This window comes from Aptenodytes patagonicus, chromosome 22, assembly GCF_965638725.1.
Source record: "Aptenodytes patagonicus chromosome 22, bAptPat1.pri.cur, whole genome shotgun sequence".
Taxonomy (NCBI): Eukaryota; Metazoa; Chordata; class Aves; order Sphenisciformes; family Spheniscidae; genus Aptenodytes; species Aptenodytes patagonicus.
In genome coordinates, this window is record NC_134970.1 from 3,629,505 (window position 1) to 3,768,075 (window position 138,571).

At 55.9% G+C, this 138,571-nt stretch overlaps 5 protein-coding genes across 15 annotated transcripts in view; all 5 read right to left on the bottom strand.

The window, feature by feature from the left end:
- Positions 1–6,775: 6,775 nt before the first annotated feature.
- On the bottom strand, positions 6,776–9,046 carry SNRPE (small nuclear ribonucleoprotein polypeptide E). Its single transcript, XM_076358091.1, has 5 exons — positions 8,951–9,046; positions 8,733–8,759; positions 8,120–8,182; positions 7,799–7,877; positions 6,776–7,059 (listed from the first exon to the last, which is right to left on the bottom strand). The coding sequence occupies exons 1-5, from the start codon at positions 9,002–9,004 to the stop codon at positions 7,004–7,006; spliced, it is 279 nt and encodes a 92-aa protein (XP_076214206.1). The 5' UTR covers positions 9,005–9,046; the 3' UTR covers positions 6,776–7,003.
- A 281-nt stretch (positions 9,047–9,327) lies between these two features.
- ZC3H11A (zinc finger CCCH-type containing 11A) lies at positions 9,328–28,637 on the bottom strand. 5 transcript variants are annotated; one of them, XM_076358184.1, is made up of 19 exons: positions 28,562–28,637; positions 22,677–22,732; positions 21,240–21,685; positions 20,659–20,860; positions 20,328–20,447; positions 19,434–19,557; positions 18,788–18,991; positions 18,340–18,456; positions 17,716–17,793; positions 17,147–17,257; positions 16,346–16,408; positions 15,990–16,085; positions 15,711–15,776; positions 14,670–15,170; positions 13,954–14,027; positions 12,916–13,240; positions 12,431–12,600; positions 11,938–12,005; positions 9,328–11,383 (listed from the first exon to the last, which is right to left on the bottom strand). In XM_076358184.1, exons 4-19 carry the CDS (start codon positions 20,710–20,712, stop codon positions 11,119–11,121), a joined length of 2,436 nt encoding a protein of 811 aa, XP_076214299.1. In that variant the 5' UTR covers positions 20,713–20,860; positions 21,240–21,685; positions 22,677–22,732; positions 28,562–28,637; the 3' UTR covers positions 9,328–11,118. The 5 variants fall into 5 exon arrangements, with proteins under 5 accessions (XP_076214299.1, XP_076214300.1, XP_076214297.1 ...); XM_076358185.1 differs by having other exon boundaries at positions 21,240–21,292; positions 28,543–28,637; XM_076358182.1 differs by having other exon boundaries at positions 28,543–28,637.
- A 2,035-nt stretch (positions 28,638–30,672) lies between these two features.
- Positions 30,673–84,878, bottom strand: ATP2B4 (ATPase plasma membrane Ca2+ transporting 4). 6 transcript variants are annotated; one of them, XM_076358031.1, is made up of 22 exons: positions 84,725–84,878; positions 62,013–62,464; positions 57,157–57,354; positions 56,014–56,271; positions 55,069–55,194; positions 54,781–54,906; positions 52,862–52,897; positions 51,061–51,222; positions 50,725–50,939; positions 50,391–50,633; positions 50,035–50,276; positions 49,476–49,710; positions 48,100–48,279; positions 47,734–47,821; positions 47,485–47,591; positions 45,601–45,792; positions 45,278–45,491; positions 44,625–44,836; positions 44,142–44,249; positions 43,580–43,762; positions 41,120–41,209; positions 30,673–35,567 (listed from the first exon to the last, which is right to left on the bottom strand). In XM_076358031.1, exons 2-22 carry the CDS (start codon positions 62,206–62,208, stop codon positions 35,262–35,264), a joined length of 3,717 nt encoding a protein of 1,238 aa, XP_076214146.1. In that variant the 5' UTR covers positions 62,209–62,464; positions 84,725–84,878; the 3' UTR covers positions 30,673–35,261. The 6 variants fall into 6 exon arrangements, with proteins under 6 accessions (XP_076214146.1, XP_076214141.1, XP_076214142.1 ...); XM_076358029.1 differs by having other exon boundaries at positions 35,371–35,567; positions 41,017–41,209; XM_076358026.1 differs by lacking the exon at positions 41,120–41,209.
- A 36,142-nt stretch (positions 84,879–121,020) lies between these two features.
- OPTC (opticin) lies at positions 121,021–123,953 on the bottom strand. The gene is made up of 6 exons (XM_076357983.1): positions 123,708–123,953; positions 123,127–123,262; positions 122,041–122,199; positions 121,736–121,938; positions 121,494–121,589; positions 121,021–121,369 (listed from the first exon to the last, which is right to left on the bottom strand). Exons 1-6 carry the CDS (start codon positions 123,930–123,932, stop codon positions 121,199–121,201), a joined length of 990 nt encoding a protein of 329 aa, XP_076214098.1. The 5' UTR covers positions 123,933–123,953; the 3' UTR covers positions 121,021–121,198.
- A 4,274-nt stretch (positions 123,954–128,227) lies between these two features.
- The window catches only part of PRELP (proline and arginine rich end leucine rich repeat protein), an 11,985-nt gene continuing 1,641 nt past the window's right edge, over positions 128,228–138,571 (bottom strand). The window contains exons 1-3 of one of the 2 annotated variants that reach the window (XM_076358060.1): positions 138,429–138,456; positions 132,461–133,412; positions 128,228–130,594 (exon numbers count right to left, since the gene is read on the bottom strand). In XM_076358060.1, coding sequence (XP_076214175.1) covers positions 130,416–130,594; positions 132,461–133,397 — 1,116 coding nt within the window. In that variant the 5' untranslated portion in view covers positions 133,398–133,412; positions 138,429–138,456 and the 3' untranslated portion in view covers positions 128,228–130,415. Of the gene's footprint in view, positions 130,595–132,460; positions 133,413–138,428; positions 138,457–138,571 lie in introns of those variants that run through there. The other variant, XM_076358059.1, reaches the window with a different exon arrangement.

Below are 138,571 nucleotides of genomic sequence, written 5' to 3' on the forward strand. Positions count from 1 at the left end.
GGTTTGTTTGTTTATGTTTTAATCCTGGGAATTCCCACTGCTTCTAATCAGATGAGGGTAGACCTTGCCTCTCAAATGCCTCTAAGATTAATTTCTGGAAAAAGCACCAGGGGATTTGTTTGGGGATCGATAGCAGCTATTTGGGAAAAACAGGTAAGGTGTGATAAGAGACGCTAGATCTTGGCACTGCTGCACTGCCTGCCTCTGACCAAATCCCTCTGCTTCCTGGGGCCTCGTGTCTCCGCCGTGGAGCGAGGGGATGTCTCCTCCCTCCGGGAACCCGGCTGCAGTTTGCAGAGGTCAAGCACGCTGAGTACCAAGGGTACCCATCCCCTGGGGACTGCACTCCATAGCTCTGGGAGCTCTGACGCTGCTTTGGCTGCTTCTGCCGTGATCCCCCGGGTCTCCTGGGGACTCGCTCTCATTCTCTCAAGCTGCCAGCCCAGGGAGGTGGCAGTGACCGGCTCCCTTGTCGGGGCCGGACCGACCCCAGCCCGGGCGTACACGGATCAGCCTGCGTTTGCAACGTGCCGACCCGACCCCAGGTGTTGGCAGGAGCTGGCAGCAAGCCTGTCCTGCACCAGGGGCTCTTTCATGCTCTTTCATGCTCCTGGCAAGTGTTACACAAATGTGCACGCACACACATGTAGACACACACGCACACGCTCTCTCCCCCTTGAATAGTGCAATTTCCTCTCAGATAAAGAGCTCCTACCACAGCCCCCCCTTCCCTCTCCCCCCAAACTTGTGCATGTCTCACGCACTCATTTCGGAGCCCACCTTGGCCTCTGATATTATCTCACTTCCTCGATATGAATATTAGCTCTGTTGTTGATTTACGATAAAGGGATGGGCTCCAAAACACTGTACTTCAGGGAGGAGGCAGTGGTGCAATACGGTCTGCCGTGCCCCAGCTGAGAACAAAGCCTTTTCAAGAGCGGATGCTTGGTACCTGCTGCACTGCTAACTCGACAGCCCATCTCCCCCAAAGCGTGGCTCCCGTTGGCGCGGCCCTCCTGTCCCCCCCGACACCTGCACGTGGCAAGGCGGGAGGGGGCCCCGAGAGCAGCTTGGGGCTGCCTGCGCTCCGCAGGGTGACAAGCGCTCGAAGGGCAGAGAGCAGCTCTGCAGGTGCCACTGACACAAACCGCGGTCAGGCACGTCGAAAGTCCCCGTGCAGGGGAGGACGCTGGTGTCCGGACGGTGGACACCATCTGACCCTGGCCGCCGCTGGTCAAACTTCCCCTCTATTTTGTAGCATCTTAACGTACAAAATGCAACCGAGGTCCGGCAACCCTTTAAGATCCCTCACCAGCTGGACCTGGCCTACTTCAAGCTCAGTTTACAAGATGAAAAATGACCGCCTGAATAGTCTCCTTAACTCTTAACCCACCCAACAGGGAGCACAGGGAAGGAGGGAAGCGTCCCCGGAAAACTCAGATTTATTTATGAACCAGATTGCCTGGCAGCAGGAGAGCCACAGAGACAGCAGGTCGGTGCGCAGCGCTGTTCCACTCAGCTGAGGACATCACACCACTCCATCAGCCATCGCCCCCCCAGGGGACTATTAGATATTGCTCCTATTTCACAGACAAGAGACTGAAGAATAGCAGATAAGGCAAAATTCTGAAAAGCAGCAGCCAGAATCAGGGCTGGACCCGCAGGAAAGCTCCGTCTGCTTTTGAAGCTCTGGCCCTTGCAGTAAAGGCAAACCCTTCTACAAACCTGATCTCGTACGCCTTTTCTGGTGAGACAGGCAAAACCTGGAATAGGACCCGAACGTCCTGGGTCTTAATAAATACTCGCGCGTGAATAAAATAAACTGCCCAAATCTGAAGCTACCTCCTGGCTTTGTTCTACCGCGTCTATACCCCAAATCCTGCAGTTAGCTGACAGCCTGCCCCACAGAGCAGAGCTGTAAATAACTCTATCTCTGCTGCAGACAAACTGGTATCGTTGCGGGAGAAGCCCAGAAAACATTATCCACCGTGACGCCGTGCTGGGTGGGAACACGGCCCAAAGACAAGTGCAGGAAAACCGGGCTTAAACGTTGCGGCTCGAGGCACAGGAGGGAAGGAGACTTATGGGAACAGGGTCGTCTTTTGGGTGTCGGAGTTTGCTACGACACCTTGGGCTGAACTCCGCCCAGGCTTCTGTGCACGGGGAATCGGGGAACAACACCCTCCCCGAAGCCCAGGTTACCGCTGGCAAGAAAAGCGGTTAACATCGGCCGACTTCAGCGAAGCAAGTCCAGCTCCGTGCACGAAGGGGCCTGCTGGTATGCGAGGCAGCGGCGCGGGGGGGGGGCGGGCGTTGCTGCTGCTAATGTGGCAGAGTTTCCCTGCTGAGGGCAGGCAAAATGCCCATGACTCATTTTTCCAAGAGATGTTACAAACAATAGTAACGATGCCCCTGGTGGGTATGAATGTGAAAAGGCACGACGGGGGGGCAGCCATGCTGGGCACCTTGTGTGTGGGCTGCCAACGGAGGGTACTGCCACGAACAAAACCTGCTGGAGCCAGTTTTTGGCATTGTGTGCGACGAGAGCCCTTCCCGCAAGGACTTCGGGGGAAGAAGGGCAAAATGGCTGCCCGGCAAACTCCTCTCCCCACGGCATCCTATCTGCTTGTGATGGGTACCAACCCTGTCTTCAGCCAAAGAGGGGACCGGTTTTATTGCCCGGGGAGAAAAATGGCAAAAATAATCCCAAACGGTTCCATCCCCATGTGGGACTGGAACAAGAACAGGCAGGGAATTTAGGAAAGCATTACAGCGCTTTAAGGCTGCTCTCCCCCAGCTCCTGCCTCTTGCCCTCCACACAAGTTTTCCATATTCAGATGCTGCCCTAAGGGGACAGCTTCTAAGCCGTTTGAGTCCTTGACCTTCCACTGTTGTCTCTTTGATACTATTATTTTTAGGCACACAATCCTTAAAACATACCAACACTTGAAATAAGTTCCCAGATAATGTGCACTGAAGCACGAGGTGGGGAGGCTTCGGGAGAAGGGAGCTCTGTGGGATCAAGGGTGGTGGCAGAGCACGACGGAGGGAAAGGTGATTTTTCCCCTTGTACAGCCCATGCAGCTACACATCCCATCTCCCCGTTTACTTATTTTACGGACACTCAGAAGGTTACAGGCCTGAAAAGACAGTAAACGCTGAAGGTAGCCCAAGCTCAGCAAGCAGCCACGGGCTACGCAAGGCGTCTGCTCCTGTTTGCGGTGCTCCTGCCAAGACAGACCCACGTCCTGCCCGAGGACGGAGCCCACCGCATCCCACGAAGCCTGAGCAAAAGTGCAATGACGCCTTTCAAGAGCCAGGAAGGGCACCAACCTGCAGGCAGCTGGCTGGCTCAGAGGTTTAGGTTCAAGCACACATAAAACTGTCCTACAAATCATTGCATCCTACCAAAGAACCACAGAGAAACCATTCCCCTCTGGAAAGGCAGGACCACTCTGCCTCCCTCCTCGGGGGGCTCTTTCACAAGCACGGAGAGCCTCATCCCGCAAAAGGACCGGGCTGGGCCAGGGCAAGCAATTCCCAAGTGCGAAAGGGAAGAAATGCAGCCTTTTTCCCAGAACCCCAAGGCCACGGGCAGAGAAAAGGGGCAAATATTTACTCAAAGCGCCTTCCAGTGCTGTTCAAGGTGCTAACGCTTTTAAGAAAGGAAAAAAAAATAATAAAAAAAAATCAAACACTGCAGAGCCCCACCTGGATCTGGACGGGCTCTCACTCGCCTGCCACAAGCAGCACGATGGTCTCAAACTGAAATGCCGCATGGTAGAGAGCTCTCTTATGCAACCTGTGCCATCATTAGTGCAGAAGCAGGGCTCAATCACTCGCTTTTTAAGAAAGAGCGAGCTCTGTTTCTACAAAACAGACATTCGGGTACGGTGAGATGGTATCTAAAAGTACCATCAGCTCAATTTTTGGTTGTGACAGATATCCGAGTGCTGGTAGCGGTAAGAAAACTTTCTCTGGCAAAGCCCGCCACAAGCACTTTGTTTCCTAGAGATGTGTGAACACTTCAGCGTGGTATTTGCGCCGCAACACGACATCCCACTGCAATAATCCGGCACGCTGGGGCGCTCCTAATAATGCCACCTCAAGGCATCTTCTTCAAAAGGAACCTTCACACGCGCCCCCCCCCCGACCCACCCCGCTCCCCCCCGCCCCCGCGCTGGAGGGAAAGGAATTTGCACGTTATGGAAAAGCACAATTTGCAAAAGCAAACACAACAGGCTTCAAGGCAGCAGAAAGCCAAGCGACGGGAGTTTTCTAAACACAGAGCCCAATTGTAAGCGTTCACTCTACCTTGCTCCTCCTCACTGCCTCTGGCTCAGCCAAAACCAGAACCTTCTACTCCTCATCCCCTTCTGGAGCAGGACACGTCAGGGTGCGGACGAACCGGGGAAGGTGCCGGTGCCCAGGAGATTCAGGCACCCTGTCCGGCCACCGCACCGTCTGAGAGCAGTCCCGCACCGGACGGCCCGGTTTGCTTTCTTCCAGGTTGTTTGGGAGCCAATAAAGCTGCTTGAATGCTGGGGAACTCTATGTTCCTGCCGAGGCTTATGACACTTTGCTGGAGGGGCAGGGGGGAGCTGGCCGAGCCCGCAGCACCCCCTTCTGTCTACCGCACTCTTTTGCAGCCAGCTTTGAGTCTCATTCTGGCACTGCAGAGTTCAAGCGGTTCACGAGACGTTACCTTCTTGCTGCCTGCAGCTTGGAAACGCTCAGGAAGCCGGGAGGATTGGGGGTTAAAAAAATCAGCAAGCATTTAGATGAGTCAGTCCTGTGGTTTTTGTGAGGACAGACAAGTGCTTCTTGGGAAGCCAGTTTTGGCACAGCCAGAACTGTTTTTGTGCCCCATCTATGTGCTGGTAATGCCTAGAAGCTCTGTTCTTGGACCACAACGCTCCATTGCCAGGCACTCCCTCAAACAATGGGGCTGTGTTTCCTCCTGGACATCCACACACGCCTGGACTCTCCTGCAGGCTTTCGGCAGTTGTCACGGCTTCCTGCTGGGGAGCTTCTCCTTTTCTTCTGCAACTCCGCCCCACACATAATTACTGCCTATTTTGGTACCTTGCGAGATGCTTCAGAGCTGATTAGCCTGGACTTCCTTCCTCCCATCATCAACCTACTCCAATATTGACGTTCATTCGCGCTAATTTGATAATATCAAAGAGCAGAGGAGCTTTAGGAGGCATTACAGTGTCTTGAAGTGCACAATTTGGACTTGGCGGCAGCACTGCTGATAAGAACGAGCTATTTCTCCTAATGTCCAGTTCTCCTCAAAAAGCAGCCGCTTGCCAGCCATGTGCAAAGTGGAAGAAGGACAGACCCTTGTAGGCTCCGAAGCCAGTTTTATTTCAGTGGCCCTGGATAAACTGGAGCCAAGCAACGTGATGCAACACATCCCATTTAATAACCTTTTTCTCAACACGCACTAAGTGTTCGTAAAAAGCTACAAACACTTGGAAAGAGAAATGATTACGTCAAAGTTACTTCAAAATGACTTCGAAGAGAGCGTGCATTTTTATAGAGTCTCAAGGCCATCATCTGTCTGTAACAACGAAGAGACGCAGGCAGGTAAATTTTACAGCACTGCGTCCTAAATACCCCTTACTGCCACACCTGAACTATTGACTGAGACAATTCATTCCCGCCTTCCCCGAAAGCCTCACTTGGTACGCCGAGGACAAAATGGAAAGCAGGTGACCTCTCAAAATACCATTTTATTCCATATGTGCTAGCTTCTGGTGATGACTTCTATTACTAAATGACACTGGTAGGTCATTTCTGTTTACTCGATGCTGAAAGGACTCTGCAGCCTGTGAGCACAAATACAGAACTCCTGACTCCGTCAGGCTGCGCAGCTGGAGCTGTCTGAGCCACTGTAGTATGTCATGCTGCCTCTCAAAAGTTTCTTACCACGAACGGCTGCTACGATACTCCTGACGTACGACTTCTTGGACCGGTCATCCATCACGCTGGATGACCTCTGCCAGAAGACTCATATATTTCTATCCTGTGAAGCAAGAAATCTTCCATCGTGAATTTATTAATTCTCATGCTTAAGATGACACACAAATTCAAGTTTTGAAATACTGAAAGCTTGTTAAATGATTTCTAGTGCAGCCTGGGTATCAAGATTCATTTCTCTCCATCCAGGTAATCTTAGTCTCCGAGTTACAACTACAGTCAAAACGTTTCTTTTTTTTCTCTTTCTTCACACCAGAAAAGCAGCAGAGGGGACCGACGGTCCCAAGTAAGCCAGGGAACTTCTCTCTTGTTGATGTGATAAGCAGCTCGGCTCTCTTGTGGAAACTTAAATAGAACAGCCAGATCCTCAAACAGGTAATAATAATAAACCAACACGACTAAAACCCCAGCTGATACATCTGATATCCCAAGTTATTTAACAGTGCCATGGTTTAAGCTAGAGACTCTGCCCAAAGAAGCAAGAAATTATATTTAATCCAAACCAACTGCCCTCTCTCCTTCTCCGACCTGAAGATAAAAGTGATTTTACAAGCACGCCTACCAGTAAAGTTTGTAACTGTTGGATTACTATTTCACAGCTCCAAGTCCCTCACTAGAACCACACAAGCTCAAGGACCGCACGTCGCTCCAGTATCCTGAACGAGCCCACCCTGTCCACCTAACGCAGACGTAACATTCCAGAACGCCCAGATCCACGGTGAAAATCACTTTGAATACATTTCTCCCCCTCCTCCACTCACAGAAGGGCATGAGACTGAAAGCAAGCAGATTTACATTTACAGTTAATGTGAAAAACGTTTATTTGTGAAGGACATCATCCACCATTTCAAACTACGAAAAAAAAAAAATTACTTGTACAAAGGGACGCGTGGTTTTCCACTCCGCTTGTGACCCCAGTTACGCATAACTTCCTGCCTACTCGCTTCTCCTGCTCCTAGTAGCACTTTATTCACCCCGAAGCACCGCAGCCATTGTTCTAAGCGAAGAACAACAAATCCTAGTTAGAAACGCTTTGTAGAAGGGTGATATTGTCCCCTTTTAACATGATCCGACCTGCAACACAGAGAAAGGAAACGGGGGATTAGAGAGATCCCAGACTCTGACGACAACCCCGCGTTTTCAAAAAACATTTACCAACGGCAAAGGTGCCTGCGAGAAGACGCCCACACAATAACTGACCAGGTTTTTATCAGTCACAGAGAGTCCCTTCCCGTCTGGCCGCACCACAGGACGGTAAGCATGGTCGTGCAGGGCCCACATTCACAACTCACACTACCAACGTCTCAGACACAATCTCCACTCCAGCGCTCGGTGTTTGAACAGCACTCTGTCCCCACTCAGAGCCCGGACACGGCACCTGTCACAGACTGCTGCTTATCCTCATCAGCAGGCGGCGAACATTAAATACCGCCACTTAGGTGGTCCCCTGCTTTGACTCGGGAGGTGACACAGCAAGTGTCCGAGTTGCTCGGGGCCACCTGCGTTAGACGTAGCTGAGAGGAGTTTGACTGGACCCCTCCAGCCACCCTGGCTGCAGAAAAAGTGCAGCGCGGTCCATACGTTGTTACGCGCGTTTGAAAGGCAAAAAACCGGCCTCGGGCAGAGGCAGATTCTCCTGCGCATTCAACAAAACCTCAAGAAACAGCAGGAACCGAGATCTGGCCAGTATCTGCTCACTGTACTTCACACTCAACACTCTTCAGGTGTTTTGTACTTTAAAGCGTCGCTGTTTGGAAGGCTCACGCAACCGGGTTTCAGACATCGCCCAGGTTACACAGACGTACTGACGTACCCAGCTGCTTCCTTGACTTTGTTTTGGAGTGAATCTCCTCTGCGTCGTCCAGCACCAAGTTCATATATTCATCAAAGCCCTAAAAATCAGCAACAGAAGCAGTCACTGAGCTACGTCCCCCGATCTAAACTTCAGCAACAACGATACAAACTGTCATTAGCTGCGCTGACGTCGGCTGGACAATTAAGATGATTCATTGGAGAGGCATGAAGTATCTCCATCCCCCCCCACTAGTTTTTCTTGACAGGAAGAAATAGTTTTACAAATCTGAATTAAAAAAAAACAATCAAAAGAATAACAAGGGGACCTCCCGATACTCACAATGATGCAGCCTTCTATCCGCATGTTCACCTGCTCATAAAGCCACACCTGGATCCTGGACCTCTGCAAAATGATGGAGGAGGAGAGCAAAACAGGGACGTAAACACTCCAAGCAATTCTGTTCTCTCCTGTGCATCGAGCGACCCTCGCTACCAACAGCCACTCCAGCTCCGCAGCGCTCAGAGGAGTAACTCTCACACCAGGGTTCAGTTACGTCCTCGGGTATTTTTAAGGTATTATACTATTCTGTAAGTACTTTAAGCGTTCGCTTAAAGTATACGTGTGTTACACGAACGTGTAACAGCATAGATTTTAAAACCGTCACAGGAAAAACACCCCTGCACACCGGTCTGCAAGATCAAGCGCCTGTTACAAAGGCAATTCCTTAACGTGGGAAGGAACCGCTGAGCGCAGAACTAGCTGTTCCCCTCACGTATCCGAACGGTGGCAAGTTCAGCGGAAACCGGCTTCAGAAACCGCACCAGTAACTCCGAAATCCCAACCCGGGGTGGCGCCCGGGCCCCGCGCAGGGAGCACCCGGGCGTTCCCCTCACACAGGGGGCGAAGCTGCGGCAGCCCCGACCCTCCCGCCCCGCCGGGCCGCGGTACTCACGTTCTGCAGGTAGCGGAAGATGAGGTTCTGGAGCGGAGCGTTAAGGTCGCAGCACGGCAACGAGTCCTCGGCGACACGGCCCCCCGGGGCCGGCCCCCCCGCGGCCCTTCGGCGCCTCACGGGCCGACGCAGCAGCTCCTTCCCGCCCGCCCTCCCCTCGGCTCCGCGACGAGGCCTCCCCGCCAACCCCCCCCCCCCCGCCGCCACAGGAAGGATACGATGGGCTGCACCATCACCTTCTGCACCTTCTGGCCCTGCCCGCGGTACGCCATGGCTGCTGCTGCCGCCGCCCAGCACGCGCTCCCGCCGCCGCCGCCGCCGGAAGCCGCTAACCACGGAGGGGGGTGGGGGGGGCGCGCAAGGAGCTGTGGGATGCTGGCGGACCCGGCCGCTCTAGGAGGCAGGGAGGACCGCCGTCTCTACTGCTCCGCGCCGGGAGGGATTGCAGGGGGGCTGCCCCCCCCCCCCCCGGGACCCTCTGTGCCCCCCACCCCGGCCCCACAGACAGACCACGCACCGACACCTTCCCTCGGCCAGGTTTATTTAAAAACACTGTTAACTGCTGTCACGCGGAACAGTTCAACTACCAGTGAAGGCGGAGGAGGCCAGACTACGTTTAATACAATACCTTAAATAGAATACAAATATAAAATGGAAGAATAAAATATTTACAGAAACCACGGCGTAACACCAAATCCCGTCCCCGCCGCCCCTGGCCCAGGCTCTGTCCGCGAAGGCTGACGACAGAGCACGGAGGAGGGAAGCGGCGAGGGGGAAGCCTTCCTCACCGGGCTCTCGCGCGCTCTTCCTCTCTCCCAAAGTCGCCCCCGTCCGCGCGCGAGCGACCGACGCTGGCAGCAGTCTCACCGGCAGAAAGTCCTTCAGCAGGATAAAGGGTGGGCAGCCGGAACAGCAGTTTTCTAGTTTTGGTTTCGAACCTTTCCTCTAGGAACTAAGACATCACAGTGGATTATCAAAGCACACAAGTGTTTCCTTCCAAAGAGAAAGTATTTACAATCAACTCAAACGACTCGGGTTGTTTTTTTTTTTTTTCCTCTGCCAGCAGCAAATGCCCGAGGGCCCCTACAGCTTCACAAATCATAGTAGGAAGAGACTGAAGTTCTTCAAAAATTTACCAAAATAATTCAAAATATATCTGCTAGGGAAAACGATCACTGGTGGCAGGGTACACAATACACCCCAGTCTCGGCTATTTTCCGCGGGGTCACAAATTCAGACTGCACGTAGAGACCCGAGGCAGACCAGTGACCTCCAGTCCTGCCTCCAGCGCGTGCTTCTACACGGAGCTCGAGCCCCAGCGGTGGGACGAGACCAGAGGGAGGAATCCCCGGGGCGTGTCCGAAAAGGAGAGCACGGTTGGTCCTGCAGCAGTACCAGGTTCCAAGATCGCCGGCCCGGGCCCACGCTCTCCCTTGGGTCGGTGCCGCCGAGGGTGCCGCACGGCCGGCGGGAGGTCAGACAGAGCCGACAGTGTTTGAACGCGAGTCCGAGCAGCCGCCGCTTCCCGGCAGAAGACGAGCCAGCAGCTCGGGGGAGCGATTCCTGGAACCAAGAGGCACTTAAACCCATTCTTAGTTTACCAATTTACCGCAGACGACGAGAGGAATCCTGACTACCCACCCCCAGAATCCTATTCACATCAGCAAAAAGCACCAACCCCCCCCAAGCTTTGGTACAGCACAACAAAACGGGAGCGGGGTATTCTAGCTGTACTGCAGAGCTGCTGCTTTTCACACTGACACTGTATCATCCCTGATAATTCAAAGTAAGGCTGGATGGACTGACCCCAACCACCACCCTTGGCAGCACGTTTGGTCCAAAACCCTAGAGTAATTGTTCTGCTCCCTCCCACCCCGACATTTTCATTGTTACCCTTAAAGTCAAAACGATAGCATACATAAATAAAACTCAAGAGTTGACATAGTAACTCCAGGCTTTAGATATCAACTGTCCACAAAATCAGAATACCAAAGCTTTGAAACGCGCCGAACGTTGAGTTTTGCCAAGGGGGGGAGGAAGGAAGAAGCTTTAAGTTTAAGCCTTCAGAGCATCGCTGAATCAGTAGATCAGTTCACAACCACCACAGTTTGTAGATGGGCATCTCTCTGTCCCGAAATAAACAAGTGCTTCGTCCTCTTAACGTCGAAGGTAGCCACGGACAGTTACAGAATGGACGCACAGGACCTTGACTCTGACCAGCAGGGAAATTTAGGACAACTGAGTGCAGATGCTGCCAATTTCTACCAGTTCAACTGTGCTTTAAGACTCATTGCAAAGCCTCAGCTAGAAGAAGGATCACCTCCGGGTATCCAATAAAATATAGAGTTTTAATTTTTTTTTTTTTTAAACCTTGAGACTATGCAGTTCAGCTGTCAATCATTTCAGAAAGTTCCAGGAGGAGGTCATCCTCATCCTTCCCTGGGTCCAGGTCAATTTCTGCTTCCAGTTTGCCTCCTGAGATTTCCCAAATAAGCTTCTCAAAGTCATCTTCTACAGATAAGGGTGCTTTCCCAGCCCCTGTGGAGCTCAACCGGCGCGTCTTTACCGCTACTTGTGACGAAGTTGAAGTTGAGCTTGAGACCTCTGACTGTGCCACAGAATCTGCCTGGCTTCCAATATGCAGTTCAGGACTTGGAAGAACAAGAGAGAGAGAGCAAATCAGCGTACGACATCCCTTAACCAGAGAGATGTTTTCTGCAAGCCAGCTCTTAAAACTGTAGTTAATCCCTCCTACAGCTCAACCTTACACAGGGATTGTTACTCAATTAACCTGGGGCTGCTTTTAGAGTCCAATGTATTAGCAGGTACATTTTTCAGTTTGGGGATTTATCCGGGAAGACAGAGCATCTGGGGGTCTGGCAAAGAAGGTTCAATTTTTGCAGCCAGAGACACTTTGCCGCCTTTACTAATTTGACTGTAAAAAGGTTAAGAAGTCAACCTCTGCAGGCATTCAGAAAACCCAAGTCGTCACTGAAAAGCTGTACCAACTTGCAGCATTTTAAGAAAAGAATCTAAATAAGCATTCCTGCTAGCTGCTACAAAATCATTTCAGATGAATTGGTCCTTTGTTGGATTTTGGCATTAATTATCACAAAACTCGAATTTTTCCACATGTGAAAAAAACCCCTTACATTTCACATGAAAGACACACTGATCAAGAAAAGGAACAACTTGTGGCTGTTACCTGGCTTTGCGTTTTTCTCTCCCAGGTGTGGAGACCAGGCTGTCGTCTGGCAAAGCAGGAACAACGGCCTAGGAAGAAGCAAGACAGTTTTTATGACACACAGGTAAAAGACTTCTTAGTGGATTCTTCCTCCACTGCTTCTCCTCCGACATTGCTGAGCCTTAACTAAAATACAGAACCAGGGCACTCCTGAAGAAAAGCTAGTATTCACTTGAAGTTTACTAATGACCTTGTGTCTTTTTTAAGAACACAACATTAATGGACAAAATCCTTCACACCACAGAGGAATCATAGCAGAGCATTACGTAAACGCTGCCATCCATCTAATGAAAAGCAGAAAGGTACTACAACCATCCTGCAGACCGCTTCTGGATTTAGAAGGGAACAGAGACCTGTAGAACATTTCGGTTTTCCATCTTCTCTCCAAGAGGAGGGTAAAACTTGGGTGTAAATTTTACTAGGGACCCACTACTGCCTCAGCCACCGTCCTTACCACAGCCGCTTTTTTAGCTGAAGGCTCCTTCGTATCACCACCAGTGGTACTCAGTGGTTTCACAGCCGCCACAGCAGAGGGATGACTCTCAGCTGCCTTACGTTTCAGTGTCTGCTTTGTCGGGGAGGTGGCTTTCCCATCCAAAGGCTTCAGGCACACCTTAGATTTGGCTAGAGTAAAAGGAAGAGAGAACTGATACAGTCTTGCTTTGCCTCAGGGAAAAAAAAAAAACACCAAAACAACAAACAGGTTCTCTTAACAGTCCCATAATCCTTCTAGTTAAATATATTTGGCCAGCACAATCACACTGCCATTTCCCAGATTCTCAGCAGTGTTTTCCACATAGTAAACTCTGTTTACCAACAAGCCATAAAAAGGAGCAAAGAAGTTACAAAAAGGAGCCAGAGTTACAATGTGAAAATTGTCATCTTCTGCCTTTCCTTCAAAACATGACCTAAAGTAACTCTTTTACAGTCAACACTTACTTTTAGCTTTCCGTTCCAGAAGTTGAGCTGCCTGTTTCCCTGGTGATACAGCAGCATCCTTTCCTGGGCTTTCAACCCCATCTTCCGGAGATTTCACCAACATCCTCTTCGCAAGTTGATAAGCTGATCCCGAAACCACGGTGGGTTCAGGACTCCCTGATGCTGGAGTTTTATCCTTGACTGCTTTTTCAACAGGAGGTGGCACAGTAGCTGCTTCCTTCTGAAGCTTCTCTTCTTGGCGTTGTTTCAGTTGCCGCTTCTCCCTCATTATCTCTTCAAGGCTCTTCACTTGAACTTTAGAATTAGTTCCACTCTGATCGGAGGGCTAGAAAGAAACAAAAGAGGAGGACTAATAGGACAAAAATCTATGGAGGTTTAAATCTACGGAGATTAAGAAAATATGAGTGGCAACCCCTCTGAAATGGCTCCATGTGGAACAGAGCATGTTAATACCATCCAGATCTAACATTTTTTTCCACAAAATGTTGCCTGTAACAAGATCCATGCTTTGCTATGGAAATACTGTTTCAAAAGCCTGCAATTCCCAACACAGCGAGCTTCTTTAATAGAGCAGAAGACTCTAGCTGTAATGTATTACATTCTTTTTAAGCAACAGAAAGTCACACAAGCTCCCCAATACAGCATTCACTGACAGACTGATTTCCTCTAATACAAAGCTCTAGCCTTTTCTATTAAAATACTTACCTCAGGATTTTAAGATATCCTTCAAGTCTGACAGATAAAGTCACTGAGAACAAAAACATTCCCTCCACATTAACCTCACAGATTTTATCTGGTGCTAATAGGGTTTCTCATTCATTGTCAGGTATAATCAGATTAATTCAAAGCTTGAGGATTACAATGTTGTCTGGAAATGCTATTGAAAGTGACAGGGCTTATGACTTCACTGCAGCGCTTACCAAATGCGGGAAGGTAGGAACGCACTCAAACTGGGAGCATGCAGCGAGTTACAAACAAAACATAACAGAATTTATCAAAAATTGTACGAATACATGTATGTCTTCACAAAGGACTCACCTCTGCAGGTGTAGAGACAGCTTTGGGAGAAGGCTTGTTCAATTCCACTACCTTCTTTTCTTCTCTTCCAGGTACTTTAAAACAAGCAAAAAAAAAAAAATCATTTTGTTAACAGCAGAAATAAAGAAACCTGGTTACCTCCGTTTCCTTGGTGTGTTTATTTCCTCATGTCTAATAATGGGACAGAGGGAAAGGCTACAGTAAGCAATCCATGCAGCATTCGAGCTCTCTTTCCCTCAATCACGCTCTCTCTTTTTACATGGCTTATATAATCTTAACGATGAGATCTTTAACACTCTGTCATTTTTGACAAAAACTGGCCCTCACATTAAGAAGCCGATACATGCTTCGCAAACACGTATACATCAATAACTAAGTTAAACAACACATATGCCAAAGCGGAAGGTAAACTTGGATTCAGCGCAGGGAAGATCCCACACCACAAACAGACGGCAGAAAAAACAGAAGAGAAATTAGACTACAGAGCTCCTCAATGAATGAATTTTCCAGTGGGAAATACAGAAAACTATCACGTAATTCACGGAAAATAATATGGTTGCATATGCTGGCACTCTCTTGCCTTTTGACTTTGTAGCCTTAAACTCTTTTATCCTCTAGTATACATAGAAGGAAAAAGCAAAGCGAATCCTGAGCAAACTGAATTTGCTTGATAGGGGAAGCACTTCGCCAGGGCAGGTACCAAATCGTCTTATTACCTGTTAGCTTCGTAATCCGTAACAATCTCCTCCCTGTCGGGGCAGGTTCAGGTTGTGCTGGTGGAGCTGGCACATTTTCTCCACTCTGCTGCATCCGCAGAGCTTTCTCCTGCTTGATTTCTTCCAAGGTTTTAATACGCACTTCTCCTGCTGGCTTGGCTTTACCTGCCGGCTCTGCCACCTGCACTTTGCTGGGCACAGATGGAGCAAGTACGCTCTGCTTCTTCGGCTCATTCTCAACTTTTGTCTTGGTAGGAAACTCTTCTGTTTTTTGCTTCTCTTCTTCCAATCGCTTCTGTTTTTTTTCAGCCAGGGTTCCTGAGAAAGTTTTGATGCGAACTGCAGGGGAAGGTCTTGCCCCCGAGCTGGGATCTTCTGTTTTACAACGTCCTTCAGTTTGGGCTTTTGCTTGAGGCTCTCCTCGTTTCTGATTAGCTCTCTCAAGACGAATTTCCTCCAGTGTTTTCACATGGATCTCTCCTGTTGGCTTAGCAGCCTTCTCTGTCATCATCAAAAAAAGAGAATCACCAGCATTTAAAGAGAGTCCAACAATATTTAAAGTCTCCAAAATTTGTCACAGTACCAAGGAAAACTAGGTTTGAGTGTTCCCAAGAATGCATCTTAGGACAGTATCATTCTACATAGTATTCTCCTCCTCCTTTAAGCCACTGGTATTTTGAAAACCAGTGCTATCCAGAGAGTTGCAACACAAAAAACATTAGCCTACTTTATTTTGTTACTTTCTCAGACTGTGTCTCTCCTTTAGCATCTCAAACTCCTGCTCCTGGCAGTGGTTCTATTCTACTTGTGCGTAAGCATACTGCAGCTTCTGACGGTTCACAGCAGGAGCATGAAACCTTGATGAGGCACAAGTGGAAAACACATACACATCTAGAGCCAGATTTCTGACAGCGGCTATCAGGACAACTTCAGCACTCGAGCAAGAGGAATCAGGCAGTTTTTTTAAATTAACTTTTAGGGCTGTATGGAAGTTCATGGAAAAAAAAAAAAGGAAAGGCATATTTAATATCCAGTTATTACCTGTCTCTGTACTGGTCTGTTCAGAGGGCAATCCTAGCCTCTCCTTCAGAGACTTGGTGACTTGAACTACAAGACAGAACAGAAAAAGTTAGGGAGACTGCATAAATCTCAATTTTGTGTTCACATTTCGAAATGAGACAGGAGATCACTTCACTGGGATTCAAAGTTACCTTGAGCCCTCAACCAACACGCAAAAAGAATCATTAGAAGAAAGGACAAACAGAAAACCTAAATAGAAAATCTGTGCATCAAATCCAGATGTCTGTTTAGCAGCTGTACCTCTCTTTGGTGCTTTGTCAGCATTCTCCAGACTCTCTATTTTCTTCCCCAGCCTTTCAGCAAGGTTGCGCTTTAGTGGAAGGACACTTTTACCAGCTTCACAAAGAGAGAAAACAAGAAATACTTTAAGAACATTTCTCTGGAGGAGGATTTTAGAACAGTCAGCCACAAACTTCAATTCTTTCAGGTATATTTTCTTATATTTGCCTTTCAGTTGCTAACAAAATTTGCTATTTCTGCAGTCACCGCAGACCTCCGCCAAAATGTATTTTCCTCCAGCATACAGCAAAAATACCCTTAAATACAGTCATGCTTAGATGAGGGCACCCAAACAACAGCTCACAAAAAGCTCTTACCTATGGAGGTCTTACGTTTTCCCAGTCTCTCGGCAAGATTCAGTCGAATCACAGGCTCCTCCCCTAAAACAAGGAACAAACTCTTTAGTGCACAGAAACCAGTAGCCAGTAAAAGCACTGTCCTTCGAGCCCATGTCCCAAAACAAGACACTCTTTTGGTAGCCAAACCACATAAACGAACGACTACAAGAAGTAGTTCTACACATTTTTTGCCTTTAGGAGGAATTTGTGCAGATCTAACCACCATTTATAGAGATTCATATCAGACTACTGTCCGCAACTGTCACTGTCAGGCTCTTCGATGCTTTGAAAACCGGCTACTTGTATAATACCATCTTCTATAGGTCTTCCCTCTCATTACTCCCGTTTTTCAGTTATCCCCTTATTTGCATACCGACACTTGTTTTGACATTAGCCTCTCTCTCTGCTGCACCTAACCCAAACACTAATTCTGTCACACGCTGTCAACACATTAGCTCATTCACAAATCTCACTCAACTTCAGGAACACGAAAGTCAAATTAAGCACATTTGAGAGTCTGTAGGACGGTGATAATATATGATTAGCTATGGCTTAATGTCAGGCTGATAAAAACCACTTCTTGATCTTTTATTGCAATACAACAAACTGAGCACCTACAAATGCCGTATCTTTCCAGTACAACAGGGGCTTTCAGCATAAAAGCATGGTTTTAATTAGAAAAGGCAGCACCAGCAGACTAACATGTCTGAATTATCTTAATTATTATTTAACCTTTTGGTTTAGGAGCCGTGAAATGGGAACAATAGTATCCACTATTACCTTGCTTTGTAGACAGAGTCACAGTTCTCACTACTGTCCGTACATTTTCCTTTTCTGGCACAGGAATAGTCCGCGATTGGAGCGGATGAACAGAAACTCCTGAAGGACCTTCTGATTAGAGCAAGCAAAACATAAGGATATTTAGGAAAACAAAACAGAAGAACTATCACGAAGTCCAAAAACATTAGTCATTCATTACTGGCAAACATACAATGACCAGTGCATGTAAATAAGAGAGATGAGCAGTTTCCCTCTGATTTGCCCTTGGAATTTCAATCTAGAATACCAGCTGTTTGAGTTTAAGAAAACAGGTTGCATGCCAAAGTAGCTCAAGGCCCCCAGCTAAACATGGAAGTCTGCCCCTCAAGCAGCTCTCAGCTGCAATCATCTCCCACTCTGAACCCAGTAGTGCAAAAAAATTTCCTTTCTTTTGCAAATAATTGTGTTCACCGATGCATAGCCAGCTATCCAGGCACTATCAGAAGGAAGAGGAAAAAAAAAAGAGAAAAAAAAAAAGATGGAGGTGAACAGAAGGCAGGATAGGAAAGTAGGGGATATTAACTCATCACCTTGTTTTTTTGTTTTTTCCTTTAGTTTCTTCAATTTGATTTCTTCAAGTGTTTTTATTCCGAAATTTAAATTGTCATCTGAAAACACAAAACGGTTAATGAAACTGAGGTTTAAAGGCATATGTTGAAGAGCACAGATCCTCAAGCTTCTTACAGCTCAGAACCTTTCCAAAGTATTTCAAATAAACCCTGTCAACGCTCCCCACAAGTAAAAAAAAAAAAAAAGCCATAAAACGGATGGCATTTTGGTAAGCAATTGGCACCTTTCTTCACCGCTCCTCCCACCCTTCAGGGTAAAACCTATAGTTTTAAGCATTTTAATCCATCTACATGATATCAGATTCCTCTATCATTAGACATAGCTTTCCACAATGTTTGAAAGGACACATTTGCAGGCATTTAAACTCCACTCTGTGGCTCTATTTTGTTCTACAAAAGTAAATAAGGAGGAGTTTACCTATCTGACCCAAGGGACACATGACAGTATTAGGTAGGAATGAGCTCATGGAAATAGCTGACTCCGTCCAGGCTACCCTATGTTCTACTGTATTTTTAGAACATATCGCCTTTGAGTTAATTGTCAAATTCTCCTCCCAATCCATCCTACTACAGCTGTTAGAATACCTTGTTTTGTATTAGCGTTGGATTTCCTAGTGGAAATTATCCGCAATCCATTATGGGCTTCTGTAGTTGGTTGCTGGACAGGTGTTTTAGTTTCATCTCCTTCTTCAGAAAGCTGGTCTGAAAGGCAAAACCAAACCTATTCAGTTATGCAATAAGGATTAGACAAGGTTTTTCATGTTTATGTAGCTCACACAATGACATTTCAGTCCATGTTTCATATTGTGTTTGTATTCTTAACTACAAACACAAACAAATGTTTACAGGAGGATTTTTTTTAAACAGCTATATTGACTTGATGAATTCATAAGTAAAAGAGCTATACTGGGGAAAAAATTGTTTAGGACTCCAGACTCTCGACTGCAGCTTTAACTGCTACACAATTCAGGTATTCTGTGATTTATACTGTCACTTACAGTAGAAATGCCTTCAAGAAGTAAAAAATGCTCACCATCATCGTCTTCATCATCATCTGCAGCATTGATTACAACTGGAGGATGAGTAGGACTTGGGACGTTTTCAGAGTTTTCCACTTTCATCACCCCCCTCAGCTGTGGAGAGGGATTTGACTGGACAGAAAGTTTGTTTTGCTGCAGTGACATCTGAGCCATTTTCACATCGTCTTCTGCAGACTCAGGTGGACTTGGAAGTGTAGCTAGAGGAAGAGGAGGATCATCTGTAATTTGGCCATTTAAAACTTCGACCCCAATGTTGCACTCACTGCGTAGATACGGTAGATAAGGTAGATAACCCACCTGGCTACTGAATTTAGAGTCTCCTGTTCCCCACCCCTGGTTACACTATGAACAACGGCTTCCCTTCACACACAAATCTCACTGTCCTACCAGCTAGAAAGGATTAAATGAGGGGAAAGCAACCTGAAAGGCCACAATCACACAAAGCACAGAGAAGCTGAGCATGAAAGAAAAAACTAAATACCAGAATTACATTCCGTTTAGCTGAGAGCCTATGACTGCAGACTTCTCCCTGCACTCATAAATGGACAGTTACTTGATGTCTTCTACGGTATTGTACCCACTCATAAGCAATATTCAAAATTATTTAATACCTAAAGAAAAAGGACCTAAGAAACTCACTTTTGCTTGGTGGTAAGAAAAGTCCATCGACATAGCGTCCTTTTGTGTGATGAAAAGCACAGTTGGATTTTTGACAGCCTACTGGCTGATTCTCCCAGTAGCAAGGAATCTCACTGCGTTTTTTCTGAAGACAGAAAGAAATAAAAGCTCATGGTAACACTCGCCTTGGATTTGCAAAGAGACATAGTTTCACATCGTGCCAGAGATAGGACTATTGCAGTGAAGTGCTGAAACATCATTCCAAAGGTCAATTTATCACTAAAAGTATTTCAGGGCATATACACAAAGTTTGCGTAAGCTGTAACAAGTATATATTATCTAGCTTTCCTATCATTCAGTTTGAGAAGACAGGCACACTCACACATCAGTTCAGGGCGGGTTAAGCTAATACAACTTGGGATTATTCAGAGGGAAAAACGTTTTAAATTGCCTAGGTTAAATTTATCTGAATGTAGCTTTCAGAGCCTTAGTTCCTTCCCATCTTTTCTCTCCCCACCCTGTGCTATCCCAAGAGGTTAGAACAACATTATCTGAAGAAATCCAGGACAGAAGAGACCCGATAGGCCGTTATCAAGCCTAGCCCTCAGGAGGCCAGTGCAGGCTGTCTACTACCACCCTGCTCCAGCACATTTAAGCAGTCTGATCAATGTGGTTGCTTTTGCCTCTTAAGAAAATAATGTCAGCACCTAATACAAAAATTTCTTGCTGAGATATACCCAAGACATTGATTTTTTTCCTCCCCCAACTTCCTCCTACCCCCCTCCCAGTAATAGAAACCAGTATCATTTTATAGCAAGTAAATCTATCATGTAAAAGCACATTCAGTCCACCTACAGCAATGAAAAATGCTTTCAGTGATTTAGTTTGAGAACACGTCTTTAGGCAAACACTCACATCGATTTCCATGTGTCTGAATCTGCAGATATTCCTGAAGCAGCGACCCTCCTGCCAGAGCGTGCAGACTGTTTCATTCCCTAGAGCAGCTTCACAGTGGCGGAAGGAACAGCTGTCTCCCTGTAACCAAAAGGAAATCAACAAAAAAGAAAATAAAATAGTACAGCTTAAAAAAATGTCCATACTATTAGAACTGGAAGCAGAAATCTAACTGCTTATTAAGTTACCAGAAATCTGTATGTCTCCTCCTACTCTTCCTTCTCCTCTCTTAAAAATGAAAAAGAAAAAAAAAAAAACACCAAACCCCAAAGCAAAAGTAACCCAAACATACCTTGTTACATGTGGAATAGAAATAGAAGTAGCAGTCATCTCCTTGGTTAGACATAACGGACAAATTCTTAGGACAAGCTCAGGTTCTAAGGGTTGACTCAACAGTGACTTCCTCCACTCTTGGCAAGAGCTGGCTTCACTCTTTCTTGGACTGAAAGTCTTCTACTGGCTTGATCAGTGAAATCTTCTTTTTAAAAGTAACCCTAAAGAAAGGTGTAAGTGAAAAATTATTAAGTAATAAGCATTTTTACAGCCGCTTTCTGTTAATCAAATTAGTATCCTGAGGGGGGCAATGTCTTGAAATCAGCTGGTCACAAAAACTATCCCAATACTAAGTCAGACTTCTGTAAAACTGCATGGGTTTTGTCAGCAAGCGTTCTCTTCTGTGTCCTTAGTAACAGTTATACAGAAAAAACTACTGCGTGTGGCTGCAAGCCCCACAAGAGAGTCACTTCTTAAAAAATTGGTCATACATTTGAGTTATCAGTCAATGATTAACTGTGGGTACTACTAATTTCTATAAAATACATTGACATATTAAACATTATTTTCCAATCACTGTGGATCTTCAAGTTCACATACCTGGACAACTTCAGCAAATATATTGATCTTCAAAGACTTCCAGTTAACTTCTCCTGTAGGCCGAACCAACACTGAATCCGTGAATTAATAATAAAGGGGTAGAAAGAATTTTCCTCCTCACATTGCCAAGGGAACCTCTCATCCACAATTCAAACATAGGATGTGCTTTTAAACATCTTACAACTAATGGAGGAAGCAAGTCCATTTGAATACTGTCAGACTGGAGACAGCCAGGGTTAGTTAGCTCTTCAAAAAAAAAAAAACAAAAACAAAAACAAAAAAAAAACCAACAAAAAAACCCCAGTGCATTTAAAGATGAACTTGTGATTCAAAGTGGCTGCAAAAATGAGGATCCATCTTCCACAGCCGGACAATTTTTATTTTTTTTTTTTTTTTAAATTTAAAATTCAGTAAGTTGCAATTTCTGGTCTTCAAGATTTCTTCACCTATTAAGAAAACACAAAAACCTTCCCCCATCTTTATTACCTGCACAGTAAAAACATACTTGTGCATATAAATACACAAATATGTATATACATACACATATGTGTTTATACACACACCAAGAGTGAGTGATAATAAAGTCAGCAAGTGTGATAGTAAAAATTAGAATTTTGGGCTATTTGCCACATAAGACTGCATAAAAAGTCTCTCATTTTGAGGGAACTGGCAAAAAATGAAAGATCTACATAATATTTTGCTGAATACGCCTTCAAGGCTGATGCTTTATAACATGAGTGATTTGGGGGCCAGCACACAAATATGCATACGTATGTACATGCATACAGTATAAACATATCTATACACACAAGCGTGCACAGTATATGTTGTATGATATCCATATCGAGACCAACTTGTAGCCCTGATCAGACACGTAGAGTTGCAATCAATTAACAGCAGGAAGACAGCAGATCAAGGATACAGCAAGCTTTGAGAGGCAGGGAAATGCTCACTTTGCAAGTGGCATGGCTGCATGATACCAAGAATTTTGAATTATTTTGATTTTAGGAAATAATTTGCCTTCTTTTTACATCGGAGCAAATACTACAAGTTTGCCATCACATGCTGTTCCCTAGTCCAAATATCCATCATTATCCATTGCTGAAAGATCACGGAAGGTTTGAAAAGATGGCTTAGGTCCAATTCAACAGCTGATCATTTTTTGGTGCCACCAGAGCTGAAACTGATTTTATTCAGCCACAAGCAGGTTTGGTTTTTTTGATGTGAAGTCAGATACTTCGATTCTTAATTTTTTTAAAGATACTAAATGCCATAAAACCTGCAACCAGACCAGATAAAGTTCAAATTAAAGTGATTCTGACCCCTTTCATTAAAATGCTGCACACTTCTGTGCAAAGTATTTCTGAGTCTTTTGGACAAAACTGAATGAAATAGTTCTTACAAATTAATAATAAAAGGTTGGAACCTTTTACTCACACAAACACTAGTGAATTTTCCAGGATATTTTTTTTTTGCAGGGAATTTTCCCAAATCTAAAATAAAGAGAGGAAAAGTTGGGTTCTCATATTAGTTATTATTTTCTTGACTGCTTGACAAAGGGAGTAAAAACAGTAGTTAAGTGCAAGGTTTTCTTCCCTTCTTCAGTATCGATGTGACTATTCACTTTTGACCTTTAGCACCTTCAAAACCAGACTTTGTGTCATACAGATTCCTATCCATCTACTTCTAAAAATTCCTGGTGCTCCTCCACGTAGAAATTTGACAAGAAACATTTTTCCAAATGTGTTACCAACACCATTGATAGTTAAATTAAATTTCAAGCACGATTTCTTCAGTTTGCACAAGCTTAAATAGATGGCAATTAAGGACCACTGCTTTGCTGAGCAGAGGCATTCAAATACAAATCAGAAGGAATTCACGGTCTAGAAGGCAGCACTTCTTTTTCCTAGGAAGTGAGAGACACCTGTATAATGCAACATTACTACATCCACCACCATGGGGGAAAAAAAGAAATCCCCTCAGATTTAGCTCTTTTGAATGTCCAAGCAGCTCAGCGTTTTGCTTGTGGCCTTCCATATTCCTGAGCAGACTTCAAGAGCTGTTCAGAATTTGAATGGATCTTGTTTAAGGAATGGTAAAAAAAGCAAAACTTTAAAACAAAACAAACAAAAAAACCCCCAAAACCCCTCAGAGTTCTAAACTCCATAAAAGTCCTTTCATTTTCAAAAAGGTTAACTCAAAAAATTTTTTTTTTTAAACTGGTATCAGTTAACATGGCAATCTGAGTGCTAAACAGAAATCAACCCAACTAACCCCTGAAAGTCTGAATAAAAATGAGTAACTCTGGTGCACTCAGCAGGTCTCTGATGGAAGCTGATAAGAATTTTAAATGCTTCTTTTTTCTCCAGAACTCTAGTAAAGTTTTTGTTTTGAGAGATTTTGAACTCATTTTGTAAAAACAAAAATAAATAATTACAGATGCAGTAGCTAGGGGTCAGGAAAAACACGCCAACAAATGCCACAAACTTTACCTTTGCTAAGGGAAGATAAATAGTACAATGTAAGTCTGTCTAGTTTGTTTTACAAGCTTGTCTTTCTCGGTACCGAAGAAACAGTCCTATTCCCTGGTTTAACTTTCCAGCTCGCTGACCTGCCTTTGTCCTGTACCGAAGAGCAAGGAGGGAACAGAAGTTTTTTGCACCCCAACAAATGCATGAGAGAAGTATTATTGCACCTACCCATGGGTACTTTTTGGTTACAAAGCACAAAATATTTCACTTGGACAGTCTCTCTCGCTGGTCTACTTTGTGCCTTTAATTTCTTACAAAAATACTAAAGATGCTTAACACCCCTGCTTATTAGGACAGTAAAGTAAGATGACAAGGAAGGAAGAGCACCAGGCACTCCACATTCTAACCCCCTTTTTCAATCGGTCAGCATTACCCCAGCTGCAAAACAGCTGCTGCTGGTTCACCTGCTTGTTACCACATTCCACAGGCTGAAAGTGCAGCGCGCGCTAGATGTCACAAATTACATATAGAACTGTGCATTATGATGCATACGTAAACCACACATCATCACGTCGTCTGAAGCACAGGAGAACCTCTTGCTAACACATCTCATTCTCTATATCAAAATCTAAAGCTAAGTTGTCCAAAACTGAAGCAGAACAGTCATAATTTCTAGTCTTTACATTTGTTTTAGTCAATTCTAGCTGTCACGTTCTGCCTAAACCTGGACTGGGGACATGTTCTGAGCCTGGGAGTTACAGTACTCAAGACCCACTCAGAGCAAAGACTGCAAGGTTGCCAGCCAAGAAGGCAAAGGTTAAAGCAGATGATCATCTCCGCTTCCTCTGCCATTGAGTCAGGGTCACCTTGAGTCGTGATCTCTGAGAGCCAGAGCCGTGAGTTACCACAGCCGTGAGGCAGAGCTGCCCCTTGCCGGCTGGAGCAACTCTACTTGAAGATGTGCCACTTCAGGGACCTGAATTAGGACATTCTTCCTTAAGACGAGAGGCAAATCAATCCGCTCCTGAAAGGGCTGATTGGCCTGGTGTTTCTGTAACTGTCAAAGAATAACCTCGTACTGAAGCACTCATCAGATCAGACGCTGCTTCAGTACAGACTTGTCTTTAGCTTGACACATCAAGACTCAGGAGGAGTTCTTCAAAGCAACCTTTAAAGCAGGGATCTAGTAAAGTGGCCAAGGCAAAAAGTGTTCAGATCTAAGCACACCACTCTCTAGAAAATCAGTTTCGAGCCTAAGATATTTCACCCATCTCACAGTCCAAGAGGGACAGTGACACCTTTGATCTGAAAGTCTTTCCACATGCTCTGCAAAGCCACAAGGACGTGACTGATGGCAGCACTTGACTAAGAACTGTAGTTCCCCACTGGCCTCCACCTGCAGGCCAAGAATCTTGCACCCATCAGACATCTGGGACCACTGGAATGACCTGAGAATAGTCCCATTCTCCCTCGCAGGAGGATGCTGCTCCACCTTCTGCTGTTTTGAAGTCACTTTAACATATAAAAGGTAGAAAGAGATTCACTGAGCAGCTGTTTCCTGCTTCAAGTGATCTGTGGAAAATGGTTTGAATGCTGGAATTCCTGAAGAATTTGATGGGCCTCAGCAGAATGAGCAAGCAAATCTATTAAGCACCCGCTAACCTGTTCTCAGTGCTCCCGTGCTCAAAGTCCTGATTCATTAATTTTAAAATATATGTAAAACATTGCAGCTGGCACCTAGCACTGCGCACACAGCGTCGGCAGTGCTGTCGGAAGCTGGAAAGCCAGGGGTGAGGGGATTAAGGGAAAGCCACACATCAGTTTGGTAACTTGGTTCTTGTAGGACGCTTCCTACTGCAGAAGTTTTAGCAAAGCCAGTGGGAGGGAGCTGCCTGTTTTCTAAAAGGGGACTTCTGCTGGTGCAGTGTATCAAAAGATATCCTTGGGCCATCACTGTCAAGTAGTCCACGGTTCATTCAGGGTCTACGTATCAATAGTTAAATGTGCATTTTTGTGTTGTGCTTTCTCCAAAGGTATGAAAAACTTTTCTTTTACAATGCTGTATAGTCACATTATAGATGGGAACTGACTGTCTAGCGCCACAATCTGTATGAACAAGTTGGCATAAATGTCTTCAGTAATCAATTTTATAATACCTCTGTTTATCTGTTATTTAAGTGCATTTTCATATCTGAACTTCTTCACAGCAGTATGTACTTGAGAGTCTGAGTCCCATGGTTAAGATTTATGTCCTTTCTCCTACCAAGCACCTGCTCAGTAGGCAAAGATGGAATAGGAACACCCAAGCCTGGAGATGTTAAACCACAACTGGCTCTAAGCCTATCCGTTGAAAAGAAATAGCTCAATACATCACCTTCATGGGGCAAAAATTCATGTGGAACAGTAGAAAAATCCAGAAGTGCTTCCCGAGCTTCAGGTTATCAACAGCACCATCAGATTTAGGTCCTGGCCCAGTGTGCAGGACGCGTGATCTGCAAGTGTTGCTGCAACGTGGAAGCGCCAAGGCGAGTCCCTGCCCTGCCCAACACACTTTTTAAACGTTGCAAGGAGCGTGCCAGGTATACCGAGGGTCAACTGAGAAGTTCCAGACAACAGATGCATTTGTCTAATTTCTGGCATCAAAAGGCTTTTGACAGTATCGCTTCCGTGAAGAAAACTCCTATCTTCTCCAGACGCTCCAGGATCCACTACTGCTGCAGCTGCAACGGCTACACTGGTACGACCCACATCTACGGCAAATCTCTTTGACAGCTCTTGTTTACAGGGGCACATCTGCAGTCCACTCCTCCTCTTCCAGCTGAAAAACCAGCCCGCTGGCTCTGCCATGCTGTCACTGCTGACACAAGAGCTGAGAACATACGTCGAACTCCCACTGCTAAAACTTCTGTCTGGGGAGATGGTTGACAGACACGTTACAGGCATGTTCACCCTCCCTACAGCGCTTACAGCTGAGACACCTGGCTGTTAGCCGCGGCCCAATGTACACAACGCTCTGCTTGGAGATGTCACCAAAGAGTCAGTGTCCCCAGATGAGTACCTGGCTTGCCACAGTTGATTTTTTTTAAAAACCGTATGCTGGATATGGCACACCAGGTGAACCACAGATCCAAAGTTCCACATAATGGAAGTCTTTGCTCTTCTTCCAGGCAACAGTGCATGCTTTAACATACTGCGTTCAATGAAGAAGCTCTCTCCATCTTGCTCAGTGGCAACAGGCATGACTGCAGCACACTCAGGTGCAGCAGTATCTGCAGGTCCCAGATCCTTAACAGATTTTTAGATAGCACCAATTTTCTATGTAGTGGCTTTCCCTTAATGCATAACCCCTTCTTTCCTACATTTTTAGTGGGTGGCTCTCCTCTATTGTTCTGTCCACCAGCTTTTCCTCCTCGATGTCCGAATGGGCATCGAGAATCAATTCCAAAGTAAGGGGACTGCTAAAGCTGCTACATCTACTCTTGGGTGAGACAGGCATACTTAAAGAAAAGAAAAGGCACTCATTCTTTTTCTACTAAAATCAACACCGGGGCCTGGCAGCAATTTACTATGGTGATTCATCTTCCTTGCTGAAATGTTTTATTAAATCTCAAAAAGAGTCAATTTCCCCTGGAAGCAGCCATTTGGAAGGGTGCCATTTTAGATGAGAAGCAACAGCAAGAGAAAGTTTTCTCTAGACTAGCTTTTCTCCTGAAACACCTGGCCATCCAGCAACAAATTCAGCCTATCTGTTCAGCCTGACCAGCTTAACGTGTGTCCAATTCAACCACGTGCCACAGCGGTGGTTCTGTTATCGTTTCAAAATCCCCTATCCCCGGGAGATCTCCTTTTTTACAATCAAATAACACAGTGTTTTATTTTGAACGTATGGCCCAGAGCTCAATCTCCGAGTGCAGCGTGCATCCCAGAGCACCAGTTCTGGGAACAATCTGTAGGCTCCACATATGGATCCCTGCAACAGTAAAAATCACTTTTGCACTTTCATTATAAACATCAATGTAAGAAACCAGAAACCTCTGAGACCCAATTCTTAAGAACAAAACCAAACGTCACCCAATAGGGTTGTTTTAAACAACCTAAAGGAGAAATTAAGATGACAACCGGGTGCATCCAGAGTTAGTCAGATCCTGAAGGCAGTTCCTTTGGGGAACGGAGGAGCAATTTGTCAGATGACTACATTACAGCACGCCCCTTATACGCATTGCTACAAAAGGAAGGCACAAGGTTTTAACTGAAAATAACGTACGCTCATAAGGCACCTGCACTGGGATCTTCAGTTTGCCCAACCGAACCTCTCCAGAGCCTGCCCAAGGACTCCGTTTCCCCGGGAGACCACCGGCACGGGGGGGGGGGGCGGGGGCGGGGGGGGGGGGGGAGGGGGGGGGGGAGCCCGCAGCCAAGCCCTGTAGAAGGGCTAACGGCCGAGGGAAGGGCAGGGGTGGGGAACGGGAGAGCTGCGCTCCGGGCTGCGGCCCTGTAGCCGGGGGCAGAGGGGACCTTGGGCCTACCTCGGGCAGCGGGGAAGCAGCTCCCCCTCTTTAAGGTCCCGGGGCGCCGAGGCCGGGGAGAACACCTCACCCCCACCACCGCCGCTCCCGGAGGGCCCGCACTGCCCCAGGGACCCCAGCGGCCTCCCCCGCCCGCCCCAGTGGCTACGGACACCCCGGTGGGGAGGGCTCGGGGACGCGGCCTGGGCCGCCCGCCCCGCCGGGCGCGGGGGACGCGGCCTGCTTCCCCTGAGGGGAGCGGAGGGGACCCGGGCCTGACGAGAGGCCATTCCCCCGCCCCTGCGGTCTACGAACGGCTCTAGTTACCGGCGAGCAGGGACTTTACCGAACCCCAGGGGACCGCCGCTGCCGCCGCCGTGTCGCCTCGATCCGCCGGGGCCGCCGCTCAGGCCGTCGCCTTCCCCGCTGCCAGCCTCAAAGATGGCGCCTAACATACGGGCAACCCTCAGCTCGCCCGCTGCCAAGATGGCGGGCGGAACGGCTTCACCAGGGCCCACTTCCGCCCGTTGGAACCGGCGGGGGCGGGGCTCCGCGCGGGAGCAGTGGACGGGCGGCACCGCCCACCGGAGCGACAGAAGCGGGGCGGGCGGGGCCCGTAAACAAAGCGGGCGGGCGGTTTTTCTGCCCTTTCCTCTTCCGAGGGGCCCCGCCAGCGCCTCTAACCCCAGGCAAAGCCCTTCGCTGTGGGGCGAACAGGAGAGTGCCCCCTTCCCGTCCACCTCCGCCCCGGCTGCGGTGCCCCACGCCCACCTTCCCGTCAGGGTGTGCGTCCCTGCCCATCATGGTGCCAGGCCTCAGCCCCTGAGGTGGCCGTCCCCTCCTGCCATGGTGCCAGGCCTCAGCCCCTGAGGTGGCCGTCCCCTCCCTCACGCTGCCGGGCGCTGCCTCAGGGTTACAATTCCCAAGCTGGAAGCTACGTTTTCAACACGGTTTCCCGGGCTGGCAGCCACTTGCCGTGGGGCCTCAGTACACCTCAGGCCATGCTGCGCCCCAGGGAGGGAGGCCTGGGCCTGGCTGGGGTGTTTCGGGTAGCAGCCGCTCCTCTTGTCAGGGCAGCATGGGCCTGCTAAGATTTCATGGCAGATCATAGACCTAAACCTGCCTCCCTCTGCTTTTCCCCTCTCCGTCCCAGGGTGCTGGTGTCCTGCTTCCCCCGGTTTGGCCCTGCGGCAGCGGCAAAGAGCCACCTTGTCAGCAGGAGCAGCGTCCATCCTGGGGGAGAGGGTGCCTGGGCCAGCCCCGTGGCTGCACAGCCATGCACAGCCATTTCCCCCATTAAATGACTGAAAGTCCTGTGATTTGTTTCTTTCTTTGCATCCAGCCTGGGCTAGGTTTAAAAAAAGAAGCAACTGTGGCTGTTCTGTTGAATTAAGAGCTGGAGGACGCTGTGAGCACAGACACCTCCCCAAGAAAGCAGGCAAGAGGGTGACACTGCACAGTGTGCCCCGTTCATATCACTTGTCATCAGCTCCAAGGGTCAGACACTCGGCTGAGCAAGTTTTAGATTGAACTTTCTCACTTGACAGCCTCGCCCAGCTTGATCTCATCACGGCTTGGCTCGGGGGTTATTAAAGACACAGGGAAGCAACAGCCTCCCCACCGAAGCCAGGGAGTTAAAACGGCTCCAGCGCACCGAAGCCAGGGAGTTAAACAGCTCCAGCGCAATCAACCTGCTTGGGAATGAGAGTATTTCAGAGGCCAGTTGCTTTTATTTCCCGTTGTCCTCATCTGGGCAAAGTGCCTCTATGGAGGCAAAATAATCTCAGTAGAGAGGCAGGACGCAGCTCAAAGCCAGTCCCCGGGAGATGGAGATCACAACCTCCACCATGCATCACCTTAGAGGCACTGCAGACATGGCATCAGGGAAGGGGACAAGGGAGGACCTTTGCTCGACACGTAGCCCAGGAGCACTGGTTTGGATGGCATTTGACAGCCAATTCTGGACTTTGCTCGGAGAGGGAAGAAGCCATGCTTGAGACAAAGTGCTGGGCGCAACCAGCCAGCCCCTGCCTCTCAATAGCGAGGCTTACACAGAGAGAAAACCCACGCTAAGGGGTGCTTTTGTAGTGGTGGGGTTGCTTTTGACCCCCATCCCTCTATCCACCCCGCAGGCCCCACTTCCACGCTCCGGCTTGCTCCGACGGGAAGCCCAGCCGCTCATCCAGCGCTAGGAGAAGATGCGGGATTGATTTCGCAAGCTGGTGGACAACACTGAGGACGTCACAGTTACATGTGGGCACATTTTATTCTCTGGATGCACTTGCGCATTGTTTCTGCTCAACAGCCAAAGCTTTATTGATTCAAAACCATTACCCTTCTCCCCCATCCCCAGCACGCTTTATTTTTTTGCTATGTACCCCCTTCCCCACCCCTCAACCACTCGTCCGCTTCGAGTATTATCTCTGCTTGGAGTCTGTTTTCTCAGAAGAAGCCAACTGACAATTCATTCAAAATTTTTTTCTCCCAAGAACCATATAAATTACATGCAAAACATTGTACATAGAGATTAATATCAAAATGCAATACAGATCAGGTGCACTTTAAGCTGGACTCTAGGATATGGCAAACACACCAGGGTACATATTGCTTTGAAACCACCATTTTTTTAATGTCATGCATACCACATAATATTCAGTCTTTTGTTTTGTATTTTTCTGTTTTTATACAAAAATACCAGTGCTTATTATACTTAGTTACTGGAAAAGAAAAACTCAGATCTGCGTGCCCTCTTCAAAAGAAAGTTTTGTTGCGAGAGCATTGGATAAATATATATACACACACAAATGTTGGTTTAATACTGTATATATATATATATTTATTTAAGGGGAGGAAATAAACTAAAGGCAGTTTTAGCCATGGGCTTTGCTGAATGAAAATTGTATTTTTTGTTGAGCAGGAGGATATCAGAGGCAGGACAGCCAGACATCAGCCTTGGCAAGAGAGATGCTGGAGCGGAACAGCCAGGTGCCAATAACCACCCCGGCGTTGCCCCACAGCCTCGCTGTTTGGGGCAGGACCGGGAGAGCAGTACCCCCCCGTCGCCGTGCCCCGCCGGGGAGAGCTGGGTTTGCAGGAGGGCGTTTTACGGGTTGCATGCTTCACGGGTTGATGAACTTGTAGGAGCTGGACCCAGCGGTGAGGAGCAACAGCAGGCAGGTACATGTGTCCTTCCCCCGAGAAGTACAAAAGCCTGCAGGGACTCTTCTTTGAGGTGCTTGGTCCCTGCAGTCATGGAGGGCAACAGCAGTTGGCAATGGCACCTTGGAGATGCCCTCCCTGGACCTGGGCTGGGGCTTTTCCATTCACCCCAACATCATGTCACCCCAAGAAGCATTTCTAAAGGGGCTGAGCACTACAGGACATCTACTCCTCGGCTGGGGAAAGCCAAAGGCTGCCCATGCTAAAATTTGGTTTAGTTTTTTTTTCCCTTCTTGAGATTGTTTCAAAATTTTCCTCAAAGCTTATTGCACAAAACCTCTGAAAATTAAGTATAACCCCTGTGCAAATCAAAGGAAACCTTATCACATAATGCAAATGCCTAAAAATGCTTGTTCAGCAATGCACACAGGACGTGGTGTAATGTCTTTGGTACCAATCTGCCAATTTATTTAACAGAAAACCACCACCACCACCACCACCACCAGAGACCCTACTGTTATTAAGAACTGGATGCAAAATTATGTTCAGAGTGTTTTAATAACAAAGCATTCCAAGGCAAGTTAACACGTATCACAGGGTATGATTCGGTTCCTGTCTGGCATGGCACTCTCCCCCGTGCACACTCGTGGCAGTTCAAACAAAACAAAAAAAAATTAAAAAAAAGAAAAAAAAATAAAATCTCCCCCTCTTTCAAGGCATGTCGCAGAGAGTCCCCAGAAGTTCGTGCCGCCGACCATGCCTTTCAGCGTAGAGCACCAATCTCCCCCAACTCTTTTGTAATGTCCTCAATAACTTAACCCAATAGTCATCTGCTGCCAGTATATCACTGAAACTAAATAGGAAAAAAAAAAAAAAAAAACCACTTTACAGAAAAGATGTATGCACAATAAACGTTTATACTTTAAGCAACCAGCCATACCAACATAATTTATATAAAAAAAAAGACATTTGTGTCATCCAACTAACGTCTAGTATAAAGATGGCTGCTCAGAGAAAAGGAAGCTGACTGGCATCCGATCGCTGATACACTGAATTAATTACCTGTCACTTGGAACTGCCGTCACACAGTCACGCGCCGTTGCAGACGCGGGACTCAAGATTTATTTATTTTTTTTTCTTTAAACAAAATACATATGGCTGACGTAAAAATATCAGTTTCTGATCTAAAGAAAACTATATTTTTTGCATAATATTTATATATAATTATTTCTCCCCCTCCTAATATGGAAACTAGAACAACAAAAATATATCAACTAGAGAACAACCAGACCCTTGTGGCAACCTGCCAGTCACAGATTTCTGTGAGTTACTTTGAGAGCCTCCAAACTTGGCTTTTTGTTGGTTTTTGTTGGTTTAAGTCTTTTCTTTTTTTTTTTTTAAACAAGTCTGAGGTAATAAAAAAAATATCAAAAGAAAAAAAGAAAAATCAGTGTATCCCCCCCCAAAGTATTTAATAAATATTTATGTAAGCTTGTAAGAACACCATTTTTTCATCCTTTTTTTTTTTTTTTTGCAAGTATTTAAAATAGAAAAAGTGATCTTTTAAGCAATGTCACCTTTAGTACAGAACCAAACCCCACAACCACCCCTTTTGTCTTTCCTGTCACCACTTGTGTATAACCCAAGAAAACACCCCCCCACCCCCCCGGTCCTGCCCAAGGTATTTTTTCAGCTCGTGTGAAGAAGGAACGGGGAGGGCAGCGATGGGTTTGTCTGCGCGGGCAGGGGGCTTGACACTGAATTTGCAATTGAGATGGGTAGTGGTGGCAATTTCTTCTTGCTGTTGGCAGTGTACGGAGCCCAGCCTTCACCCCCTTTGCCAGCACCGAGGCGGGAGACCTGGGAGAAGGACCTTTCCTCAGCTACCTGGGGCAGGAATGGGGTGACCTCGTCCTTCCCTTCCTCCCACCCCAAGGAAGGGATGAGTCGGTGCTGGGCTAGAAACAAAACAAAGACACTTGGTTTGTGTTGTCGTTTAAGGAACACTTATTTCTTGGCAAAGTACTGGGCCCTCGCGTGGCAGGTGGTGCTGCAGGCAGTGCTCGGAGAAGGCACGGGAGATTCTGCTGTGCGTTCTTAAAGGAAAGAAAAGAAACAACCAGCCAGCCCACCCTCTCGCTAAAACCTCTCTGCTTCCAGGGATGGAGGCTGGGCAAAGACGATGACGTTGTACAGCCAGTTACAACCAGGTTCTCTCTGCTTCCAACCAAGCCAACCAGGACGAAGGAGAGAAGGCAGCAGAGCTTCCTCCAGCCCTGCCTGCCTGGGGCCAGTAACCAGGGGTGCACCAGCAAGAGCCCACGGGGAAGAAACTAAGCCCAAGTAAATCAAACTCCTGCCTCCTGCTCAGTCCCATGGCTTCACAAGAGGGTCAGTTTAGAGCCAACTTGCCCAGGACACCTGGGGCCTCTGCTCCAGAAAACCAGGACTCTCACCAAACGGTTACGAGACACCGAGGTGAGGCAGGACGCAGGGTGAAGAGATGACCTTCAAAAAAGCAGCAAGTGAGGCAAAGCCTCCATGCAGCACCTTCTCTGGAAGACCTGCAGCCAACCAACCAACCTGCCACCTCTGCGAGGAATTGCCTCCACTGGCAAATCAGCTCCAGAAGTGCTATGGAAATCAAAGGCCATGGAGCCTCCCTCCCTTCCACCAGCTAAAGAGACAACCTGAGTCACCCCTTCCATGATCTAGGAGTTGACCCACTGTACTGTCAATAACCCGATGCTTGTTGTCCGTTCAGCCTGCTGACGCTTTGGCAGCGATGCGCAGAGCTGGTGGGTACGGCTGGAGCACCCTCTGGGGTTCCTCAGCAGTTAACCAGAACTTGTACTCCAAGGCTGAAGGATTATTTAACCCAAGAGTACAGACAGGCCAGAACGGGCAAGAGTCCTTCTGCTCTTGATGGCAGGAGCCGTTAAACCTTTGCAAGGCTCTCGCCAAAAGTTTCACAGCTGTTCAAGGGCAGAAGAGATGCATCTCTTAAGACTCCCCAGGAAGGAGCCCTGTTTCTCACAACCATGGGGTTTTTCTTCACCACCCTTCCGCTGCCAGTTCACCTCCACCTTGCTTTGTAGAAAAATCAGAATCTTTTACATCCGGCAAGGTTACAGCCAAGTCACCTTTGTTCCTTGTCTACCAATTACTGCTTTGGAAACAGAGAGAGAAAAGCATGTGCGCACACACAGAGGAGGAACTGTAAAGGCTAGGTACCATTTTTCAAGGTGGAAGACTGGTGTACATCCCTGTATCTATCAACCTGTGAGTAAACACCTTCCCCCTGGCTGGGTTTTTTTTGTTTATTTTTAAATTTTCGCACTAGAGTGCTAACTCCCCCACTTCCCATTGTGAAGTTACTGGGGGCAAATCCCACAAGCAAAGAACAAACCCCAACATTAGAAGAGAACCCTAAAAACCACAAGTGGAAAAAAAATAAAGTCACAAGTGCACCCCAGCCCTCAGGCTGAGAGCGTGCATTTAAGACTACAACAATTTGAACTTTCTTTGAACATGCATTTTTCAAAGTGAAAACCCCCTACGGACGCATGGAGCCCAACTCTCGGAGAGGAAATAACCTGGCTGCTTCACCTGGGCGAGTACCACTGAAAATTAGGGATGGAGATGCACAATTTTGGCTTAGCCTCTCTCTCCCAACACTCAGCATCGTGGTACTCTGGTTCCCACTGCTAAATAATGGTAAAAACAAAAACAAAAAACAAAACCCCCAAAAACAGAACACCAAAATGATATACGTATGAGCAGTTTGACACGAAGTGACCACAGTGTGTGATCAGTTACTGGTGCCAATATCACACAGGGCGAGGGGCGAAGGTGGAGGAGGAGGGGGGGGGTTCGAAGTTCTAAGGTCAAACCGATGTCTCCAAGCTGTGTAAGGGGCTTTCGGGCTCCGGGACGGTGACCTCAGCTTGATCGCTGTCCACTGCATTGTTATTTCTGTTGAGGGATGTAGATCCACCCAGGCTACCCCCACCTCGCTTTTTGAGTCCGTCGGTCTCGGGGTCATCTTCAGCGCCGTCAAGGAATGGTGTTCGAGGCTCGTCTTCCTCCAGGATGAACTCTGGGTGAGTCATGAAGTTATGGATGGAGCTTCTGGATTCGGGTTTCTCGAGGCCTTCGTACAAGGAGCTACGGAACGCATTCACCACTTTGATCTGCCGGGAGGCGAGGAGCGTGGGGGATAAACAAAAGAGGGGTTAGTAGCAGCTACAAGAGGCCATAGCTCCCAGGAGAAAGTAAAAATAAATAATAAAGACACAATAAAACAAAAAGCACAACAACAACAACAGTCATCACCACTGAACAGACAGCTAAGTCAAAATGAGAGATCTATGGTGAGCTAGGAGGGCCAACATGGATCAGACTCAGGCACTAGGTGGGTGATGGGGAATCGACCGACTATGGGGCGACTTCAGAAGCTGCAAGAAAAGACACAAAAAAACTCAAAAAAACCAGATCACTTCGAATGAATGGAAGCCAAAATGCATTAGTTGTCATTATGTGTGCGCACGCATATCTGTGTGTATAAACGAGGACAAAAAAGTGGAACTACAACTCAAAAAAAAGAGGTGGGTTAGACAAACAGTGGGTTCACTTCAAGGCAAAAAACTCTACTGTGGGAGCGAGGTGTGTGTTTGTTCTATTTCATTTCTAGACCTATAGAAAGGAATGGGCTTTAAAAAGGTGTCACAAACTTTTCAAGCCCATGTGAAGCAGTAGGTCCAAGTGGATGCCATGACCAGTAAAACCGGACCCAGCTAAACATGCAAGAAGGAAGCCAGATCTGTGCGAGTTTCCCCACACAGCTGCCACCTGGGTCCCGGGCTGCAGCTCTGGATCCTTCCCTACACCAACATGCTGAAGACCACCCAGCAGTTTCCAAAGGCAGCTAATTCTTTTGGATGCTCTGCACGAGAAACAATCCCAAACTTTGCTAAAAAGCCTGGCCACGCACCGCTCCTGTGAAACCCACAGGCTGTCGGCACCGCCAAAAGCCAGGCTCAACACATTACAAGCAGGAGATCCAGAGCCCAGTTTGGACAACCAGGGTATGGCTCTGCTACCTCCGTTGCACTGGAAGGGAGAGGTCTGGAAACAAGCCTGAATGGTGGCTAGCAGTGGATTCACTGCTTCCTCCAGTTCCTCTGGAAATCCAGCCTTGAACCCTTCCAGCTCTTGCCCTCCCTTGCAGCCAAGTCACAGTTGTTCGGTCGGATGGGTGACAAGTGTCAGATCCAGTGAACAAGGGGGCAGGAGGTGGCAGCGCGGTGGGGCTGCAGCAGACCTCTCCGCCCTGGTGCCGCTGTCACACTCGCTCTGGCGCCCGCAAGGCAGCGACGTGCAGACGCTGGCATGCGTCAGACAACCAACATGTGCACCTCGGGTGCGGCAGAGCGCTCCAGCTCTCGTGGATGACTCAGGGCTATAATCACTCGAAAGATGTCAAAAGGCATAAACTGAAGGAGAGCAATGCAATATGTGGGCTTTTGAAGCAGAGCCAACAAACCGAGCAGCTGAAGGTCTCCCAAGCCTTAGAGGACCTGGTGAAATCACACACATGGCTTTGCCTTTTACTGCAAAGCCGAGAGCTCCCCACCAGACAGTGCCCTCCAAAGCACCCCTCCGGTTGCTCCGCTGTGTCTTACACCAACATGCTCCTCGCTGACTCTTTCAGGCCAGAGCCAGCACGTTGCCTCTCTCCAGAAGTCCCCCCATCCTGCCTGAGCAGGTCACACCAGCACCCTCCTGGCTCATGGCACCCTCCCAGTCACCCGGGAACTGGACTGTCTCCTCCCTTTATAGAGGAGGAAGCTACTGACAAAAGTTGTCAGCAGGGACCCAGCACCTTGCACAAGCTCTTGTGTGTTTTATGGAAGCAATAGAAGTCTTTGCTCCGTTAAGCAGAGTTCATCTGGGACCAGGAGATCTGCCTACCTCCTCCTCTCCGAAGCCCCCACACCCACGGTAAGACTTTGTTCAGCAACGCTGGGTGCAGCAGGGAAGTCGGTAACACCTCTTCATAGCAGTGTCAGTCGTCCTGCTCTGTATCCTGCCCCGTGGAAGCGGCACTGCTACTCAGGAGCTAGCTTCACCTGCTCCCGATACCTGAGGAACCCAGTCCCCACCCGTGTCCCCTGCCTGCTCTCACGGTGTCCCTGTGGACTGAAGCTGGGGCACAAAAGGGAGGAGAGCCACAGATCCCACAAAAGGGGTGCTCCTCCGCAGCATCCCTACGCTACACCCTGGAGAGCCTCCCCATCACTCAGACACCAACCGAGGGAGTGGGGAGCGTGCAGAGCTGCTGGAGGGAGAATGATTCAGATATCTCCTTGCAAGCTGGTGAGACAAATAAAGATACGTGTGTGTTCTGCCGCTTCTTTGCGAATGGGCTGTGGATCTGGTGGGTGAGCAGGCATGACACCCCTCTTCCTGGTGAGATGAGCCGGGTTAAACTGTCCAACTTGGTCTGGTACACAGGCAGGCTAGGAGGGAAGTCACCAACTAGCACAGCCAGCGAGAGCCTCCTAGGGATCTTTGGTCTCAGCACAAACAGCATTCACAAAACTAGACCAGAGAAGTTACTCAAAGAAGAGTCTTGTGCCTGGAAGCCTGGAGGTTTTACCTGCAAGATGTTCCAGGGTTGCCCTCTCACGAGGGATGCCCTTCTGAGTCCGTTCTCCATCTGGCTCAGAAAGATGGTGCTGTACCACACGGGGCAGCAACGTGGCATCCCCCTGGTACAGGCTCAGCACATCCTGGCTAGAAACAAGCAAGCCAGCTCTTGCACGCACAGACGGACCGGCACGCACACGCGAGCTGGATGACAGACACTCATGAGGAGATGAGCGTGGGCCAGGTACCCCCCCAAGATGCTGGAGCACCAGCTGGCCTGCGAAAATGGAAATGTATGTAGCTGGGAACAGAAATTCAGAGCTGTGTTTGTTGCACTAATGACCACAGTAAGATCCTGAATAAATTCATTATTTAGTGTGCACGCACAGGACAAGGGAGACCACAGAGCAGGTCACCTCTACCAAGGCTGATGATCTGTCACTTCAACACAAGAACAGCAACTGCAAGCCCTGATAAAAGCACTGACCCCTAAAATGCAGTGTACAAAACCAACTAAACCAAGTATAACAAACCTGAACAGGCTAACGAGAGCCTAGGTGACTGCCGAAGCGACTAGGTGGTCAGTCTAGCATAAGCTCAGAGGAAGGAGCAGCTTCACAGAAGCCCGCCCTGCCCCACCACCTCAAGCACTGGTGAGTCCAGACCCTAGCTACCACATCTGCCTTCGGCTCCACCAATAACTTTTCCTGCGGCTTTCCTCCGATTTTCTTACTTTGATTTAACCATCTGTGTCAAAAACTGCTGTGAAATTAATTCAGCTGTTCCCTTGTCAAAGGAACTTAACAGCAAGGAAATGTGTTTTGAATGAGCCAGGCAGTGCAAACAAAAATGAAATCCTCCCCAGCCAAGCTGAAAGCCCACCTCCTCCCTGCCCATGGTCAGGCTTACGTCTCCTCTTCGCAACCTGCAAGCTTGGAATTTATTCTCATTTCACACCATCACCGCAGCACCGCAATGTGCCGGGCAAACCCCACTGCTAGGTGGAAATTACATCTTCTGCATGAAGCCAGCATCAGCTCCACCACTGACCCCTGGCTTGCTGCACCCAGCTCCCCCAAACCAGGGCAAAACCCCCAAAGGAGACCAGCTCAGCTCTGCAAACCATCTCCTGAGGGTCATTCCTGAGACCTCCCTCTCCTCCATCGCCCCAACAGGGGCACAGCAGGCAGGGCTGCCGAGGTCCAGCCCTGGAGAACTCATCCCACAGAGTGAAGTGGAAGAGAGAGGGACAACATTAATCTGTACGGAGGGAAGTGGAGCTTTGAGAGAGGGAAGAGAAGCAGCAGAGGGAAATAGAGAAAAGTCTAGGCAGAAAACAGAGGAAAGACTTAGCGACCTGGGTTAGCTTCTGGTAAAGTTGTTTGCTGCCTGGAAGCGCACAAGCTATCCAAGTTATCTATTCCCTTGCTGCAAATCAGGGAGAATATTAATCCACAGACTGCAAAAACCCCTGCATATTGGTCTTGTCCACCCAAGCCCACTACACTGAGATCCCTCTAAGCAGGTTTTCTTCCGATTAGAAAGTCTTGGTGGTGCACAGATGCAGTCAGGAACAGAAGGCAGCTGCGCTGCTTCAGAAACATTGGGGTTAAACAAAATAAAATTCAAGCATCAGTGTCAGCTAAATAGAGAGAAAACAAAATTATCAGAAATTCTCTCTTCTCTCCCACAGTGCATAAACAGTGGAGACTGCAAGCTATTCAAAAAGTCACCAAGGGTATTTCTTTAATAAGAGGAGAACACAGAAAATGACTGTGCAATAAAAAAGCCAATTATCCGGGAAAGATACACTACCTACTCATAGCCTGGCACAGCCCTGCAGAGAGAATTCACGCTCACGTGCTCACAAGCCCGTATATGCAGCTCACAACACGGAGAAGAGCACTGCACCAGAGACAGCTTTTCTTTGGTCTGGAAACCCACAGCTAGATCCAGGATCCAGCTTTGCCACTGACGTTCAACAGGGCCACGTTTTCCATCTCCGTTTGCATGCAGAGAGTCGCGTGTCTCTGCATACACTGAGAACCAGCGTGTACAGAACAAGCTGGGCACCGATGAGCCGCTGCAACGGGGCAGCGATGCTCTGGCTACGACGGGGACTAACGGAGCCCTGTGCTGTCCCCGCAGAGCTCCCGGGCAGCAAAGGGCACGCTTATGTGCGCAGGCTCGCTCAGCTCTGTCTCGCACAGCATGCACGTTCACAGGCGGGACAGGGGAGGCTGCTTGCTTACAAGCCAGCTCTGAAACAGCGGGCTGAGCTGCAGGTGAGCGGCTCCGAGCAGCTCCGATGCATCACCCCCGGCCAGCTGAGCCACGGTAACGGGCTGCTCTCACGCACCGTCCAGGCTCCCAACCAAGGCAGGAGCAAACACCCCTTCTCACACGCGTGCAAGAAGCGGAGAGCATGCAGGCAGCCCGTTACTGCAGCTCAGCTGACCCCAGTAGCACACTAACTGCTGTGGGAAGGTCCGAGCAGCCACTCTGCCTCCAAACAGATTTACAGGTTCGGTAAAGCAATGCCTCTGCCCATCCCTGCCCCCCTTGGGGCATCCTGGGGCTGGGCAGAGCCGCGTTGGAAAGAAATGGCAGCTTTTGGGCGCACTGTGCCCTTTTCACAGCAATGCTTTTAGTTGCTCATGAACACATGGTTCTTTTAACAAGAACTGCCAAATTTTGCACCCCTCAGGAGGGTGGACTCATACATCAGTCCTGCAAAGGAGGAGAAGAGGTAAAAATGGAGGAAGCAACCAACAAGGAATGGGGGGGAAGGACCAGAAAGTATCATGAACTTGTTAAAGATGCAACAGCATAAAAACTATTTTTTTTTAAACGCTCTCCCGCCCCATCCTTCATTTTGGAAATCAATGTGCGAGTCAAGGTTTAGAGGGAGAGAGAACAGGCTGGGTTAGGTTGGTGCAGGTGCTCTCTGTGGTTATTAGAAGTCATGCATTGTAATAGACTATCACTCACTGCCCGCAGGAGGAGATGCAGCAGCAGCAGCAACAGCAGAAGTGGTGGGAGTGGAATTGACGGAGGAAAGAGCTACATGGGTTGGGCTAGAAACATTTTTTACATCGTGGTGCTGGCTCACGATGGAAGGCTGTCTCCTGAGGGCTCCCTGCAAAGAGGAGGCGCCGGTCTGGAATGTGTAAACTACGTCCATCTGCAAAGAACCAGAGAGTGAGATAGCGTCGTCCCGGCCAGAGACAGGGAGAGGGGTCGGGGATGGAGGGGAGCAGGGAGGTTGGGCAGACACACGTGGACAGGAAGGAAGAAGGAGGACGGAGAGATGGGGAGGAGGGAGGAGAGAGCCCCCCCACCCCGCGCTCCCGTAAACCCGCACCGGGTTCGGCTGGTGTTTCTGGGAGCAGAGGAGAGGTCAGCTTCCAGCCTCTGCCCTGCTCTTGCAGGCACGAGAGGGGCAGGGTTTATCCCACCACCAAGAAAGAGACTGCGGTGGGAGGGAGCGATAGAGGAAACACCTTGGGTTATCCCGACAATCTGCAGGAGGAGCAGAGAAAGAGAGAGGGTGGGCAGAGATGCGAGCTGGCAGCCGGTGGTCCAGAAAACTGCACTAGGAAAGGGTTTCTGGTCCCTCAGCCCCATGGGACGTACACTTGAGGGGCTGAATCCTGGGACACACCACACGCCTGCAGCTCCCATGGCAGCCGGCCGTGCTGGAAGACATTTCAGCCTCTATCTCAGGCTCACGGCTCTGCACCGGGCTCAGAAGCAGAGCTGGTAGGGGCAGGCAGGGATGCAGCAAGGAAGCACTCTTGGTGGTGGGCCACAGTTGCTCTGTGGATGCACACTGAGGCCGGAGGAACCGAGCAGCATCCAGGTGCCACCGTGGCTTCCCAGACACTTTGCAGCTTGACTGTCCCCAGCCCCGTACCAGCCAGCCTGCTGGCAGAGCGCACAGCCCTGCCGCCGCCCCAGCTCGCCCATCTTGGCTGCACAGCTCCTCAGGAAGGGACACCTCCTCCAGACCCACATGCAGCTCTAGTTCACCCTGGAGGTACTTTACACACTGCAGTTTGATCTCCCTCCACGGAGGGACCCTCTTTTTCCCCAGCACACCAGGCTGGCCTGCAGGGAAGAGCCCTGTGCTCTCACTTAAAACATGATGACTCGGGACAGAAGCCCTCAAGATGCTCATGTTGGACCTGCCAGCTGCTCTGCTCAACGTGCAGGGCACCACAGCCAGGAAAGGAGTCCCTAAAGAGGCTCCAGGACGTGCCAACGTCCAGGAGTGTTTTCCACGTTGCAAGACTTAAGAGCTTGTTCCAGCCCAGGTCCACCACGGCTGCAGGGAGATATGTCGGAGGCTCTGGGCTCGGCCCCAGCAGCATGCCTGGCTGCTGGTACTGCAGCCGTTCATACCAATGCATCCGGACCGCTTCTGAAACAGCCCAGTGCTCCCAGCACATCTTTCATGTGAATGAGCCAGGCTGAGCTGGCAGCTCAGCCCCCCACAGCACCAGCAACCAGCGCTGCCCTGGGCCCCCAGAAGAGCCCGGCTGCCCCTCACCGCTCGCAATGGACAGGGAATAAGGCTGAACCTCACCTTGAAACCATCAAGGCAACATCTCACAGAGGAGAAGCAAAGTTAACACGGCACAACACGGCTGCTGTGCTCGCTCCAGTCCCTGTGTCTGGGCCACTTTGGTTATCTCCATTTGTTGGAGGGCCAGAGGAGGAGGAACGAAGGATAACAAAGCAGCCCTGAATGCCAGGGGCCACTGGGGGCCTACAGCTTTCCTCCATGGGGCAGCTCTGCCCAGGCCTCAAGGAAAGATGAGGGGCAGCGACCTTGCTGCAGGGAGCTCTCCCTGCCCTGCCCAGCCAGCAGTCCAGGGGAAAAAAAAACCACCCTTTCAGGAAAAACTGAGTCAGGGAGAAACAGCTGATGTAAAAACTGTATTAACAGATAGATTCTCCTCCTCTTCTGTGCTGCGGGGCCAAGAGCTCCAGGCAAGGAGCCTGGAGAGCTGGCAGGGAGGGGTGGCAAGAGCCCGTGGCCAAAGGGCCATTGGGAAGGACAGAGAGCAGCAGAGGAGCGAGACCAGAGAGGGTCTCGCGCAGGCAGATCCCTCCTGGGCACGATCCCCACTGGGAGCGGCATCCCAGCAGTGACCAAGAGCGGCTTCAACACTGACCCGCTGCACAACTCGGTAGGAGCCCGGGCGACTCGGTGGCCGCCCAGCAGCTTCCGAGCCCCCTCCTCTGCTGCGCGAGGTGCCCATCGGCAGCACATCCAGCCTCCGGCAGACCAGCGTGGCCTCAAGCTGCAGGATGCTGCGCTCTGCATCAGAACAGACCGGTGCCTCCCCCCACCCCGAGCTGCTCCCGAAAGCCAGGCTGTCCTGGTTCCCCAACCAGGGCAGACCCAGAAAGGCACAGGTGGTGGGAGAAGTCTAGCCCAGGAGGCGATGGCATCCTCCGAGCAGCAGCCGTCGCCTCTTTCCAGACAGAGCCCCTGGAGAGAAAGAAAGAGAAAGAAAGAGAGAGAGAAGAAAGAGCCCCACAGTACCTGCGTCTGTATCCTGTTGAGACCCCTGAACCACAGGATCTGCCCACGCCGCAGCTCCATTTCAGCGTGGTCAATCTCATCCACGTCTTCAGGCAGCTCCTCCTCTGGGATATCCTCCTTGGTGATGCCATGCCCAGCTTCCTTCAGGAACTTCAGGTGGCTGGTTGGGACAGTGCAGATCAGCTGGGGAGAGGCAGGGAGAGAGTGGCTCCTTAGCCTGCAGGCTATGGCAGCACGGAACCCACCGCCAGCCTTGATCAAAGGGCAGCATTCCTGCAGCGAGCTGCCAGGACTCAGCTGAGAGATGCCAGAATGCACCCGAGACATGCCACCGCTGGAAGTGCCCCACTGGAAGCCAGGTGGGAACGAGGAGTAGATTAGCAACCTCCTCTCCTCACTGCTGGCGTGGTACTGGGACGGAGCATCACCCCCTTCCAAAGCTGCCTTGAATAAATACTGGGGAGAACAAGGGCAGCGAGGCAGCGGGAAGGGAGAGGCAGGCTGGGCTGCGAGCATGGCACAGCGTGGAGGCACGTGGTATGTTTTTCAGACTGGCTCCTACCTGGCCCCAGAGGAGCTCTCCCACTCCGATAAAAATACACCAGAACCACTGGCTTAGGGTGAGCCCAGAGCAGCTGAACGGCTTCCCACCAAACTCCACAATGATGATCTACAGCACAGGAGAGAACAAGTCACACACTGGGGAGCTCCAAGGGCTGCACAGCACAGCCACGGGATGAAAAGGTCACCTACGGCCACACATCTTTCCCCCGTTCCCTGGGATCACGAGAGGAGCAAGGACCTCACATATAGGCTAGTAGTTTTACAGGACACCAGAGGTGCGCTGGCTGGCCAGCCCTGGCATCTCCCAACACACTCTAGACCCCAATACTCAGGTTTTGTTTCACCAAGAAGCTGCTGGAGAAGAGTAAGGGGACAGGACAGAGCTGTGGGCAGTGACTGCAGCAGACACAGGTCCTGCCTGGGCAGTATGGTCCCCTCCCAGCCCCACCGTCTTATTCTCACGCTGTTCCCGCAGCTTCACCTGAGCTGCAAACGTCCCCAGCACCACCGTGCAGAAGATGGGGTTGCGGTAGATGGACTCGAAGACGTTCCTCTCCCCGTGGATCTTGCGTGCGTTGATCTCGTTGAACAACTGCATCATGACAAAGGTGTTGAAGACGATGGTGTAGTGCTCAGTGGGTGGGGAGTGGAGAGGGACGTTCCGGCCACTGTCGATGTCAAAAAACTTCTCCCCTAAGCAGACAAGGGGTTTTGGGGAGGGGATAGGGAAGGGCAGGGAAGAGAGGAGAAGATGACATCCTGCTCCTTACTTCTACTCTGCACTGGTAGAGGTGGAATTAGGATCCCAGGCTCTTGCTGAAGATCCCTTGACCCAGCTGGAGTCCCCCATGCTAGCCCCACTGAACCCTTATTTCCTTAAAAATGTTGAAAAGCTGTTTCCCTGGCTAAAACTGACTCTGCACCCAGTGAACTCTAGAGCAAAAAATCCTCTCCTTATCACCCCTCCGCTTCCCACCCGTTAAATAAGCTCTGTCCTGGCCAACGTGAGGTCACCGAGTGACAGCTGATAACAAGGGTCCCCAACAGTGGCGATGAAAGGCAGCTTGCGAGGCAGGGCTGGGACTTTGCCCCTTTTCCTTTCTCCCCACCGTTTCTTGGGACCTCAAAGCTCACCCGCAAAAAGCAGCGTGAAAATGATAGTTAGCTGGTACACCGCGTGCCCCAGGATGTTCTTCATCATGGTGCGGGAGATGAGCGGCTTGTTGCGGCCGTATGGCTTGCGCAGCAGCAGGGACTCGGACGGGGGCTCCGTGGCCAGGGCTAAGGAGGCGAAGGTGTCCATGATCAGGTTCACCCACAGCATCTGAACAGCCTTCAGGGGAGAGTCCTGCAGAGAGAGGGGGGAGAACACGTCACACCCCCAAAACTGCCCTCTCTTCTCTCCCTGTTTCGCAGGAGCCCCCGCTCTCCTTCTGCCGAGCCCAGCGGCCCCGTACCTGCGTGATGCAGGCACCCGTGAAGGCCACGATGACGGCCACAACGTTAACGGTCAGCTGGAACTGCAGGAACTTGGAGATGCTGTCGTAGACGTTGCGTCCCCACATCACCGCCTTGACGATGCTGGTGAAGTTGTCATCCGTCAGGATGATGTCTGAAGCCTCCTTGGCCACGTCTGTGCCCGCGATGCCCTTGAGGACCAGGGAGAAAGCGATGGGGTGAGTCACAGGGCGAGCTCCACACTCACAGTCCGCCCAGCTCCGCTTCTTCCCAGAAACAGCCCCAGGAGAAAAATCCGTCGGAGCCAGAGGAGCCGGTGCCAGTCCTGTGTTTGACAGTGAGTCCTGCTGCGGCTGCACCAGCGCACCTGAGAGAGAGGAGGCTCCACAGCAGCGAAGCCTTCAAGGACGGACACCGGCTCAGCTCCAGAGCAGGGCTCTGAGTCAGCGCAGCTTTACAGCCTGTCGCTGTGAGTGCCCTAGACAGTGGCCAGAGCACAGCAAAGCTAGAAAACAGCTTCTAAGTGCTTCTTCCTCCTTATGCCACGGAACACAGGGATCCCTGGCTGGGCATCTCTGCTGTGAGCGAGGGTTGGGACCCCCAAATGAGAGCGCGAGCTCAGCAGCCCGAAGCCCCGGTGCCTTCCTGGTGCCCTCTGCCCCATCCGAGGTGGATGGCAGCCCCGCAGCGAGCAGGGCTGCCCACAGCCTCCCAAAAGTCACCTACAGCAATCTCAGCTGGACACAGTTTGCTCTGCAGGAGCTGGGTTCGCTGTGTTTCTCACCGCCGGCACACAGAGGCGCTCGCTTTGCAGTAATTAAATGCGCTGAAGTGATGCCGGTAACGAGCAGGTTCTCTGGTGCTTTCCCAGAGAAGCTCTCTCGAGATTTGCAAGACCCGTCTCAGATGGGAACCCCCCAGCTGTTGCAGGGCATGAGCTTCGGAGCAAGCTGGACAGACCAGCCAAAGGTACCCCACATGCTGTTTGATCCCCGCTTTCTGGAGACTCAAGGGCAGTGCAGCCCTGGTGCCTAGCCCCCAGCAAAGCCCAGCGCCTGGCCAGGGTCTGATCCTGCACATGGGGGCAGGGAGCCCCACGGTATGGTCCCCAAGAGAAGACAGACTACCTTCTGCTGTTTGTCCTAAAGGCTCCAGAATTGCACTTGGATATTTAACACCTTTGTAAAAACCCCCTAACTCCCAAAAAATTTCTCATTTGCTCAAAGCTCCCTACGTGGGCTCACAAGGCTCCACCCAGCAGCTGGCTCCTGCTCACGTACCTAAACTTAAACAATTCACAGGAAACCCATTAAAACCGACAGGTTTATTTTCTTGCTTCTTTCAGATAGGGCAAAGAAAAGCAGCAAACCAGGAGGATCAGAGTTCTTCACCATAAATAAACTCCCCAAGTCAGTGCCAGCACTGCGCTCAGAGCCTGGGCTGCCTGTTACGAGCCTGGGTGAAGAATTGCAGGGATAAACCAAGTCATGCTGAGTTATTGGGCTCCCACAGCTCTCCCGGACCCCACAGCTCAGAAACCAGGGCCAGGCAAGACCCTGCTCTGGGTGCTCTGCAAGCACCGTGTCACCTTCAGCTTGACACAGTCCCTCCAGGTGGGTCAGAGAAGCCCAGCCCTAAGCCAGGCTCTTCGAGGATTGCTTCCCATCAAATCTTTTGCTAACAGTCCTATAAAGGTCATGAGAATTAAATCAAACCTCCAAATAAGATTTTTTTTTTTTCTTTTTAAGCCATCCTGTAGATTTGGAGGAGAGTTTCACTGGTCCAGAAATAATTTCAGTGTTGAGAATAACAAAGCGTGCCATTAGTTTCTCACCCTGGAGAACGAAGGCCACCCCTGGGGAAAACCCACTGCCCGTCCGTACCATGGCAAACCCAACGTCGGCTTTCTTCAAAGCTGGGCCATCGTTGGTCCCATCCCCGGTCACGGCCACCACCTGCCTCTGCTCACCAACGGTGCTGTCAATAATTCCTGAAATGGGGACAAGGCGTTCAGAGAAAATAAGCCCCAAGGGCAGGCTCCCAGCACAGATTATGCTGCAAAAGCTCCCGGGCAGAGCAGAATGAGACACTTTGGTGAGAAGCAGCAGCTGGGGGAGCTGGCAGGCGCTCACCTTTCACGAGCGTGTGCTTATCTGTCGGGGAGGAGCGGGCCAGCACACGCAGCTTGGGCCAGATCTTATCCAGCTGCTCCTGTTCCACCTGCAGGACAAGGCACATGTGAGAAAGGGTAGGGACCCTCCCAGAAACCTTCTGCCCCACCGGAAAGCAAACCCCAACCGGGACGGCGCCTTCGCCTCCAAGCACCCAGACACCCCTGTGGCTGCGCTGGCTGAGGATCCCGGCAAGCAGAGGGACCAGCTGTGTTTATCCAAGGAGAGGAAGAAAACCCAGCGGGATTCAGCGCCTCACACTGCTGGGGCTGTCGGAGAGGCCACCCACACCTGCTGCAGAGCAGGACCCAGGGGCTGCTCTCCCACCTCTCCCTTCTCGTTGCGGATGAGCCGGTTGAACTCCTTCCCCTCCAGGCACAAGAAGTCCTCCCCTGGCAGCAGGATGCCACACTTGGTGGCGATGGCGCGGGCAGTGTTGATATTGTCCCCTGTCACCATCCGGACAGTGATCCCTGCACGCTGGCACTTGAGGATGGCGTCCGGCACCTGGGGGACGGGGACAGAGTTGGCGGGGGACAGGCAGGGCAGAGCACTGGGGTTCAGCACTGGGTATCCCAGGAGCCAGGCGGCTCCTCTCCCATCCTCTCTAAAAGGACCTGGAGAGGGCCCCGGTAGGGTCACGGACCAGCAGCCCACCTGAATCCACCGGTGGCTCAGCTCTGGGGTCACACTAGGGACGAGATGCTGAACCAAAAACTCCCCTCCCAGAACCAGCTCAGCCATTTATCCCTGGGGTGCAGGGGGAAGCCACCAGGGACCGGAGAGGATGCTTGTCCCTGCTCGCTGCCGTGGCTGGCTGCTCCCGCACCGCAGCCTCCTGCCCTCGCCACAGCTCCAGCCAGACTCGCGTGCGTGTCCGGAGCAGCTCCTCCGGCACAGACAGCGCGAGATCTTCCAGTCCCTGCCCCAAGGGGAAGGCAACCTCGCTGCCTCCTCCCCGTCATGCCGTGGTGCCGGGCGCCAAGGCATGGCCCAGTGATCCATCACAACGGGGGCATTTTGTCTGCCCCCTCGCACCGCTCCGGCAGCACGTTGCTGCACTAATGGGTTTATCTATTACGGAGCGGTGGGGGAAGAGGATATTAGCGAGAAATTAGCAAATTTAATCAACGGCCTCCAGAGCCAGTGCAGATGGGACATCTGTAATGCAATTCCCAGACCCAGATACTTGAACATCTAATCAGGAAAGATGCAAGCAAGGCAGGAGCGCAGGGGCAAGCTCCAAAATGTAATCAAGAGGCAGGTATCGGAGGGCTTATTGCATTAGCCCAGCTGCCTGCCTGTCACCCCCACGGCGGAGGCAGAGGCGGGGGGGCAAGCAAGCTGCAAGGGAGGAACCAGCTATATCAGCCCTGCCCCTCTCCAACGCCCCTCTGTCACCCCTATGTGGTGTCCCCATGCACCTTTCAACTGCTTGTGGAACCAGTCTGGCTCGTGCACAGACCCCTGGTAGCAGCTGGGGAGGAAAGTTTGGGTGGAAACACCCTGCCACCAGGTCATTTTGTCCAGGTATGGGAGAGAAACGCCAGCAGCAGGGAGCTGGTAGCGCGGGGCACTTCAAGGATGGGTACAGAGGAGCTGCTTGTGCTTTCTTAAGGGTCCTGAGCAGCAGGGAAAGGGGCTCCTGGCCCAGGAACGGGGCTGGGGTGGAGGACAGCCAGGGCAGAGCTGGGATTCGGTACCTCCGGCCGCACAGGATCCTCTATCCCAACCACAGCGATGCAGGTCAGGTCAGACAGGATCTCGTTCTCGCTGTCCCAGTCTGGCTCGGCGTCAGCGGGGAAGTCCCGGAAGGCCAGGCAGATAGTCCGCAGCCCGTGGCAGGCCATGGGCTCTATCACCTTCTTCACCATCTCATCCCGGTCCTTCACCTTGAACACCCGAGGGTCTCCGTTCTTGTCCAGGATCCTGGTGCACCTAACACAGGACCGGGGTGGAGGGTGAGGGAGACCGGCGGTGGCACGCGCTGCCGGTTTCAGTGATCCGCTCCCCCTGTCACCCAGATTCCTCATCTGCAAAACGGGGGCATCCCCCTTACCCAGAGCTCCCTACAGCTTTACCAAAGCCACCCTAAGAGAGTTAAACACTTTGCACGGCAGCACCTCCCGATAGTCACCTCCCTGCTCCACAGCGGCTGGGCACCCTTCACCCTGCAGCCCTCCAAAACAGCTCCACAGTGCATCAAGAGCCTAAAGCCCATGGGACAGGGAGAGGAGCGGCGTAGAGAGGGAGGACGATTACTTGCGGAGGATGATCTCGGAGGCTCCCTTGCTGTACATGCGGAAGCCGCCATTGCCGTTCTTCAGCACCGTGCTCATGGACTTGCGCACCGAGTTGAAGGTGTAGACCTTGTAGAGCTTCTCCTCCGGCACTTCGTTCCGCACAGCCTGGTAATCCTGCTTCAGGTCCAGCACGAAACCCAGCAGGGCGCACTCGGTCTTGTTCCCCACTTGCCGGGGTAGCCCCCCTTCCTTCTCGGGTGGCTGGAGAGGAAAAAGGAAAGGAAAAGCACTGCCAAACCTGGGTACGGCAGGATGGGAGCTGCAGGGATGGCCAACGGTGGGAAGAGGACACAAGGTTGTGGTTCTCCAACTCACCAGGATCTTGGATGTGTAGGCAGAGTTGATGGCAACACCGTTGACTATGAGGTCCAGGATCTTGGGCAGGATGGCTTCAGGGTCGGGGATCTGGCGGTAATGGGTGTCCCCCATGTAGGCCTGCACCACGGTCATGCGGTTCATGGTGAGCGTGCCTGTCTTGTCTGAGCAGATGGCGGTGGCGTTGCCCATGGTCTCACATGCGTCCAGGTGTCTCACAAGGTTGTTGTCCTTCATCATTTTCTGCAACAGGCACCATGACCAGGAAGGTCAGAATCAAAAGTGTGAATTTCCCCATCATGCCCCCAGCAACCCCGCTGCATTGTGGTCTCACCTTCACGGAGTAAGCCAGGGAGATGGTGACCGCCAGCGGGAGCCCTTCAGGCACAGCCACCACCAACACGGTGACACCAATGATGAAGAACTTGACGAAGTACTGGATGTAAATGGGGGTGCACTCCGCCAGCCAGGGCCGTCCCTGCACCCCAAACGTGTCGATCACGAAGTACAGCACCAAGATGATGACTGTGATGGCCGACATGATCAGTCCTGGGGGAAGAGGGAGAGCGGCAGGTGAGGGGACGCAGGGGAAGGGGACAGCCCCTTCTCTCCAGGCTGCTTCCAGCAAGAGCTCTGGGGTGACAGCTCATGTCAGGCCACCGCCACTCACCCGCCTTCCCGATCTGGACCGCCAGGCGCGTGAGCTTCCCTTGCAGCACAGACTTCTCCTTCTTGGGCACCTTCACCTTTTTCTTCTCCTTCTCCTCATTTTCCACCCCTTCCTGGCTCTTCAGGGGCTGGATCTCTAAGGCCACACCATCCTGAGTTTTAGCTACAGCCCAGGGCAAAATAAGACACCACGTGTGAATAGGAGAGAGACCGGGAAAACCTGTAGGACACCACTGAGAAAGATGGTGGTGGGAGAGAGAGAAAACCCAGAACAAGAACCATTCCCGACAACACACGCATCCGAGCACATAGAAACCTTGTGTCACGGGGCCCTGCCACCTCTCTACGGGGCAGTTTTCTGCCATCTACCCCAGCCCCACAGATAAAGGATCCTCAGAGCTGACACTGGCGATGTGACCCCTGCACCGGTCACACCTCTAAGGCAGTGCTGCAAGAAACCCTCTGGTCAGGCTTTGGGGTGGAGGCAGGTCTCTTCCAGCCTCGCCTGCGGGCTGCTTTACACCCTGCAGCAGATGGGGAGCACTTTGGGCTGACCCCAGAGAGGCTCCGGTCCCCCCCCTGTTCCCTGATGAGCATCCCTGCTCTGCACCCCACTCCCACTGGGTGCCACCTCTGCAGTGCCCTGTGGGCAGCTCAGCAGGAATCACTTGCCAGGGGAGCGACTGAGGGGGTGAGATGGAGGGGGATGGTTAGAAATTCGGATGGAGTTTGAAGAGGAGTGAGCCAGCTCCTTGAATCCCAGCCCTGAGCCATCCATCACGTTTTTAGGACCCAAGACAGACAGGCTTTCAGCTGCTATAATTGGTCTAGTCCAGCTGAAGGTCTGCACCGGGGATACCCAGTGCAGTGGAAGTTTTGGAGAGGGATGGGAAGGGAAGAGGGTGAGAACCCCCCGAAGAGGCTCCGCCTCAGCTGTCAGGGCTGGAGGAGCAGCAGTGGCCCCATAGCTGCCTGCAGCCACCCCGGGACCCGTCCCCTCCCGGCTGCTGCCGGTCGATGGCTCGAGACACCCTGGAGCTCACGGCAGCTCCACATCGGACACCTCCACGGTTACGACAGACCCGACACGGACAAAACAAGCACCCGGACACAGTCTGACGGGAAGGAGGGAAACTCAAACTGCTGAGAGGAGAGAGAAAGAGAGAGAGAGGTGGAGAGAGAGGTGCAGAAATGGGCTTCCTCCACAGCCTGCAAAGAACAGTGTGAGAAACACTGGCGAGGAGACGCTCACGGAGTCGAGGCTATGGGAGGAGAGGGTGCAACCGTCGCGTTGGCCAGGCCCCGTGGGACATTTCATCCTGGGAATGGTGTGAGGGGACCCATGTCTCTCCCCCAGCCGTGCCCAAACACAAACCCCACAGAGGGACGGCTTCTGGGGGCACAAGGGCTTCAGAGCCACCAGCTCACAGCTGCAGCTCACATCAACACAGATGAGATTTGCCCTGAGAAAGGGATGCTCTGCCAACGACCTGGGCTGCTGGAAGAGCCCTGTCCTCCCTGCACAAAGGCTTGCCCCACACAGGGGCAAGGTGGCCACCGGGGAAGCCGGCCAGCCCCATCCCAGCTATGCACAGCCCCGTGGTGGGGTGCCAGAGGGCACCGCGATGCCGTGCCGGGGCTGCTGGCCGCAGGACCATTGCACCCTCTCCCAGGACAACGAGGCGAGAGTCCCGCCGGAGCAGCAAAGAGCACAGACTGATGAGAAGAAGGAAGGAAGGAAGGAAGGAGGAATGCTCGGTAGTTAGTGTGGTGCTGGTTCAAAGGATGGAGAGGCTGGTTACCTTTGTTGCGATTTTCAGGGGCTCCGGTTTTTTTACCTGTTCAAAGAGAGAAAGGGTGGAGGGCTGAGCACATGGACCCACGTTCAACATCCAGCTGATGGGACAGCCTGGGATCGGCGCTGCTCCGAGGGTCCACGCACCGCTCCAGCGGCATCCGTGCACAGGGCTCAGCACCCGGAGGGTGACTGCAGGACACCACGCGTGTCTTGGGCCACAGCTCGCGGCACTGGGGAGACTCTGGAGCTCCCTGACTCCCCCAGGCACCCCGTCCCCAAGGCTTCAGACTTCCCCACCTGCAAAGCACCCGCTACAACCCCTGTCAGTGCTTCAAAGGGTGCCAGTGGTGTGTCAGACCCTCGGGGAGAAGAAACCATAAGCGGAGCTCAACCTCCGTGCAACACATACTGAGCACCGGTGCTCCCTGCCTCCTGCTGCCATCGGGCACCAGCGGATCCACCCAGGAGGCGCAGGCTTGTTCCCTGCCATGGGCAGCAGTATCCTCATAGTGGGGGGCTCTGCCCCCTCTGTCTGTGGTGGGCAAGGTCCACACACAGGGGTCCTCAATGTGCCTCCACAACACAGGGAGCACAGGGCTGCTGCAGTCTAAACAAGCCTTGTGCGATAAGGGGTTTATACACCTTCCTCCCATCACCGCCCAGCACCATGGTGGGGGATGAGCCGGTGAAGCCCCCTGCCCCACTTTGCTCCCAAATCGAGGGCTGCAAGGCACAGGGCACTGAGCCGGCTTTGCTGTGGTGGGGCTGAGCGACCGAGTTTGGGGACTGGGAGAACACCGAGCACCGTGCCTGGCAAGCTGCTGCTCAGCTCCAACAGCAGCACCATTCCCACGTCTCACCCTGTACTCCCACCTCCAAGCTGGCAGCTAAACCCCAAGAGCTCCATGGCCACCGAACCCCAGCAAAGAGAGCCAGCCGCCTACCCCGGGTGAGCAGAGCTGGAGAAACCCAGCGCAAACGCAGCCCAGAGCTGAAACAGCTGCCAGGAGAGACCCGGCAAGCCTCTCCCCGTGTGGCATCGCCTCCCGGGAAGGGGTCCCCGGTGCAGGGACGCCTGCGCAGCCAGCGATGCCAGCCAGCAGCTCCCCCCTGCCAGCTCCTCGCGCCTCGTGGCTGCTCCCAGTGAGCCCAGACCTGCTGAACAGGGGTGCAGAGACACGGGGGAGAGCAGGAGCTTCCCAAGCCTGGCTTGCACCGATACCGGCTTTAAAGCTAGTATCGGAGCTGGCACAGAGCAGGGGAATATGCAGTAAGATGTGAGAGCTGAGGCAGGAAAGCATTCGAGTCCCAGCATGATCAGGAACACCTCAGCCCACCTGGCTGCTCTCCTACCCTCCACCCCCCAGAACACAACCCCTCCTCTCCCTCTTGCCATCCTCTGGCACCTTGCCTCCTTCCCCAGGGAGCTCAGGGGATGCCAGCAGAGATCTTCAGCAAAGTCCTCAGGGTGCTGGGTGGGCTACTAACATCCTGTGGACAACCAGGACTCACCTTCCCACCTCAGGGCGGGCAATGAGCACCGTGCCACGGCACCGTGGGGCATCACTATCGGCCATTTTTCCCTCTGAGCCTCGACCCCCCCCCCCCACCCTGCAACTCCAGGCTGCAGCCGGCTGGAGAAGAGAGAGTTGGAGCTGTGTCCGAAAGAGCTGGCGAGCGGAGGTCTGGGTGCATGGGGGGCTTTCTTCAGGCAGCATGATCCCCATGCTGCGGGCAAAGGGGCAGCAGGGAGGGATCACCCCCGCTGCCTCAAGATCTCACCGTACCTGCCTGGGTCACGGGCACTAACACACAACCGTGTCCCACGGATGTGGGCATAGCTTGTTGCACACTGGTGGATGCTTCCCAGGAGAGGGAGAAAGGCAAAAGGAGGGAAAAAGCAGTTTCAGTGGATCTTCTTACCTTTCTTCACCTTCTTTTCCTCATCTCCTTCTCCCGCACCCAAGAGAGTGAAGATGATTCCCGTCTGGGAGTTGATACCCACGGCAGTCACCACCATCCTGCCAGAGCCCTCCATCACGTGGGTACCTGGCATAGTGGGAAGGCCACGGTGAGACAGGACACCGGCACGTCATTCCCATCTCCTCCCCAAGACCAGGACACAGGACTCGGGAGCGGTCACCACTCCATCATGGCACAAACCCAGCCTAGCCCTGCACCGACCACGCGAGAGCCGCCCGGGATCCTCACCTGACAGCAGCATGGGGTCTTTATCCAGCGATTTCTTGACTTGGTCTGACTCCCCAGTCAGTGAGCTCTCATCTATTTTCAGGTCATTGCCCTGGATCAGGATCCCGTCTGCTGGCAAGAGATCACCTAGGAGAGGAGCAAAGGAGAGGGTGAGTCCCGGACCGGCCAGGCGCAGCTCACCCCTGCCTGCCCCGACCCAGGAGGAGGCTTTGTGTGTCACCAAAAGGACTCAAAATTCAGTCTCAGACCAAATCTAGAGGGAGGACAAGCAACAGATGGGTATTATAAGACAGATGGGTATTATAAGATGATATCCAATAGCTCAAAAATCTTCACTGATGTACAAAAGCATTTGTTGTGAGGATGTTTGCTCAATCAGACAGTGCTTCCCCCATCTGGTTTTACTGAATCAACATCACATCCTTCCCAAAGCCTCCTGATACATCCAAACCGTCACACGATCCCATCATCCACCCGCCGAGAAAGGAAAAAGCCCTAAGTGAAAATGAACACCATGTTGGACCAATCTCCCTCCTGACAGGAGTTGCATGGGATGAGCATACCCCCTGGTAAACAAGGAGCAGGACCTAGTTTAGCCCAAGGGCTACATCTCCTTGCTAGGATGATGTTCCTCCTTGCTAAGGAGATGATCACCAACAAGGACATGGTTGTGAAAAAGGAATCATTTTTGAGATCAGCAGGTCGCTAAAGCAGCCCAAAGCTGTGGGCAGAGCCTGGCTTAGCTCTGCCAGCCCAGCTCCAGGCTAGCAAGCGGCAAGGTCAGTGGAGCTGTTTGCTGGCCACTGCTCCTGGCCATGGCACGCTGCAAAACGGAACAACTGGAGGAGCCACACTTCCCCTCAAGGCAAGAGGGCCGGCAAAGCAGAGAGGAGGAACCGCCAAGGCTCCCGAGGACAGACCCCAGCCACCGCCGCCTCCACTCACCGTACTTGATCTGCGCGATGTCTCCCACCACGATCTCGGCCACCGGGATCTGAATCACCTGCCCCTTGCGGATGACTGTGAACTTCTGCTCCTGCTCGATGCGGCTCTGGAGGCCCCGGAATTGCTTCTCCTTGCTCCAGTCATTGAAAGCGGTCACCAGCACCACGATGATCACCGAAAACAAGATAGCCGCCCCCTCGATCCAGCCGGCCTGCGACTCGCCCTCGTCCTCCACGCCGCCCGCCGACTGACCACACACTGCAGTCGGAGGAGAAAACTCGTTTGCACAATGAGACACCCGCTTTCCTTGAGTAACATGTGCAGAGCAGAGCCTGGAAGACAGTTACTCCTCCCTCCTCCTCCCTGAACTGGTCCAAGGGCTTCCCCTGCTCTCAGGAGAGGGTTTTTACGTCCCTGGAGACATTTGGGTTTGTTTTTTGGGTTTGTTTTTTTTTTTTTCCTCTTTTTTTCACTTTTCATTTTTGGCAGAGGTTGGGCTGAGAGAGCCGGGACAACTGGCTTCTATTTCCAGTTGCAGCACCCAGCCCTCCCTCCGCTGCGTGACCCTCGAGTGAGTCACTGTCTCCCTGCATCTCCGGATCCCTGCCCCTGCTCGACTCCTCCAACGATACAGAGATCCAGGGCCGGGGAGGAGAAACTCGCCCAACGCTGTCGCTCAGCCACACATGGGGTGTCACGGCTGGGAGGAGCACTCCCTGGTCGGGGGGAGGTACCAGGGTACAGACAGCCTTTTCCCCTCCATGCCCCAAACCAAAAGAGAAGCCCCATGGGACCTGGGAATCCACCTGACTAAACGGACCCCTTGGTCTCTGAGCATCTTTTAGGGGAGCAGCAAGGAGCAGCTCTGAGCCATGTCGTGGTGACAACTGTGCCCAGACACGTCCATCAGTGCAGGTCCCTGGACATGGATGGGACCACGCCAAGGATGGGGAGAAGCCACCACCGAAAGGGTGAGCAGAAGTAGCTCCCTGCTCCATCTGCACCAGGCTGGAGGGACCGACGGGGTGACGTTCCAGAGACAGCACCTGTCCCAAAGCCTTGCTCCCGCACGGCTGGGCATGGCAGCTCATGTGGGTTCCCCACTGAGCACCCCACCATGCTGCAGGGACCCCAGGGACTCACGTTCATTGTCACCGCCTGGAGGGTGGTAGAAGGACAGGCCCAGGGAGATTATGGCTGCTATTTCCAAGATGATCAGCGTGACGTCCTGGAGCGCCTCCCACACTAACTGCAGGAACGTCTTGGCCTTTTTGGGAGGAATGAAGTTCTGGCCGAAGACCTGCCGCCTCTTCTCCAGGTCGGTCGGGTTCCCGGACAGGCCTGGAGAGGGGAGAGATGGGGATCAGGGCAAACCCCACCGCTGCTCCCCACCAGCACTGCTGGGACCCCCGTAAGGTGCAGGCAGGGGGAAGCCAAGGCAGGGCTTTGCTCCCATCACCCATGGGGCAGGGGACATCCAACCGGTGGAGCAGGATGCTGCTGGAGCTGCAGCAAGAGAGCGCACGGGGGCCAGGGCGAGCACGCCGAGCCGCCTCTCCCCGGTGCTGCAGCCTCGCGAAGCGCCCGAGTGCCAGTTAACGCCAGTTGGCACTGGCCGGCTTGTTTACATGCTGCATCAAATTAGCTGTAAATCTGGCACCGCGAGCGGCGCTCGGAGCTGTCGGAGCCACCTGATCCCTCTCTCCTGCCAGCTTGGAGGAGCAGCCGCCGCAAAGAGCGACTTGGCGCAGCAGGAACGTCTCCGAGCTCAGCCGAGCCCCACGGACGCGTCACGACCGCAGAGGCTAGGGCAGTGCAGCCAGGCCAACTCTTGCGGGGAGCTGGTGGAGGAGACACAGGGCTGTTCCTGCTGCTGAAAAAGGGGTGGCGGAAGCGAGGAATGGAGCAGGACAGCCCTGAGCTGGGCTGCTGCTCCCCCCCCCGGCTGCACGCAGCAACCCCGGAGAGAGGGGAGCAAAAGGGGAGCCTGAGCTCCTGCCCCCAGGTAGCCGGGGAATGTGAGCACAGCAGCCTTCACAGCCCTCCCACCCTGGGACAGGGGCCAGCAATGGGAGACAGCAGTTCACCCCAGTGCCTCCCCGGTCACTCCCTGCACTAAAGCCATTAAAAAGCTGATGGGGTCCAAGGTGAGAGCAGCCTCCCCTGCCCAGCACCACCTTAACTGAGCCCCGTGCCGAGCCCCCCTGCTCTCCACCTTAAAATGGCCCATGAGGCTGCTGCCAGTTCCCGAGATGCACCCGGCAGGCGGCTGTAACACCCGGCCCCGGACACCTCCTGGTGCTTGGAGCAGCCTAGCAGCGATGCCCTCCCGGGGGACCGAGCCCTCCCACTCAGGGGACACCTCCCCACCAGCTCCGTTGCATCCCAGCCGGGAGGAAGCAGCAGGATGAATCCCATTCCCCCCCACGCATCCCCCTTTCTGCTGCGACTACACCCCGCGGCTGCAGGGAGGGGATGCGCTGGCAGAGCAGCCCGGGCGTCCCCACCCAGCTGTGACGGGGCAGCAGGATCCTGGGATATCCAGGCCCAACGGCCTCCCCCAGCCCAACCCATGCGGGAACGCTTCCCGCCCAACGTCTCCGACAGGACGGATGGAAAATATGGCTAACCACTGCGGCTTGACTCATGCCGGCGCCAGGGAGGCATGGTGTGCGCCGCAGGCAGGCACGCCGGGCACACACGTGCTCCAGCACGAGGATGCAGGATGCTGCCACAGGGCAGGGGAGGTTGCACATGTGGCTCCTCCAAAGCCCATGTCCCACCCATGGACATGTCCCTAGAGCTGCCCCCCACCCTCCTGGGGCAAGCGGGGAGGAGGGGGGCTTTCAATTTATCTGTGCTGACACAGGGAGGGTTGCAAAGAGCAGAAGCCGTGCACACATACTCCAGGCACACGCTGCAGGTCCAGGCTGCCAGCAAATCCCTCCTGGTCAGGGCCACTGCAGGGCCTGGGGGGGGGCCCATTAGTGCGGGAGTGGATTAGAAATTTTGGATGGAGGCCACAAGTGACAGCAGGAGAACAAAACCCCTGTGCAGTCACTGGTCCCTGATTAGAGGGGAGGCACTGCAGCCCAGGAAAGCTGCTTTTGGGTGGCAAAGCCTTCAGGCAAGGAGCCCCTGGAGCAGGCTCCTTGCCCCAGCTCGGGAAGGAGGCAGCAGCAGCCCCGGGAGCTGCTACTGCCAGCGGGTGAGTCAAGGTGGTGGTTGCTGACACTGTCGCCCAGGGGAGACCAGGAAGGGAGATGCTCTAATCAGTGACTCATCGAAGCTTCGCCGCCACCGCCCCGCTCCCCTTCCCACCCTGCCCGACCCGCCTCGGGGACAGGGCTGATGGAGGAGGTGGAAAGCCAGCGCCCAGCAGCGAGCCACCCCATCACCAAGCCCCTTTAGGAGGAGCCCTAAGGGGCTGGGGTCCACCGACACCTTTTAGGGCTAGAGCCAGAGCAGCAGATCCTGGCGGACCCGCACACCAATGCTAGCCAGACCCTCCCTGAACAAACACTAGTGCAGAGAGATCCCACCCTACGAGGACAAACCACCCAAGGGACCCCTCGGGGTGAAGGCAGCCCCCAGGGGGAGTATGGCCAGGGTCTGCCCCGTGGGGACAGTGCCAGGCTCAACTGAGGACAGCCAACACTGCAGCACGGAGAGAGGGGCAGGAGCCATGGGCACCCGGATGGGATCAAACCGCTCCAGACACTGCCCACAATGGGCTCCCATATTTTACAGCGGGGCAGGAGGTCTGGGGGACTCCCCAGGCAGGCTCGGCTGTGCCAGCAGCCTCCTCCTGTGACACCCAGGAAGAACACGCGGCCACATGCTCCCTGCCCGCACGGGGTGGGAGCTGCGCACCATCCCAGCGGGATAATGAGCAGAGGGATAATGAGCATGGGGCTGGGCACAGCCATCTGCATGGGGTTGCCTACTGCAACGTGGAGCTGGGACGTGCACCCAGTGCCCGCGCAGGCAGCGGCGCCCCGTCTTGTGCCCATGGGTCCAGCGAAGCTCCCGAGCTTTGGCCGGGCAGTGCCAGCTCGGGAGGGGTTTGCAGGCAGCAAGGGGCTCGGGGTCAAGTCTGAGTCAGCCCCAGCTCTCCACAAAGGGATTCCTAGAGGGAAAAAGCCCCGCACCACACGTACCAAGACATTGCTGGCATTCCCCAGGTTGTATACCTTTCACTAAAGCTCGGCTAGAGCATCCCACCTGGAAACACAACCTGAGCTTGCCTGCGCTGCACTCCCCAGGGCGAGCAGCCACCTGAGGACCCCGCTCCCTGTTTCCCAGGCTTTGCCCATGGATGCGTCAAGGCAGGGGACGCGCTCCTGGCTTGCAGCTTCCCAACCTGCCAGGGTTTCCCTCATTGTGGCACCGTGGCGGTGTCATGCCATGTATTGGGCTCTTGGGTAGGCACCCGGGGAGAGGCAGCCCCAGCACAGCAGGAGCCAAATGCCCCGCTCCGATGGGATCGGATGAAGGTTCCACAGGCTGTCTTGGGCTTTCGCTTTTCCTAAAAATCCCAACTTGTAGGAAATAACCTTTCTTTGCTCTCTGTGCTCAACAGGACGGGGTTTGGGACAGGCGACAAAGCTCACCTCCAGAGCAAGAGGGCGAGGCAGGGATACACTTGGCGCACGGGATACAGCGATGCCAACCAGTGCCTGGAAGCAGCACTCGGGATCGAAGGGCAGCCCTTCACCTCACCCTCAGCAAGAGCCGCCAGGCCAAGGCAGAGCCTGTCGGGTTCGCTCCCCTCCCTCCCCTCCCACCCCCAAAGGAGCGCACTCCCAGTTTGGCAGGGCCAAGCGCATTGTTTTGCAACCTGGACTTGGTATTTCCACCGGGACTCCCCCCCTTCTCTAATGACATCCCGATATTGTCTCCCCTTCCCGGTCCCGCTCACAGCTGGGAAACACGCTAATCCCCAGCTTACGGCACTAATAATAACCCACAAGTTTTCAGAGCCGAGGCGCAGCCACGTCCCCCATCCCACACAGCCACCGCGGGGCCGCATCCTGCCAGTGCTGTTCCCAGCCCCAGGTAAACCCTCGGTGCTGTAAGTGGGGGGTCTCTCCCCCCTGTACCCCTTTTAATGCCAAGGAAGGTGTGCATCGTTGTGCAGAGACACCCACAGCCACCCCACACCGGGAGCCCCAGCACCTACCCCTCGATACGGGGGCCCGGAAAGGCCAGCCGAGACCACGGGGAAGAGAGGTGACATCCTTTCACCAAAGCCTCCCAAAAGTGACCTGGCACCCACAGGCAAGCATCACTGCCACCGCTCAAACCTGTGATGCTCAGAAGCACCCAACCAGGTTTTACACTCCCACAACCGCTCAAGAAGCCTTACAGATCCGGGGGAAGCCCACGTGCGCCTCCCCATCCCCAGCAGCGATCCCCTTTGGGGATGCGTTGCCCGTCCCTTGGCTGAGATGCTAACACCCTGCAAACGAGCTCTGCGCAGCCCAGCCGCCTCCCCGGGCACGCTCCAACCTTTACACTCTCCTTCACCCTCATCCCACGCAGCCCTGCCGTTAGCTCTGTAAATTATTAAACAGGGGAAAGGCTGGCGCCGACCTGCGGGGCAGCAACTGGGCTGTGGAGAGGAGCCCCCCCGCGCCCCTCTTACGCCCCGTCAGCTCCTCACCCCTGCCCGCATCCCGCCTCTGCTCCATCCTCCCAGGGGACGCAGGGCTCCGGGCTATGCCTCGGGGGAACCCCCAGTGAAGACGCTTCTCTTTCTTTTTCTTCCTTCTCTACCTTAAATGATCATTTTATTAAGATGCAGGGAGCCATCTCCCATGAGGCTTGCGATGGATGCCCGGTGCAATGGGACCACGCTTTTGAGCTCAGCCACAAGACAGTTATTTGAGCCACCACTTTCCAGCCACTAGCTTGAACAGTGCATGGCTCCAGCCCAGAGGCACCGGCCGGACCCGAGCGAGTGGTCCCACCTTGCAGACCACAGGACGGCCACTTACCTTCAACTGGCGACGTCTTCAACCTCTTGCAGACATTCTGCACGCCGCCGTAGGAGTCATTGAGCCGGGTGACCGCCTCGGCACTCCTCAGCTCCATGAGGTTCCTGAGCTCCACCACGGAGCAACCAAAGTCCCCCTCATGGTTGCCTTCAGCAACCGAGTTCCCGGGGTGGTGGTCGGCCACGTTGTTCGTCATCTTGCCGGCGCGGTGGCGGCGACGCCGGCTCGCGGCTCCTGCAGCGCCCTCCCTCGAGGGTCCGGCAAGGGGATGCTCGGTGCGGCCCCTTCCCTGGGGGCTGCCCAGGTGAAGCGGGTGCCTCTAACCGAGCCCAACTTCTCCAGATAAAGGTGTAAACAGGATGTGCATGTTACCGCGGAGGCGACCTTAGCAACGACCAGCGTGCATCTCCTGCAGAAGGAGGAGGGCTCCCTGGATACCACAGCAACTGGAGCTGCAAAAACAAGGATGGGAAACAAAAATACCGGCATTAGGAGGTCTGCTAATAAACGCACGCGCCCCACGGGACGGGCGAGCGGGAGCAACGGCACCCGAGGGTTTGCGCCCACCAGAAATAACGTGGTTTGGAGGCACCGGTTTGTTCACTCAGCCCCGGGGGTCAGCATGATTTGACCAAAAAAAAAAAAAAAAACCTGGACGAGCAGAAGTTGTCCTTGCAGGGAGCTGAGATGGGCTCGGCACGGATCGGGGCATTTCACGGGCGTTCAGTCATGCCGTGGGGAAAACCGGCGGCAGCAGCTCCGGCAGCGCGTAGGGCCGGGCAGGAAGGGCGCCCAGGTGGTTCTTCGCTCAACCCCCAGCTGCCCAGCCCAGAAAAACGCTCCCATTCAGTTTGATTTAAAAATACAACTCGGCAGTGGAAAACAGCTGCTTCCTCCGCAGGCTGCCGTCCCGGGGCGGGAGCGCCGGCTTACCGCACTGCCAACAGGTAAGCAGAAGCATCCCACCGAGCTAGCCAGCACCGACGGAAAGGGGCTCACAGCACCCAGCGGACTTTTAATCAGCGGAGAGACTCGGCAGGAACCAGAGAAGCTACTAAAACCTGCATGTTTCTCTAAAATAAAGAGGCTTTTGCATTAATGACCCTTTCAGACCGTATCTCAGGAAGCCCTCTGTATTCTGCTTACAAGCTCTCAAGCCATCCCCTCGAAGGCAGCTAGTGGGCTCTCAGCCTCGGCTCTCAAAGCTCCAAACTGCTGCCAGCCAGGTTACACCCCAGCCCTGCCAGCAAAGGCAGGCGAGCCCCAAACTGCTTCAACCAGCAAGACCCGAGCGCTGCAGCCAGGCAGGGACCACGGGCATCCCGCAGCTCCCCCTTCCCTGGGGGTTTGGGGTCTGGTGTCCCCCACTGGCATCCTGGGCAGAGAGGACGGGCACTAGGGACAGGTAAGGACACAAAGGGAGCAGGCGGAGCAGCATGGGCCAGAGGGGAAAAGGGCTTTCTCCCACCCAAGGCGCCCTCCAGCTCTGCTCCCGAACTCAGCCGCCGGCAGCAATGCTCCCAGACACCTCTCCAGCACCACAGAGGCAAAGAGCCTGCAAGGGAGGCGCTTTACGGAGAGAAAATAAAGTCTTTCCTAGAGCAATATAAATGAATAACAAAAGGGGAATGGCCACTAAGGCAGCATCAGCACTGAGACAGAGGTCCAGAGGCGGCAGAACAAGCGGCCAGAGAAGCCAAGCGGCCAGACGAGAACTGAAGGAAAGAGAGAAAACACCCACTGCTGCTTCCCGGGAGCACGCGGGATGCACCAGCCCTCACAAACCCAACAGACGGGCACCAGACCATCATGGGGCCGTCCCAGCACCACCCCGCAGCAAACGGCCCCAATTCCAGCCCCAGTCACACTGGCTTTGCAACCCCTGGGGCAGCAAGACCCTGAAAAGCAAACCCCTCCCTGCACACCCGACCCAGGGCCTGGCCCCTGTGAGCAGCTCCCCTCCCCGCCAGCAACGCCCAGGGCGGCTCTCGGCGTTATCAGGAGGCAACAGGCACCAACCGAACCTCAGGGACACCAGCGATGCCACCGCCACAGGAGGGTCCTGTCCACCAGCTGCAGGCAGCAAAGGGATGGGGAACACAGGGGCGTGCTCCCCCCACAGCACTGCAGCTCCTGGGGCACCCAAACTTGCACCCTCGGGGCAGAGCGTTGCTGCTGCCGCCCCATAAAGCGGAGATCACCAGCACCAGCTGGGGGACCAGTATCCTTGCCCCAGTATCCTTGCCCATGCCCAGCCCGGTCACCTCGTGGCTCCTTGCGGAGCCAAGCTCATCTATCAATTAAAGGCATGAAAGCTGCCGGCAGCAGGAGGTAGGAGACGGCAAGTCCAATTAAACAGACTCCTGCTGATCAAGAGGAAAAAAAAAAAAAGATAATTCCCCCCACCTGAACACACTAATTTTTTCCTCTTTCATAGCAACTAACATCTTCTGAGGAGAGCTCAGAGGTTAAGAGAAAGACAGTTAATTAATACTGTAATGGCCTAGTCTGTAATTACCCCTGAAGGAGCCCATGGGGCACCGGTCATCACCAGCCCGTGCCCAGCTGCGAAGCTCCTTCCCTCCAGCTGCGCCGGCCCCGGGGACTCGCTCTGCTGCTCAAGAAGAAAGGAGGGACCGTGGCGGGGGAAGGCTCCTGCCATCTGCTTTGAGCATCCTTCCTCCAGCCCCAGTTTGGGGTCAGAGCATCGGCTGGGTCAGAGACCCATTCCCGGCCTGTCTCTGCCCCATCCCGCCGGCACAGGACAGGCTCCCCCGCTCCTTGGCCAGGCTGGGAAGGATCTGTCCCAGGCAAGCGGAGAGCTGCGCTCGGGCTTCGCTAACAGCTAATGCTCTAATGAGCTCCTAATGACTCCAGCAGCATTCAGCAGGCTGTCCCTAACTCTAATAATTCATTTCCAGAGCCCCTAGGCACTGGAGAGGAAGAAGTGCTCCCCGAGGGTCCTCTTAGCACGCAGGGTAAGAAAACACAGCCCAAGTGGGAGAGCCCAAGCAGGAGCCTGACTGCCCTGCCCTGCGCGGGAACCGGCTGCATGGGACACCCTGAGCCGCTGGCAGTGCTGCATCACCTCTCAAATAGCATCCCCGAGCAGGACAAGGGTAGCTGCAGACAAGTAGGAGTTTGGGGGTGGCGGTGGCGAAGGACATGGACCCTCTCGACCCATGGGCCGGGGTTGTGAGCTGGGGGAAGGAGCGTGCATGCTCCGGGAAGGAGGGAGCGGCTGGCGAGGAGCAGCGAAGCCGATGCGGTGCTGCAGACGAACCTGCCCAGAATAATAAACGGCTGCATTACACCTCCGTCCTGGCTGGGGAAAGCAGCCGCAGGCCAGCGCCGGGGCCGGAGCAGCCCTCTGCGTGTGCCCGCCCCGGGGAGCGGAGCGGCTGCCGACACAAGGAAAGGGACCCGCCGGCTTTTAAGCATGGGGGAGAGGAAAGTGGGCTGCTCAGAGGGACAACAACAACAAAAAAAAAAAATCAGCTGGACACGTCACACGTGACACCTTCATCCAAGCCACGAGCGGTCTCGCTGCGATGCCGGCGGCACAGCCCACGGCACCAGCAGCCCGGCACACGCCAGCCTGAGGCTGCTGCCTGAGCAGCTATTACTGGGCCACCGGGCAAGAGCGTGAATCCTCCCTGCTCAGCTCAGCGCACTCAGACTAGACCCTGGCAGGCAGACGAGAGCACTACCCCGTCCACCCCGGCAGATGACTAGAGACGGAGCAAGCCCTGACTAAGCTCAGCTGTTTTGTTGGGTTTTGTTTGTTTTTTTTTAACCCATGAAGGAGGGGGAAATCCGCACCCCAGCTCAGCTCCCCCCACATCTTGCTCTAGCCTGGACGTCTCCCACCATCCAGGGCAGAAAGCACCGTGCTGAAGAAGAGCAACACCAGATGCCGTCTCCCTTGCCCAGAGCCACAAACCCCGCTGGGCCGGCAGCGCAGCTTGGCCAGGCAGGATCAGGCCCATTGAGCAAACCTCAGGCCATTTGGATCAAAGTTTATCACCTTCCCCAAGCACCTGCCCGGCTGCATCGGTACGGAGGCTGCCCGCATCCCAGCCCCATACGCTGCCCCTCGCTCGGGGGCCATCCTGCCCCTTGGGCAGCACCCGCCGGGGTTCGTCTCCTCTCCCGCTTCGGGGATGGGATGTCAGAAACACTCGGCTGCTGTAGGTTGCCATGGCAAACTCAGTGTAAAGCTGTCAGGGATGCTGTTTATGTTGCCAAGTGGGGAGAAAAAAAAAAAACCCCAAACCCCAAAATTACCATTCCTGGCCTAGGTTTAAGATCTTTCTCTTTGGAAATTAAAAGCTGAGCTCCATCCCCAGTGGAGAGGCCGTGCTGAGCCCCGGAGCACAGCCGCACGGACAGATCAACTCTCCAGACGGGCGCATGGGCTCCAAAAGCCAAAGTAGCCAATTAAAGCAGAAAAACAGGCCTGAAGCACCTTTCACTGCCTGCTCACTGGGAAGCGTCCCAGGAAAGACTGTGCAGCTCTCCCAGCTCTCCTTCCCACTGCACGGACCCCACCATCGCTCAGCACCCGCTGTCAGCAGCTGGGAGCCATGGTCCCACGTGGGAGCGATGCTCTAATGGGAGAGGGAGCTGAAAAGCCACCAGAGTGGCTGCATCTGCCAAGAAAATCACTGGGAGAGACACGTTAAGTGCTGCCGCTGTTTCAGGAGGGGAAGGGACCGCGCCAGGCAGCCGCTGCAGCCCCTCGCAGCGGGGAAGGAGCAAGCATGCAGGGAGACGCTCGGGAGCACACGGGGCTCCCTGGACTGGGGTGTCTGTACCAGGACGCTTGCACAACACACCCTGCTCAGTTTCAACAGAGACGAGAGCTCTTGGCAGGCATGGGGGGGGGGGGGGGGGTGCGACTCCCCCACCCTGGTGCCTGCCGGGGCTGAGCCGGGTCTGTCTCCCATGGCGAAGGCACAACTAAGATGAAGTGACATGCCCAGGGTGACACAGAGCAAGAAGCGGTCCCCAGGCCGTGACAACACCGACGCTTGGTGGATTTTGAGCAGCAGAGCCCCCCTCAGCCCCCCCCCCTCCACCTCCCGTCCTGCGCTGCAGCGGAGCCCCCACCTCTCCCCATGAAGCAGGGGGCTGCGGCACACCCGGGCCCGGGATCGGGGGCCCCTCCCCTGCACACTCACCAAATCGCAATGTGCAGATGGCAGCGTGCATGCTTGCTTGTTCCCAGCAACACCCATGGCAAGCCTTCCCCGCTCGCTCGCCGGCCGCGTGCTTAACCCCTCCCGTACCGGGCGGCTGGGGCGCCCCAGGGAGGACACCCAGAGGGGACACCCGGTGAGCTACCGGGGCGTTATCACCTCCAGTGAGCTACCGGGCGTTATCACCTCCGGGCGTTATCACCTCCTCGGGAGAGAGAGGGGTGGAAAGAGCTGAGACGATGACTCACGGCAGCAAACCGCACGCTCCGGAGGGCCAGGGCTGGTCCCCGAGGGGCACGGGTGCAGCCCGCAGCTGGGTGGTGCATCCTGGGGAGGATTTTCACGGTCAGGACCAAGCGCTTCCCCCAGCGCTTGCTCGCAGCCAAGAAGGGAGGAGGTGCAGGATCGCAGCCGTTAGAGCGAGCGGCAAAGGTCACGGTGCGGGAACCTCTACCCCGATGCCACGGAGAGGGGCCATGCCCTGAGCAGGGGAGAGTAGAAGAGGTAAAGGGGAACAAGGCCAGGCTGAAACACCCCAGACAGACTTCTCCAGGCATGTGCTCCACTCATGGCACCCTGTGCCGGCACCCGTGCAGCAAGGGAGCAGGGTCTGTCCCTCTTCCCCCAGTAACGCTGGCGTCCACCTCTCCTTGCTCCTTCCCCCGGGCCCTGGGTGCCGAGACCAGACATCGTCCCCCACCGGGGCTCCCCTGCGCAGACACCTGCATCGCCCACGGGACGTTACCTCCTCACCAACGTCTCCTCCCACCGCAGCATCCGCTTCCTTTGTGGAGCACGCTGCCTCAGGGCGGGCTGCGCAGCACCCCAGGGGAGGGGACAGTGGCATTTCCCTCCCCAGTGGGGCCATCCCAGCGCCCGCCAGCGGGAAACCCCCAGCGGGAAACCCCCAGCGACAGCCACCCCACAGCTGCCACACCCCAGGGCGCTGCACAAGGGGACGGGTAAACGCAAGAGCCAAAATCCTGGGATGGGGGAGACCCCAGTGACTGCAAGACCCTCTCAGTTCCCTTGCAATGCAGAGGGGGAAGAAGCTCCCAGCCTTCATCTTGCAAGGCTGGGGGGACTAAACGTGCCCCCCCCCAGGGCACTGCAGCTGGAAAAGGAGCCAGCAAAACACCCGGGAAGTGCTGGGGCCCCGCACAGCCCCGGCAGAGCTCGGTGGCAGCAACACCATGCCATGGGAAACCGAGTCACGGTGCAGAAATGACTTAGTCCAGAGCACCGGGCTGATGCTGCAGCCCAGGAACCAGCGTTTTCATTACACGAACACCAACTCTGGTGGAAATTTGCTGCGGGGTCAGGAGGAGCTCAGGGTTTCTCCTACGCCAACCCGCTGGCAGCCCCTGTGGCAGCTCCCCAAGGCAGGCAGAATCTTCTCCTCCTGCATCCCCGCCGGGGGAACCGCTGGCCCCGCAGGCGCAGCGGCAGCTCCGCAACGCAGCAAGTTAAAATTCCCCGACTCCCACGCGGTGCCGACTCCTACACACCTCACCGTCTGCGAGCTGGGACGCCGAAGGTGATGCGAGGGTGGGACACACACACACACAAAAAGTACCCGGTTACCGTAGGCAACATGCAACGCTGTCACGCGCGGTCGCTGGCTCAGAGTGACACGCGTTGTCAGAGGCGCGGGAAGGAGCTGCTGGCCCCAAGATGTCACCGCCACCAGCCCCAGCTCCCCGCCCTCCCCTGCCGCCGGAGCATGAATTGCACCAGCCCACGGATGGCAGAGCCTGTAGTATTTCTCCCACACACCTCCGCCGAGGCACATGCTTCCCCGCTGACGAGAGCGGGGCAAGCGCTCGCTCGGGTGCCAAGAGCGCAGCTAGCGCGCATGGCGTGCTCTGTGCACAGCGACTGCCAGCACATGCACCGAGGGCTGCCACGTGCAAGGGCACAAGTCAGGGTTCATGTCCCCAAACAAGCTGCCACCTCCCGGCCGGGTTTGCACACTCGTCCCCACACAGGGTACACAATGCACCAACACCGGTGCTGAAGCGACCGCGGATGGGGAAGAAACCAGAGCATCATCCCGCCCCGAGCAGCATCGCGCCATCCTCCTCCTCTTCTGCCTCCCACCGGGCTGTGGGGACAAAAAGGAAGGATGGCGGCTCCGAGACACGCACCAGGGGCCAAGGTTACAGGGAAGGCACAAGCAAAAGGCAGGCAGAGGCAACCTTCTCCAAAAGTGCATCTCCCTTTGCAGGCCACTCCGCAGGGAACGTGAGCAGCTGCCATCAGCCCACTAATTACAGCCGCCGTGGCTCCATTTTTGCTAGTATTTTGCCTCCTGTTAACGAAGGTAGGAAAACTGTTGGGGTCTTTTGCATGCCCAAGGCAGCAATTAGCTCTTGAGAAAGGCAGGGAAGAGGCTGGAGGCAGGAGAGCACCAGGAACGCTGCGGAGGTGTGGAACAAGCACGGACACAGCAATCCATGACGCAGCTCCCCAAAACCTGCTGCCCCGAGCCCGCTGCCAACCCAGGGGCCAGGGCAGCCCCTGGCTCCCGCTGCCCGAGCCCTGGCACGACGCATCCACGTGCAAAAGCCACCGGCGCAGCCACCAGAGCCTCCATGCCGGGGGCTCAGGAATCTGCCTGCACCCCCAGGCTTCCCCATGCCACAGGGTGCAGCATCCCAGGAATTTCAGGGGGGGGTAGAAAAAAAAGAAAAAGGAGTCTCCAGGCAAGCTGTCAAGGGGAATGTTTCCATCTAAGGCCTTGGTATTTCTCTCCTGGCGCCTGCACTAAATCACCCCAGCTCCTCTCATTATTCTTCTGTGCTTTACAAGGTAGCGCAGCCAGTGGAGGAATGCAGAAGTACGCAGAAAGCAAACCCCAGCCTCTTCTGCACCAGCAAATACCTGCAGTCCTTGAGCCTTCGGCGGGGCACAGCATTCCCTCCTGCCGCCCCTCCACCAGCGCCGGGCACCTCGCCGAGGCGGCCAGTGCAGGGTGAGCTGGCGCGTTGCAGAGCCCCGGGGCACCCGCTGCTGCCGGATCGGGGGGCTGCGCTGGACACCGGCACGAGGCTTCGTCCGCCCCTTCTCCCTCCCACTCGGCACTGGGAAACAGGTTCCTCAGGGAGCACAGCAGGCACCGGGCACCCTCCGCCAGGCAGTAAGGCATCAGCTGGCACATATCGGGCAACTCTTTACTCCAGCTCTTTGTTTTCCCTCCAGTCAAATCTGTTTTGCAACACCCCAGTGGGGAGGGCAGACAGCTCCCACCAGGCTGCTCCCCCCCCCCAACACCCCATGGCCTCTCTGCTCGCAAGGGTCGACCTCTCCTCCCGCACTTCAGCCCCACCACAGACCTGGTCCTGGGCTTGTCTTAGTGCCGTTTTACAGCCTATAGCAAACAAGCAAGTCCAAAGCAACACAGGGAAAGGTTTGGGACTCAGCTGACTCGAAACAGGGGAGCAGGACTTGACGATAGAAATAAGGCAGCAAACGAGGCCTGGGGCTCCATGGTGGCTTCATCTCTCAAACTCCTCTTGCAGCACCACTGCCCCAGCTGGGCCGCTCCCAGGACGGACGTCGAGCAACGGTCGTATCCCAGCCCTGTGCTCAGACTGACCTGGATCCTCCTGGTTCACAGCACAGCTGGATGCCCATCAGTCTTGCGGAAGGGAGATGACACCCGACGATCCCGTCAGGGCGGGTGAGCAGCCAGGGGGTCCCATCCCCAGGCAGACGCTCCGTCCCGGCAGAGCTTCACCCAGCTCTCGCATGGCACACGGATGCTCGGAGGCTGGGGCTCTCCCAGCCGGCCCCTGCGGAGCAGAAGTGCCGATGCACAGAGCACGGCTGGGAGCAGCCGTCCGCGCCGGCCAGGCGGCTGGAGGAGAGGGCACGGGCGATGAGGACGGGATTAAAACCAAGGACTTGTGCAGAAAGCAAGACAGGGGGAGCCGAGAGCCCTGCCTCAAGGGACGGGCGCTCTCTGCTCCAGAGACCTCACGAGCTGTTCCCGGAGCAGAGGCACAGCTGGAGGACGCTGGCACTTTGGCAGGAGCTCGGGCAGAGCTGAGCCCAACCCAGCTCACCCACAGCCCTCACTGCCAGCCCAGCGCCGTGGGAGCAAGGGGAGAGGCAGGGATGCTCCGGGAGGCTCAGCCCAGCCCCGGTGCATTCAGCCATCCCCACTGCTCTGGCGCCCATGGATGCCCGTCGGATGGGGCAGCCCATGAAAACTGGGTGCAGGTGCTCTCCAGCGGGCGCAGGACTTGGCTCCCCGCACATCCCTCCACCTTACGCAGATGGGGAAACTGAGGCAACAAGACACCTGAGCACAGCATCAGCCCTCTCCCAGCCCCCGAGCAGGGAGGGGATCCCGACAGTCCTGACTCCCACCTTTCTACAACCCTATTCAGGAAGCGAAGGAACAGCTTAGCTTAAAATAAAGTAAAAACCAGCAGGCAAGAACTGACCTACAGAGCACGAGGGAGTCTCACAAGTGAAACAACACCCAAAGAACAAGAGAGCTATCAGCCAGGACACATGGGTACAGCCATGATATTTTTAGCAGAATTACACAGGGACAGGGGATTCCTACCCTGAAGATCCCCGGGGACTTAAAATAGGTCCCGTCACTTCCTCCCAGCAGCAGCTGGGAGAAGCATCTGCTTCTTCTGGAAGCCAGGAGAAGTTGAGCCCTTGGGTCCTGGGGTGCCCCGTGGCACCCCGAAACTCATGGAGGCATCTAGGTGAGCACAGCACTAACCTTCTCTGCTGGAGCACCGCGATGAGCTGCTTCCTCCTGCCCCACTTGGTGAAGAGAAAAAAGCCCATGCAAAAAAACAAAATAGCAGTAATAATAAAAAAATACCCCTCTCATTCACAGCAAGGGAAACTGAGGCAGGGGAAGCAGAGCTTGTTTGACACCATGGGGGAAGTCGGTGGCTTGCTGGATTGCACGGCCTGCCCGGTGAGCAGGGGTTCCCCCAAAGCAGGGATGCACTGGAGGGGAACCCTGGCAAGTCCAGCTGCCCCCCAGCAGCCCCTGGGAGCGGGCTGGGACAGCAGGAGGGACGACCCAGCGCTCAGATCCTGACCCCGAGGCTGGCAGCAGCCCTGGGGACACGACGAAGGGCTGGGGACAGAAATGCCCCGCCTGCCGCCCTCAACAGGCGGGCAAGGGGGACGGGATGGGTGTCCCTGGATCTGGGGGTCTGGCACCCACAGCTCCCGACTGTCTCAGCTCCGAGAGCTCCCACGCAGTCCCGCTCCGGATCACATCCCAGATGGACAGCGTGCTGGGCACTGGGTAACTTCTCCGATCCCGGCTAGCAGGTATCCCTCATGCCGGACCACGCCAGTGGCAAGTCCATGTTTTTCCACTTAAAAGTCCAAGCAGAGAGAGGATTTTCCAGGCAAAGGGGAAGAGTAAGCAACCAGGGGGGCTGTAAGCCCCCTCCCCGCCCCAAAGGGTTAAAAAATAAAGCTGGCAAAAGTGTGTCTGCGATAGGAAAAACACACGCGCTCCCAGGGAGAGCGCGCCGGCTGCTCGCCGTTTCCCTTCCCGACATGCCCCGCTCCTGGGAAAGTGTAGGCTGTTTTCCATATATAACTGCAAACTGTTCCATGCAGTAAGAAGTCTAATTAAAGGGAGGGAGAGACACAGAAGACCGAAAGGCAATATTTATACGAGGGAAGAAAGCCTGCATCCCGGGCACCAAATTAGACCCTTGCACAGCAGAGCCCGTGATATCATCGGGAGATCAAATCTGGGCAGAGCGGCAGCTTTGCAGAAGAGGCAAATCAGAGCCTGGAAAATATGTACCAATAAATAAGAGGAGAGAGCCAGATGGGCCAGGAGAGCACGGGGAGGGGCAGGGGAAGGAAAAGCTAATCTGAGCCAGTTGCTGGGATAAGGCAGAATGCCACAGGAGGGTGCACATACACCCCCGGCCCCCCGCGAGGCTCCCAGGGTCCCCGCTCCCTGTTCCCCACCACCCCGCGCATCCTGCGGCTGGAGAACCAGTTATTTAAGTAAATGGCAGGAATCTGCTTGAAAAATAAATATTAAAGTAAAGCTTCACACGCAGGAACAGGGCTGGGGGATGTGAAATGCCAGGGAGGAGAGCGGCACGCTTGGCACGGTGCAGGACCCAGCTGCCGTGGCGGGTGGGGAGAGGCTGCAGGCGAGGGGGCACCCATCCCAGGCACCCACCCCACGCAAGGGGCGACCCACGCAGCACCCAGTCCTCGCCCCACTTAGACACGCCAGCCCTGGCTCTCCCACCCACACGCGGCTGCATCCCACCTCCCCGATGCTTCGGGGGCACCCCCTTCCCCAGCACCCCCAGCCCGGCCAGGGCAGGAGGGGTGCAGGGGGAGGCACGCGGGGCTGGACGGGGAAAACACGTACCCAATCTGCTCTTCAAAGCCTCTTTGTTAGAGCTGCACTTCCCACAAGCGCCAGCCACAGCCCCAAGGTAATCCACAGCCAGCTAACACATTCCCGGCGTTATTAGGTCCTCTGCCTACACTAGGTGTCAATGCATTTTAAAACCGTTAACGTGCTTTAATTAAGTGCCGATATGTTTAAAAGTCGCCCTACCTAGGCTGAGCCCTCGCGGAGAGGCTGCCTTACCCCCCAGCCGTGGGGTTTGCTGCATCGCCCGGTGCCGGCGGCAGCACCATCACTGACACCCTCACGGGCGCTGCATGCTCCGCTCCCAACGGTGGCTGGGGCCCATCCCCTCTGCACCCCAAAACCGGACCTGCTGCTATGCCACTACCACCCCGATCCGGCGGCAGAGCCCCAGCGCGCTGGGCACCGCCGTTCCCAGTGCCCGTCCCCACCTCCACGCTCACCACACACGCACACACCCTTGTGCCCCGGGCGCCCAGCACCGTCCTGACCTGCCATCCTGTTTACGCAGCGTCTGGAACCCCACGTGCTCCCTCCCCCTGCGCTTCGGGCAACGCCCCAGAGGCTCCCAGCTGCATCAGTAACCCAGAGAAACTGGGATATCCCTTTCCTCAAGTGCCAGCATGAAGTCGCTGGCGAGGCTCCCACCTCCCGCATCCCTCCAGCTGGGATGGTGCCTTCCAGCCCCTCCGGCGCTGACCCACACCCCAGGCTTTGCCACTGCACACGTCCTTTGCTCCCATAAATCGCACCTCACGGTGCTGGGGGAGGGCAGCCCGCAGGTCGTCATCATCCCCGTCCCCCCCGTCCCCCCCCCCCCCAAAAAAAAACTGCTGTTGAACCTGCAACGATACCGAAAGTCCCAAGCTTGGGTTGAGCTCTACTTCAAGCAGGGACACTCGCTGCAGAGCCGGGACAAGATGCAACGGGGACAAGGACACCCCGCTGCATGGAGGGGGGGGCTCACAGCGCCCGGCGCTCTCACCCCAGCGAGCAATGCCCCCCGCTAGCGCAGAGCCAGCCCCGAAGCCCTGCAGCCTCTGCCCAGCCTCCAAGCAAGAGGAACAAACCAACCCCGCATGGCACAGCCGAGCCCGGCACGGCCCCGGGGTCACCCGAGGTGACTGCCGGACACCAGCCACTTTGTACTGGCTGGACCTGGAGGCGCAGTAGCTGCAGGAGGCTTTATAACAGTCCCTGCCTATCACCGGCATTTATACAGGTGGGTATCTAAGCACCAGCGCTAATCTGGGGATAATAGCAGCTTTAGCAGCGATAGGGCAGAGATTACTGCCACAATCCGGGTATTAGGGGCGTTTCGTTGGCAGTAAGCAGCGCAGCAGGCAGATGGAGCAAGGCAATCTGCGGGGAATAAAGCAAGTGGCCGGCATCGCGACCCAGCTTCCAGCAGCTCCGCAGTGACACCTGAGCCCAACGCCGGGCCGGTACCGGGGTACGGGAGGCAGACGTGCTGGCCCGTGCCTGGGGGACACGCTGCCTGCGATGAGCCTGCTCGCCACCCAGCCGGGAAAATGCAAAACCCACCTAGCGCCTGGGGTTTTGCGTGGATAGGATTCCCGCTCCTCCTGCCCCGGGCATCCTACTCAGGATTGCTCAGCATGCTGTAATCCCCTCCGCTCCCAAGGCTCTGGCTCCTCTTCTCTGCCCCCACATTTTCCCGGCTGCCACATGCACACGGCGGCAGCTGCCCGCAGAAGTGGGGTGGTTCATCGTCATCTCCATCAGCCTTTTGCACCATCCTCTGACCCCAGGCAGGGTCAGGGCAGGTGTTTTTTACTCTCTGCACAACAAGGACAGTGGAAATGCAAAAAGCAAGTCTCACTGCTAGGGAAGCCTGCTTGGTACGGGGGCCCCCCAGCACCACCTGGGCTTGTTCTGCCCAGGGAGCACCCTGCTCCCACGCAGCCTCTTGAGGGGAGGCAGCCAGGGTCCCAGGGCAAGGAGGCTGAGATTTGCGGAAGCCCCTCCCCTCTCTGCCTGCTTTTCTGGGTCCCTTCTTGGTGATGCTCTGCCCAAACAGATCACCTCGAGCGGGGATGGAGCACAGCGAAGTCTCAGGGGCTGAGAAACAGCAAGGCCGGTCTCCGCAGGCAGCTGCGTCCGGGGGAGTGGGAGGAGGAAGGGAGGATCCCTCATTGTCCTTTCCAAAGGGAAAAGGGACAGTCCCCTGAATGCAAGTGCCAGGCAGGGCAGGAAACACCTCCAGCCTCTTCGCTCCAGACTGCATCTGCCCACAGAGAGCAGAGGATACCTGCATGCAGCACAAGTCATCCCCCCCCCGTGCTGCAGAAGCACAATCTGCAACATCTTGCAAGGATTTGATGCATTTCACGTTCAGCTGCAGGAGCAAGAGGATCCCCCGGCTGCTGCCCTGCAGTGAAACACCCAGATGCTGCAGGGAAGGGAAGGAAAGGGGGAAGAAGGGCCATTCCTGCACCGAGCCCTGGGTAAAAGGCAGTGCGGAATGCCCAAGTCAGTGCCCAGCGAGGTGAGACCAGGCGCACAGAAGATAAGCGTGTCCACAGATGGCAGGCACGGACAGGGAGAGATGGAAAGAGTGGGAAAACAACACCAAGAAGGGAAGCAACGAATGGAAAGAGATGAAAGGCAGCAGGTCAGGAGTTAGCACAACAGAATTTAACAGCGGACACGGAGCCGGAGCACATTGCGGAAGGATTTTGGCTCACCAGAGCCTGGCCCATGGCTGCACCCAGCCCTCGAGCACGTGCTGGGTACCAGGGCAGCCACCTCTCCATCACCCCCGGACAAGCCTCTCCCAAAACAGGCACCTACAGAGCAACGTCTCAGCACCCTGACCTGTGGCTCCAGCCTCCCCCCCCCAGCAGGCAAAGCAGCCGTCTCCTCCAGGAGCCGCGATCGGCTGCATTTGGCACCCAGCACACGCCAAGTAATTCAAGCTGCCCCTGGGAAGAGCAGCCCGGGGATTTAATACTCCACAGAGCAGATGGGCATTTGCAAGGCCGGCTCCTGGGGCTGCAGCGTATCCCTGGGGATGCCGAAGCAGGTAGCGGGATGAGGTTATGCTGCTGGTTTTTTCCCCCACGGGGAGGTGAGCGGGTCTTGGCTGCTTGCTTTCTCCTTCCCCCAGGAGATCTCCTGCTCACTCGGGAAACACCCCCAGGTGCCTTGCAGCTCTCCGAGGAGGAAATGCCGCCTAAACGCAGTCAGCTGTTTCGGTCCTTTCCTTCGTTTTTAGACAGTCCGTTTGGGGTCAGATTTAAGAGCAATTCATCACTTGGGAAATAACACCACTTCAGGCCTCCTCTCTCAAATAAACCTCAAAAGACATCATTTAGGCAAGCTTAATTTGGACAACTAAAAATAGCCGGCACTAGTCACACTGGAAAATGCAGGCTGCGGAGCTTCACACTTTCATAGCTCGAGCTGGGACACGGGAGTTTCTGGCTATGGGAAGGGTCCCCCCGGCTCCACAGACGTGTCCCTGGGTGACGAGCACAGCCCTGTTCCAAGGGGAACGGGGTGGGCACAGTGGGACCCACTGGGGACCCGGCCCTGGGGCCACCAGCGCCCTGCACAGCTGCTCCGATGAAAGTTTTGGGTCCCCACACTTTCCCAAGCAGGATGCGGTGACTCACAGCCACGTCTGCACCAGGACACCCAGGAAAGATCAGCCGCGCTTTCAGCTTTTCCACAGCCAAGCCAATTTTCTGGTCCCGGCTCCCTGCGGCTGATTCACCCCCGCTTCCCCCAGCGTCCCCAGGCAAATGCAGCCAGGCCTCTCTGCCAGCTCTGCCCGCACACGAGATAAATCCCCTGCACTGAGTAATGCGTAGAGGCGGGTTGTTATTACAGCTTTCCTCCTGTTCTGTAGCAGCGGGGCTGTCACGAGCGATGAGACCCTTGTGAGGTACAATTCAAGCCTTGCTACAGCCTGGCAGCCCATCCCACCGGCAGCTCGGGCTCCCCCATCGCCAGCCTGGCTTTACTGACTGCAGGCATCACCAAGCCACAAGTCCAGCCTGCCCTCGTTTCCCTGCAATCCCCCTCCTTGCACTAATCTCCCCCTCTTTGCACCAGCCTCCCTGTTCCAGAGGCAGGAATAATATTTAACTCAGGTTCACGCTGGAGCACGAGCTCCCTCCCAGCCTGGGTCACCCCCAGGCTGTCTCCATCACAGAGGCCATGCCGGATCCGCGTTCCCAGCACAGCCACGTGCCCACGGGAGAGCCCAGCGTCGGCAGAAAGCCCCTCTGGAGCAGGCGGCGCTGGGCTGGGAACCCCGGGGAAGCTCGGCACCGCGCGCTGCCGCCTGCCAGCTGCAGCGATATGTCACGGCACAGTTTTGTATGCAGCCAGCGCTGAGGCGGCTCTCCCGGTGCACGGGACCGGCTGCACAGGTGCCACATTGATCTGGGAACCTCACGCAGCAAACGAGACACCCTGCCCTGAATTTCACGGCCAGCAGATCATGCCTGGAGCCGTCCTCCTCCCCTGGGGTACAGCCCAGCTCAGCCCGCAGAGCCAACGATAAGGTGGGGACTTCAGCCCCTGCAGAAAGGGGATGAGAAGGGAAGATGCTCGAGGACCGAGCCATCTTCTCACTCGTCCTCGTGTCCCTTGGCTGCCTGCAGCAGCGACAGCCCACGAGATGGCATGAGCAAGACAGCGGCTTTTCCACCACCAGTTAAAAAGCATCCGTGCAGCCCGAGATCTGCCCGGAGCAGCCGAGTGCTCGAGCAACCTGGGGTTACTTTTAAGTAGCTGGTGAGAAGGTGGGAAGGGAGATGAAGAGCCGGAGCGCCGTGATGCCGTGCCACTGGGAGGGCTGAAGCAGAGAGAGACAAAGCATCAGCATTTCCAAACAGGAACAAAGAGCGAGAAGAGAAGAGCCGAGGGCACGCCACGGAGCTGGCTGGGGCGATCGGCACCTCCCGGGCAAGCGAGGGGTGGAGAAGGGACAGTAAAGCTCTAGTGCTGCAGCAGGGTCCTTAATTAGCATCTTGGGAAAGCACACTGAAAATCAGACACCTTCTGCCCGAAATCCGAGCCTGGACCTGAAAATCTGATCACTGGATCCGATGCTCAAAGAGCAAAGGTCACGCCAAGTCCCAGGCAGGCCCTGCAACTGTGGTGCAGGGCTGAGCTGCCCCGTGGTCCCCTCTGGCCCGGCTTCGCCCCCTGCCCACCCCCAGCCTCCCCGGTAGGAGCAGAGGCAGCACCGTGAGGGCCAGCGGCTTATTTTTAGCCTGGGGAAGGCAGGAGCCCGCGAGCAGCCCTCCTGGCTCTCGCCCTTGGCACGGGGTGCGCTGCTTTTACTGCTGCCACTGCTGAAGCGAGTGCCTCGGGCCTCAGCCCAGCCCGCTGCCCCCCCCCCCCCCCCCCCCCCCGGCTCTGCAGCGCTGAATTCGGCCCCCGGCTGGCATCACTGACCAGCCCAATCCCTCCCCTGGCACAAATCCTTCCTCTGCCCAGGGAGGAGGAGGAGGATGCCGGGATCAGCCCAGGAGCCGGCAGCTGCTGCGGCCCCGCGGCAGACAGATCTGGCTTATTTACGGCTCCCTAACGGACCGCGGCGCATTAGGCAGGGCTGACCTTTCTGTGCCTGAGACAAAGAGGAGATGTCAGCAGCTGTGGCGGCGGAGGAGTCGCAGGATCGGCGGCGCAGAGCCCTCCCCTGCCAGCTGGGACGGAGCAGGAGGCCAGACCTGCGCAGGGGGCTCGGGAGTGGGGAGCTGGCCGGGGCCACGGGAAGCGAAGCGTGCTGGAATCCCAGCCTGGGAAAAGGAGGGATCGGATTCCTCCCTCCCCGTCCCCGCTGGACAAACTCTTCCGGGTAGGGACTCCTACGTGTTGCACTCTGCCCAGGCACACCAGCAGCTCGCTGCTCCCCGCAGACCCCAGCTGCTTTAGCAGGGGGAAAATACAGGGATACTGCATAAAATAAAGAAGGGGGGAATGGAGACTTGCCCCCAGCACCCGCAGCAGTGCTCAGCTCCTTTGGCTCTCGGCGCCTCGGCTCAGCCCAGCTGCCGACTCATCCTTGCCATGGAAGCGTAGAAGCAAAAGTTTCCCCGTCAGCATAAAACACAGACAACTGGCCAAACCTTCGACTTGGCTTCTGCCGCCCTGGCAAGGAGTCCCCACATTGGGGACCCACCGTGTCCCAGCTTGGGTGCCCGCGATGGGCGGGGGGCGCAGGGGACTGCCCCACTCCCTGCATTAGGGGACCGGTGTGTCCCCATAGGCTCACCGCAGACCCTCGTGCTGCGGGGAGCGAAGGGCTTGCTGAGACGAGGAGCTCTCCTGAGCCAGCCCTCGGCACTGCGCGACGGGATGATCCTTCCCATGCCCCCTTCCCTTGCTCCAAAGTGAGTTAGCCGCAGGATTTTGGCAGAGGACCGTATGCAGGGCTGGTGTCACAGTTGCACGGTGCCCCCTCCCCAGCCTGGCCTCTCCCAATCTGTATGGCATTTAGGACTGGATGCCACGATGCAGAAGCACAGACGTCCCAGGGAGCCAGCCCAGGAGCACTCCGCATCCCACCTCACGCCCGCGGCAGGGTCCCCGCGTCCCTCTCCATCTGCCAGGGCAGCGGTGGCCTGTCCACGCTTGCGAGAGCGGGGCCAGCCCCTCACTTTGCTGCCGAGGTGGTGCGGGCAGAGGGATGCTCCCGGCCAGGATTCCCACGGCCCCGATTCCTGACCCCCCAGGGGCATGTCACTGTGCATCAGCTTCCCACGTTTAAATCTGAGACCCCTCCCAGAAGCTCACAAACGCAGGAGGGCACCAAGCTCATCTGTTACTCACAGAGAGCTCTCTGAGGATCTAAGTTGCTTAATTAGTGCTTTAAAAGAGGCACCATCCAGGTGGGTGACACACCAGCAGGTTGTCATGTGCTCCGCACATCTCAAGCATTTGCTTTCTTCCCTTCTCTATCCAGGGTTAGCTTGCCTTTTTTTTTCCCCCCCCTTTCCTTTTCCTAATGAAGAAATAGAATGGCAGGTTTTATAAGTCCACGGAAACTCTATTATCCCTCTGCATTAAAGCCAAAAGCAACTAATTAAAACATCAAAGTCAGATGTTTCATTAGTTCGGCCTCAGAAAGCACTGGCAGGAGGTGGCAGGGAACGTGGCTCCCACAGCCGACTGCACCAAGGGACCCCAAGGCTGGACCCCACACCCCAAAACACGGTCCCCATCCCAGTGTCACTGGGAAACACAGCAGGGAGCTCTGGGCTGGCCACCGCTGGGCAGCAGGGCAGGGTGCTGCCACCCGCCCGTCCCTCTCCTCCAGCCGCTCACGGCTCATCGCAGGAGGCCTTTGCATGCACCGATTTTGAGAGGAGGGAGGCTGGGGAGAGGTGCACCACCCTCTCCCCATCAAAGCTGCTTTCCCCAGGAGCATCTCCATCACCAGCACCACGGGATGGGTCCTTATTCTCTCCTGGGCACAGCACAAGGGCGAGAGGGATGGGTTCAAATTCCCAGCTCACCCAGACCGATTTATTTCCTCCTCTGCGCACCAGATCTCCGCCTGTACGATAGAAACGACATCGCTGCCTTCATCCATCCCGACCGGGAGGGCTCCAGGCAGCCAACAGGCATCGGCCAGCATCCCTCACCCTGCCTGGATCCGCTCCCAGAAGTCCCCAGCAAGACAGAGGAGTTGGGGAACACCAAGGAGGTGGCACCTCTTTGCACTGCAGCGGCCACCCCGCCGTCTAAAGATCTGCATCCCACTGCCACGGTCACACCGAGCATCGCTGCATCCCTCCCCGGGCTCCCGCTCCCCAAGCTTAGTCCCTGCCGCAGCGAGCGCATCTCTGGCACAGCTGCACCCGGAGCAGAGTGGGGTCCCTACCCCACGGCTCGCCGGGGGTTTAACCCAGGTTTTCCTCTGGCTCCCCGAAAGCAGCACTGATTTGCCAAGCACGGCACAGCCTTCCCTGGCAGGGAGGGGCCCCGGGCAAGGAGGAAGCTGAAGCAGCGGCCAGCCCTTCCCCGGGCCCTGCCGCGGGGAGCAGCGGATATGAGGAGCAGCAGCAAGTCCCTGCTGCAGAGCTGCTGCTCAGCACCGGGCTCCTCGTGTCCCCCCAAACCCCTGTGGGCTCCTTCCAGCGCTGCTGCAACAGGCGTGTGCGACCACTGCGGGCAAACTCTGCTCGTGGCCTAGCGGGAGGAGGAGAAAAAGGAAAAAAAAACCAAAAACCAAACAAAAAACCAAGAGAGGAGCAGGGAGCGTGCAGGGAACCCGCAGCCCCTGCGAGGTGCAGGCAGGGAAGGGACAGGCTCATCTCCCAGCACAGGCAGACAGGGAAGGCCTTGGGGAAGAGGGGGGGGGGAACTCCAGGCACAGCTCCACCCCGGCGCTTTCTACTGCAAAACAATAGCGGAGAAGAGCAGCAGTCCCTCCCTGCTCTTACTCACCCTGCCCAAGGACCTGTGCCACCCCACGGCTCACCCTGCCCTGCCCTGTCCTCTGCGCGGGGCTGCCCCGGGGGGCTCCAGCATGGCGGGTCCCAGCTCCTCGGACACAAGGCTCGGTGACGCTCCAGCCAGCAGCGGTGCACGCTAATGGCAAGAGACCCTCCGCACGAAGAACGCCGCAAGAGCCGGACCCACGGCACGCGAGTGGCGAGCCGGCAGCGCAGGGAATTCCCTCCGTCACCATCTAAACCGAAAAAAAAAAAAAAAAAAACAACCCCACCACGCAACAACACCCTTCGCCCTCTCAAGCCTCTACCTGCAGCACTTGCACCACCTCCCCAGCGCCAGCCAGCTCCTCTCCTGCGGGGAAGGAGCCAAGGCTTTGCAGAGGTCCCCGCGCATCCCCTTCCATGAGGCCACTCCCAGGGCAGCGCCCACGGCCCCACGGCCGGCAAGGGTGGGACGACGGGGACAGAGTCTGCACCCCGCGGGGCTGGGCTCCGGAGGTGTGGGGAAGCAGGAGGTATGGGGAAGCTCTGCCTCACCGCCCCGGGCGCTTCCCGGCTCCGCTCGCACCATATCACCGTCCCGGCACCGGCACCTCCTCCACCACGCCGGTTCAGCGCCCGCCTTGGCACGGGGCAGAAAACCCACGTATCTGACTCAGCTGCTCGGAACAGGCTTTGAGGAATCAAAGGGCACGAAGATTTTGGGAGGCCTCCAAGACCACCCAGCTCCCTCCATTCTGCCCAGGAAAGCCTTCCGCTACCCGGGGCCAGGGGGCACCTGCCGCCACCCCTGACCTCAGCACCCAGCCCCTGCCATCCCAAGGGGACAGGTGGAGGGTGACCTGAGGGGGCAAGTCCGCAGGGCACCGAGCCGGGAAGGGAACCCCACTGCAGGGTGGGGCTGGCGGAGCGCGGGGGCTCAGCTTCTCATGCTCATGATTAAATAATTTAGGTGCGTTTCAGTGCTCAAGGAAGCGAAAGATTGAGGGCACTGTCTGGAGCCAGGCAGAGTGCAGGCAACCGACACCAACCCTGCCTGCCGGAGCAGCCAACAGCAGCAGCATCGTGCCCATTTGGGGTGGGGGCGCAGAACGGTGCCCCCCAGCCCCAGGACAGCTCTGGACACCCCACGGGTAGCTCCGAGCACTTACCTCCACCCCAGCTCGCTGCCCCTGGGTCCCGGCCAGGCTGCCCGTCCACGGGCAGAAACAGGCTGCACTGGTTTGGAGATTTGCAATCCAAACCCCCACCCAACCCCAGGTCTCCAGAGATAAGAGCACAATAACCTATTGTCCCTCCTCCACTCCCTCCCCTCTCAAGATCTCGACTTGCCTCCGGCGAAGCAGGGAGGGACCACCCAGCTCCACACCCGCCCCACCGCGGGGTCTCGCCCCGGACCCCACGAGGGGCACGACCCCGGCCCCTGCCCGCCGAGCCAGGCCGGCGGGATGCGGATGCTCGGAGGCTCCAGGGCCAGGGTGCAGGCAGGGCTGGGATGCAGGGAGAGCGCTGGAGGCAGAGGCAGGAGGCGGAAGAGGCGCCTGCCTGCTGGCCATGTGGGCCAGAGCCTCCCTGGTTTTCTTCTCCCCCCCCCCCCCCCCCCAACTCCTCCTGTTTTCTGCTGTGGATTTGATCAGCCGGATTGGTGCAGGCAGGAGGGGGACGTGCCTGGCCGTGGCGTGGGCAAACACCAGGCAGCCTTCCCCCCCCCCCCCCCGCCCCGCGATGCCAGCGCTCTGCGATCCCACCCTCCATCCCGCCCCTGTGTCCGGATCCGGCCCCACGCACGCCCTGCCCGGGTTACCCCACTCCAGACGCACCTCGCCCGGCTCCAGGCAGGGAGCAGCACCCCTCCTGCCCCACGGATGGGGAAAGCCACCCACGCAGCACCTTCCCCGGTCTGTCCTTGGGCTGCCGCAAAGCGCTCCCCCCCCCCCCCCCAGCCCCGCCTGCGCTGCCTCTGCCCTTCCCTCCGGCACCAGTGCCAAGCTGCAGCGTGGCCTGGGATGGATGGAGGCATCAGCCAGACGGAGCCCGACCCACGGCGGTCGCATCCCGCCCCCCCAACCCTCACTCCCCCTGCAATGCCACAACACGCTGCCCTCCAATAACACGCGCGACCGGGAGTCCCACGCCCCCCCCCCCCCCCCCCCAAGGGCAGGCAACAAGTTGCAGGATACGACCGGAGCGGGTTCCCACCCACCCCAGATGCCGGGGGGGGAAGCGGGGGGGGAGGCCCTGCACGCCTTACAGACCCCCACGCACAAAAGCGGAGGAACCGTGGGCATCCCACCATCCCGCCCACCTCCAGGGACCCACCCGGCTCCGCGCTGCAGCGGGACCGGGCAGCCTCGGGGTGGGGGTGTGCCACGCCAAGCCCCCCCCCCCCCCCCGTCCCACCTGCTGCACCTGGGTGCAGCACCCCAGTGCACACAGCGCTGCATACTGGGAGGGACTGGGGTGGGCGATAGCGCCGCTCCCACCGCCCCACCTAAGGGGGCTAAGCCGCGGGTGGGGCGGCGGGAGCGGCGGTTTCGCCCACCCGTGCTCCCAGCACCGAAAAACCCAAGCACCGAGAAGCGCCCACGGGACCCCCACCCCACTCCCGCGTCCCCCCCGTCCCGTCCCGTCCCGTCCCCCGTCCCCCCCCCCCCCCCCGCCCCGCCCCGCACTCACCGGCTCAGCCCCCGCGGCGCCCGGCTGGCGACGGAGCCCCCGCGGCTGGCCATGGGGCGGGGGGGGCCGGTGGCGGCGGAGGAGCGGTCCCGGAGCTAGCGGGAGAAAATGCTTGTCATGGCAACCCGTGCCGTGCCGAGCCGTGCGGAGCCGAGCCGAGGAGGGCTCGCCCCAGCCTGCCGGGGGAGGGGCTCTCTTAAGGTGGCGGCCCGCCCCGTCGGCTCCTTAAGGGGGACGGGAGGGAGCGGCAGGGATCCGTAACCCCCCCACCCCACCCCCGGGCAGAACCGTGCGTGCACCCCCGGGCAGAGCGGGACCTCCCGGGCAGCACCGTGTGTGCGTGTCCGTCCCCCCCCGGGCAATGTGGGGTCCCCCCCGGGCAGTACCGTGCATGCACTCCCCGGGCAACACGGGGATCCCCGGGCAGCACCGTGCGTGCACCCCCGGGCAGCGTGGGGACTCCCTGTGCATGCACCCCCCCCAGCCACCGTGGGACCCTTCCCGTGGCACTGCAATGCGTGCCACCCTGGGCAGCGTGGGTACCTCCCCACGGCAGCGAGGTGCACGCACCCCCAAGCAGCGGGGACCTCCCCCTAGTGCAGCGCAGGTACCCCAAGAAGTGGGGGTATCCTCATGCACAAAGCCCTCCCCACTCCAGGCATGGGGAAAGCAGATCTCCGGAGCACTGTGGACGGTGGCAAAATTGGGGTTCTTCACGGGCACTGTGGTTTTGGGGTTTCTCATGGGCACTGTGGTTGATCACCTGGGGCTGGCGTGTGCCCCTTGGGGTGTGCCCAGCCCTACAAACCACAGGGCACAGTCCTCTGACATCCCCTGAGAGGGACTGTCCCCTTGGGTGACAGCATCACTTGGGAGGGGTACACGCACGCTTCGAGCTGCGGAGGGTTGAGCAGAAATAACTGCCCCTTCACCCAGGCAGACCCGACCCTCACGCTTTTTTAGAAGCAAGCAGGAGAAAAATCTTCATTGAAACGCGCCTGAAGCATGTGAAACGCTGTGCTTGCACTGAAAGCGCAGCACGGCATCGGTGCAGCAATGTTGGGTGTAGGCAACCTTAAATCAGCATTAATCCCGTCTGTATCCCCACGTTTGGGCACGCAACCCGGTTCAAGTTAAACCAGTGGAACATCTGTGCACACACAAGCCCTAATTAGTGCTTGTAACATTTTTTTTCCCCCCTTGAGGGCCTGCACCTCAATAATTTTGCATTCCTGAGCAGTCCCAGGGCAACGTGATGCTGCAGGAGGCGGGTTACGCCGGGAAAGCCAAGCCCTGCTGCTGAGCCCCCAGTGAACGCTTTGGGCCCTTTGCCGGGGGAATTCCTCGCCGTGCTTGCGGAGCCGCTATCCAAAACGTGTGCGGGTAAAATCGCTCCCATTCGGCTCTCAGGGAGTGGACCTGCCCGCTCGGGTGAGCTAGTTGCGGTGCGGTTTTGGTGCGTGGGCAGTTTTGGTGCACGGGCAGTTATTTGAAGTCAACTGAATGACTTCAGAGCCGCCAGTGTTGGACGTAATAAAGACTCTGCCTCCTTTCAGTAGTTTTGCAGCACAGAAGGCATCAACCTGCTCCTGTGCTCTGCAGCGGAGAGGAGGAAAGGGGCCTGGGCTGGTAACTCCTTGCTCATCTTCAGTGGTGGGGTCCTTGGCATTCTCCTGGGGAGTTAGACGGGGTTATTCCTCCTTATGTAAAAGACTCCAGGGCTGGAGACTCTCATGACAAGAGCAAACCTTCTATCTCAAAGCAAGCGCAGGCATCTTCCATTTCTTGGCTCCACAGCTTGTCCACTACAGAAAATGGGAATAAACACGCGGCTTTTAGCTGGTGCTCGGCTCCCCCTCCAGCAAAATAAAAAGCAGATGGCACTGACCACATCGGGTCTAGGTGACTGCCGAACAGCTTGAAAAATAGATGGCGGTGCAGACGGCAGACAGTGCTTCCAGTGGGCTGGGATGCAAAACTACTATTGAGACGTAATAGCCTTTTAAAACAGGTTTTCTGAGCTTGGAAGGAATCTCTGACCATCTGGATTTGGACTCCTGAAAGGAAATCATCCTTCCTGCCTTGGGGAACCTGTTGTTAACAGGGCAATTCGAGCGCTCAGAAATGCTGAGAATTTGCAGCCTCCTTGGGCTTTGGCTGAAATGGAGAAAGGCAGATTTTACAGCCCGGGCACTTGCCATTGAAGGAACTAGCCAAAATCCATTTGAAAAATGTGCTTCCCATCCAGTGGCAGCCTGCAATTACAGAGCTGGTACTTAACAGCTCCTGCCTGGTGTGTTTCCATTACAGCGAGAGCAACCATAAACACTGAGGCTGAAATCCCCTTCCATTTTACATTTAAGGAAAAGCACATGGAGGAAAAGTCAAAAGCCTGGCTGGAGCGGGAGCGGGAGCAGGACCATCGCCTCTGAGCGAGCAGCCGGACCCTGCTCGCACCGACACGTCCCCACGCAGCGCAGCAAAGGGGGGTAGAGCAAGTGAAAAGTTCCTTTGTGGAGTATTTTGGGGTCGTCCAGGCCCATCGCTGATGCCGATCTAAACCTGCGCTGAAGACCCTTCATGAGGGTCTTTCCAGGATCGTGCCTCCGCTCTGCTTGCTGGTGCCACCCCTCCTGCTCCATCCCGTTCGTCACAGGGCCACCCGCTCTCCCTGTCCTGCTGTTGGGAGATGCGAGGCTTTGCCATCCCTGGAGAGGCGACAGGGGTGTCCCCACACTGCTCTGCCAAGGGGACAGATGATGCTTTGCCCTTCTGCACCCAGAAGAGGAGGGAGAAGGGAGCAAGCCTTGAGCCAGCAGAGCTCCCCACTCGTCTCCCACGCGGCCAGCCCCGAGCTGCAGGAAGGGACCTCCCAGGATTAGCCGGGGCTCTGGCTGCTGCAGCCACAGGGGTGGCAGCGGGGACAGGCTGCTTCTCGTTTGGCTCTTGGCAGGCGCTCACAGGCGAGCTCCGAGGGAGACGCTGGATCCTGCTGGCAAGTCTCTGCAGGGCTGCTCCGCTGCTTTGTGCTTGTGCCTTTGGCCTCCTCGTTTGCCTTGGATGATGGCTGGATATTCATTTGTTCCCTTTTGTTCGCCCAGAACCAGCTCCGGCCACGCATGCGGGGCCAGCTCCGTGCCAGGCATGCCGCTGCGGGGAGCACATCAGCTTTTATGGCCGGGATGCAGCCGGGAGAGCTCATGCTCCGCGCTCCGGCCATGGGAGGGATGCACGGACCGGTGCTCCTCGGTGCTCTCTCTTCTTTGCACACAGGCAGGGCTGTGCCAGGAGAGGAGTGGGAGCCCCATCCTAGCCCAGGAGGCATCTTTCAGCTGCTTCAGAAAAGGAGCGAAGACTCCCACAGTGACCAGCAGCATCGGAGCCCACGATCAGGGACCTAAACCCTGTGGGGAGCCCTGCTGCGATGGGAACCTCAGCTGTTATCCGTATTTTGGATACCTCTTTTCTTTTCCAAATGCTTTTGTGCTGGGTGCTCGGTAAGCGAAGCAGACAGCAGTCCCAGGCCTGAGCAGTGTCTGGCCTAAAAGAGACGAGCAGCAACATAAAATAAATAACCCCAAAATAGAGAAGATCAGTCCACCAGGTTCTTCTGTAAAAATCGGGCTTAACTGATGATTTCCCTTTAAAACCAGTACAAAAATTCATGATAATTTGCCTTTAATGCCTCCCAGGCTGGGAACTTGTAGGTGGAGTTGTAGCCCAAAATGAATTGAATCAGCCAAGTTGTATCAGCCAAGTTACAAACCCATCAAAACCCAAGGCCAGATCCTGATCTCATCCCCGTGGGTATAAATCCAGCGTCGCTCCGCTGGAATCAACGGGGAAGATTTTTGTCATGGTGCCGGATAGCAGAGAGCAGGATTGGACCCCCAGGGTTTCTAATGGAAACACTGACTGACTCTTAAGCACAAGGCAGAGTCGGGCGTCTGTAAAATCTCTCTCCATTCAAAGGCTAAATATAGGGAGAGAAAGCGCCAGCAATTCGACTTTCAGTGCTCAGGGATAAATAAACCCCCCGATCGCTGCTGCGGGAGAGGCTTTGTTGGAAATGCCAGGGGCTGACGGGGGGTCCCGCTGCTCCGAGGTCCCCTCCCGCGGGGCAGGGCAGGGGGGTCCGCAGGGTCCTGGTGGGGAGGCAGGGCTGGCGGAGATGCTCCCAGGTGATGCCCGCAGCCGCGCGGGGCTGGTGCAAAAGGGGTTTGGGGTTTTTTTTCTGCCTTTTCTTCCCCTTTTCTCTCTCTGCTCAGCCCTGAGCGCTGCTGAGCTTCAGCGCCCATAGATGCCTGCTTGCAAGGCTCAGACTTGTGCTCAGAGCAAGGAGAGCAGCCTGGGTGCAGCTGGTGGGAAGGGTCCCATCGTGGCCACACCAATTCCCCTCTCTGCCTTTTGCCTGCTTTGCCTCACTTGGTTCTGGGCTTTCCCCTTGCCCCGGAGCAGCTCCCCACAGCTTTGCAGCCCCAGAAAAATCCCAGAGCCGCCTTGCCATGCTATTGGTAATAAACCTCTCCTAGACCATTTCTGCTCTCAATTACTCTAACAGCCCTGTTAATTTCTAATTAAGCAGCTACTTCACTGAGGGAGGGGGGCTGGAAATAAAAAGCAAAACAGAAGAGGAGGGATTTGGGCCCAGTTTTGCTTTATGAATGTAATTAGGAGACAAAATTGTTCACAAACCTAAAGAATTCGTCACCAAACTGCCTGTGAGCTGACAGACACGCTGTGTTTTCCCTGGGAGCCCTGTGACTGACGGCGCTTTTCCTTTCCCCACCCCTACATGTTCCCGTTTGGAGCTGGAGCCACAACAGGCTCTAAACGTATTAGTGCCTGTTATTAAACCCCTAATATTTGTAACAGCTGAGGAAGAACCTCTGAGCTGCTTCTTCCCAAGCACCCGTGGGCAGGGTGAGGGGGGAAAACCGTGTCACAGGGATCGATGAAACCTCACCAGGGCTGCTGGCACGGTGGAGCTCCTTCCTTCTCCACGGAGCACCCCACCAGGGCACCCTGTGGTTAGGGCAATGCAAAGGCCCCCCCCCTTGAGATCTGGGGGACTCCCCAGTCCCCTCCGGAGGGAGTCGGCGGGAAATAGCTAGATCCTCAGCTCCATCTCAAAATGAACATTTTTCCCTCCAGTTCCAACCTCGTTTCGTTCCTCACATCAAGGAGGAACCTTGTACTCGGTGTTTGCATCACGGTAACACCTCCAGGACCTTAGTGGGACTGAGGAAAGTCCCTGCTGCCGGGAGTGACAACGCGGTGGGTAGTGCTGAAAGAGAGGAGAGAGAAGTGACAGCGCGGGAGAGCCGCTCTCCCATCACTTGCAAGCTGTCAGTCCCGGAGCCGGGGAGGCGGAGGAGCGCCCGGGCTCCTGCGTCCTACTTTGGTGCCTTCCTTCCAGAAATGGGGGAAAAAGCCAGGCTGGTGCCGAAGGCCACTTCCCCGGGGCTGGAGATGCCGTTGGTCCCAGCCTGGGCGCTGCGGTACCCGGCATGGCGATGCTGCAGAGCCCATGCGGGGCTGTGGTACCAGGACACAGCGGGGAATGGGGACACCGCTGCAAAGGCAGGGTTAACCCCAGCAGGTCCCTTTCTGGGGGGCATTCGTGCCCTCTCGCTGCCTCTCCGTAACGCCGCAGGGTCAGGAGCAGCCCTCCTCAGCCTGGCTCACCCCGCTGCTCCCAAAAACCTGCTTTTGGAGCCCAAAGCACCGGTGAAAGCCCAGGGAGAGCAGCCGCAGGTCACCGTGCCATCGTGCAGACCGAGCCGGCACGCGGAGCCCGGGCAGGGCTGGCATTGCCCCGGCAAAGCCACCCTGAACCTGCAGACGTTCACCTCCTCCGCTCCCATGTGCTTCACTGCACGAAGTCAGGCTCCACCAAAAAGGCTAAGCCTCCCCTAACCCTACCTTAAGGCTGCTTGTTGGGCCCCCGGGCAATGTAATTAAGGGACAGCGCTGGTATTTTGGTGCTGTTGATGCCACAGGGCAAAGCTGGGGCGAGCTCAGCCCTTGCAAACACACGCCGTGAGAGGGAGAGAGGTGGCGAAAGTGGGTTGAAAAAGTAGAAGATGAAAAGGTGACCTCTTCCCAAAATGGAGAAAGAGGAAAAAGAGAAAAACATAAACACTGGCAACTGCGTCCACAGGAAAACAAAAAGAAACGACTGTTTTATTTGAATAATAACCATCAATAATACATTGCTAAGAAGCTGCAGATGACTGCAATTAAAAAAAGCATTGCGTTCCCTGAGCAAAATCTAAATTATTCCTCACAGCTTCTCCACTCGCTGAGTTATATTAAAATGAAGCGGTTCCTGGTGCGGCATGGCTCCGCAGAGCTGGGGAGCCCGGGTGGAAGGCATAAATGAAGAAAAAAAGGCGAGGAGGAAGAAGAGGAGCCCTAATGTAGGGGGTTATAAATATTTTACAGCCGAGGAGGAGTGGGGAGCCATGGATATAGATGCGATTGCGGGCGTCCATGGTGGGAGGGAGGAATTAATCATATAAACGGAGAAGAAACTTTTCTTGAGGAGCACATGCCCACACCCACGGCCGGAGCAACTCCGGAGAGTCCCTGGGTGCCGGGGACGGGCAGTTTTGGGTTTGCTCCGGAGGGTGCAAATGTGACTTGGTGGTGATGACCTACCTCTGCTGGGTGCCGTGGGCAGTGTGCCGGGTCCAGGACAGTCACCGTCAATTCCTCCGGAAACACGGAGTGCAACTATTTACTGGGAAAACTGCAAGAAACCCCACAGGTGGGACTGGAAATGCTCCCGGCCGGGAGCGTGTCAGCTCTGTGCTGGGGCCGTGCTTTACAGCCCGAGTGTAGCGCAGGTCCTGCCTCCCGTGGCCCCGGGACAGCGTGAACAGTGCCGTGCATGGGCTCTCTGCTGCGGGTGCTGGTCCAGGGGCTCGGGCACAATCCCCCTCCACGCCAGGGCTGCGGGAGGGGGGTGACCGGCTGCAGCAGCCTGCGACCGGCTGAGTCACGCAGGCATGCTGCATCCCATAAACTCTTCTCCCAGCTACCAGCGGGCAGGATCCTGGTGCAGGAGGGACCGTGGCTGCCGCTGCAGCCTGGGGAGCAGGATAACACCACCGCACCTAGCACCCTGACATTCACAAAGCCAACACACGCAGAGCAAACACCAGCTGGCAACCTCTCCTATCGCTATCCAAACACCGGCTCCGCTATCCAAAGAGGAGCAAACAGACCCAGGTGCTGGGCTTGCTGCACCTCGCCCCCTCCCTCACCTCCTGCCCCCCTGCCCCTCTTTGCCCTGGTGGGAAGGGAGTGGGGAACCAGCCCTCCAGCAAACTTCATCCTCTATGGCTGTGCCAAGACTGGGACAGCAAACCCGCTGTCTCCCTGGCAAACGCTTGCCCGGAGGCAGCTTTGTCTCCTCCCCAGGAGAGCATCAGCAGAGCTGGAGCGGAGGGAGGTCAAGGCCGGTTATGCAGCTGGAGCCATTCCCTACCCTCCACAAACTGCTCTGTCCCTGGAGCCGATCGAAGCCAGCGTGGGAGGCTGTGGCTTATCAGAAACCGCAATGTGTGGCAGGACCAGGGGAATCCTCCCTAGGCCAAAATGTTTTCTCTTTCCCTCGCAGCTCTCAGCTGGTGCTTCCCAGCCATCCCAGGCACTTTCCAGTGGCGGGGACATCCCCATCCTCTCTGCCTCCTTCCTCCGCGGGCTGAGCAGAGGGACAAACCTGCAGGCAGCGTGGGACCCCCGTTCCCAGCTCCGAGCCTGGTCTCAATCTATCTGCCGTGTATCTGTCCCAGCGTGGTCCTGGGTGCAACTGGAGTGCTGCTCAGGGCCACTGGCCCCAGCCATCTCTCCTCCCGTATCCCCATCCACACTGATTGGAAAAGCTCAGTGGCACCTGCTGGGAGCCTCTGCAGGTATTAAAACCTCTGCGCCTAAGAGTGCCTCTTTAAAAATTAAAGCTTCACTGAGAAAGAAATGAGTCATGACAGGGAGAGATGAAGCTCACGGCATCTGCAAATCACTGAAGAAAGAAGAGCCGGCAGCAGGGCCGGGGCTGGCTGGAGCTCTGACCTTCTCTGATGCACCAGGCGAAAGGGTGGAGATTAAATGGAAAGCAGCCAAAGCATGGGACACCCAACAGGGCGTGCTGGGGGAGCTGGATATTTGGGTGACAGCCACTGTACGGGTGAGGGCAGCTTCCCTGGCCCTGTCTCGTGTGTCCCCACCAAGCTGAGAGCAGACCTTGTCTCTACAGCCCTGCAGATGCTAAGCCCTGGCTTGGCGTTCAGGCACACCAGACTTGGAAAGACAGGTCACTGCCTGGTTTGGAAAGGCAATGGGGGCCTCCCGCCCGCCTGTTGTGTACGGCGCTGCCCTGACACGCGGCACCGGCGATGGTCAGGCTCTAAATGCCTCGCCTGGATCTCGACCAGCCGTCCTCGCTGACGCTGAGCTCCATCCCCAGGCACCCGTGTGAGTGAGCAGCACGGTTGGGGTGGCACCGCAGCCCTGACACCAGGGTCCCCAAAGCGGTGAGGATGGCGGAGGCTCTGCTCCCCCCAAACCAGACCCAACCTCCTGGCCCCCAACGCTTTCTGCTAAGTGCGGGACCCTGGGGCAGAGGGTGGGGTGCAGAATTACCTCGAATCCCAAATGCCGACAAACCTAACACTGCAATGCCTAATACTAATACACGAGCTGGAATAGCTTGTGCTGCAAATACAGCACAGATGTATCTCTTCTGCAAGACGTGCATGTGTCTCACATCAGTGGTGACGCCAGCAACTTATTTCCCCGCTGACTGCTGAGGCGGCTGATCCGCTCCTCAGCTGTGATGTGTGAACCTGCCCTTAATTTCCAGTGGCACCAATATGTTTTCTTTCTTCCTTTTTTTCTCTGACAGTCCCAGTTTCCTCCATGTGGGACATGACAGGCAGTGATAAAGCACCCTGAGTGATGCCGGGAAGACCAAAGGCTAGCACATCCCAGGTTCCCGAGGAGCAATTAGCTAACGGAGGCCAAGGGCTGGGCTGGCATCGCCAGCCAGCGGCGTCCCTGGCAGCTCACAGTGAACCCGGGTCATGCATGACACATCGCATACATAAAGGATGTGTACGTATGAGTCTAGAGCAGAGCTCCCGGCAAAAAAGTCATCATTCGCTTTGGGGAGGGAAGCCAACAGGGTGTGTAGGCAAGAGGGTGAATGAGCATCCCTCCCTAAGCCCAAGCACACGACTGCACCCCAGCCGAGGGGATACTGCAGCAGACAGGACAAGGGATGAAGCTGCACGCGCCTCTGCAGGACTGGGATGCCGTGTATTTATGTTTAAGGGTGCACGTGTCCAAGCGAGGTGTTCAGAGGCAGGACACAAACCCGCAGCCAGGACACTTGCGTGCTCGGCTGACTGGTGCAGCAGCTGCCAGGGCTGTGCGCTGTGTGGTCTGGCAGCCGTGGAGCTTTGTACGCATATTTGTAAATACATTAAGTCCATGGTTTGCAGAGGAAGACGTGAGCCAAGCGCCTGCAATTGTCTGCACGGGAGCGTAACCTTTGGGGAGCGGAGCCTTTGCGCTCTTTACTGAGCTCAACAGAAGTTGTTCTGCTCTGCCGAGCTGGAAATTGGCTGCAGATATCATCACCCAGGCATTGGGTCTGAAGAATAGACTCTCCTTTCAGTCGTTAGCTGTGGGCAACACCGTGAGCAGATGGGGAAGAGGAAAAGGACTGATGCGGTCCTCCGGGTCCACCATGGCAGCAGGTGTGGGCTCAACTCTCCCTGTGCAAACCCAGCTGCAGGAGGAAACGAGGCAACGAGAGGTCTGCAGCAGGGCTGGAGAGGAGGCAAAGATGCCTTTGTGCCACGGAGGAGGGCCTGGGAAGGCTTGAGCCCTCCAGCCCTGCCAGACTCACAGCCCCATCACTTACCCTTTGTCCTGGTCCCCCTCTGACTAATTTCCTTCCTCCCGTTCATCCTGCCCTCCCGTGTCCAACCCTGCCCACAGCCCCAGCCATCAGCCTCTTCCTCCCCCAGCTGACCTGCGCCGGGATTGAGAATGTGGCTTTCAACCCCAATCCTAGAGCAAACCAAAAGGAGACAAAGCAGCCGCAGGACCGAGATGACGCCCTCCGGCAGCCCAGGAGATCGGTGTCCGGCTTTTGGACAGATCAGATGCTTTTTGTCATTCGTTATCAACAGACGAACAGCACCGCAGCATTGGGCAATGGAGCCAGACAAAGCGCAGCCCCGCCGGTAGCGTAATTCAGGCAATGCCTTTAAAGGGAAAGGGCTCCACGGCAGCTGGAGAGGCCCACGATGACTAACTCGCTCCCTCACACACCCTCTGCTCCGGGGGCCATGGCAGGAACTGCTATCAGAAAGCAGAAGCTGGTTCCTTCCCTCTTGCTCCCCACTAAGATTTTCCAGTGACCGCTCATTCTGCAGCGCTAACGGAAAATTGCCCAGTCCCCGGCCATTTCTTCTCCCAGGTGTTTGTTTGGGGTTTTTGGTTTGGTTCCCCCCCCCCCCCCCCCCAGCTGTCTCTTAGCATCATCTGCCCTGAACTGACCGCCCTTGGAAGATGAGCATCATCTCTGAAATTGTAATATTGCCTCCGAGCAGGAGGCTTGCTTGGTTTTGCTCCAAGCGTGCACCAGTATGGGAGACCCGCAAGGACAAGTGCCTCATTCCTCTACGCCCGGCTCAGACGTGGGTCATCGGGGGTCCCTGGCAAAGGGGAGCCGGCCCTGGGCACAGCACGATACAAACCACAGCCCACCATAACGGCAGGGGCTGGCTCCAGCATTACGGGCATGGCTCTGCTGAGGACGGGCTCCAGAGGTGCAGCATAAGAGCAGCTGGGGAGCAGGGAGGGAGGTGGATGCGGCAAGCCCCCCTTCCCTGGGATTTGTCAGGGTGAGCCAGGAGTGGTAGCACGAGCTGCAGAGGAGGAGAAGGTGTCACCCAAGGGGACAGGCAGGCCTCCAGCACCTCAGCCTGGAGCACTCAAACATCCGAAAGGGACAGACCTGTTACCCCCCCCCCCCCCCCCGTACCAGTTGGATAACACGGTGGAAAATTCAGACGCTCGAGCACGTTTTGGGAGTCTGAGAAGGAGCTGGCAAAAGCCTCACACCCAGGTACTGGGGAAACCTTGCTCCAGCTCCCCAACAGAGCCGGACCTGCCCAGCCGGGCACCCTGCAGCCCCCGGCCACCTTCACACCTTCTCCTCTGGCAGCAAAAGGACTCTCAGCCAGGCTGGATCCAGCCCAGCTCCTTGGCCAAGGCCACCGACACAAACCACAGCAGCATCTCCAGCTCCATGACTCGCCCTCATGCCGAGCCCGCTTCCTCCAGTGCACTAACTCAGCCTTAAACAACTCCTCAATTATTAATTAAAAAGCCCCACAGACTGTAATCCCCAGGCCATGCTCAACTAGAGGCAACCAACAGCCAAAAAGCTCTCCTAGTGCTTGTTCCCTAAATCCGTTCCTAATTAGGAGTGGACTTACCCCTGCAATTAATTGCTGGGGTCATTCATTAGCGACTAGATATCACAAATGATCTGTTTGGAAAAGGAAGCAGCAGAGTGGCTAATCAGTTCATAATGAACGAAGAGAGTATCAAAATGGTGGTAAAGCCTCTGTACCAGGCCAGGGGACAGCGGAGGCTGGTGGCTTCCAGCAGAAAGCTCCTGGCTTTGGGACAAGTGGGGTTTGGTTTTGTGGTTTTTTTTTTTTTTTTTGCATGGTGCTGGGAGTGCTGCAGAGATGATGCTCAGGGATGCTGCCAGCCCCAGGGGCTGTCGCTGCAGACCGAGGAGCTGCACCCAGCGTGATGCAGAGCCAGTGTCCCGGTTTACCCCGGTCCCGCATCCCCGGCTGCCCGCTCCTTGTCACCACGTCCAAGCCCCGAGGGGAGCTGGGACTGAAACAATCCTTCCAAAGAAATTACTCTGAACTAGCTGTTTTGACTCTTCTCCAGGTATCAGCGAGCCTTTGGGAGAGCGCTCTGCCCAGGGCCAGCACTGGGGTGCGGGAACTCCATTTTCTCCCAGGCTTCCCACCGGACACAGGGTTTTCCCCCGTGCTCTGGGCGCTCCGCAGACCCGGGAAATCAGCGGGGTTAGCTCGTGTAACCTGGCATCAGGCAAGAGCAGGGAACGTCCCCCATCATGCGGCATCGCCAGCCTCACGGGAGACAGCAGAATGACACAGTCAGGGTGTAAGGAGAGCACAAGCCCTTTCCTAACCCCCCCCTCAAACCAGGTTGAGGATCTTCTGTGCCTCAGTTTCCCCAGGTCCCCACCGCCCCCCCTCTCCCGCACCGCAGGGTGCATAAGGCACGTAAAGCCTGTTGGCTGCAGTCACCGCTGAAAGCATTAGGTGCTATTATTAGCTTTAAGGGAAGTGAAAGTGTTTCTGTGCCTCAGCATTTACTTTTCCCTCCTAATACAATCTGCATGGAAACAAATTAACCCCCCTACACCCAGACCCACCCAAGAAATCCCCGGCCTGCAGGTGAAAAAGCCGCAGGGCCATTCCCCGGGGCCAGGGAGCAGCAGCTCAAGGCTCCCAGCAGGTCAAGGATGCAGTTACGACTGTTTTTCAGCAGTGCTATCATAATCAGGCTCTTTTGGTGCACAAGCTCCATGCTCCCTCCCACCACTGCTGGTCATGGCGAGGGGCCGGAGCCCTCGGTGCCTTCGCTACCGAAGCAGCTCCACGGTTTCTCAGATGAAGATGCTTAGCAAAAAAAAAAAAAAAAAAGTGTTATGTGACAGAGGAGTTGAGCTGCATTCTGGGCTAATGGCTGGTGAAATTACATTAAAAAATGGAGCAAAGCAGACCCTTGAAGGTAGACGACTGCAAACAGCAATCAAAACTGGGACGCACCTTCTTAAGCAGGAGTAGCTGTTTATTGCTGGTTGACAGGGGAAGCTTGGGTGACTCACGTTGGGGACGGCCGATGGTTCCCGCTCTCCTGGGGACTGGTTCGACTCAAGGCTGAGTGACCGGTGATGGGCTCTGTGATGTTTGCCCCAGCAGCTCATCAATATCCAAATGCTTTCCCGCCACCATGAGCCAGGACAGGGCTGAGCCGATCACCTGGGGGCAGATGGGCTCTGCAGTCCATCACCGAGTCCTTAGGGGAGCTCCAAAGGAGGGTTATTTGCTGCTGCTGTCTGGCAGCTGATGAGGCAGCTGGGGGACAGTGAGGATACCCAGGAGAAAGCCCGGGAGAGCACTCGGACAGGGAAGCAGTGTTCCCTAAACACCCCCTTCAGCCCCAAACCAGCAGCTGGGCAGGCGGATGGGTGGCGAGTGAGATGGATAAATAGATGGTGCAAGGAAAGCAATGAATAATGAAGACAGTTGGGCATAAGACAGACAGAATTGGGCAGTGATGGATGTGGAGGGACAGAGAGACAAGTGCATGGCCAGACAGACGGCTGCATGGCCAGAAAGGCAGTGGGTGCAGGGTCTGGGGATGGAGGGGAGAAGGACGGGCAGAGGCAGCATGCAAGGTACACGCGTACTCGTGCTACCTCCGGAGGAGAGAGCCACCTGATGAATAATAATAGTGAATTATGATAATGAATAAGCATTCAGGCTCAGCAGCGCTTTCACGCCAGGCTCGCAGAGGCCGAGGGAATGAGGTCTGCTGCAGCCCTGCCTGCCCACTGCAGCCCTGCCTGCCCGCTGCCTTCCCTGGCCCCGTGCCTCAGCCAGCCCCGAGGCCACCAGGACATTAACCTGCTTTTCCACCAGCGTCTGCCGGCCACGTCAGCCAGCTTTTAATTAGACCGAGCACTTCCGAGCATCCCCCGCAGCCCGTTTGGGAAGATCCGGGGGCTGGCAGAGCCTGCACCCGAGCAAAGGCAGCGCTCAGGACTCATCGCAGCTCGGTGCCAGGTCTCCAGTGGAGCTCTGTGCTCTGCCTGCCATTTGTGCACCCCCAAACCCGCCCCGTCCCCTTTCAGAGGACGTCCTCTCACAACTGCTGCCTTACCAGTGCTTCTGAGCATTTGCGGCTCCCCCCGCCCCAAGCTGGGACAGTGCCACGACCTGTGGCTGGCTGTCGGAGGAGCCAAGCTGCGAGGAAATCTGGTGCGTCTCCCAAAGCCTCCACTCCCAGAGCCCTGTGATTACAGGGATTTCTCTTTCCTTTTCTTCACTTTAATTTGCAGCCTCTATGGCTGCAAAGCTCTGCTCCTCCCAGGAGCGGCAGGTCGCTGGGAGGCGGGGGGGAAGGCACCCACCCTGCCAAGGCACAGACCCCGATGCAAGGCTCAGACAACACAGAGCATCCATCCCTCAGCCCCTCTGCAAACGGGACCCCCCCCAAACCCCAACCAGCTATTTTCTGTGGCACAGGGCCGCCCATGCCCAGCTCCATGTGCCTCTCGGGGAAACTTGGCAGCAGGTGCCCGCTCCTCACCGACTAATCCTGCTCCCTGCCACCGGCCAAGGGCTGACGGGAATAAACACATCTGCAAGCCTGCTCGCAACATGCCTTTCCATAAGGGGAGTGAACCTGCCGGCACCGCGTGCTGCAGGCAGCGGCACTGGCAGAGGTGCTGCTGTCTCCCGGCTCGCTTCCAGCCCGGTGGGTCACCGGGGGCCAGGCAGGGAAGGGGCAGCGGGGGCTCCTGCAGAGCCTGAACCCCGGTGTCTGCTGAGCACCCCTCGCAGGGCGCTCGGGGTGAGAGCCCACTCGCAGCCTCCGTCCTCCCAAACCACCCCACCGGCAGCGCATCACCTTCGGTCAGTGCAGCACCTCCGCTCAGCACCCCTGAATCTAGCAGCAAAGACTGACTTGCTGGTCACAGCACCGTGTGAGCTGAATGCAGAGGTGAATAAATAAATTAATTAATGAGAGTGTTAATTAGAGATGAGAAGGCTCTGGGAGAGAAGGTGGGAGGGAAAGGGGTTGGCTGACCTGTGTACCCCCAGCAGAAGGGTAGCCTTGTCTGGGGGACTTGCTCGTGGGCTGCTCCTGCTGCAGTGGGGACACAGCAGAGCCGTGGAGGGGACACAGTGGGGACACAGCGGGGACACAGCGGGGGGCAGCTGGGATCCCCGGGTGCCACAGTGGGTTCCAGGTGCCACCTCACCCATCAACAGGGATGCCCCTGCAAAGACAGTGTTCAAAGCATCACTTCCAATATCCGTCTGTTTTCCCATCCTGCCATGGAGACGCCTCCTTATATAAACCCTGTTAAGTAGGACGGCCTTTTATATCTCTTTCTGCCATTGCTGCCGGTGGCTGTGGAGGCTCCAGGCCTCCGAGCCATCCCCACTGCCTGCTTGGCAGCCGAGGAGGAAAGTGGTCAGAGTGTGTGCCGCTGGGCTGCCCTCGCACCCGGCCCCATGCCATGGCCGTGCCAGCGCTGGAAGGGGATGCACCCAGCCCAGGCACCGGTCACCAGTGTCATCTGGGTGCCTCCAACACCATGTCAGGTCCCAGAGGGCCGTGGAATGGTTTTGAGCCAGGAACAAGGGACGGGGAATTAATTAAAGTGGCTGAGTTCATGCAATGCCCTCCCTGGGGCAGGGGATGTTGTAGCAGAGCAGATGGAGGGGGTGAGCATGACATGGTGGCATCACCACACTCAGGTGCCTTTTGATCCCCCCATGCTCAGCAAGGAGGGCCCCATCGCCGGGGCAGCCCCCTGCCCAGGCCAGCTGCCCACGGGACCATGGCACCCCCTAATTCATGATCCTTTATGGCTCCCTCTGGCCAGAGCATCCCCTCCTCGCAGCCCCCTCCGTGCCTCCCTGCTGCCTTTTCTCCAGCCCTGTCAGACATCTAAAATGATGGCTTTAACAAGGGTAAATTTTTGATGAACAAGATATTAAATACTTGTGGTTGTTGCATGAGCTTTCAATTATTCAGCATGAAAGTGCATGCAAGGTGTAGGCAGTGTCCCGGGCTGCCGTGCTCTCCCTGTGGCAGCAAAGGACGCGCCGTTTGCAGAGGCAGGGGCATCCCACCCTGCCCTGGGCATGCTCCAGCTTGGGCGTTTCTTATTGCCCTACTGAAGCTGCTGCTTGCATTTCATTCCCGTTGTGTGCAGAAACACCAGTGAAGGATATCTAACAGCTCCCAGGTCTCACCCCTCCTCTGCCTGCTTCCAGCCTTCGGCAGAAGGATGTCAGCATCTATGGGGAGCACCGGGGAGGTGCAGAGCATCCCCAATCCCCCCCCATCCCTTGCTGCAGCCCACAGTCCCGGGGAGAGCTGCTACTACTGCAAGTTTGGCTGCATTAATGAGGGAGCTCATTATCACATGATAATGTGCTGCTCGTGAGCCAATACTGGGGGCATGGACACCACCCAAACCTGCACCCCACTGAACTGGGGCGCCCGCTATCGCGGGGCTGCTCCTGCTTGGTGCTTCGTAATCGGCCAGTCCTGGAACATACCTGGGGGAAGCAGCCAAGAGGCATAAAATCCCTGCTGAGCCTCTGCCAGGCAGAGGAGCGGCAATTAAAACAAAATGATTAATCACAAACAGTGAGTGGCTATAAAACTTTCCAGTAATAGGAGTGAGAGTGGGATAAGCAGCTGAAGAGGCTCCTGGCTGTAGCAGGGGACCGCTGCTGAGTTTCCAGCAGGGTTTAGGAGACGAGCGCTGCTCCTGCCGAGGGGGAGGGACGGTCCCCAGTTGCTCACAAAGTGCTGAGTTCCCTTTTGGCTTCAGAGAGAGACGAGCTACTGGGCTGGAGATATCCCCTTGGCCAGGAGACGGTGATGCTCGCTGGGCTGGATGCTCTTTGCCACGGTGCCCACGACATTGCTGTCTGCTCGTGCCGGGGCTGCTCTCGTTCGGCTGGGGTGAGGGGGAAGGCCAAGGGCAGGATTCGCCCAGGGTCTGTTTTCCACCGATAGCAGATGCTTGGGCAGGGAATATTTCAGATCGCCTTTCCCCGAGCATCACGTCGGCTGCATCCACCCGCAAGCTTCATCCTTGTTTGCGGTCCGCTCAGAGCCCAGGGGAACATCCAAAGCTTAACCCCGGTGCTGCACTCGATTGTCCCCACGCGCGATGGGGAAGGCAGGGACGTGGGGAGGGGTATAGTGCAAAGAAATAACCAGTGATCACAAAGGGGAGGACTGGCCTGGCAACCCCATGCAGCCGGATCGCCCAGTGTCAAGTGGCAACGGAGACCAGAAGCGAGGCGCTCTCCCCGTCCTCGGGACGGATTCAGTTTGCATTTACTCCGGGGGGGGGGGGGGCGTGCGTGCGTGCGTGGGAGGGCTGCCAGCACAGAGACCGAGCATCCCGCCGGGCTGCTCACGCCTGTGGTCAGATATGCAAACTTTCTTCCCTCTGAAGAAAGGAAACCCAAGGATTAGCCAGGCTCTTTCATTGCCATGACAACCCTAAAACATTTATCAGAGATAATTGCCGAGAGGCCGGATCCTGATCTACTCTGGGCACAACACTGTGGCAGGTTGTTTTCTGCCTGACTGCTCCTCTTGTCTTTGAAACCTGCGCCTTCTGAGCATCGCCAGCCCGGTGCAGCTGGGGGCAAGCAGAGGCTGAGGCCGCTGTCCCCGACACCCTCCTGTCCCCGGGAGGTGCTGGGAGGGCCGGGGCAGGGCTCCTGCGGGGGCTGAGGGAGAGGGATGCTCTTTCCATTTGATACACTGGCTTAATATGAGGGGCATCCATTCTCCCCGAGAGCCTGCCCGCAGCAATCGAGCTGCATCGCCATGGCGGGAAGGAGAATCCACTTCCAACACTTTATTATTCTTATTAATAATAATTTTTAAAATGGCCTTAAAATGGCAGTGCTGACCTTGGCACAAAGTGTGTGCTGGGACTCAGCACCGGCTAGGGTAAATGGGATTTTTGGATTCATCTCAAGTCATTAACTCCTCCCAGCCAGTCATTAATCCCCAGGAAATGCCCTCTGACTTGGATCATTGCTGCTTGATTAATACAAGCTCCCATCCCCGGGAGCTTGGGGCCAAATCCTGAAGTCATTCTGTGCAAAGCTTCCCCTTGGCTGCGGGAGCTGCTCCCTAAGCCCGTGGCGTCCGTGGTGCCAGCAGGAGCCGAGCCGATGCTGAGGGAGGTGGGTGCTGCGGGATGTGGGTGCTGCGGGTGCTGGTGGGGCCAGCAGAAAATTACCCACAGACTAGAGCCAGGGACAGCGTTTTATTGTGGGTTTGTACACCACCAAGCACCACGCCATGGCCAGGACAACCTCTCCGAGGCACGAGCATGACCCTGAGCAGTGCAATATATTATCCTAATAATGCAGAGTCGTACAGGAAGCCTTCACACATGCTCCTGTTCCCCCCATCCCCAGTAAGGAATATGCAGCAAACACTTGTTTCTTCCCCTCTCTCTTCAAACAGCTCTCATGCAATTAGCTTTATCCCCCTGAACTTGTCAAAAATAGAAAACACAACACCTCCTCTTCCCCGCTCTCCCCTGCCCTGGTCTTTCACGATCCCTTTTCTTAAAAGAGAAATAAAACCCCATTCATCACAATAATGATTTTTATTTCCAAAAGCGTTGCCGGTGATTTATGGACGTGTTTCCCGAAGCCGCTCTCTCCCGCAGCAGAAATAGATGAATGTGTTTAGGGGTGGGCTGGGGGTGCCAATGGGGGAACGGGGACAGGCGGGAGGGAGACGCAGGGACGCCGCGGGCGGGCACGTGCCAGCGAGTCCCACGGCAGCACGAGCGGGAAGAAAGGCTTAAAATAAAAGAGGTGGTCTGATAGGAAAAGGAGGTGTCATCCATCCAACAGCACGAAACGAGTCCCTGGTGCCGCGCAGATGCAGGAGCATCATGGGATGCAGGACAGCCTGCGCTGTCCTGACCATGCCCCACGGCACACGGCACGGGCCGGGCAGTGTCGCCCGACCCCGCTGGCACTTCAGGCCGTGGTGACAAACAAGCCTGTAAAAACCTGAGTGATGCGGGGCCATAAATCCCCCGCACGAATCCGCAGAGCGTGCTGAGGAAGGTCACGCTGCCCGGCATTTCCCACCGCGGTGATTATCGGTGAGCAGAGGCAATGCGGGGCTTAAATATCAGCAGGATTTCGGTTGGGGAGCGGTCGCGGCACTGGGCAACCGGGAAAAATCCCGCCGGCCCCATCCCATGCGTTGTGCCACCGCCGGCCCTCAGCCCCCCGGGCCACTGGAAGCCTTTTGAGAAGACCCTTTACCAGCCCCATTGCAGATGCCTCCAAAACCAGACCCTTCCCAGAATCACTAGTCGCTTTGCAAATTTAGGCTGCCTGCATATTTATTTTTGCCTGCATTTATTTGCCTGCATCTCTTTTTTTTTTTTTTTCTGTTTGTCTGAAGTTATGGCTCAGTTTCAGGAGTTAAAGAAAACTCAGTTTATAAATAGTTTGCTCAAAGCACCGCTTTCCAGAAACGACAGAAGTCAGCTCCCAGCGCGCGCTGCTTCCCCAGGGGAGGGTCACCTCAAGGGGAGCGGGGATTTTCATCTTTCCCACATCATCTCTGCAAACAACATCTAACCTTCCTGAGAAAGCTGGCGGGAGTATTTTAGGTAGCTGCTCCCTGGTGCTGGTATCGCAGCCAGGACATTTCCCTGCTCCGAGAGTGACGGCGGAGCTGCGGTGGCCGGGGACAGCCCGACCAGAGCAGCACTGTCTCCGCTCCGCACAGGTCACATCACCCCGCTTTGAGCAGGGGAGATGACCCCAGGCTGGCACGTGATGGTGACGCTGGGAAAGAGATAGCGAAAGGAGGAAATTCTTGGGGAATTGTCACTGTTGGAGTGTCCCTGCCTCTCCTCCTAGCATGGCGCTCCTCCTGAGCCCGAGCTGGTCACACGAGAGCCAGGCTGCTGCTGCTCTTGTCACCCCTTTTAAGGCTGTCGCTGATGTCCCCGGAGCTGCCCGCGCTGCAGGGCTGGGACCCGCTCCAGGAGGCTGGAGGAGGGCGGCTGCGTGCCCACCGCTCCGGCTGAGCCAGGGAGCCAGCCGGTGTTAACGTGCAAGGCTGTCCCCAGCGAGACTCCCTCCACACCCGTGGGCAAAGCCTCCCCTGGGCCCAGTGAGACCAAATCCCCAGCAGGAGAGCGGGCTGGGGTGGAAGAGCCCGGCTTGCTGCTGCTTGCATCCCCAGCCGGTCTCGTGCAGAGGGCAAGGAGTGATGCAGCCAGATACGAACTTTCAAAGGAGACTGTTTCTTCCAGGACAGGTTTTCTTGGGTAACCTTTGGAAACGAGCATCCAGAGCCAGACTATCTCATCACACCATATGCTGCTTCCTGAAGCCATCCCGAAGGATTCGGCACTGGGAAGCTGGGATCCAGCCCCGCTGAGCGCGCAGGCAGGGTCGCCCAGCTCCTGGAGCCCTTGGGGACAAACCAGGAGAGGCACGGCTGCTCTTACCCTGCTTATTTCTTTTCCCCCTCACAGGCTAAAAAGCAAAAGCAGGTGCATCATTTCTAATTTAGTGGGAGAGGGGAGTGCGGAAAAGTCACATCATTTGGATGGGGTTTTAACGACCCGAGTCATTGGGGCCACGCGGAGACGATGAGAAACATACAGCGTTTTGTCAAAGAAGAATTTATGTCAGCATGACTAATGGGAGCAATAACGAGAGCGTTCGGGATGAATCATTTAGCAGAAGCAGGACGGAGGGCATTGCTAACGGGAGGAACCTATAGCCGAGATTTTGGGAAGAACAGGTTCATCGCAAAAGCCGACTGACACTGGAGAAAGCCAGGCAGGTCCAGGCAGCCCAGTGCTCTGCCAGCCTCTCCACCGCTATCCCGGCATGCCGGGACACCGTCGCTACCTGTACGGCCCAATTTTCCCTCTGACCCCTTTTCCCTTGCTCGGACTTACCGAGTTTCTAGGGGCCAGGCTGGCATTTCTCCGGGCTGAGGACCCCAGAGGTATCTAGAGAGCAGTAGCAGCGACAGGCAGATGCTGGCGTTGGGCTGTTGGAGCTGTTTGTATGTTAACCAGCGAGGTGGCCTCAATTTGACGACTTTGCTTTTTTTTTTTTTTTTGGATGCTGTTAATGGGCACATCAGCACCAGCCAACCACCCAGCGAATCGACGGATCGAGGATAAATCCTAAAAAAATGAGGGTTGAGACACCGAGAGTTCTTCATAGCTCTGCAGGGTGCTCTGGAGAAGCCCTGCCCTGGGCGACCGTCTCATCGCTTCGATGGTGCGTGGAGAGCCGGCGCTGCGGGATGGGGACCGTCATCTTCACGTGCATCCAGAGCCTTACCCCATGCAGACCTTGATTCGTCAGGACCTTTGGTTCCTACAGCAATGCAAGAAATAGCGCTGCTGATAACCAGGACCACTGCTTTCCAGGCAGCAGAGATCGCTGCCCGGCATCCTACGGGGACCTGACTCCTCCCGAGCACCCGCCGGGCACCCCTTGGTGCACGCTTGCCTCTGGTCGAGCAAAGGATGCCGCAGGGCGAGCGGGACCCAAAAAACCCTGGATCCAAAACATCTCTCCCTCCCTCTGCAAAGCTTCAGACCACAGCTCCGCTGGCAGCTCTCAGCCGATTTCCCGGCCCAAAAGGCAGCACCTGATACCCATCTCTCCCAGTCAGTGTTTCACCACAGCCCCAGCTCCCGCCGTCCTGAGGCTTCACGGCGACCTTCAGCTTTTAAACCACATTTCTGGCTCTCTGGCCCCTGAAGCAAGCAAGCCAGGAAACTCTCGCACACCGAGGCAATAAAACCCCTTCGAACAGCCATATTTCGAGGCACCAAACGCACGAGAGCTGGCTCCCAGCACCCTTCGCACCACCGTCCCGCACACCGATTAAATACACAGATATTTGTTGCAATCTGTTTTTTATCTCCGCATCCCTCCTGGGCTCGGCTCTCCCCTCCCGGCCCGAGGAATGACGGCATCTGCTCCTGCTTAAAATGCACTTCTGCAAACTCACTGGTTTGTTTCAAAAAGGAGGGAGATGAAGGAAAGACAGCGCTTGGGTTTGCTGGCTTTTGTGTTTTGTTGGGTTTTTGTTGTTGTTTTTTATTATTTTTTTAAAAGAGGGTTTGTTACTTCTCTCTCTCTCTCTTTCTGTTCCTGCTCAGCATGGAAAGTTTTGCTTCAGCTCACCCTTGTGACTGGAAAAAGAGCCAGTTCATCGCAGCAGAACAAGGGGGCTGTTTCTTCTTTCTTTTTTTATTCCAGAGTTCTTAGGAAAGTGTTTTTGCAGGGAGGCTGCCGGGGAAATGCAGGAGCGAGGTCTCTGGGGAAACCCCTGGCAACAAACCAGGCTTGAGAAATGATGAGGACCAAGATGTGGTGGGGTTTCAGCTCGGCGGGTTTGGGGGGGGCACATGGGAGAGAGAAGAGCCTGGGAGAAGGGGACGGAACTGCTGCAGAAGGGAGCAGCATCCCGCCGGCCGTGGCAAAACCTGCGCCACCGTTTGGGGCTGGCACCGGGGACGCTCTGCCAGGCAGGGGCCTGGGTCAGTCCCCGGAGAGCGGGTCCCGCACAAAAATGCCAGGAGGCGATTGCTGGTGTCCCTGGGTGTTTGCTGGTGCACAGACACACACGTGCATGAGCGTGATGGGAGGGCTCAGGACAGGGAAGGTGACGGGATTTGCCCCAGGTTGCAGCGTGGGCTGTGCTGGAGCTGGAGCAGATGCTCCGACTGCTGAGACCTGGTCCAGAGTTTCAACCCCGGCTCCATGTTTCTTTCCCCCAGATTTCCCAGGACAGTTTGGGAAGGGTGATAGGCCCTGGTCTTTCTGCCCCCTCAGGTTCCTCCCTTGCCTCCATCCCCGGGCCGCAGGCAGGGCTGTCGTCCATCTGCAGGCAGCCCCGGCGAAACCCGGGGAGAGGCAAGCTTTGCATCAGCACCGAATTTCTGTGCTTTCAGCATCTAACTTCACACTAACGGGGGGGGGTGGGGTGTAAGGGGGAGGGCAGAGCCAGCACGTCCTCCCCTACCTCCCCTGAGCCCTTTGAGGCCACGCAGGGATTTCCATCCCCTGGACGTGACCGCAGCCCTTCCCAGGACAGCCAGGGTCCGTAGCCAGCTTCCCGCTGCAGGCACAGACGCTCCTGCCCCAGGTGCCCGCACTTGTGGAGACAGAGACTGTCGCAACAGCAGGAGCTGGCACAAGCTGTTATACCGGGACCCCGGGGGATGGTGACATGTCTGCGTCACAGATGACAACACTGAATGGCCTCAGCATCACTGCTCAGACCCTCCCCGCCACCGGAAAATACCCCGGCGACTACCAGAGGCCACTTGAGACTTGTCAGGCTGCCAGCGCTCCCCCTCGCTCTGCAAAGGCAGGAGGAAGGGGAAAACAGGGAGCACAACCCTGGGTTTTGTCTATAATAGACTCTGCCCCTTCTTCCAGCTGCATCCCAAGCACTGAGCATCTTTGCCCCACTCCAGGGTTTACCCTCCAACATCAGACTCCCCTCCACGCCCCTGAGGGTAGGGATGCACCAAACCCTCCTCCCCCAGCTGGCACCGGCCGTAGGAGACCCGTCTTGCTGGGGGTACACGGAGGCATGGAGCAAGACAGCGCTTTTCCAGTGAGGAGGCGGAAAGCCAGCCTGCTGCAATTATCAAATCCGACAGCTATCACTGAAGAGCAGCAGAAAGACGTGGCGGCCCCTGCCAGGGCTCTGCTCAATGAACCAGCCCATCGCTCCAAGCAGGATGCGTTTGTGCCCACTCCTCTTCCTTCCCCCTGCAGCCACTTTAGCATCAAAGGGATTTCCCTGCGCGGGGCAAGGCGACGGTCTGCTCTCGTGCTGCGTGCTCCGAGCATCGCTGGCACAGCTCCCCGTAAAGCATTTGTTAGCACTCAAGTTGGAGCAGCAGGAGGAAGGGGGTGGCACAGGGAGCCGAAATAGCTCCTGGCTCTTCCCTGCATCCCTCCACTCTCCTCAAACCTTCCCCGGCTGGGAACTGGATATCCCACTGCCAACCCATCACAGACTCTGACAGACACATTTATGGGCTTATTATAATTTCAGGTTTCTATTTGATTGCAAGGGAGGCATCAGACCCAAAGCCACTGAAGTCCATGCAGACACCAAAACCCCACCCTAGGCCAGCTACAAAGGGCCCAGCCCTCTCCGCACACCCTTGCAGGCTCTGAGGGCCACCAGGCTTGGCAAGGAGGTGATGCCCCCTTCCCCGTGCCCCTGGGCTTTGCTGTAAATCCCCGCGCCGCTCCAGCCAGGACCCAGCCCAAACACCCCTGAGCCGGGCCGCTGCCTTTGATTCCCCTTTTTCCTTGGAAAAAAAGAAAAGCTCGGAGCACACTTGGAGCCTGAAGAAGTTTGCAAACAACCCAGCCACATTCTCCAAATCCTTTCCGGCTCTATGGAGGCATTGAAACATTCGATTAAAGATTTGCATGAGATCTGCAAGCAGATATATAAAATGAGAAAAACAGGTCAGATCTTGGCTGCTCACCAACACAGCCACCGTTTTGTTAAGTCGAGTTGAGCCGTTAATGCAACTGCCAGCGGGAACCTGACACTGCCTGGGGGTTCCCAGACCCACCTCAGCCCCGTCTTCCCAAACCCAAACCCCTCTTGTGCCTGGAAAAGCTTGTGCAGGGGAGCAGAGGGCTGCTTTAGAATCATAGAATCATTTAGGTTGGAAAAGACCGTTAAGATCATCGAGTCCAACCATAAACCTAACACTGCCAAGTCCACCGCTAAACCATGTCCCTAAGTGCCACATCTACACGTCTTTTTAAATACCTCCAGGGATGGTGACTCCACCACTTCCCTGGGCAGAACTCTTTGGAAGAGTTCTTTGGGTCCAGAACCAAACCAGAGATTTCTCCAGATCCTCCTGCATCCCTGCGGCTCTGGCTGCAGCTCACTCCAAATTTAGGGAGCCCTCGCTCTGCCCCAGCATCCCTCTCAGCTGGGTGCAGCCCGCGGGCTGGGCTCCTCCCCTCCTCTCTGGGAAAACTAAAATCTGGAATTAAGTTATTAGTTTGATTAATACTTAGGGGGGTGGAGAAGAGCGCAAAATCTATGGAGATGCCAGTTTAATAAACAGAATAAATCTTGCGTTTGCATATTTTATTCTATTGTGCATACTGAGGAGGCCTCCCAACTTCCCTGGCAAGCGGAGAGCGTTGCTCTCGGCTCCAGCAATGCTCCCAAGGAAAATCACCACGGTGCCGGTGCTCCCGGCGCGCCCTGGGCTCCCCGCACCGGAGGCTGCATTTCCAACCTGCAATTGCACTGGCTCCGATAAGACGCAGACTCGTATGGATGGAGGTAGTCCCTATCTGAGATGTCATCCCATGCCCCATGGAAGGGATTTATTGCTGGATCAGTGTGGCAACAAGATCTTCCAGTGGTCTGGCCACAAAGCATCGCCCGTTGGTACGGGAGAAACGCCTGCAGTGGACCACACCATCCACCAGCATCCTCTCCCTGACTGAGGCCAGTAAAAATGCTGCAGAAGTAGGGTAAGTCAGAGAAAAACAGCACAAAAATGAGCTATTCTGCCCCCACGTAGGGTCCCCTGCCAGCCCTTAATATTTGGTGCCTGTGGATGAAGCAATTTCCACACCAGGAAGGAATTGCTGGTATTAACCATCCTGCAGCGGGATAAAAAGCCATCATCGAAAAGAAAGGAAAGAGGACATTGTTTGAAAATCCAGACCGCAGGCTGGAACGAGTGAATCCCAGTCTGTCGCTGAGATCCTCCCCAACCGTTTCAGTAGGATTTCAGCCCCCTTTCAAAAGGGGATTTTGCAATACATTTTCTTATATTGCAAAATGAAAAGTAATTTGGAGCTGGGAAATGGATTATGCTCTGCTGAGAAAGTGTTCAACTGGGGTCTTTTGACAATTTGGAAAGCTTTCCTTTTTCTTCTAAAAAACATGTTGAAACAGAAATCTGTTGAAACCGATGTTTTTCTATAAACACGCCGGGTTTCAACAAACCTCCATTTTTCAAGCAAAAACAATTTGTCTAAAAATTACCAACCGGTTCTGCCTGGGACCGGTCTCGTTCCCATGGCACGTGGTTAGGTACTGCCCCCAAAACGTGCACAGCCCCCTGAGTCCCATCACGCCGTGCCCCATCGCTGGAGGCATTTCCATGGCCCTGGACTTGCAGCAGGGCTTGGCCAGCAGCTTTTTGGGTGTCAGAGGTGGTTATTTTTGCTGTTGGAGGGGACCAAGCAGCCGCCGTGGGCAGGGAGCATCGCTCCCGCTTCTCAGGGAAGTCCCAACAGAGAGGCAATAGCATCCCTCTTGTGAAGAGCGTGCCCAGCCCCGTGGCTGCTCCAGTCCCCCACCCCCACAGCTGCTACTCTATTTTGGGTTTATTTAAGGAAAAATTCTACATTCTATTTCACCTGAAAAGTGTTTGGCATCATTTAATACCCCCAGCTGCTGGGACTCTCTCATATGCAACCGTGAAAGCTGATCAAAGCACAGCAGAGAGCCACAGCGGCGGAGCCACAGATCAATGGGGCCGCAATTACATATTGATTTTTTTTTTTTTTTTTTCCTAGGCAGCTACTTTAATGCCACTGGCGTTCCCCTCCCTCCCGGCGCTCGCCACACTCCATCTCTACAAGACAAATCAGCAGGATGGGTCAGAGCAGGAATTTCCCCTGCTCGATAATCTCAGTCTTTAAATTTTCTTTAAGCTTTGGGGCAGAATAAGCAATTCCCCTGGCTGCACCGAGCCCTGTCCCCTCTCCCACGCTGGGGACACCAGTCACACGCGTTTCCAAAGACCCAATAATTAACGTTGCAAAGCCAAGTTTCCGAGCCGGGGCACACAAGGCGTTCCGGCAGCCAGGAGCGGGGGCTCTGCTGATGCCGGGGACGGCAAATAGCGAGAGCGCCGCGGTCCCTGCCCCTCGCGGGGAGGACGCTGTGGCTCCAGCTCATTGAATCAGATTCATGGCATTACCATATTAGCAGCCCTGTACTCTCTCCCCTATTTGTTACCCTAGTGGGGATTATTATTCTTATTACGGTCTCAGCCGCCAGTGCTTATTGATTCTGACACCGCAGCGGTTTTAGTCAGGGAGCCGAAACGTGCTATTATTGGCGCCAACGGGTCATCAACGCACAAACAGAGCCACGATGACAAGGACAAAAATAAACCCCCGGCAGAAGGCGATGCTGGGCGGACGGGGAGCTCGCTGGCAGGGGGAGAGCCAAGTGTCCCCAAAGCAGGGTGCCGGCGGTGACGTTGGGGAGGGCAGCGGAGCTGCGAGCGGCTGGGAGAGAGGTTTGCTCGGGAGCAAGTTGCAAACCACAGAGCACCTGAGCGGCTGATTTTCACACCTCACACGCACGCAGGCGCAGCCGGCCGCCTCCGAGCCGCTGTTCGCCTCTCTCCCCCCAAACCCGGTGAGTCACCGAGAGGTTCTTATGCAATTGTGGGAAAAAGTTCTAATTGCAGAGATAATGCCACGGGAGTGACACATGCCAGCACCGAGAGCTGTGGTGTTTGATTAGAAATTACCCACATAGATATTTATAGAGCCTGCCTCCGATTCAACCCCTTCCAGCACGGAGCCGAGAGCCATCGGCCCTTTCCAGTGTCCCCCCCGCTTCAAAAAACGGCAGCCCCCTCCCCGCAGCATGCACGCGCCAGGTCCCTTTCATGGAAATCACACGCTCTCTGCTTAAAGAAGCTCTGGGAGCAAATGTAAAATAAACGTATGTAAAACATGAATAAACAGAGATGCAGAAGGTGCTGCAGCAGTACGTCGCTGGCCCTTCCCGCGCTCCCACTGCTGGTGTTCATTAGCAATACAGCATGCACGGGGCAGGCTGCATCAATCCGCTCACCGATCATTAATTCATAAGCACAACCATCGATTTTTGCGCATGTCCTCATGCAAGTTTTATCAGCGGAGCCACGTGAGCGCCCGCCAGGTCCGGGCATCGCCGTGCGCGGTGCCGGCAGCGGCGTGCGTAGCAGCCGGACGGGGAACAGCAAACCCAGCTTTGCTGCCACGGGGATCCTCCCAGCATAATTAGCCTCTTGGCAAAGCCACCTAATGACCCGCTGGAGACCAGCACGTACCTCTGCTTCTGCTTCTCTGCTCGCTTACCTAAGAGACGCCCCGCTGAAGCCCTGTCTGTCCATCCGAGGAGTCCTTCTGTCCCCCCAGCCACCGGCACATGTGTTCTGTCTCTTCAGCAGACCCGGGGCAGTCAGGACCCAGGCAGGAGGTTCACAGGGAAATGGAATAATTTGCTTTTGAGCAGACAAAAGAGCATTTAAGATGCTGAGTGGGACCCTGACCCAAGTCACCCCCATCCCTGCTCCACAGCCCCCACTGCTCCCCTCTTGCCGTGGAGGACCCTGGCATCCCCAAACCCCCATGCAGGGCTCTCCATCCCTGTGCTGAGCCACAGTTCAATGTGGGTGATTTCCTGGTCGGGGGGGGGGGGGGGGGGGGGGGGAACTGAGGCCACAGAGGTGTGCGAGGGATCGATGTCCTCTCCCACTGCTCACTGAGTCCTTGGGAAATGCCCCTTTCAGTTTATGCCTCAGTTTCCCTCACCTATGGAGATGTCATCTCCTCTTTGGCCTGAGCGCTCAGAGCTGGGGGCGAGAGGGACCAGGGCCAGCAGCTACAGGTTTAGGTGCGTGACCAGCACATTTCAGACCCCTTTTTGGATCCGATTCTCCTTTCACTAATGAGGGGATAAATCAGAATAATCTGTTGGTGGAGCTGGAGGAAACTCCCACAAGAGAAAAGCCCACCCCTGGGCTGTTCCCCCCATGAGCCCCAGGGCTGCTCCACACCACTGCGGGCAGAGCAATCACTTTTCCAAATGCTTCTACCTTCTGCAGTTGAACTCGCTGTGCCATTGCCGCTGTTACTTCCCCCTCCGCAGACAGAGGCTTTGGGAGGCGACGGGTCCCTGGTCCTCACGGGAGGGATTGTCTGGCATCTCCCGGGGAGCCACTTGAGATGCAGAGCCCACGCCTGCTCTCGCCGGGGTCATATTCTTCTCTCCGCTTGGCTGGCCCGTGCAGACGCTTGTCACCCGCTCCATCCGCAGCGCCTGTCTGCTGCGAGTCCCCGGGGGGAAGGCGAGGGGGTGCAGCCCGGCTGCTTCACCTGGAGCTGATGGTCCATCCTGGTGGGACCGGGGTGGGGATGGAGCTGCCCGCTGCAGCCCTGCACTGGGGAGAACTGTCCCCGGTGCCCCCCCATCACCTGCGTGACACTGGGAGGGCAGAGCTGGCACGGGGCAGCCCTGGCCATGCTGGGGAGGGGGCAAGCACAGAGACAGCTGGAGAGCACGGAGAGGTGGAGGAGAGAGCGCAGGCAATCCATTTGCAATGTGCATCGATTCCTAATGCGCCCGGTAGCCTGCCTGGCTCTTTCGGGAAGCATTAGGAGACGATGCTTAGAAAAGCTAACCACGGCCCACTGCAGTAAAACCCTCGATTACCTCACCGCCATGGCGCAGAGCCCAGGGGGACAGGGAGAGCGGGCACGGGGCCGGGCATCCCCCGCAGCCAGCGTTCCTCCAGCCCCCAGCCACCTCTGCCACGTGTCACCCATCCCAGAGATGGACGCGGGGGGGAAAAAAGTCAATGTCCTGGCCCTGTGTATGGGCTCTCCCCACGGGTCCCCGCTACCCAAGAGGGTGCTGCCCTCTCTGCAAGGGTCAGGACATCCTGGGAAGCAGCCACCCAAATCCCCCCCACCCCGGTCCGCCTGCCTCCTCCCTGCCTGGGTGCAAATGTGGTTGCAGAAAGCAACGTCTGACAGCCCCTACCCAGCAGCCATGAAAAAAGGCAGCGAAAGGGCAGTTCTCAGGGTGGGGTGGGACAGCGGCGAGCCCCAAAGCCTCGCAGGCAAGTGCCTTCCCGCAGGCAGGGCTGGCCCAGCTCTTCAGAGAGCCCAGCGGTGCTGCACAATGGCTTTGGCTCTTAAGCAGAGAAGCGAGGGAAAGCAAAACCTCTCCATCCAGCCGAAAGCACCAGGGGAGTGACAGGTAGGTAGAAATAATTACTCAAATTTGAATTCGGGGTAATTACGTTCTGCGTTCCCGCAATTTGCCCTGTGGGGAAGCCTTTTCACAACCCCCTGATAAAACAGATTTATCATCGGCTGAACACCAGGTCCTTTCCCTGTAATCTTCAAACTCAAACATATATTTCTCTGATCATAAATTAGCAATACTTGCACTCGCTCTCTCAAGGCTGTTTCTCTCTTCCCCCTCTCCAGGTTTTCCACATCCTACAGAAACGGAAGATCCAGGCTCCTGCTGGTTATTTTAAAAGACGGTGATCAATCAGGCATGCCAAGCTCGGCTCTCCTCCTCCCGCTCGGGGTCCATGGCACACCAACACGCCGGCTGCTGCCGCACCAAGCTCTTTCCTTAGGGATGCATCACCCCTAAACAACATGTGGCCACCCAATTCTTGCTTGAAAGAGTTTGGCTTCAGGTCAATTAAAAAAAAAAAATAAAGTCTAAAGCCAGGAGTGGGGAAGCCCCGAGCTGGGGAATGAATCCCTGGTGGGGGAGACCCGCATGCCCAGCAGGTCCTTGTCCCAGCAGCCCTGGAAAAGCCTGGCTGGCAGCATGGAAGAGCCATACTTATTGGCATTTTTCTCCATTTCATTATTTTTCCCCGGTCAGACGTTTTGGCATGCTCAGCCAGCGGATGGGAGACGGTGCAGGAACAGAGGGTCACCTTGGAAATGCTGGAGAAACTCTTCCCTCTGCAGCAACAGGCCAGGACTGCTCAGGGGGAGGATCCAGGTGCCCTTAAGGCTGGGAGCAGCATCAGGGTGGAAATGCCCCCATTTTGGGGAGACATCAAGCAGCTCTCACCCCGCCAAGGAGGTGACGCTGTCGCTCCTGGCCGCAACAGGGACATCAGCTCACACGCCACGGGCTCAAGCGTCCTCCAGACCAGCCGCATCTCCCTGAGTGCGGTGCTTCCAGCAGAGACTCCCCCCTCCTCAGCTCCATCACCCCCAGCCTCCCTGCACCCCCACCCAAACCCCTTCCCCGGCAAAACCAGGCTCCTTCGAGCTCTTCCCTCCATAGGAATTGGGTTAAGCCGGGGGGGCCCCCCTCCCAGAGGACACGTGCCTCCCGTCGCAGAGCCTTTCCCAGGCGTCAGGGCTCCTGTTGACAAGACCTAACGCAACATTGCTAATAATAGCTGTATCTTGGTCGCATCTCGCATCCTGGAGCGGCTCATGGCAAGGAGTCCCGCTTGCTCCGGAGCAGGGTGCAGAAGGAGAGGCAGGAAAGCCCCCGGCCCTTAGGAGACCCACAGTGCGCTGCAGGGAGGGGGCTGATTTTCTACAGATTATTTTTATGCTAAACATTCACAATTTGGGGGGAGGCGGATGTGAAGAGGGAAAGAATGTGTTTTCTTCTTTCTCTTCCTTTTGCTGTGTTTTTCCTCCTCCTTTTTCCAGTGGTGAAGTGGAAAATGGGGAGAGGAAAAGCTCAAGCAGTTCCCCCCCCCCCCCCCCCTCTATTCCCATTGTTGAGTTTCCCTGAAGGGGCCCGGGCAGCTGTCTGCACCCCGGTGATAATTCATGAACAGTGCTTTCATCTCCAGAGCCTTTGCAGCTCCCACCTAATGAATCCCAGCACTGGGATCCTTCAGAATAAAAGAAGGAGGACAGATCTGGAAACTGAGCAGTGACACAGCTCTCCCCGGGTGGCCGCTATTAATTACTCCATTAGTGTTAGGGATTTACAACCTCTTCAGACCCTAAGGCACCGATTGGGATTTCTCCAGATGAGATGCTGTATAAATATAGGCAGGAAAATGAGTTTCTAGTCAGTCCAGGGGAGCCTGGTCCCGGGCCAGCTGCCTGGGTTGGGGACAGGGAGCGGGACACATCGAACCCGGGCAAAGTTCTGCCCCGATGCTGGGCGGTGGGAGCTCGCCGAGGGCTTCAGCGGGGCTGCACGAGCGCTCCAGCCATGAGCTGCACAAACAGCCGCCCTAAACGATCGCACGCTAAGCACAAATCAGTGCCTTGAGCCAACAGCCAGTTAAGTGCTATAAATAAAGCTGTTATCATCCGTGCCTCACTCGCTGAGCAAGCTGGGCCACAGCGCTTCCTCCCCAGCAGCGTTTAAGGGTGATTTCTAGCCGGAGGAGGCCAGGAGCTTGTCAGTGTCCACAGTTCAGTGGCCTTTTTCCATCCTGCCATTGATTTTGCACTTGACCAATAAATCCATTGGTTGCCTGCCCTGGGCACGGGTGGGGGACAGGGCTGACACAGACACAGCCACTGTCCCAGACAGGGAGGCCTGTGTTATCTCTGTATCCTCTTCCCAGCTTGCCCAGGTCCCAGGAGGGCTAAGAGCCTCCATCCTCCTCCTCCTCCTGCTGCTCTGATTCCTGTTTCAGGTCCCTAACCCCAGCCACCACCGCTCTGCTCCTGACCTGGCCCCCCCAACCCTGCAGTAAGCTGCCTGCGCTGCTCTGGCTGAGAAGCTGGAAAAGGATGGCTCTGTCCCCAGGCAGTGGCCAAGGGACATGGCCCAGCTTGGCACAGGGAACTCCTGGTCATGCTGGTGGGAGGAGAGCAGAGAAGAAATCTGGGTGAGGAGGGGGGAGCAGGAAGAGGGATGGGCATGGTAACGGGAGAGGAGCTCCTTTCCCACTGGGGGATGAGGACCTGCAGGAAGAAGCCTGAGCAGAAGAGGATGGAGGCAGCTCACGGACAGGCGTAGCAGCACGCTGAGTCCCTGCCAGGATGCCACACGCTGTCCCAGCTCCTCCTAAATCAACCCAAGGGAAGGAGCGTGCTCATGTCGTGCTCCCCAGGAGACAGAGGGGCAGAGGAGGGAGAAGGCTGCTGCTCTCCAGAGCTCAAAGACTTTCCCGTCTCTGTTTTGGTGCCGGTTAACGATGCATGGCCAGGGCTGGGAGGAGAGCGTGGAGGGGGAGGGCAGGATGGAGGAGGAGGGGGGCCCATATGGAGATGCTTCTCCCAGAGAGCAGCAAGATGCTGAGCTGGCGTGAGATCGGGAGCTCACTGAGACATTGGCTGTTAGAGCCAAGCAATCAATATGTGAAAATCCAGCCCAGGCAAGGAAGGTGACCTTGAGCAGCAGAGAGACAGAGGGAGGAGAGCTGCATGAATTACACACAGAGACGCTCTCTGGGTGAGGGAGGAGGGGTGGAGGGGAACGAGAGGGACAGGGAGGACTCGAGCCCTCTGCTTGGCTGCTGCAGAGCCTGCTGTGTGCCCGGGGAGAGGGCAGCCGCAGATCCAGCCGGAGAGGATGAGGGGAGGGAGGTTAGTGCCCAGAGTCAGTCTGCTCCTCCTTGTCCATCCTGTACCGAGGGGGACGCAGCTCCTTGCACGTACAAAACAGTCTGGGAGCATCCGCTTGTCTCATCCATCCCCTCCAACCAGGACCACTCCCACATCATTTAACTTTCCCCACTTAAGGTGGGGCTCCCCCCACCCCACATCATTTAACTTTCTCCAGCAATGGGGCTGCCGCCGTTTCCCATCACAGACTACTTTGAAGCCCCGCAGCTCCTGCTGTTACTCAGCAAACGCTCCTGAGATCAGAGCGATGCTTTGCCTTTGCACAGCTCCAGCTCACTGCTTCAAACATGGGCTCTGCACTAATTCTGCTCTCTGGCTGCTCCGCTCCCTCTCCTGCTGCCGCCTGGCCCCGTGTCCCTGCAGCGGGTCTGCTCCTCTGCTGGCCCCGTTAGCTGGGCTCAGGTGGTGCCCATGGCAGGCTGGCAGAAGCAGCACGTGTATTGCAGCAGAGATGCACAGTCCCATACGTGCATGGGACGGGTTATGCAACGCTATAAAGCCTCTGCCACAGAAATGGCTTAAAATGCAGGCAGGTCCCAAGGCCAGGAGGTGACCCTGCCCCTCGGGACTGGCACAAGCAGAGGCATCAGCTGGGTAGAGCTGCAAACATCAGGGGATGGAGAGGAGCCAGGACTCCCAGCTGCCTGGCCACAGCCTAAGGGACATGGGGCAGCAGGCAGCCAGGGTGACAGAGGGGGGTGGCTGGATCTCAGACACACTACCAAGCCAGGCTGAGCTCAAGCAGGACTGTCCTGCTGGCAGGAGGGCTCAGCAGAGCCCCTCTAATGCCCGCTGCCATGGCCAGCCCCGGGGAAGGCTCTGTGCCTCCACTCTAGCTCCAGGACAGGATCCATCCAGCCACTCTAGGGTGCTTGGGGAGAGCCTGGGGGGCAGCTGAACCCCATGGAGAGGATGAGGCACATCAGCAGGGTGGGTAAGGGCTGTGGGGCCAGTGGCAGAAGACAGTTGCTCTTCCCTACACAATGCTGCAAAGACAGGCGCTGGTTTCTTTCCTCCAGCTTGGCAGCAGCAAGGACATGAGAGCACAGTTAAGAACTGCACCAGCAGAACGCCAGAGCTGAGCCCCCAGCAGCCCCCTCCCAAAGACAGCCCCAGCCCGGCCCCCTCCAGGGCTTTGGGGAAGATGAAGACCTGCTACCCCAGCCTGCTCCCTCCTCCCTAGGGGTGCGAGGGGACCTAAGAGCCACACAAGACAAGACAGTACTGCTGAATCTCAGCTCTCCCCAGCAAAGCCCCCCAGAGCCACCCCATTGCTCTTAGAAAAGTTTGAGTTTCTGCAAAGCCAGCAGCCCCATCTCCCCCAGACGTCCCTCCACCTACCTTGCTCTCCTCCCCCACGAAGCAAACCCTTCTCTTCCCCTCTGCAGCTCCTTTTAATCCTTCCTCGGCCAACACCGAGCACCTGAGCTATTCCCCAGCTGCGTGGGCATGCCCATGAGATGATAAAACCACCCCAGAAGGAAGGTAAACTGCAGAGTGAGTTTGCAGTCCGAAGTTAAGGTCAGGCATTTCCAAACACTCTGCCTTGCCATCTAGTGGGACGAACGCGAAGGACCGGGGCTCGCCGTTGGGAAAAGTTGGCCAACTCCTGGAGCTGAGCCTGGCTCACAGCAATAGTTCATCCCACGGGAGCAGATGAGATCACCGGGGGTAAAGGACAGTGCGAAGGTGTCAGAAGGATGGATGGGGAAGGAGGAGAGATAGGGGGATGGACAGACAGGGGATAGACAGATAACAGTTGTTTCAAGGATGACATGACAACAGTGGTAATAAATCCTAGCATTTTAGATCTAGCCTGAAAGGAAAGGCTGGAATGGCTCTGAATTCCCGTTTATGAAGGGCCCTGGCTTTTGGATCAACATAATCCATGTCTGAGTTGGGCTTTGCATGGAAAAGAAAGGCAAGGGAAGAGAAGTGGTGCACACGCACACACATGCTCTGTGCCACCGGCTGCCAGCACACTCGTGCCCGTGCTGTGCCGATGAGGCAGGCTTGCAGGCACCAGTGCCCAGCGGCGTTTGCAGCGTGCCCGTAGATGAGAAGCTGGATCTTCTTGCGAGGTTTTCTCCAGCTGCCTTAGTTTGCCTCCCTGGGCCTGGAGGATGTGGGCTGAGCTCAGTGGTTTCAGTTCAGGATTTTGGATTCTCCGGGGATGTGTCATCCCTCTCACAGCATGCGTGTTTGCTACATGTGTATAAAAATATAGAGGATGAATACATTATATTTAAATATCTCACCACTGGACAGCTCTTTTCAGGTGTTGAAAGCTGGGATGATACAAGGTATTTTAACTACCTCTGAGTGATTCTTTCCTGCTGGACCCAGGGCCGTTTGGCTCGCAAGCTCTGCTCCAGCCTTTCTCTGCAGCTGAAGCAGACCCGAACCCAGGGACACCCTCCCTCCAGGCAGAGCCCATGCTGGAGACCCCACCTGGTACCAGGACAGCTCCCAGTCCCAGTGGGGGTCAGGGTCCCTGCAGAGCAGGGGCTGCAGCGGGTCTGGGGTGAGGTGATGGAGGACTCCAGTTGCCCTGTGCTGAGGTTTCCTATTGCATCCTCTTTTGGAGCACACGGGGACAGCCCAGCTGTGGCCACAGCTCACACCTGGGCGTGCAACACTCCTCCGGAGCCACACAGACCCACCTGATGGACCGGGGGACAGCTGAGGGGACAGCCTGATCACGCAAGTCAAACCTGATGTGGCCAAAGCATCGCCTCTCTGGAGCAATGTACCTCCTGATCCCTGTCCAGGAAACCCTGAAAGCAGACATGGTGGGGGTCTTCCCAAGGCCCTGGGAGGGAATTGGGAAAGAAGTGGGACACAGGGAAGTCCCCGTCTTTGCAAACCAGCATCGTTCACAAAGCAGCTGCTGGGCTGGGCAAGGGCTTTCTGCTGCTCTCGCTGTTGAGAATAAGACACTGAATGCATTTTTGAAGTCTTCATTTTATTAGAGCTGCCCCTCCCCTGCTCCGTTTGCCCCAGAACTGAGTTCACCCCTACACGGAGGCTCAGCTCACACCGGGGTTAAATGCATCTGCCTTAACCCCACATTTTCCGTGGGGCAGCAGGGTCCGAGGGGCTCTGGGGTGGGGGCATGGTGGGTCCAGGAATGCTCGCCCTTGTTTCCCAGCGTTGGGGCTCAGAAGAAGCGGCCTGTGGGCAGGCGGGGCAGGCAGAAATAGGCGTTGGGGAAGAGGCTGAGGTTGATGGGGTTGCCGTCGAGGCGGATGTCCTCCAGCGCCCTGCGGATCTGGCTGTGGTCTTGGCTGTTGCAAAACGTGTCCTCATGCATGGTCTGGATGTTGTTGTTCTGGCCAGGGAGGCAAAGGGCAAAATCAGTTTCAAAGGGATGGGGAGGAGGAGGAAGAGGAGGAGGTGGTGGTGGGCTCTGCTAGACTCAGGTACAGACAAGCCTGGGTCCAGGCTCATCTCACCTGGAGGTGCAGGGAGCGCAGGCTCTCGGGCAGGGGCACCGGGATATAGTCCAGCTGGTTATCGGACAGATGGAGAAACTGCAGCTGCTTCAGGTCCTGCGGGAAGAGGGGAGAGATAAACCTCCCTGCTCCGAGCCCCGCTCTGGCCCTCTGCACCATCCCTGTTACCCCTTGGCATGGCAGGTTTGGGCTAAAACCAGCCTGGATTCATCCACCGGGTGCTGGGCAGCTCCAGCACCCACCCGGAAAGCTTCGGGCTGGAGGCCGGTGCTGGGGATCCTGTTGAGACGGGCATCCAGCCGGACGATGCTGCGGGGCAGCTCGGGCAGTGCCGTCAGCCTGTTCTCGGGCAGGATGAGCTCCTGCAGGCTGGGGAGCAGGCGGAAGGCATCCACGTCCGCCCAGGAGATGAAATTGCTGGTCAGGTCTATTCGCTTCAGCTTCTCTGGTGGGAGAGGAGGGAGGGGATGAACAGGGACCCATGCAGAACTGCTTATTCCCCCTGTGCCCCATTGCAGAGCCTGACCCCTCCCTTGCCTCGACGTACTCAGCCCTGTGAAATCGCCGGCCCGGATTGTGCCAATGCGGTTGAAGCGGGCGTAGAGGTAGGTGGTCTCCGGCGGCAGCAGCGGGATGTGCTCCAGGTCGGCATCGTCACAGTAGACGGAGGTTCCGATGCACAGGCAGAGCAGGCAGCTGGGCAGGCCTGGGGGTGCAGAGGCAACCCTTGGCATGGCATGGCATGGCATGGCACGGCTCCCCCGCCCCCCGCCCAAAGTACCCCAGCATGCAGGGAGATGGGAGGACGTGCCCACGCCTGCCCATGCTGTGGGTACACAAAGTCTTTAGCACCCGGAGCTGTCACAGCCCCAGCACCTCGTCAAGGGAAGGGCCAGAAACTCCCAGCCAAAAGAGCTGCTAATAAATTAAGCTGCTCAGGGCCAAATACCTCCCGCGGGAAGAGGGGGAGATGTAAGCTTGCCAAACACAGCAGCGTTACACCCAGGGCTCACTTGGCCCCCTTAGTTTTTCCACAGAAGGAAACAGAACAAAAGCAAACAGTTTTGCATCGAGCAAAACATCTGTCTCGGTTGCGTGAGGGTCCCGGCACGCCGGGCAGGGGGGGCAGGAGGGGTAAAGCTGTGTCCCCCCCGTGCACGTGCTCCCTCTCCTCTCCCCCAGCGCCCGCGAGGCTCAGCATCCATTAGTGGGGGAGTTCAAAGCAGCAAGGCAACAATTTCCCTTTGCCTCCTACTTAATTTGTCCCAGTCCAGAGTGACAGAAAATGAATAAAGATATTTATCCCTCGCTACAGGATTTTAATTGTCACTAATCTAATTGCTACTCTGTCCGACTGTTGCAATGCCTCTGCTCATTAAAATGTTGCTGCTTTGCTGGAACTCTTGTTTCCCAGAAATGTCTCGCTGCAGCCCTCCTGCCTGCTGTGTGATAAGACGCACCCCCAATGCCCCGGGCAGAGCAAATAACTGCTGCTGTCTGCTGGTGGCAAAAGGGTTTGCTGCCTTTTCTCCAGAGCTCCAGCCCTGCCATCCCTGGGACATGTGACTGCATCCCATGGGAACCAAACCCCGTCGGCTGCACCTTTGTGCTGCACCCAGGGGTCCGCACTCACCCTGCGGGGGGACGGGCGCTGGGCGGACGGGGCCGGCAGTGGTCGGAGGCTGCAGCTTCAGGGTTTCAGCCGTGGTGCCCGGGTTTGGGACAGCCGCGGGGTTCTTGGGGCGAGGAGCCAGGGTGCCAACCTCAATCTGCAAACACAGCCTGGGCGTGAGGGCTGAGGTGGCCAAGCGAGTCCTCCCGCTCCCCTCCAGCGCAGGAGGCACTGGTCAAGGGCACTGGGTAGGCCTTATTGAAAAGCCAGCTCCTCCTTGGAGAGCTCTCCTAGCTCAGGGTTTCAGAACCCCCCTCCCTGTTTGCCCGGAGGGATGCAGGAAGCCTCATGTCCCGGCTTCCTGCAGCGATGCTCTGGCCAGGCGCTGGCAGGGGACAAGGAAGCCGGCAGAGGTCGGGGTCGGGTAAAGACTTTCCTGCCACCAGCAAGAGTGGTGGAAGAGTCACCAGGGCTCGTAGGGTTGTGCAAGGGGCTGGTTCTCCAGCTGTGCCCCATCCGTCCCTTGGACGAAGCCCCTTTCTCGGGATGCACCCAGGGAAGACCTGCCCCGCGCACCGGGTGCTCTCCTGCATCCCCCTCACCTTCGGAGCAAGGTCACTGTAGTCGTAGAGCTCCTCATAGTTGCTCAGGTCAAGGATCTCACCATAGTTGTCCAATGTCAGGTCGTAGTTGTCCAGGTCCAGGTTTTCATAGAGTGCAAGATCAGCTTTTGGATTCTCTACCTTCCCTCTCTCCTCCTGGGCTGGGAGAGCCCAAGCTGCCCCCAGACACAGGCTGGCGATGCCCAGCCAGGCCAGGGTCCGCATCCTGCAGCCGGCCAGGGTCACCGCTCCGAGGGCAGCACTGGGGACCGTGGTCCCGGGGGGCGCAGGGCTCCGACAGGGCCAGCAATGCAGGGCAGGATGGGGCCAGGTGCCCTGAAATGGTTGCAAAGCGGTGAAAGCAAAGAGGGACGGGAAGGCAGGACTGGCCCGCCGGCCGCAGCCAGCCCCGCTCTGCAGCCGTGGTGGGGACTGCAGCCACTGCGGGGGACGAACAGCCTCTGCCCCCGGCCCCGGGAACATTACGCCATCCCTTTTCTTTTCAGCCCATTTCACGCTCGGCTGGGCGGCTGTGCAGGAGAGGCCCCGTGGCCGTGCCGGGCTGCCCTCGCTTCCCGGCTTTCCCAGCCCCGAGGAGGTAAGTGAGGGGGCCGGGAGGTGATAAGGGGGTCAGGGTCCTGCTCCAGCCCCTCAAGGCAGTGGGTGAAGCTGGTTGCTGGCCCAATAAATCCAGCAGCCAAGCAGAAATGACCCCAGGAGTCCTGGCACTCTGCTGCTCTCCCCTTTGGTCCCCCTTGCTCCTACAGCCAGGTCCAAAGCCCTGAGATGCTGCTTCTCAGCCTCCAGCATCCTGGGCAAGCCAGTGCCGGGGGGACCGGAGGCCACAGGGTACCTGTGACTCGACCCTGAGCACAGGGGCTGCCTGCACGGGGACACCCCCAGCTCTGCAGCCCGGGCAGGGTGCGCCTGGCAGCCCCCCATCCAAACCCACCGGGGTCCATTCCTAAAGGGAGCTCTCTCCCACCTGAAGTTGGTCCCTGCACATGGGTCCCCAGCACCCACCGTGCACCCTGTGCTGCAGCATCACCCACCCAGCAGGCTGCACGCCCACGTGTGCACCCACAGCAGAGCAGGCGGAGGGGCCTGGCACCCAGCAGCCTCCCACGCGTCTCTCCCAAACCAAATGCAAAAGCAATGACCCAACCTGGAGTTTTTGCACCCCAGACTGAGGATGCTGCTCCCTAATTTCTGCCCGTTTCCCACAGATCAAACCTTTACAAGTGCAGTGAGCCCCCCGCACACATTGCCAGCCCCCGACCCTCCCAGCCCTGCAGCTCACCCCAGCCCAGCGGGGCTCTGCTCAGCGCTGGAGGAGCAGAAAGAAGGCAGCATGGACGTACCCCCTTTCCCCTCCTCCTCAGCGTGGGAGAGCCCCGTTCTGCTCCCGTGGGCTGGTGCGCTGGCTGGAGAAGGGCTGCTGGGCTTTTAATGCATGGAGAGGAGGGGGGGCTGCACAGAGGGGCCTGGCACGGCTGCTGCTGAGGGGAGAGGCAGGATGCGGCCAATCAAGCTGGCAGCCCCCCACTGGGACATTATATTGTCCCCAGGGGTGAGCCAGCCCCAATGGTGGCTGTCCTCCAACAGCCCAGGCTTGCGTCTGGGGCTGTGGGGGACAGGATGGGGTGGGATGGGATGGGGAGCTTGCTGTGCTCCCTGCCCTGGTGTCCCCATGGATGATGGGGGGACACAGCCCTGGGCAGAGGGGACAGAGCCAGCTGCTGGGATATCCCTGCCCCAACAAGCCCAGGTCCTGCCAAGCCACAGAGCGATTTCCAGCTGTGGCCGTCCTCAGGGGTGCAGGAATGGCAAAGCAGCAGGTGCAGCCCCCCCTTGCTGATCTAGGTTTCAATCGGGTGGGACCCCGGGGTCTGGTGAGCATCCCAGCCCTGGGGAGGGTGTGGGGGGACCCGCTGCTCCCCAGGGTTTAGGGGTCTGCACAGGCCCACCCCAGCAGCCACATGGCTGGTGATATCTGGCTCATCCGCCCCCCTCGCCTCCCGCAGGGCTCAGCGCTGCTCACCCCTCTGCACACTGTTGCTTTGGAAACGTGGGGGTGGTTTGGGGAGGGGGAGCTGACATGGATGGGGGGGGCAGCGCTGCTCCCCCCACCAGAGTAGGATGGGAGACGTCCCCATCTCCCCCTGTGTGCACCCATGCGCCCTGGGGCAGGGGGGGCTGCTTGATACCCCCTATGTAGGGCTCAGCTCGGGGGCCATGGCCCTGCTTCATCCTTGGGGGAGGGATGTCATTGCCAGGGACGTGTCCTGTGGGGTTGGGACACCCCAGGATGGGCAGGGTGTGCACAACAGCCCCACGGGCTCCTCGCAGCGCTGGGCAGCCTTTGCACACACAGCCACCCACTGCTGTAAAAATGTTCTTCTCTCTCGCAGGCAGATCGCAGCCCACACGCTCACCCACCCGAGACGTCGCACCCATCTGCCGGTGCTTGCTGGGCAGGTGGGGACACCCTGGCAGCCCCCCACCAGCGGGCACGGGCCTTGTCCACGCACCCACAGCCCCCTCGCCCCCAACCCACGGCATCCCCCCTGCCAGGGCAGCCCCAGCCCCGCTCTGCACGGAGCAGAGCAAAGGACCGCCGCTAATCTTCGTTAAGCCCCTCATTAGGCGGCTCGGCAGCCACCGTGATGGAAGCGATGTGGCAGCTGGGGGGGGGGGGGGAGGATTACAGCTGAACCAGTACCTCCGCTCCTTGGAGGGGCTGCAGGCGCTTGTCCAGGGCCAGCGGCTGAGTCCCCCCACCCCCCTGGGGAGCAGGGGCTTTGGTCCAGCGGGGCTGGAGGGGACCTGGCCTTCGGATGGCACTTTCTGCTCCAGCTCTGGGGGAGATGGGGGGGCAGCTCCTGCCCGGCAGCCCAGCACGGTGGAAATTGCTGCAGAGCAAAAGCCTGGGCTGGGCTGGGGCTGGCGGGGGTCCCCAGGGCAGTGGTGTCCCCAGGGCTGCTGTTTTGCTGCCCTAGAGAAGGAGCTGGTGTCCGTCCTCATGCCCAGTTCTTCCCTTGTCCCCAGAGGCAGCGGCACTTCAGCAGCCGTAGCAAATGCCTGCATGGATGGCATCGCCCGAAGAGTTGGTGCAAACCCTCACAGCAGGAGAGGTCCCTGCTCAGACACCCACAAGTGGGGTGGGGGGGTCACCAGCTGCAAGGGGGCTTGATTAGAGCAGCAACTCATCCTGCTCCAAACTGCCTCTCGCCATATCCAGCTGCTCCCCAGTGGGCCCACAGCTCCTTCCCCAGCACTGGGAAGATCAGCACGTATCATGCTGGGGAGCCCTTTCGTGCCCACCCCAGCAGCCCCGCTCAGCCCCCACTAACGAGGGGTTTCCAGCCTTCCCTGTGACCCCACAACACGCACGGCAAGGGGAGAGCTTCCCACGCTGCCGGCCCAGGTCCCGCTCCCAGGGCAGCACGGCGGCTATTCGCAGAGAGAAGAAACAAGCCCCCCTGCTTTTGTGGTGCTCAGCTCCCCCGGGAGACAGGGCTGACTTGCCCGGGGAGGCAGTGAGTGAATGCACACTCGGGAGCGCATGATTCACGCCCCGATCACAAAATATGGAGATTTTATTCTCCAGCACAAAAACATAAGGGGAGCTCGCTGCCTGTGCCTGCTCTGCACACACACATGCACACGCATCCCCCTCCTGCCAGCGTGCATGCTCCCGTGAGCAGCCCCACGCCGCAGCCCATGCATTTGCACCCACGCCCACAGCCGTCCTCCCTCTCCACTCACGATTCACGTGGGGAGCGCAGCAGCAAGAGGAGATTTTTGAAGCTGCAGCGATGGGCAGAAGGATAAGTCGCTGCCTACACCCGTTCTGCTCGTGTGAAAACACACGAACACTCCACACAACCGCAGCCCTGGGGACGGATCCGGGCTCATTGCTGCGGGTGGGAGAGACGCCTCCCCCCCGGCTGCCCCCACACACACCCTGGAGCTCCTCCATGCTGCCCTTCAGGGCAAACTCACCCTGGGGACATTTGTCTGGCTCCCCTGGGAGCATGAAGTTGATGTGAGGGCAGCTCAGCCCGAGTTCACACGACCTGCCCAGACATGCAGTGCATGCAGCTATGGCCTTCTCCCAGCCGGCTTGCAGGGACACCACCACCCATCAGCTGCAGCCACGGCCCTGGGAGCTGCAGCCAAGGTCAGGCACTCTTAATTAGCAGAGGTGCTCGTTAAGACAGGTACATGCTCCATAAGCCTGCCCACCGCCGCTCCGCAGGGGAGCTTTGCAGACGTGCCTGCTGCTTTGATGCTGGTGCTGCTCTTGAGTCCAACCCAGCATCGGTTCAAGCGAGGGCACACCACAAACAACCCCCGAGCCCGCCAACCTCCTGCTGCAGGGACCCCTGGGGTCTCCCGAGCTCCGACTCTTGGGAAAGTTGGCCCCAACAGAGGAAATTTGGTCCTGAATGAAGCAGCAGCTCCCGCGCAGCGAGGAAGATGAGGATGGATCAGAGAGAGGCAGGTCCGACCGCGGCTCTGGGTCCCTTGTGAATCATTTTATTTTCACTGCTGCGGAGAGTAGGAGTGAAAATACCATTAAGTTGAAATCAGTCAAGAACTACATATGTCTGTAGATATATCTGTACAGTCTACCAGTATATATACACATTATATATAAATATATACATAGGGTCTCTGGGTTTAAGGTTGAAACCTGTCAAACCCAATAAAGCCCACTGGAGGAAGATTTGGAGAAGAGACTTTTATCATGCAAAACCAAGCCTGAATTAGCACGGGGGTTTAATGAGCCTTTCAGCGCTGGGAAGGGGGGAGCACCCAGCTCGCAGGGTCGTTGGTGTGTCCCCAGGCTGTGGGGAGCATCCCTGTCCCATTCCCGGGGAGCGGGACACGGTGCCCGTCCGTGCCCGTCTCAGAGAAGGGTCAGTTTTGGTGGCTGAACACAAAGGAGGTAACGGCTGGTTTCTTTGGTTTATTACTTTAATGCTTATTTCAATTGGATTTTTTTTTTTTTCCTCTAATGCTTGGCCTTAAATCTAAATCCTGAGAATCAGGAAGGAAAAAAAAGAGAATAACACCCCCTAATCCCGGACACCCTATATATGCAGGTACAGCTATCAGAGGGAAGCGATACACATGAAAACAGGGAGAAGGGGGAATAAAAAATAGCTTTATCCAAAAGAGTAATTCTTCCCTTTTCTTTTTCTTTCCTTTTTTCTTAAAAAAAAAAAAAAAAAAAAAAAAAAAAAAGGCAAAACCAGTCATGTGTGTTTGGTTCAAGAAAGCAACTGAGAGTAAAACCTCCAGGAGGTGGGAATCGAGGCAGGAGGGCAGAGGGACCATGAGAGCAGAGCAGAGATCTCACCGGTCAACCCAGCCCCAGCAGAGCCCGGGTTTACACCCATGTCAGCATCTGGTCCCAGGTACCTAAATACGAGGGCGAGTGTCCTGCTGGCATCACTGCAAAGCAGCTGGCTCTGCTCTGCCCCGGGGAGGGTCCCGTGCCCAGGGCAGGTCGTTGGCAGCGGGGTCCCGCAGGCTTTGGGTCCTGCCCGTGTCGGGGAGGGCAGGGTTTGGCTGGAAGCAGCAGAGTGGGGCCGATGCGCTGAGCCCTGCATCTCCGCAGCACGGGGCAGGGGGACGATGCAGGATGCTGGGAGGGGGCTGCGGCACCGTGGACTGATGCTGCCGGGGCCGGGGGGAGCCTGGGAGGGATGAGAGCCGGGGAGGGGGCTGCGGGAGGGGGCTGGTGTTGCAAAGGAGAGTGCGTGGTGTATTGCCACAGGGAAGGTGCAACCCACGCAGGGAGCAGGAGAGCCCAGCTCCGGCTGCAGGGGACGGACACCCTCCCTACTCCCTCCAGCCAAATTCACACCACCATGAGGGAATAACCCTTTTGGCCTGGAGAGCAGCGCGGAGGCAAGGCTGAAGCCCCCCAGGAGGGCCCAGGCAAGAGGAGCGTGTCCCTGGCCCGGGGCCCTGGGACATGGCTCTGGCCACGAGGTGTCGTTGCCGGTCCTGCCGGCCGGCGCCAGACCCAGCCACCCTCCGCCTGCGCGGACCCCGCTCCCCCCGGCCACCCGCTGCCCATACGCCAGGCTGGCATCACCCTGCACCCCAAGGCTGCAGGGTGGCCATCTGCACCCTCGGCACGCCAGCCCAGGGCATCCCCGCTCCACCTCCGTCACTGGGGAGTTTTCCCAGGGACATCGCGGGCTCTCCGGGTGCAGCCACCCAGAGCAATGATATGACCCGAGCCCTGCAGCGAGGTGGCCCCTGGGCTCCCTCATCAGCTCCACCTGGAGATGCTTTTGGCTAGAACCAAATCCAACCTCCTGAAACTCTGCCGGGCGGAAGGGGAGAGACAGAGCCAGCTCCAGGGCTGGCCTGGGGTGAGGGAAGAGAAGGCAGGGCCCACAGGCAGGGAGCTGGGGGCGAGCGTGGCAGCCACCCCGGGCTGACGCTGCGACCTGGGATGGCTGCTGCGACGCGGTGCTGTCCTGCAGACAGCGGTACCCAAGGACGCACATGCCACGCGTGTCCACAGCCACTGCAGGGGATGAAAGGGGGAAAAGGCAAGAGGGGTGGAGGCGGGGTGTGAGCAGGGGGAGAGGGAGGCAAAAAGGGTCCCACGTGTCAAACACCGACGGGGGTCGAGTCTCTGTGCAAAGCCAAGTCCTGGGAAAGGCGCGCTGCTGGGCAGGGCTAGAAAACCACGGACTGCAGGAGGCGGAAACACATCATCAGGTCCAAGGGGATGGGGGGTTTCAGGAGGTTCCCGTCCAGCCGCAGGTACCGGAGCCGGGGCACGCTGTCCAGGTTGGAGGGGGAGAAGTCCTGGATGGACACCAGCGAGGTGGGGCAGATCTGCGTCCCGTTGATTTCTGCAGGAAGGGGAGGAAAAGCGGGATGCAGGTTAGAGGAAAGGGAAGACAGAGAGGCATGCTAAAGACCCCCCTCCCTGCTTGCCTGCCTCTTGAACCCCAAAATGGGGTTGCTTTGCTACCAAGGGGGAGAATCCCCAGCCTCTCCAAGAAGACGGCGCAGCCCCAGTGAGAGGAAATCTTGCTTTTGTTCAGAAACGAAGTAGGTCACATTCAGCCAAAGCGCGGTGAGAGTTGCAGTGTCATTCGAGAGAGAAAAGGGATTATTTCAAATATGAAACCTGCCGAGCCAGCCCTAAGCCTTCAAAAAAACATCAGGGAAACATGCTCCAGCACCTTTACGCTGAAGATAACGTCAATAGCAGGCTCGTTGCTCACTTCTGGATTTCCACGTGTTTCTCCCCACCCCAGGGCCTGCATTACAGAAAATAAACCTGGGGATTCTTATGTTGTTACCCAACTCCAGGGACTGAAACCTTATAAAAACTGGGTAAAATAGGCAAAAAAAAGAGCTGGGACATGATGTGCACGGCCACACAGGCATCTCTCCATGGAAAGCCCTACCAGGACCTGGCTACTGGTGTGTGTGAAGCCAGCAGCAGTCACCACCTTTGCCCCAAGGTCCCCCTTGGCTCCAGTTTGGTGGTGTTTAAATAAAATGCGGATTAACCGGCATTTGAACCAGACGTTCATCACCGCGTCTTTATTCCCTGGGAACCGACTCCGGTGACCCCGTGAGAGGAGGGATGTGGCTTTGCGAGGATTTTGTCCCTCTCGCTAGCATCACATCCCATAACGCTGTTAGTGCTTGCCTGCAAAGAGCAGCTTTCTTGCTCGTCCCTTCCTGGCCCACGTTCAGTGCCCTGTTTGGGCAGGAGCCGGCCCGCTAAAGCTGCTCTGTGATCTTGCAGCCCCTCTTCGACAGCGGATCACTCTTACATATAAAGCCACACACCATCACTGCACGATAAACACCGCAGCGTGGAAGTGCTTGTGTCGCGCCGCTTGTGGGGACCGGTGTCCTGCCCGGCGGCTGCTTCACAGGCGAGCAATGCCCTGGGTGGGTCCTGCAGCCCCCCATATACCCCACTGCAGCCAGAAATAGAAGAGCCCAGCACACTTTCCCCAGTGCACATGGAGGGTTTCTGGCAGCAGCGCCACATTCTTGCTTCCCCGTGGATAGCAAGGACAGCAGGTTGCTGGACCTCTACTAGCAGAAACAGCTGGGGTGACCAGGAATGGGTCTCTGTCTTCTTCTCGAATGTGCTAGCTATGTTTACACATTTCACAGGCCAGCACCTCTCCCATGAAATTGCAGTGCTTTGCCTGGAACGGTGTGAAACTGCCCCGGTTGGTTTGCCAAGGCAACCTCCATCACAGCCTTGTTCTCCCTGTTCCTTCCTCTGCGAGGCTCAGCTCGAGAGCTAAGCTGGGTTATTTCTAACCATCTTGACTGCGTATTTGGCATCTGTTCTTAAAATATGTGCACAGGCTCTCCTTTTTAAATATCCCTATTTCTGAGCCCTGCTGGGGAAGTAACTATTTAGATGGCAGGTGGCCCCAAAGAAGAGCTGCCCGTGACAACGAACCAGAAAAGCCCTGCAGCACCAGGGGGAATTTTGCGCCACTCCTCAGCTACCACCCTAATCCTCAGGCCATCCTTCCCCACATGCAAATCCATCCCCCTTAGGACCTTGTTCACCTACAAAGAGCCTCCAGCTCACCCCACCACTGCATCCCCCTTTGAAGAGTTCACATCCCACTGGGTGAAAAATGCCCTTTTTCAACGAAACACTTGCCATCCCCAAGCCCGTCCACTCCCCCACAGACCTCGCCGTGGCCTCCCGACGGGCCAGTGCAACTCACTTTCAATGGAGTTGTTATTCAGGTAGAGGTGCTCCAGCTTGGGGCTGATGAAAGGGACGTTGGTGAGCTTGTTGTGGGCCAGGTGCAACACCAGCAAGTTGGTAAGGTTGAAGGAGTTCTTGGGCAGCCCCTTGTCAGAGATCTGGTTGTAGTTGAGCCGGATGAATGCCAGGTTGGGGAACTCCTTGAAGTAGTCACTGGGGATGTCTTCAATGTTGTTCCTGTCCAGGAAAAGCTGGTGGATGGCACTGGGCACCCCAGGGGGCATTTTCCTCAGGATGTTGTGGGCGAGGTTGAGTTGCATGAGGTTCTTGAGTCCCTTGAAGGTGTTTTTGTTGAAGACCCCATCGCTTAGCTTGTTGTGGTGCAGGTCCAAGAGCACCAGGTTCTCCAGCTTGTTGAAGACCCCAGCAGGGATCTTGGAGATCTGGTTCCTGCTCAGACGCAGCTGCTCCAGGTTGGGCGGCAGGAAGGAAGGCACCTCCTTGAGCTGGTTCTTCTCCATGTAGAGGAAGATGAGGTTTTCCAGCTTCTCCAGGACCCGCCTGTCCACCTTCCGGATGCGATTGTTGTCTAGGTTGACCCATTTCAGCCCCGTGGCGTTCCTGAAGGACTCCTCTGGGAGGTCGTCGATGAAGTTGTTCTGGAGGTAGAGGTAGTGGATGCGGGACGGGATGATGGGGACCTTCCGCAGGTTGCGGCTGTCACAGTAGAGGGCAGAGGGGAAGTCTGGGGGGCAGTAGCATTCTCGGGGGCAGTCAGGGAAGATGGAGGGGGGACCCGGTGGCAGGGGTGGGGGCAGCTCTGTGGGCTCGACGGGCTCAACAAACTCGGGAGGCGGGCGGGTGGGTTTCCGGGGAGGCTTCCTCCTCTGCCCGCTCACCTCCGAGATCAGCACAAGAACAAGCGGAAGAAGCAATCTGAAGGCCACCTTCATGGTCCAGATGTTTCCCTGAGGGAGGCAACAAGAAGAGGTGGGTTGGGAAGCACCCAATTTAGGTACCGCATCATCTCCCATCTCCCCCATCACTGCAGTCTCTGACAGGCAGGAATTTACCCCACATCCCTGCCAGTAACCTGCTATTTTCTCTCCTTCCCCTTGGAAGTTATCTTTAAATCCAACCCCTCTCCAGAGCATGAGTCACTGAGATCCCCTCTCTCTGGCTCAGCTTTATGCCATTGCCAGGGGGGGTGTGTGGGGTGTGATGGGTTTTTTTAATTTGGGTTTTTTTCCACACATCACCCCCAGCACTGCGTCACAGAGCCTGGACCCCCCTGGGAGTCCCAACACCGCTGTGCCCTCTCCCCAAAGGATGGATTGCCCCTTCAGAGGCCTTGATGGATTAGGCTTAATTTTGCACTTGAGCCAAGAAAAATCAATGATTCAGTAGCAAATTGGCTGAGCAACAGTATCAGGAGGCCAGCGGCAGTTAGTGGGGCAGCAAAGATGGATGGTCCTGTGCTTCAGGGATAAGGATTTAATGCAGGACAGCCCATTTTCAAGGCCATGTGATAAGAAGGACATTTGCAAGATTACACCTGGGCGATACCAAAGGTGTTTGACTATACAGCTCCCTGTGCTTGCCCAAATAACTGATCCATCACCTCCAGTCCCACCACAGGGTGCTGGGCTGGGATCGTTACTGGGGGAGAGTCCCAGCAGAAGTGGGAGATCTGGAGGGATCAGGTGAGGTCTCTGCTTGCCCCTAGCCAGTGGGCCTCTCCCAGACACCAGCCCAACACCTTATACAAGCCACCTCTCCCTCTTCTCTGGGTTGTTATCAAGCCCATGAAGGCTGCCGGTCCCATCTCTGCCCTCCCTGCTGCCTGGAACCGCAGCAATCATCCCTTCAAGACTCTTGCTGGCAGCTCTCCAGCTGGTGCCTTGGAGGATGGAGGGATCCAGCTTGTTGCAGACGAGCTCCCCAGAAAGCCCCGTGCAGAAGGTGCTTTGGATGCTCTGACACCCCCCGGGGCCAGCTGGAGCAGGCCAGGCTGTGGGCTTCCTGGGCAGGCAGCAGATACCTCGGGGAGTTCGCCAGACTTTTCCCGGCAGCATTTGTCACCCCAGCAGGAACAGAGCCGAGCTGGATGCACGGTGAGGCAGATGGAGAAGCTCGGCAGAGGCAGGGTAGGAAAAAGAATCAAGTGAGATGAGACAGGGAGGAAGACAGGGAGGAAGATGAGAAGACTCAGAGGAAGATGGATCTCCTGGGGAAACGGAGCGTCTGCCGTGGGAGCCAGTGCTGCTGGGATGGAAGCGTGGGGCAGAAGCCTTTGGTGATGCTGATGCTGGAGAGAAATCCGGTTCTCCCGGCTCATTGCTCTCTCCCATGCAACACGACAAAGTTGAGCTTGCAGCTTGCTGGTGCACAGCGCTGCTGTCATGCCTGGGGGTCACTGGCAACGCAGGCGCAGCCAGCCCCACTCAGCTCAGCATGCCCGGTGGGAGCTGCAAACAGGCAGGGCTGAGCTGGGCACGTCGCATTTGCCTTCAGGCAGCAGCAGGGAAATGTCCCCAGCCCTCACCCGACCAGCAAGCAGCACAGACAAACGCTGCTGGGGTAGCCCCCTGCCACACCAACCCCCTTTTGCTTACAGCTTCCCACCGGGTCCGCATCCCACCCAGGAATGCCCTTAGGGCCCCTTGATGGGCCACTGCTCCCCGGGCTGCGCCAGCCCCAGCTCCCTTTGAAACGATCCCACGCATTCCTGGGGCTCCAAGTAATTGACTTTCTCCAAGAAAAGATCCTGTTCTCGCCCCCCCTCCAGGCCCAGCCTGTTACTTTCCTTTTTGTCTCGCTCTGCTCCCATCTGGCTCTGTTTAACCCTACAAGCCTCACATGCCTGCTGTTTTCAATCAGAGCTCTGGCATCTCGCTGGGGGAAGGGAGGAACAGGGGAATAGCAACGGGGCCCGAATGCTGCCAGATATTCAGCTCAGCAGTGCTGCAGTAAGTCCCCTTTGGGGATGTACGTGCATGCTTCTGTGTTGTAAGAGTTCAGATTCAATGATGGGCTGCAGAGAACAGGCAAATTCGTGACAGGGAGCTGCTCTACGTGCAGTCCCCTCCCTGGCCCTGCAGCACCCCGCTCCTTTCCCAGCCACATCCTTCCTTGCACTTGGCTCTCCCCCCACCTTGTCCCAGACCTTTCCATGGGGTTTTGCCTCAGCTCCAAAACTCAGACCTGGATTTTAACACCCACAACAGTGGGGGCTGAGGTCTATGTTTGGCCCGTTGCAGAGGGAGGAGGCAGCTGGGACACGATATTCCAGCCAGTACACGCTGCGATCCGGGCATTCGGCTCCCTCCTCTCACAAAGCGATGCTCAGCTCGGGCCACCTGGCAGCCACCCCGGGGCAATGTCACAAGGAAGGTGGGGGACAGGGCAGAGCTGTCACCCCGTTGGTCTCGGGAGCTGGCTGAGCTCTCAGCCCTTCCAGGAATGACCTGGCACCGCACAGCCTGCGTCATCCCCTCCACATGAGGCTTTAATGCTACAGATGTTTAGGGACTAAGCATATAGCAGAAATAGTCAGCAAGCCAGAAATTCAGGCTGGAGAGCGGCAGCATCATGTGGCATTTGTCAGCACAGAAGGAAAGTGTCAGGAGGCAGATGCGGCCCCTTTTATCCGCTGTACCACTTGCAACCCGCTGCCACGTCCCCATGGGGACTGCCACAGCCCCTCTGCCCGTCACAGCCAGGCAGAGCCAGCACTGCCACGACCCTTCTCCGCTGCCGGTCCCCACCAGCCTCTCCCTGCAAAGCTGCAGCTCCCCGCAGAGGCTCTGCCCACCGCTCCCCAGCCTCCTTGGGGAAAGCAGGACCCACTTCCAAGCAATCTGCAGGAAACCAGCTCACAGCCAGCAGTCCCCACAACAGCCCTGCATCCAGAATAACGTCCTCAACAGGGCCACAGCCGAGCTTTTTGCAACAAGCCTGAGGCCGCCACAAGCTTTACAATTGCGTCCAACACGCTGGAAGGTTCAAAGCCAGCTCTCCCTGGACCCGACACAGTCGGCAGTCTGTTCTCCATCATGCAGTTGAATTTACTGGCATGAATGCAAGAAGCCAGATTTCAAAATCCCACACCCTGATTCTGCACGAGCACTGGCTGCCGAATCCGCGGCCAGAGCCACGGCGCAGCGCCTGCTCTGCAAATGCCTCCACTCGACCTTTCTCACCACCACCCGACGGACAGGACAGCTCAGATCCCCAGTACCCACAAGGGATCCATGCAACTGAAATAAATCATGAAGCAATGAATGCATTCAGGAAACCAACCGCCTGGCGTGGAGAAAAGGCTCGATTCATGGACAAAAACAGTTCTGACACCTCCTGAGCTGCAGGGTGGGGTGAGCAGCTTGGCCTGGGTGCAGGACCAAGGCACCCAACAGATGCCAGCCCAAGGTTTTTCCCGGAAAGAGGCAGCTGCTCCCTCCATCATTCCATTACAATTAACAAAAATTCAGCACAACAGCTGGAAATTCCAGCCCCAAATGCCACTGGCATTTGCTTTCCAAATAGTTTATCTTCGCTGCATCTCGCTAACCCACAGCTCCCAAACGGTGCTCACTGCCAGCCCTGCTACTGGTGCCAAGGGCAGGCAAAAATCACAGCCTCCGGGGCAAGAGTGAGCTATGGAAAGGTCACGGGGGGATTTTTCACGGCCAGAAGTCCCGACGCTCTCCCTTGGGTGCCTCCTGCCCTCCCCACCTCCTCTTGCAACAGTTAGACACGCAGAGAGCAGCAGCTGGCTCTGGGTAGTTATCACGGATGCATCGGGGATCCCTGCTCCCGTGGAGGGGCTGGGAGAGACAAAGGGAGCTTTTAACTTTGGGAGGAGGGGGGAAAGACTAGATGGCTGGACCAGGGATCCTTTCCAGCCTGTTGCTCGTAACCCTGCTAGCTCCCTTCACAGCTTTTCCACTGGGACCCCCAATTCCCATCATCCCTGCAGCCCCCAGGCTGGAAAAATGCCCCCACCCAGCCTGGGAACCTGCACGTTGGAGCAGAACAAGGAGGGCAAGCTAAAAATAACCGAAAGGAGCCAGCAAAGTTCCCTTGTCGGCTTCCCTCGTCTCCAACCACCACAACAGCCTGTTCGTGTCTCTGCAAGAATCTGGGTCTGATCAGCTGTAACCGAAACAGGGAGTTCTTTATCCAGCGGCGCTGGAGAGCTGGGAATGCTGGAAAAGGGCTAAATACAGCGCAAGCCTGTCCTCCGAGGGGCGGACAGACACGCTGTCACCCAGGCGTCCCCAGGGTCCCCTGGGGAGCAGAGCCCTGATGCAACCACCCACTCTTCTCGCCCTTTCCCAGCACTTTCCCAGGGAGAAGCGGAGCCGCAGGCAGCCTGCTTGGCTGGGGCTGGAGCCGGCACACAGCCGAGGCAGCCGCAGGGGCTCAGCCCCTGCTGCGTTTCTTCTTGCGGGGATAGTGCTGTGTCCACGCAGGGGATGGGTGTCTCAGGAAACCCTACCGGAGAGCAGCTCAGACATGCTCCCGGGCTCTCGAGCAACACTTTTGGGCTCAGCTCTAGGACTACAAGACACAGGGACAGCAATGCACGGCTCCTGCGTCCCTCTGCATGCCAGGAGCATTTCCTCACTGCACCACAGTCGCCAGACTCATTGCGAAAGGCTGGTCGTGTTCGCTGCTCCCTCCAGCAACCTCCTCCCGCAGCAGGGCCCGTGGGAAGGCAGCCCTGGCAGAAAACACCTTTCTGCTGCCTTCTCCGTGTCAGCAATTCCTCCCTCCTCCTCCTCCTCCTCCCTCGCTGCATGTCCCGACCCTTCCCAGGGCTGCTCCCAGCTCAGCCCGCCCGCAGATCTCTCTGCCACACACAGTGGAACTGGCTGGACACAGACAAAAGCAAATCACAGGAGAAAATGCTGCCAAAGCAACCACAGCTGGGCCCCCGAGCCTGCCCCCCACACACACCCTGCTCCCCTCCAAGCAGATACCTCGCCTTGGTCCCCCCGGCTCTGCTTCCTCTAAGGGTGGGAAACTGCTCTGATGCCTTATCAGCTGCTGCTGCCTCATCCCTCCCCTCCAGCCTCTTCCCAAGGGCAGAGGAAACCTCCCACAGCTGCACTTTTATCTCTTC

Coding starts and splice junctions, on each gene's coding strand:
- SNRPE (XM_076358091.1), bottom strand. CDS start 9,004: ATGGCGTACCGCGGGCAGGGCCAGAAGGTGCAGAAGGTGATGGTGCAG. Junction 8,760..8,950: donor AGGTGATGGTGCAGCCCATC/GTATCCTTCCTG, acceptor GCTCCGCTCCAG/AACCTCATCTTCCGCTACCT. Junction 7,878..8,119: donor GGATAGAAGGCTGCATCATT/GTGAGTATCGGG, acceptor GCTGATTTTTAG/GGCTTTGATGAATATATGAA.
- ZC3H11A (XM_076358184.1), bottom strand. CDS start 20,712: ATGTCTAACCAAGGAGATGACTGCTACTTCTATTTCTATTCCACATGT. Junction 16,086..16,345: donor AAAACGTAAGACCTCCATAG/GTAAGAGCTTTT, acceptor CTCTTTGTGAAG/CTGGTAAAAGTGTCCTTCCA. Junction 13,241..13,953: donor CTGTCTCTACACCTGCAGAG/GTGAGTCCTTTG, acceptor GTTTCTTTCTAG/CCCTCCGATCAGAGTGGAAC.
- ATP2B4 (XM_076358031.1), bottom strand. CDS start 62,208: ATGACGAACAACGTGGCCGACCACCACCCCGGGAACTCGGTTGCTGAA. Junction 56,272..57,156: donor TCCAGGCGGTGACAATGAAC/GTGAGTCCCTGG, acceptor CTCCGACTGCAG/TGTGTGGTCAGTCGGCGGGC. Junction 55,195..56,013: donor CATCGCGCAGATCAAGTACG/GTGAGTGGAGGC, acceptor CTCCTCTCCTAG/GTGATCTCTTGCCAGCAGAC.
- OPTC (XM_076357983.1), bottom strand. CDS start 123,932: ATGCGGACCCTGGCCTGGCTGGGCATCGCCAGCCTGTGTCTGGGGGCA. Junction 122,200..123,126: donor AGCGCCCGTCCCCCCGCAGG/GTGAGTGCGGAC, acceptor CTGCACCCCCAG/GCCTGCCCAGCTGCCTGCTC. Junction 121,370..121,493: donor TGCGCTCCCTGCACCTCCAG/GTGAGATGAGCC, acceptor CTCCCTGGCCAG/AACAACAACATCCAGACCAT.